Raw genomic sequence first — 109,573 nt, 5'->3', positions numbered from 1 at the left:
TTCTGCTTTGTACTTTATTTCACATTGATGTACAATTGGTTGCCTTTACATTTTGCCCCAAGGTGTTTTGTCTGGGATTTATGCCGGATGAATTGCAGAAAGAAGTGGACAAAGGTGGGATCAGTTGTCATACATGCACAGCCAAGAGTGCGGTCATCCATTATTGAGAGTCGCTTTGTCCACTAATTGACTGGGCACAATCGTTCTGCCGAAATGTGACCCCAGGGAAGAGTCTCTTTCAAAGGCGGCTGGGTCTGCGGCGCTGCTCGGTAGTGTCCGGCTCTAACTGGTCGCTCTGACGTTAGTTGGGCTGGTAAATGAAGAGAAGAGAGCTGTCCCACTTAAACATGACCCATTTGACAAAGCCATTGCAAGTTTAGGTTTTGATTGGCATTTAAAGTGCACCACAATTTATAAACCGTTCCTGCTTTGGTTGTTTTTATTATTTTGTAACTTTCTATGCATCTTTAAAGCAGCATAAATTCCATATTGTTTTCTCTCTGCTCGTTGGTTCCTTATGAGCAAATGGTAACCGCAACCTAAAACTTAAGATGTGAATCAGAGCTATTAAGTATTGTTATTTTGTCAGAATGATAGTTAAAATTCTTAATCAATTTCATTTAATTTGTTGTGCTGAAATAATTATGCAGCTTTCTTCAACTTTATCAAGGGTGTTAATTTATGAGAGCAACGTACAAATTAATTGTGAATTATTAATTGATATAGATTTAATGACAATCCACAACCTGCAAACAAATACATAGTGCTCCCGTTGGCATAATGACTTTCATATGTTCTTGGCAACAAACAAACCCTAATTGTTTTCATCTATTGCAGTATAATCTTACAAGTTCACTAACTTATAAGACTATATGGCATTATGTCTGTTCTAATATAGCATGCATGTTATAGCAAAAGACAATGAAATTATTAGCCAAGTATGTCTGAAGGGAAGGCTGGAGATATTGGAAAGCTGAACATTTCCAAAAAGAATTAATTGGGCTTAGTGAGAAGAAAGTCCCTTCGAGGCAGAACTTGCTTTCAATGCTGTGTTCTGACAAAGGTCCTCTCTCTCCCTCTCTACCTCCTCTTAACCGATCCCTCCCCTTTACACCTCTTGATCCTTCCCTCCTTCTTTCTTTCTTCGCCCTCCATCTCTCTCTCATGTATCATCACCTATTGTCAATCTTTCCTCATACCTTCTCACCTTTCCAGCCCCTGTTCACCAGCTGCCAATATGAATGGCACCATAAGCCAACGGCTCATCGAGCACAGCTGAATAATTCATAGGCAGCCCTCAATGTGTGTGTACGTGTGTACGCGTATCGTATTGTGTTGGTATGTGTCTCCAGTTGTGCCTGCCTGCATGATTGTGTTTGTGACCTTAGCTCCCAGTGTTTTTCAGTAACACCCACTGCTCAGGCACAGGCAGAAACAGTGCACCCTCCCAGCACCTCTGCCATGAGGCCAGCTCACTGGAGAAGGCAGGTAAGCACTATTGTACTGAGACAAGCTTTTACCGTGTAGCTGTCTGAGTATGTGAGCATCATCTGGGCTAAGCTGTTTGTTAAACAGAACTGAAGCGTACGATTTGGTTTAGTCTTTCATGAAAATATAGGTGCGAGTCCAGGTGAAATTCAGTCTTGCTGGGCTTTTAAGTTTTAAAAGGAAAGGCACAAATGGAAACAGATGGTAATGTTTATGCATGCAGTAAATGTGATTTCATTTAGAAAATGTTAGAAACAAAACATGATTAGATGTGATTTAGCAAACATTGCAAATAAATTTAAGTCAGGCTGCATCTGGCTGAAGCGATGCAGGTGTGAAGTAGGCCTCCTATGATGGTTACGTCAGTGGCCCTGCAGGGTGTCTGACCTGAGCATGGTCAGGTACTGGAGTTAAATGAAACTGAAACTCAGTCTTTTTGATGACTGAGTGTTAGCCCTAAAGGCTTCTTTCAGTTGCATGTTACATGACCTGTATGCCTGATGATTGTCTCTTTGAGTCTTTGGTTTCTCTGTAATTTTAAAGAGGTCTGGATATATACTGTAGGGGGCTAAGTAATGGAACACAAATTATGTTGTATTTTCTATGTAGGTTATGTCTATTAAAGCAGGACAGAGCTGTCTTTGTAGAGCAGGTGAATAGATGACAGAATGATCCCGAATGAACCAGACTTAAATTAAATTGTGTGACTGCTTATTGAACAGCATAACATTCAATACTCATTATCTTTCACTGATGTCAAAAAAGTTTTCCTTTCTGCAGATAACCATAGGATTATTATCACCCTGATATTTTAAAAAGAGGAATAAAAACTGACAGTGTCCATGGCTCCAGCTAAATCAGCCCACAGTAACAGGCAAAAGACAAAGGCACAGCAGCAGAAATCGGTGGACAAGAGCCGTTCTGCAAAGATTTCCCGGGAGGACGCGAGTGTTGACTGTGGGAAAAAGAAAGGGAAAAAGGAACCTGCCAAACCAGCGAATGCCGCATCAGGCAAGCCCAAGCTTGCCATGACAAATAAAGGCAGGAAAGATGAGTCAGAGACTACAGGAAAGAAGATAAAGGACAATGAGGCTGGAAAGGTAAAAAGTGACCAGAAATCAAAAGTAGCGGAAACTGAGACGGAGACACTTAAACAAACAGGGAAAGGGAGCGCTCTAAATGGTAAGACTCTGCCTGCAAAAGAAACTAAGAAAGATGCTGCAGGTAAGGCTGGCATCAAGAAAGCTGTCAAACTGCCTTCCAAACAGGTGAAGACAAAATTTGGGAAAAAAGAAGAAAGAAGGGTTGTAGAGTCATCAGAAGAGATATCAGAGAGTGAGGAGGAGACCTCAGAGCAAGAGCAGAGTACCGAGAGTCCGGAGGCTAGCGATGGCGCAGAGGAGACGGATGGCAATGAAGAGTCTGTTGGGATCAAAGCTGGTGAAGCCTGTCCTGTGGAGGAGCCGCTGGATACAGAGGATGATGAGGAGAATAGCGAAGCAGAGGAAGAGGATGTCGTTCAACCCGCAGCAAATTCCACACCCAGGGGTGAGCCTGTGGAAGAGCCCAGCAGCAGCAGCGGCAGTGGTGAAGAGGAGTCGGAGTCAGAAGAGGAGCACAGGCATGGCGATAATGCCGAGGAAAACAGTGCCCCCAGCAAGAGCACTGCCTCGCCGAAAAAGGCTGGACCTCTCAAGCTGACGACTCATTTCCTGGGCCAGGGAGGGAAGGTGAAACCTAAGATCCTGCTGAAAAAAGAGCCCATTCCAACAGAGAAACTGAAACCAGCACCCACAGCAGCCAAGGCCTTCCAAATGAAAGGATTAGTCCTGAATAAGAATGCCCCGGACAAAGGCAAGTCTCAGATCCTGCAGTTAGCAAAAGCAGCTAAGACAACTAAAGGTAAACCTCAAGACCAGGAGGAAGAGAAAATAGCCTCAACATCTAAATCAGCTCTGATTAGCCCATCCCAAATGATGCTCACGATGAAATTAAAGAAGAAAGAGGCCAGAGCCAATCAAGATTCCGTAGCAGAACCGGCTAACGAAGAGCAAAGCGGGGGGCCTAATAAACAGAAACAGAGCACTGGTCGCCCACAAAATATTGGGCTGGTCCTTGGAAAGGTCAAAATGGCTTCTCTAAGAAGCCAGGCCAGGAAAAAGCAAATGGAGTCAGAGGATACAGCAGAGGTAGAACTTGCAGAGGCAGTAACTTCTCGACAAACGGATAGCCTCATAGCTCGTCGGAAGGGAATGAACACTTTGCGACGCGTTTCCGGCTGGATACAGAAGAAGATCCCTAAGAGTATCAACCTTCGGGCAAAAATAACTGCTGTTTCTCGGGCCATCAGCATCTCCAAGTGGCTCACTGCTCAAGCTCTGAAACGGCAGAACAGCACCACAAGCTCCAAGAAAAGCCTCTTCCGTCGAAGGATGGCTATGCGTATTGCTAGTACCACTAGCCTGAAGAAAAAGGCAGAATTGCCGGAATCAGAAGCAAAGTTAGCCAAGGAGATGAAAGCTAATCCTCAGGAAGACCAGGAGTCTGAGGCACAGGAAGACTCATCTGATGATGACAGTTCATCAAAAAAGGTCTGCGACAGTCAGAGTGAAGCAGAGGAGAAGAATCCAGGAGATGCCAAATACGCCATTGTGTTTCCCAGAATGCACAGAATCGGCAAGGCCAAAGGAGGTTCACCTGCTTCGACCATGAGCACCACCAGTGCCACCACAGAGCCAAAGCGCGTACCCCCAAAACCAGGTGCCCGTCTGGTCCTCCCCGTGAAGCCTGACTTGACAGTCCTGAAGTCCGTAAAAAAGAATATTACTCAGAAAGAACCTGTCAGGAATGTTGGCCCAACTGGGAATGCTGGGGAGAAAGAACCACAAAGGACTGTGGAGAGTAGACAGGCTGTAATAGATGAGAAAGAGGGGCTTAGTGTTTTGCAGGCAGCTAAGGGAAAACTAGGTCCCGCACAGTTAAAACTTACCAAACTAAATATGCCCAAACCTATGTCTGGAACTGGATTGACTTTGGTACAGGGCAACAATGAGAATGACAAAGAGAAGCCGGGTGGTATTGCTGTGGAGGCTGAGGTGAATGGGCAGATGCACGTGTCCTCCTTCTATGAAGAGGAGGCAGACCGGGAGGTGGCGCAGCTGATGGGAGAGGGTGTTTTGCCCTCATCGAGGGAGGTGCACTGGGCACAGGGCCGCCCACTGCGCAGTGACCCCAATGACTGGCTACGAGCAGAAACTCTTCTGCCCCACCAAACTGTGGAAAAGCTTAGCAAGTGGACCGCACCCCAGGAGACTGAACCGAACCCATACTACCATGGCAGGGGACCCTGGGAGGCAGAGGATGCTAGTCAGAACATGCTGGAGAGCCGGCTCAGCAAAACTCAGGTATTACAAAGGATGGCAATGATCTCTCCTACGCATTTAATTTAGTTTTCAGAATGCTATATTTTAATATGACCACTTTCAAGAGCATTAACCTAATTTGGGCTTAATTATTCAATAAATACTGTTTGACCTCACAGAGTGAAATGAATTTAATTACATTAAAATTTCTGTAGCTTTGTGAAAACTATGTGAAAACAGCAAATAATATTTGCCCTTATTCATTATCACATGGAACCATTTTCTTTAACTGCACTTGCAGTATGTTTCAAATAATTTCAACCTTTTTTGCTCTGATTCTTCAGTGTAATATAATTCTGTATTGAGGTGTTTATATTCTACAAAGCTTTAGGTCCCTTTTTGTATGTAAGTCTTTCAAGGCTTACACTTGCTTATGAGGACATCTGGGCAAAACAAACTAAAAAAATGAAAAGAAACAGTTTGGTAGCATTTGATAGGCCATGAACCATGCCAGTTTCATTCACATGGCTGCTCAGTAAATTGATCCACTTCTGTTCTCCACGCTCCTGTTCTCTCCCACACATGCATTATCCTCAGCTTAATGCACCCATTGTCAAGTTATTATTTAGCCATATCAGTGGTGCTATCAGTTTCATTTTGTGGGAGGGGCTGTGATGTGAGCACTGGGTTTGTACCACCCTGAGCCTCTCTCTGACTGCTGCCCACGTACTGCTCCCGGCCCCAGGTGCAGATGCCAGGGAGCACCCAGGCCATGGAAGTGGACGAGGTGGAGGACCTGTCACAGCTGGAGTGAGTTACACTGTGACAGGGCCAGCTTGCCCTCTGGAACCATTCCCCATGGGCTGAAATCAACACACCACAGAAATGACACATTACTCTTTATCAGTGGACATGTGTGCGATGGCAAATACAAATACAAGCCAGTCAGTTAAAATAAAAACAGAAACATTTATCTCACATCTGTAACAGATATGCACAGGTAGTTATGATAAATTCTGCTTTTGGGGTCGTTCTTGTAAAAAAAGGGGAAAAAGCTTGATGTGCAACACTAAAGTTGTGAATATTGACATTGAAACCTCCAGTGAGGATTAATTAAAAGTAATCACGTGGAATATATTGGTGCTGTGATGTATTTTACCATCAACTGACTGAAAACTGACATCAACTGACTAATTATATAAAGATTAGAAAAGGAAACAATAATTGGTGGGCTATCTGTGTTTATAGAGAGGTTTGTGAGAGCTCTGTGCTGCTGAACCTAAAGAAGCGATTCCATCGAGACTTCATTTACGTATGTACTACCCATCTTCACTAAATTTGGCCTTTCTCTTCTCTTTTTGCTTCTGTTATTTTGAAATGCATTTACTATTATTTATGCAATGATTCAGTCTGTGCTTATGATTTCTTTCATCGTATCGCTAATTGTATTATTGATCGTATGATAGCTCCTCTTAAATCTTTTAGACCTACATTGGGAACATGCTACTGTCAGTCAATCCCTTCAAGCCCCTCAGTATCTACACAGAGGAGCTGAGCCTTCAATACCAGGGGAAGGAGCATCGGCGGAACCCACCGTGAGTGGTGCACTGTGGGTAACACGGCGTGAGTGACCCACCATGGGCAACCCCAGGAACCCTTCTGATACTAGTTTCTGTGAGGGGCAGGGTTTAAATGCGACATCGCTTCTCTATTCTAGCTCATCATTAGCAACCCGAAAGCGCATAAAGTTAACCCATCCACAGATCTGAAGGGTAGCCCTTTATGTTCAGACAGGCGATCCCTGCAAGTGAGTGACCCCAATACTAACTTTGTTTAACTGTTTATGGTTAATGTGAGGCAGTTTGTGTGACAGCAAAGCTGACACTTCTCATTAGTTCCCAGGACTTCATTAGGCATATTATTTTCTTATACTGTAAATGACCCAAACACAGTGAGTTAGATGTTGTCCATAGCCCATAATTAGGTCTATATAATTGCTTTGTAATTGCACTGTGGGGTTCATGGTTCTTAGTCCGTTTCTGGGTGTCTGTGTGTTCCCTGTACAGTCATGTTTATGCCATTGCGGACTCTGCCTTCAGCCTGTCACAGAACTCCACCCAGGAGCAGTGCATTGTCGTTAGGTAGGGCCATCAATCTCCCTCTTAATCTGTTGTTGAATCTCTGTCTGTCTGTCTGTGTGTCTGTGAGTCTGTTGCTCTCTCTCTTTCGCTCTCTCTCTCACTCTCACTCTCTGCATCATATTCAATAAGTGTGATGGAATTTGCACTGAGCCTTCTCTTTCACCCATAGTGGACAGAGTGGTTCTGGAAAGACAGAGGCCACCAAACTGATTGTACAGTACCTGAGCATCATGTACCAGGGCAAAGCTGAGAGCCTTCGTCAGGTCTGCCACCACTACACACGCTGCACCAGCTTCCTACACACACACACATACACACACACACACTTACAGCACATATACAAATACTAACAGCTACAGGCGAACCCTGAACTGAAACCTACAAACATACACAGACACAATCAAACATGGCACCAGTACAAATTATTCTGTCATACTTCCTCTCTGTCCCTCCCTCTCTCCATCCCTCAGCCCATGGAAGTCTTACCCATTCTGGAGAGCTTTGGCAATGCCAAGACCATCCTCAACAACAACTCCAGTCGGTTTGGCAAATACCTGCACATCCACATTCGTCAGTGAGTCTGAATTTTTAATTATTCTGGTGACTATTATAGCTGTACAGCTATTATTATGATCATTGTCATTAGTCATATACAGTCAGCAGACACATAAACTGTTCCCGAGGACAGGAGAGACAAACAAAGAGAAAGAGATTTCGGGGGGTAAACACAAAAAAACAACCCTGAAGGATGTGTGAGCTAGAACACTGGACCTGCTGTTGTCTTTTATTTGGTCTGCAGTGGTGTTGTTGTGGGGACCTCGCTGTCACAGTACCTCCTTGAGAAATCGAGAATTGTCTTTCAGGTGAGCCTATTTGTTTATTCACTTACATTACTGTTACAAAAATTAGTTATGTGAAGCCATTATCTCCTTTAGGCCAACGGAGAGAGAAACTACCATGTCTTCTATGAGTTGTTGGCTGGGATGAATCAATGGGACAAGCAGGATCTTTATCTGCAAGGAGCAGAAACCTACTATTACCTCAATCAGGTGGGGTCTCACTTTCTATAGTAAAATATCTTTCAATTAGTAATTTACAATTTTACCAGCAAACCGTTTCAGCCAAGGCAAAGATATCATTCAGCTTTGCACTCTTCACTCCTTCTGCATCCTGTGTGTGTCTGGACAGGGCGGAGCTTGTGAGCTGGAGGGGAAGTGGGACAAGCAGGATTTCCTGCTGCTGGTCCAATGCATGGAGACAATTGGTTTGCACCCAGATCAGCTCTCCACTATATGGGCTATGCTGTCCTCTATCCTGCAGCTTGGGAATATCTGTTTCAGTTCCTATGAGGTGTGTATGCTGTGCTTACCACTCCTTACTCCCCTGTAAACAATGAGTTAATGAATACCCAAAATCTTGGCCTGCCAGTTGTGAAAATCTCCTATGTTTGCTGTGTATACTCCAGGACAGAATATACCTGTGTTGACATGTGCTGCATAAAAAAACTATGCATATTATGTGTCAATATGCCATGCGTGTCTATGTGTGTTTGTGTTTGTGTGTGTGTGTGCGTGTCCATTTGTGTGTGTGTGTGTGTGTGTGTGTGTGTGCGTGCACGTGTGTGTGTCCATTTGTATATGTGTGTGTGTGTGTGTGTGTGTGTGTTTGCTCACGTGTGTGTATGTGGGAATGCAGAGCGAGTCTTTTGAGGTGGCGAGGATCTTCAGCGAGGCTGAGGCACGGCGTGTGGGCAGTCTGCTGCAGGTGTCTGCGGAGGCTCTACAGACCGTCATCACACACCGTGTCACGGTGAGAGCTTCAGGTGGCACTTCCTGTCCTGTGGGCTCATCACTGTCCTCAGTTATTAGTGACTGGCAAATGACAGACATTTCTGGTAGTGCATTAGTAATGTGGTGATCTGCTCTGCTGCAGGAGACAACCTATGATAGAATCTACAGCCCCCTGTCTGTGGAAAGTGCCATAGAAGCAAGGTACCACAGCTGACTGTACCCTGGAGAGTTCTTTATTTCTCATGTTTGCACTTTCCCTTAGGATAACTTAACCTTTTTATTTATCTTTCATTTTGACAGGAAGTTACATGTTACCTGCATGCTAAAATTGCATATGTTGTATAATGATGCAAATGAATCAGGTATTTGCCTGTTTTCCTACTGGAAACACTGTACTTTACATGTTACATGTTATGGTGATTTGAGTAGACTTGAGTAGATTCAAGGTTGTGAAGTCTAGCTAAGTGTGCAGTAGATTCAAGGATGTTAAGTCTAGCTATGCATGTGGTAGATTCAAGGTTGTGAAGTCTAGCTATGTATGCAGTAGATTCAAGGATGTGAAGTTCAGCTATGTGTGCAGTCCTGATGAACACTTTACCCCTATTCCACAACCCTCAGGGATGCCATTGCCAAGGCCCTATACACTGTGCTGTTTGATTGGGTGCTCGACCGCATTAATGAGTGGCTGATCCCCACTGAGATGGACAGCACTGTGGGCATTGTGGACATATACGGGTTTGAGGTGCCTTTTGTATTTTTACTTCTCAAACTAGCTCTGTTGATTTTTGATCTGTGGAATATCATAGTTTTGAAGAAGCTACGATGTGTACTTCATAAAAGGATCATGGGAGATTTTTTTTTTTTTTACTACAGTTCAAGCTACAGTTTACTACTTTTGCTTTCATTGTGTAACCCCTTGTTGGCCCTTTCAAACCAACTCACTCTGTTGTCATGGCAATGCAAACTGGAGATACAGCTTTGAACAATTTCCCAAATGTCAATGGATGAGTTTGTTTTTTCCTTGGTGCAGACAGTTAAATACTCAGTGGGGCTCTGATCCCATTTGAGCCATGCAGACTGTGTTCAGCAAGCAAACCTACACGGGTGGATAATACAGGTTCAGAAAGTAAAAGTCCTCACAAGTATTTTCACCTGGATTTGCTAATTTGTTAAATGATTCTTCAGTCAGGGGGTAGAACTAATTAGTGAAATCAGTTGACTGAGTTCATGGGTGGAAGAAGCACATGGCAGGACTTCTATTTTCTGATCCCTGGATTTTCCACCTCTGCACACCTCAACCCTGAAGATACCATCCATCAATTTGTCTCTATAGGAACTTTAGCATTTTATAAATTACAATAGGGAGATCCAATAATGTGGCCATAATATAAAAAATAAACAGAAAAAAACAAAGTGGTTATTTATTTGAGTTTTTCTTTCAGTAGCTCTGATAACTTATTGAATTGGGCTGTGTCAAAGACCTGTGTAGTTATCTAGGCTCACATGAGATCTCTATCTTCCTGTGCTCCTTGTTACTGGTGACAGTTAACTGTTGTATTGCAGGACCTGGGGGTAAACAGTTTTGAGCAGCTCTGCATTAATTTTGCAAATGAACAGCTTCAGCAGTTTGTGAACAAGGCAGTTTTGACCCAGGAGCAGGTCAGTGCCCCATGGGATGTGGGTGGGCGTCATAGTCAGGCTCAAATGTCAATGTGCCATTGTGTCCTAGCTGAGAATTTTAGTTTTTTCTACACAACTTGGTCAAGTGCTATATAATACTATAATCTACCATAATACAATGAAAATGCAGAAAATAGAAGTTGCAATGCCTAAACATATTCAGATAATTAAATTACAAATCAGCAATGCAGTGTGAGTAGTGGTGCGAAGGCAGAGATAATAGCACATGAGCCAGCTTCTTAATAAGAGTGGCATAGCCCACTGTCCCCGAATGTGGTTTTTTGTGAGGCGCCTTTTCCTGTTCTTTCGGTGCATCCCCTGTTCCTCCCTTCCCTGTCCCACAGGAGGAGTACAGAGCAGAGCAGATCCAGTGGTACCCCATGCCTCTCCAGGACTTCAATTCCTGCGTGGACCTCATCTCTGCCCGGCCACACGGCATCCTCCGCATCCTGGACGACCAGACGTGCCTCCCCCAGGTGCCCGAATGCATCACACTTCTGTCCCTGATTCTTCATTTGCCCGTGCCCTTCTGTGCACTGTTGTAATCAACTCACACGCCTTGCAGTTTATGCATCCAAACTTCAGGTTTGCCTCTTTATTCTGCTTCCCTCTCTTGCTCCCCTCTTCATCTAGGCCACAGACCACACCTTCCTACAGAAGTGCCACTATCACCATGGAAACAGCCCCTACTACTCCAAGCCCAAAATCCCCTTGCCTGTTTTCACAGTGTACCACTATGCTGGAGCTGTCACATACCAGGCAGGTAGCCCTCAAACAGGGTACTAGTGTATAGAACATCTACTGGATTCATCTACTGCAGAGCTCAGCACACTTTCAAAGAACATTTAATAAGCACAGAATAATTATTAAGCCCTGATCCATATGCAATTTTACATTGCACAAATGGGTTTTTATTGCATTAATTGTCATACCTCAATCTATAGTTACATCTCTATTAATTTATACATTTTTGTCATACAAAGCAAATACATTTTAAACATGATCAAATATTCTTATCTCATATGTCATGGTGTTGTAATAGACTTACCAATTACCCCAGAAAACTTTGTTGTAGCATATATCATGGCATGCCAGCATGACCATGTAAGGAGGTATCCATTGTATTATGTAGTGTGTGTGCGCAATAGGGTACTGTGTTACAGTCACTGTGAAATTGCCTGTTTTGCATAACTAGCCTTGCTAATTGGGTATGAACCTCATGAATATTGTGACCACACTCCGAGATAGAAAGCATGTGTATTTCAATTGCCTCGACATAAAACATATATTATTTGATATTACTACTTTTACTTGTCTGTTGTAGGAGCACTATTATCAATTTTTTTATTGAAGTGCCTGCATGAATATTATATAAATACTGAGTCAAACATAAATACAGTCTAAATGTAGCTCCTTTCTAGGTGCACAATTTCCTCAACAAGAACCACGATCAGTTCCGCCCAGAGGTACTGGAGCTCTTTGCTCGAAGTAGACTGAAGGTAAAGTATTATGTAAATTCAAATTATACAAGCTCAGGAACCACATAATTAAAACAATGACTGAAACTACCAGAACTGCATGTTACTTTTTTCCGAGCAGATGGTGTCCAGCATGTTCCTCAAAGTGCAGGAGCGGTACCATCAGCAGAAGGAGCTGGGCTTCAGGAGCAGAGGCCCCCGCCCGCAGGCCGCCACCGTCGCCGCCCACTTCCAGCAGTCACTCACTGAGCTGATCACACGACTGGAGAGGTCAGACACGCTGTCAATCAAGATTTTACTTTAAACTGTGTCTTAAACAGCACACAGTACAGTACATTAACTATTGAATCTTTCATATTTAAATGCTGCATGCGTCTTGTTTTTATTTTAAGGATTGACAGTAAATGCTTAATCAGTAATCGGTGCTACTCCACTGGGTACCTTCCCTTTAGTTATTGTGCCATTTTCTATGTAAGTAAGCATAGCAAGGACATTATCCTTCTCTCATCTATAGTAAAACCATGTGCAAGGAGTAGACTATCTGAATTCTCTCTTTCCACCTCCAGGTGTAAAACTACCTTTGTCCGCTGCTTTAAGCCCAACTATATGAAGGTAGGAAGTCAAGTGTGTTGACAGACCTGGGTGTGGACTTTAAAGAATGTGTAGGCAACGCCAATAGATACACAGGGTATGTAGTAGATCACCTCATCAATGGCTATATTTTTATATCAGGTTTGCAAACAGGCACATACATAAACATAAGATTAGATCCTATCTAAATCTCCTGTGAATGCATATCCAATAATACACATTGAATAACAATTGCTTTGGAGATGTCTCCTATATATTAAATTTCAACAAATTTAAGACCTCTCTATATATAAACTGATCCACAGGGCTCTCCTGTTCATTATTCTGTGTCTGTATTACTATGGATATTTGATCCATGTAAATATCCTTTTACAATAAATGTTCATGTCTGTAATAGGAAGATAATGATAACAGGCTTGGGTCAAATGCATATCATTTAAACTACTGTTTATAGAGGTTGTTAAAATACAACTTTCAAATGCAGAGTATTTAAATTAAGGAATGCATTTGAAGATGCATTTAGTTGTTATATATGGAATAACAATAACTACGTTTGATATTTATTTTATGTATCTATTAAATGTGTCTATTTAAACATTAAACAAAAAGCCCATATTTGCAGCATTATATGAGTCATTGTAAAGCCATGACAGAACATAAGGGTTTCAGAAACAGACCTGGCAGTGATTCTTTTTAGTACTGTATGGATACTACATATCACTTGCTTACTTTGAACCCATGAAGGATTTATGCCTCCAAAATGTAGTTGATATCAATGTGAAAAGTACTTACCACACTTTGTGGCAAATTTGGATTTGGATTTCAATATTTCAATAATTAAAACTTAAAACATGTTTTCAGAATTGTAATTTAAGTTTGAAATGATTTGTCTTTAAAAAAAGATATGTTATTTGACCCAGGCCTGGTTGAAAAGTGAGGACTCACATGTACAGATTGATGGATATTCAAGAGAAGGTGCATAACCCCCATGTTGTCTTGCTTTTATCTGTCTTTCTCAGCTGCCGGGTATATTTGATTTGGACTATATGATGTTGCAGCTGAGGCATGCTGGGATATTGGAGACTATTCACATCCGGAAGGAAGGATTCCCTATTCGCATTCCTTTCAGCTTATTTATGGAGAGGTACCTCCCTCTCGTCTAATGATTTGCATCTTATAACTGAAAAACACAATAGCTCTGCCCTGCAAGCTTTCTACGTGAAGGTCCTTTTTGTGACACACCTATAGCTGCTGAGCCCTTTCAGTGGAGAAAGTGGAGCAGTCTTCCCAACATGGCACCCCAATGAAAACTGATTTATTAACTATGGAGAGAAGCCACAGATTAGCTCTCTATGTGTTTTCTCTCATCTTCTCTCCTTTCTCCTCCCACTTCCCCCTTTAACTGAACCCAAAGGTATGGTGTTCTCCTGACTCAGCGCCCAGCTGACCAATCAGAGAAGGAACAGGTTGCCGCCCTGCTGAATACCATTCCAGGATCAGAGGATGGACAGTACCAGCTAGGGCTTACAAAGGTAGCATGGTCCCACTTGTCTTCTTTCTCACCTGCTTTCTCAGTCAAAATAAAGGCTGACACTGTGTCTGATGGCTGAATTATACATACATAATTCTCACACAGTTCTTATTTGAGCTAATAGATTAAATGATGAGAAATGAAGTACACACAAATAGAGACAGACATTAAGAGTTGGTACTTTAATCCTGGAACATTTCAGAAAGTTTCATAATACAATAGCTAGAGAAGACCTGTCAAGGAGTAAGACCATGCAGGAAGATCATGCACACTGCGGTTCTGTGCTGCCTTTCCTCAGGTGTTCCTGAAGGAGGCGCTGTTCCACCAGGTGGAGGACCGCTGGAGCAGCACCCAGACGTGGGCTGCCATCACCATCCAACGCAACATCCGTGGCTTCATCTGCCGCCGCAACTTCCGTTTCTTCAAGCAGAAGGCCATCGTTCTCCAGTCGCACATCCGGGGACACCAGGCACGGTGAGGGCCCATGGGGGAGGGAGAGGAGGAGGAGGAAGGGAGAACAGTGAACCAGCATGTGGAGAGAGGTGGACAGAAAGCCATGAGGAAGAAAAAAGGTCTGAAGGGATTATTAATTCCTCAGTTTATGATTGAAAGGATGCAAATTAATGGATGGGCTTTTCCCCTCTGTGAGGCAGGAAGTACTACAAGAGGTTGAAGCAGTCCTTCACTCAGTTCTGGGCAACCATGATGATCACCAGAAACACCATCAAGAGGCAACGTTGGAGGGTGAGGAGAGCAAATCCCCTTTTGCATATGTATATACACGGGCAGAACACACGCATGCACACACACACACATGTGAAACAATTATTTTTCTGACCTGAGCTATTTCTACAGGTTTCATAGGACCCACTCAGAGTTTGCTCCTCTCACAACAGCTCTCTGAATGATCCCTTATCTGCCAGTTTACTGCTTTTACAGAAACAGGGTTGTAAATTCCTGCCGCGCGTCATCAGACTAGAAACAGACCAGTCCCAGATTTATACTAAATGAGCCTCACCTTCCCATTTCTTGTTCCGTCTTGATTTACAGATGGGCCTGTCTATAGGCAAAGGACTCCATTAAGCTTCACCCCTTTTCTTTATTTGATCAGACTAAGTGTCCTTAATAGGTAGATAATTGTAATCACCCTTTATTTGATTATGCATTAGATGTAATGGAATATTGGTGATGTGGTGGGGAGCTCTGTTTCTGAATCGCCAGTGTCAAGTGTGAAGGGTCAGTGAGGCTGTTTTGCAGCTGATTATGGAATTCTTTTCATTCTTTGATTCTTTATTTTCTATTCACTCTTGTGTACCACTGCTCCCATGTCTTTGTTCACTATTACCATGTGACTTATTTCATGGGCACACCCAGTGAGGAACACTATCCTGAGCAAACCATGCGAGGAAACGTTTTGCCACAGCAACACATCAGTCTGTACAAGTATGATAATTACAATTTCAGCATAATCAATCAGTTTCTACTGCTGTCTTGTATCGCCTCCACCATCATGCTGATGTCATTAATTATCTTGCGCTTGTCTCTCTCACACTGTCCTGCTCAAACTGATTTACTACTGTTAATGGTTCAAGGGATGAATGTGCGTATTTTAAAATCTGATTGAACTAGTGAGAAATGCCTGTCAGTCATTGCTCAGGAAGGGTAACCGTTAGCATTGATTATGATAAAGGCATTACATCTTTCCTCTTTTCACCTGCCCCATTCATGTTATACTATTCTAGTTGTGTATTGCACATGTATAGAATGTCTCTGTAGATATTTTTATCTGACAGGAGTTCCTTCTTGCCAAACTACTAGCCCCCACCACACACGCACTTGTACACACTCTCCTCCCGTCTTGGACTTCAACCTTCCTGCCTGAAACTATACGCAGTGTGATTCTTCTCCCGCCCTGCCCGGAATCATTGCCTTGGGCGCTAACTTTCTCGCTTTCTGAATGCGCAGTAACAGGTAGGTCCTTTCTGTGTTTCTCAACACTGGATTTAGTTTTTTTTGTAAATGAGCGAAATAGAGAATTGTAGATGGAAACGAAGGGTCAGTGAATCGAAAGAGAAACAAATGTTTGAGGCTGTCAGCTGCTTGATGAACTCACATAACCATATGTGTCAGATGGATTTAAAAGTCAAGAGGTGTGTTATGTTGTAAAATATACCTTTGTTTTAGAAATTGTAGTTAAGTTTTAGTGTGTTTTAAGAGCAAAAAGAGCTCTAAGATTTTTCTTTTCTTTTCTTTTCTTTTTTACTGCTAGGCTGTTTTTTAATTTCTTGTACGGTTTTATGAGGTTTGGACTATGATCATTTGGATGGCCTGATGCCCAGCTGGCTGGTTACTGAGTGTGATGGATCGGCATGCATCTGCACCCTGATTACCAATATATATATATATATATATATATATATATTAAAACAGTCTTGGATACATTTGTTCATTTGGCCTGACATCTTCAGTATGAGGTTATGAATACATAATGTTCTTGGTCTGGTCGACTTTATCTTTTGTGAGGCAAGCGAATAGCATTGTACTGAAAAGTTTTGTGCAGAACAATGCCTGCGTTGAAAAATTATTTTTTTTACTGTCACAGTACTTCAGGATGGATGTGCAGTATGCATCAAAATCACGCAGAAGAGTAATGACAGCATATTGGGCGTTTGTATTTGCTTTGTGTGAATTTGATTCACAAGATGGTGTGGTGGGAGGAGAATAGTGTCACACACTAACTGTGGGTGGGAAGGCACAGGCACTTGCTTCTCTGGTTCATGGCACAAGCTGAGCAGCCGTTCTGGCTGAGGCGCTGTGCTCTCTCACAGGAATAGTCTCTGTCCCCTGCTGCCTGGCTTACAGTACCCGCGTGTTCCCTCCAGTTCTGAGTGACACTGCCCCGCACACACCTTTGGACACACACCTTAGCCGTCAGCCCTTAGCACACCCACTGAAATTCAGCCCAGGGAGAGCTCAGAATGGCAGGAAATCCCTCAGTGTGTCGCATAAAGGCAGGCGTGTGGAGCGCCCTGTAGCTTCGTCAGTCTTGAATAAACAAGAAGGTAATGGCAGTAAATGGTCAGATAAGAGCTTGGTTTCTGGACTCTGATTAGCTTGTTGTTGGGTGGGGTGGAGCTAAGGTGAAATGAGTGTCCCAGCGATATAAAACCTGTGCTGCTAATAATAGGACCGTAAGAAAGCTCAGCTGGGCTTGCTGGTTATTTGGTATTCCTGGGACGAGTTATTGAACTGCCAGGGCAGGGAGACCATGGAAGCCAACCTGAAGAAAAGCAACAGTGACAAGAATAGACTGATGGGCTAGAAAACAAGAGCTCAGCGATACCTGTGGGTAGGAAGCATAAAGCGGTGAGGATAAATTATGAGGCTATTTCTGTTTTCCTGCTGCCTTTCTTCTGTTGGACATTTGTATCAAGTGTTGTTGACGTTCTGTAGTCAGTGTGTGACAAGCTAACATTCATTATTTTATTCCTCTTATTTAATTCACCTTTCATTCTGCTTCCGATGCACTTAAGTTCTAAATAGAGTTAAATATATGCTCTACGCGTGAGTGTGTATGGGTGTGTGTGTGTGTGTGTGTGTGTGTGTGTGTGTGCGTGTGTGTATGTGTATTAAAGACAGAGAAAAAGAACTCTGGTAGCTATCGGTGCAGATTGTGAAGTCACACACACTAAAGACCACACTTTGTGGCTGCCCTTTCACTTTCAGAACTCTTTAATCTTTTGATTGGCATGCTTTCAGGAACACAAAGCAAGGAACAGAGTGACTGAGAGCCAGCCCCAGTCCACAGCCCCGTCTCGCACCGCAGGCATGGTGAGCGAGCCCGGCTGATTTCATTGGGTGTGTCCCAATGCTGATGTCATACCAGGTGCTCTGCTGTTCCTGTGTGTTACAGTCCCCGAGCCTCTCTCCCTCATACTCCACACTCACCTGTATCCACACCCTTTCCCTCTGTGCTCCTTCTCTCCCCGACCGCCTGCCTCTCTTGTGTTTAAGGATGTGGGAATGTTGGAGATTCCGGCCGAGCTGTCTGTCAGACTGCGGAATGTGGCAGGTGAGCACGAGAATGCAGGGCTGGGCTGCATACTTTTTTTAGTTTATAAATTGAGGTAAAATTTTAGAAAATGTGTTGCCATTTCTTTTGATATACATGTCCACACCACTGACTGCAGCTGTCTGTGTGTTCTGCAGGGCGGCAGCAAGGCTCAGGTGTCACAGAGGTGGCTCCCCCGCAGGTCAAAGCAGAGCACGACCTCTCCCTGTCCCCTGATATCAACCAGTTCCCCTTCTCACAATATGCCAAGACAACCTTGAAGGTAGAATATGCTTACAAATGTGGTCATAAACAAACACACACACACACACACACAAACCCACACACACCCACACACCCGCACATACACACATGTGCACACACACACACATCCTATGCAAAAAAATGACAGTCATGAAATCACCAACTCACCACTTCTACCCCCCGATCTGCCAGGATGGATGGTGCCAAGCCCAAGGCTATCCTCTGAAGAGGCCCCTCACCTCCCTTGACCACGAGGATGCCCGTATAGCCTTGGAGATATACAAGCTGGTGAGTGTGACCACATGGACCGTGTTAACAGTTGGACTTACATTGCATTACAATCACTTAGCAGATGCTCTTATCCAGAGTCACTTACAGAAGTGGAGAACATCAGTTTTAGTCATTTTTAGTTTAGTTCGAGACTATTAAAGCGTTATGTCTCCATTAATGCATAGAAGCCCATTTACGATCTATAAGTGTATAGTTAACCAAACAAACCGATAATTAAAACTGCTAATGAAAGTACCACCGCTATTCAGCTAACCTAGCTTTACACAGCTATGCCTATGATTTTATCCCACAAGGAAATCCCAAAAGTAAAACAGAAGAAGAGTCCTTTGCCTGATGAGTGTTACTTTTCTATTTTTAAATGTTGGACTGTTTTCCTCCAGATCCTGCGCTTCTCTGGGGACTCTGAGCTTACAGGGTGGCAGGAGCAGGTGCTGGGGAACTACATTATGGAAAAGGGGCAGGAGCGGCCCTCCCTCAGGGACGAGATCCTGGCCCAGCTGGCCTACCACACGTGGGGGCGGGAGAGCGAGGAGGTGGCCTTGAGGGGCTGGATGCTGATGGCCAGTTGCCTGAGTGCCTTCACTCCCTCCCCAGGCCTGGACAAGCCGCTGCTCAAGTAGGCCTCGCTACTCCTGCTCAGATCGTACTAAGTGTGACATCCTTTGGAAGTGTCATGTGCTGCATACGTGCTTCCGCGTTGCTAACTTCAGTCCTTCTTGTTGTCTGGCGAAGGTACGTTTCCGACCAGGGCCCTGGAGAATACCGATCCCTCTGTCAACACAAGCTGCTCACTGCCCTGCAGCTCCCTGCCCCTGCCTGCAGGCTCCACCCACCCTCCCAGCTGGAGTGGACAGCCAATCAGAGAAAGGGGAAGATGGTACTGGAAGTCAATACCTTCAACGGTAAGGAAACTTGGCCTTGGCTCCCACTGGTGAGGGGCAGGCTGGACAGTCACTTATTTTGTCATTTCATCCTGTAACTTTCCCAGAAAAAACCTTATTCTTCCCCAGCATTTCATGAAGTTTCATCCCTCTCCCTCTCTCCTCTTTCTCCTGCTCCCAGATGAGAAGCTAACTGCGGAGGTGGAGTCCTGGACCACTGGGGAACAGCTTGCTTCTTGGCTCCTCAGGTTCAGGTAAATAAGGAGTACAGGCTGTCACATTGCACAGATGATGGAGGGGCCTTTGCTATGATGTATTGCCACATTAAAGACAAGCAGCACAGGCCACAGTACAGTGCCCAGGTAATGATACTGGAGGCAATGCTGATGCAGCTAATTTGTGGAGTTTAGTTTGTAGCCTTTTAGATCTCACTAAATGTATCCAGCCCCAGGTTTAAAGTGCAGTGTGGTGTTCTGCTAAAGGTCTAAACCCCATTTTGTTGATCTGCGCTGTGCTACAGAGGTCTGCAGGAGGCTCCTCGCGGCTGGTCAGTGTCTCTTCTGGCTGGAGAGGGCTGGAGTGACCTCACTGGCTGTGACTTCGTCATGGACCTGCTTGCCGGAGTGGAGGCGGATGTCCCTTACGCACAGTCCCCTGCACCTTCTGGGTACCTCTTTAGCAGCAATGGGGAAATGTAGGTACCGGCAAAAGTGCCACAGTTTATTTACAACAGAATAGATAGCAGGAAGAAGTGAAAAGATAGCAAGAAGAAACACAAAAAGTTCAATGGATTTACCATCTTTTTTCATCACATTTTAACTTCTATTTGTGTATTCCTGTATCTTTTCATGGTCTACCACATTCTGTGGACTATTTACTTTTTTTTTTAACTTGGTAAAAGTATTTAGAATCTATTAAAAATATATTCATCAAGATAAAAACTATTCTATTTTTGTAAATCAAATAAATACTTAAGTAAATAATAGTGAATTCAAATACAATCTGGTACGCCTGTGGGGGATGAAACAGTATGTTAAATACTGAAACTTAAAACAGTTATTTTGAAGCTCCTCCATAAATTGAATTTTTTTATCTCTCTTGGATTTGGGCAGATGAAATTATATAAGTTGATTATGACAGAGGTAAGCTTTATTAGTAACTGTTGGGGATTGTTCTACCTCAGGATGATGAACGCAGATCTGGATGACTTCATCCCCCCTGCCCCCTCCATGCAGGCCCCAGGCCTCCCCCCCTCTGCTGGAGCTGCCTGGGACAGCACATACCCCCCCATGATGGGAGGTGAGAACATAAATTATCCATGATCACATATAGAAGTCATAACTGAGGCACAAAATGGTAGAATTGATGTATCCTTGTGTCTGCCATGCTGACATCTTTAAAAAGCCTCCTCGTTGGGTAGTTGGGGGGGGGGGTTCCACACTCATGGCCCCTGCTGTCTTCCTTCAGGCTCCAGGGGTGGACAGATTGACGCCTATGTGGATGACCTTTTCGACCCTGTGCTGGACCAGGGTCCTCCGGTCAGTTACTGTAGTGTAATGGATCACTTACAGAGCTAATTACATCATTACATCTACTAGTCACCAAAAATCGGATTAACAGTTATTGTATTAGAGTGCACATAGCCGATGTCATTTCTACTTTCGTCAACCTGACATTTTCTCTTTTTGCCTTGCTGTTTGTTTCATGTGGCTTGGACTATTTGAATTTGAGTGATTTCTGTCTTCGTAGGATATGGATCGGATGGCCATGCTGAACAGGCGAATGAGAGGAGGTGGTGGTATAGGCCCCATGCAGCCTGGAGTGTACCCAGGAGCAGGTACTCAGGACCAGGCACTGATTCCCTGTTTGAATTATGGGCTCAGGTGTTTGTTTTATGCTAACAATTATGAAATTACAGTTTTTATAATGCTGTAATTTGCAGGAATTCCAATGACAATGACTATGCCAAGCTATTCTATTGGTGAGTAAGAAATTGTTTGCAGGTAGTTAGGTGATATATACGATTTGTACCAACACTTGGTGTAAGAACACTTGCAAACAATTTACAAGCAGGCTTGTGGTGCTGACGGTGGTGTGTAAACTGAAATAAAAATGCAACATAAAAAGGGTGTCACAGACATGGAGAAAATGCTCTGTGGCATTGCAGAGAGGTTGCTACTTGGTGCTGTGGTTCTCCTTGGGTGCTTGTGCATGTACTTTCACTGAGTTACTCTCATACAGGATAAATCCAATTTCAACTTGGATTTTAAAATGTCATGAGCTATGATTGAGCTCATGCATATGCAAGAAGCACCTTCCGTGACTCTTTATACTGTGGTGGGATGGAATGACTGGGACAGTGACACACTGTGTTAATGTCTTCCTCTGATGCTGTTCGTCCTGTGTTACATACAGTGTGTGCCTTTTGCAGGAATGCCAGTTGCCCCTATGATGCCCGGTTATCCTGCCATGTCCATGATGCCAGCAGCAGGCGCTATGCCTATGATGCAGGCCATGCCACGTGAGTGTGCATTGTCCTAAGCTTTCATTATTTTGTTTATTTTCATTATTCAGTCTTTTCCTCGTAATGAGCACTTATTAGTGGTGGACCTTATCTCATGTCTAATTGCCTTGTTTTGGTTGTCTCAATGTATGCCCATTGATTCTTCCCATCTAATTATTCTGTAATTATGGCCTTGGCTTCTGTCCCTCTCGCTCCACCCCAAACCTCACCCCCCTTTTCCTCTGGCTCTGCAGAGATGATGATGCCAGCTGCCATGCCCCCACCTGCACCAGTCGTGGATCCCCAGCAGGTGGCAGCACAGCAGCAGGCCTTTATCAACCAGCAGGCCATGCTCATGGTCAGTCCTGCGCACGTGGGAAAGCAGAAATACTAAAGAAACCAATTAACTCCAAAATTGAATTTAAAGTAGACTTCATCAGCCAATGGACTTAATCCTGCTGAATGGGGTAAATGCAGTGCTGAGGTTACTCTTCTCTCCCTGTAGGCCCAGCAGATGACCCTCCAGGCCATGACGCTGTCTCAGCAGCAGCAGCAGGAGCAGATTCAGAGACAGCAGCAGGAGCAGATTCGGAGACAGCAGCAGCAGAGTTTCCAACCACTGCAGCAGCAGCCGCCCCCCCCGACACCAGCGCCCCAACCGCCTTCCCCCAGACTGGCCACACCACCTGCTGCCACCAATCCGCCACCTGCCCCCAAAAGGATCCCGCCCCCCCCTTCTACCACCAGCCAAGAGGTATGACACTAAAGCCCTTCACTGTAAATGAAGAGGAGGTATCCTATGCTTAGGTTTGTTCCAAAGAATTGTGCATTTTTGTATATTTCTGTGACTTTTATTTAAGCATTGTGCAGAGTGGGAAAGGCAGCTGTAGGACTTAGTGGTTGAAGATTTGGGTTTCTTACTGGATAGATTTGATAACCCGTTGGGGGCACTGTAATTATACAGTACACTTGTGCAAAATACTTGATCTGAAAGGCTGTATCCAATTGTATAAATGGATGTTAAGTAAAACAGGAGCTTTGCAAGTCATGCTGCTTAGGGTCATCTGACAAGCTGTTGAATAAAAACAATAACACAATTTGCATGCATATTTTATTTTTCCTGTTTTATAATCATGATATCTGAATAAGGAAATGGACCCAGATGAGCTGGAATCATTCAGGGAGAAGAGGGAGTTTTTCCAGAGAATTGGTGAGTTGGCTTGAGGCAAGACTCTGTCTAGTTTTTCTGAATAGTCATTTAACAATTACCAAAAAATGAACGATAACTGAAATCTTCGAATGCTTTTTTTTCTCTTCCTGACTGTTTTCTCTCTCTCTCTCTCTCTCTCTTTATCTCTCTATCTCTCTATCTGGTCTCTCTCTATTTCTCTCTCTCTCTCTCTCTCTCTCTTTCTCTCTCTCTCTCTCTCTCTCATTCTCTGCTGTCCAGGATCACAGGATCCCAGTGTGAGGAGACAGGTCAGCCCCAAAGCTCAGAAGCCACAGCCAGCGCCCATCAACCAGCCTGAGAGGAGCCCCCCAGCAGAGCCACCGAGACCTCCCTCACCAGAGAAGGAAAAAGGTCAGAGCCTTCTCCATCTTTCTTCAGCTTACATGGCTTAGTTCTAACTTTTAGGATAACAGATATGGGAGATGCTTTCATCCTTTTGAATCGGCTGCATTTTGTCTCTCAGTGAATCCCTCACCCCCAGTGAAAGAAAACAGAAACTCTGAACAAAAAGTACCACGCCCAGTTCCTGCTCCTAAACCCGAACCCAGCAGAAATATCCGGGAAATCATTAAGCAGTACCAGAACCGCCCCGCTGCGGAACCCAAAGCTTTCGAGCCTGTCAGGTCGGTCAGAACTCAAGTGCTAAAAATATGCAGAGCAACACAACAATGATGGTGATTGAGTTTAAGCAATTGTGTGATGCTTGTGTGTTCCTTTTTTTCCTTAGAGTTCCTGTCAAATCCTTTGTGAAAAAGAATGACCCTAAAGAGGAGGCCCTGGCCATTCTGAGGGCAAAGGGCCCAGTTGCACCCATGCCGGTAAGGGCTGTGTTCCCCTCAAGAACAAAGTAAACAAAACAAATTGTCTGTTATAATGACCTGCTCATCATGTGACTGCATGTTCACTACTCTCTTAGCACGTGTTTTTCTCGTTTTGTAGAAGCGACAGTACGACCCTCCAGTTCCGCCAAAAAAACAGGCCACCCCACCCGGCAACTCTCGGGGGCCGCGCTCCATCTCCAACAGCATGAAGCAGAAGCAGCGGTCGCTGGCTGACCTCTTTGGTTCCATCCACTCAAAAACCCCGCCCCCTGCTCCTGACTCGATCCCACCACCCCCACCCAGCATCCCTGACCAACCACCTGCTTCTGCCCCAGGTACTGCTGAGCGCACTCGCCATATTATTATCCAACCAACCACCCATTTCCTTGAACTGCTTATTCCTGATCAAAGTTATGGGGGGAATGGAGCCTATCCCAGCCTGCAGTGGGCGAGAGGCAGGAATATACCTTGGACAGGTCGCCAAACCATCACAGGGCCCACACACCATTCACTCACACATTCATACCTACAGATAATTTAGAGTCGCCAGTTAACCTACTGTTGGAGGAAACCGGAGTACCTGGCGGAAACCCCCGCAGACTCAGGAAGAACTCCACTGCACCACCATGCCACCCTCATCCATATTTTCACGCTGCTTGATAACTAATGGAAACAAATGAAACCGTTGCATGTTCGGCCAGTGGGAAATTTGTGTCTTCTCCCGCAGACAATCTCAGCAGGCTGGCCGATGATGAGAGCGTCCGCTCACAGCTTCATAGGTTCTCAGCCAGTGTGTACTTCTCCTACGCCAGCATGCCCGGCAAGCTGTTCCTACGCAAAGAGGTGAGGGAGGGCAACGGCCCTTAAAATGGAGAAAGAATGTATTTTTCAACAATCTGCTAATTCTGCTGAATAGAAATAAGTGAATCACAAATTTACCCAAATACAATAGTCAATACAATAACACTATTATTGAATGTGATGTTTGTGTGCCCTTTGCATTTCCGCCTACCATAATCATTTCCTGCGTGTTCAGGTCTTCTACCCCAGAGAGAAGTTTAACTACCCGTACATTCTCAATTTACTGTGTGAACAGGTCAGTATTACTTTTTTGAATGGTGCTGTCATCTGAGTTTTTCCAGTGTGTTTTGCTATTCATGGTCCTTGGATCAGATGACTGAATTTGATAATTCATGTGGCAACAACTTTCAGTCACCGCACTCATGCTTGTGATTTTATTGCATATTGAAGTGGATGATTTGTTCCCACTTTAACTCTGTTCTCTGGCTTAGATTATGCGGGATACCTATTCTGATACATGTGTGCGAATCTCTCGTGAGGAAAGACGCAAAATGAAGGACCTGTTGGGTAAGACATGATCAGAGTGCAAAGGGAAAGTGTACAGTAATATGACTCATATGATAACCTTTGAACTGCAGTGCCATGTGTCTTAAATGCTGTCATTGTGTGTAATGTCAGACTATAACTAATTTCTATATTAATAATACAAACATATATAACAATATAACTTTATTCCATTTATATTATTAACATGGGCTATGCACCTAAACAGGATGTCAGCAGCATGTACAGTACACAGTAAGGGGGATGCCAGTCTGCTCCTGCTCTTTTTCAGCTGGCTTCCACGTGGGCACCAGTATCAGCTCAGTGCAGGATGACTCAATGAAGAAGAGGATTGTGATGGCGGCCCGTGACAACTGGGAAAACTACTTCTCCCGTCTCTTTCCTGTGGTGGTGAGATGGCCAGGCCAAGCCCTATACACACACATAGGAACTAGCACACACACATGCACACACACACGCACACACATGCACACACACATGCACATGCACACACACACACGCACACACACACACACACACACACACACACACATGCACATGCACACGCACACACACATGCACACAAACACACACACACACACACGCATACACACACTGATCTACACAGTCATGAATTTCTTCTCTCTCTCCATCACTCTTTCTTCTGTGTCAGGGTGGGAGTGGAGAGGATACTCAGCTACTGGGGGTGTCTCACCGGGGGATTCGACTTCTGCGAATAGTCAAGGCATCGGGCATCAACCCAAAACACCTCAAGGTGCTACGCAGTTACAGGTAAGTCCTATCTGTGTAACCCGATCCCCTATTCCCCCAACCCCATCACCATTTTAACCTAGCTTGTTCCCTACATATCTCTACCTTCTCTGCTATTCATGTCTTCTACTAATCAGGTCATTAGTCCTTAAAACCTTTGAGTACTTTTTTCCCACTCAATGTTATTATTATAACTCTGAATGGAAGCAACCGAAAAATATTTCTGTGGCTTATATTCAGTAAACTGAATCTGGTGAATGTGAGTGTGTCTGTCTGACCGGTGTGTGAGCAGCTATGCAGAGCTGCTGTCTGTGGAGGAGAGAGGGACAGACATGGTGGAGTTCTCTCTGAGGAACGATCAGCTGCAGCTGCAGTCCCCCCGAGCCCCGCAGATCATCGCCATGGTGCGCCTCTTCCTCAGCGAGCTCCTCAAGGTACTGCAGCTACCTGCTCACCCCCGTGTGCCACTGTCAAAAGGCACATGAAACCTCTGGTCACCACTCACTCACATGCAATGGCTACCCACTGTCCACAGTACAGACACCATCAGATCACTGCCCACTGCACACACAATGTATAATCACTGACTACAACACACTCTGAATGTCGACAACTTTACATGGAATATATAATCACTGCCAACATATGTGCACACACACACACACACACACACTGTCTACTGACTGCCTGCTTTGAACCCCTTTTTAATCATCCTTCTGTCCACCATTCTGGCTAAGAGAGAATAACTGTATGACAACTACATTGAAACGACACTGATTCTCATCTCAGGATTCTGATCACGTGGTAGCGCTGAAAAGCTATGTGACGGACGACAAGAGCCTTCTGAGCTTCCAGAAGGGTGACATCATCAAGCTGCTGCCCATGGAAGGGTTACAAGCAGGTGAACCACGTAGCTGAACGCATCACTGAGCAGCCACTCTGCAAAACCACCTCAGTCATGTCATTATTACCCCTACCTGCTCATCGCCACTCTTCATCAGAATTACACTCTTTATCTCTCTCTCACGGCAGGGTGGAAGTTTGGCTCCATCGGGGGACGCTCAGGCCTGTTCCCCTCAGAGTTCACGCAGCCGGCTGCACCCCCGGACTACCACGGCGCCCACATGGACCGCCGAGATGAGCGCAGGAAGAGCAGGAGGACGGAGGCTGCCCCGTCCGGGTCCCAGCTTTCTGCCAACGCTGCCCGACCGGAGCACAGCCCCGAGGGGTCAGCGCTGGGGTCCGACAGCGACGGCCAGCTCTACACCATGACTGAGTTTGCCATGAAGTACTTCAGAGAGGCTGTTACCAAGTGAGAATCTGATACACAGATACTGTAGTACTGTATGTAGTGTGAAGCTTAATAGACATGTCTCATAACAATCTATACTTCTCTTTCATGAGCATGAATCTAGCATCGCTCCCTTGTCTTTTCTCTCGCTCTCTCTCTCACACACATACACGCAGACGCGCCCGCACACACACACACACACACACACACACACACACACACACACACACACCAATATTTTCTGTTTGAAGAAGACATGGTGTGTGAAAGGGGCTTTTGTGTACATGCCAAGACAATGTGTCCTCTTTTCACTTTTATTTCTTTAAAAACCTGAATATATGATAGCAAATGGCACTATGATGTAATTCCCTCCCCTCCACATTGTTGTGGTGAGATATTTCTTTTTTTCTCTCATTCCCTCTGCAGACTGGGCTGGAAAGGTTTAAGTGCTGAGGGAAGGAGCAGCTCAGAGATGGTCCAGTACATTAAGGTAGGCGACTAGCTCCGGTAGAAATGAATGCCAATGGGCTAGTAAATGTGACATACTGTAGTGATAATGATGTTTCTTTTTCAGGTTCCCATCCAGGAGTCCCTCATCTATTACACTGACAATGAGCTGAATGAACTGGCTGCACAGTGCTTCACGAGTGAGTACTGTCTTCACAGAGACAGGCATAAGTACACACACATGCATAGGCCAAGCAATTCATACAGAAAAGCCTGTTACATTCATTGCGTGATGTAATTATTTTTGATTAATTTACTGCTCATTCATGATTGCTCACTAGGCAACAAGAACTCTAGACTCATAGCATAGCATTTTGATATTGTTTGGAGCATGGAAACAGTTTGTACTCATCATCCATTGTTAAGTTCAGATCTGTAAACTAAAAGGGAAATGCTCCCTCTTTATCTCTCTCTCTCAGATATGATGCGGTTCATGGGAGACCAGCCCTTGCTCAAGCACCAGTCAGAGGGAGACTGCGTTAACAGTATCCTACATGTCAGTATCCTTCAGGCAGCACTACGCTCTGCACTGTGATCTCACACGCTCACAGATCCTGCTGACTGACTGTACACTCACACAACAGCGCAGTGTACTGTCACCACTAGCACCCTCTCTCACAGCCTCCTATACCTAACTACACATGTTTTTAAGAGGTTTTCTTTATGGTAACTAGTATTTGCTGGATTTTGAGGTGTGTAAGGTTTGCATTACTGTTTAAATGTTTTTATTATACATTCGATTTATCACAATTCTGATCAGTTTGAAAGCACTTTTTTCTGTGAAAATGTAAAGATTTCTATCAGTTTTCTTTCTCTGTCTCTATGTAGCTGGGGAAGGAGAAGGAGATGCTGAGGGACGAGATCTACTGCCAGGTCATCAAGCAGACGACCCTCAACCCGCAGAAGTGAGTTACAGCAAAAAATGGTGTTATTAACTAAACACTGCGTGCTTGTCTACATATACTCTGCGCGTGCATGTTAGTTTCAGTGTACCAGTGTAAATATCAGGGTATGTGTTCCTCTGTGACGGTCCTCACATTTTCTTTGTCTGTGTGCGCGTGTGCAGAGAAAGTTGCACTCGTGGCTGGCGCTTGCTGAGCTTGGTGACGGGTTTTTTCCCCTGCTCGAGTACCCTAAAGCCGTACGTCTCCCACCACCTTCAGGACATCAGCAGAGATCGGGACCACCCCTACCAAGGTAAAAAAAAAAAGCCTTAGTGTTCTGTTGTTCTGTGTGGCTGCAGCGTGAAAATCATCACCAGCTTGGCTAATGTGGCCTCGTCTGTATGTGCACTCCAGAGCTCTCGCGCTCCTGTGAGGAAAATCTCAAGCGTTCTCTCATCCACGGCGGCCGGAGGCACGTCCTCTCCCAAGCAGAGATGGAAGCCATTTTGGTGAGTCTACACAGACCCAATGACCTCTCCAGACATGAAATGATGGAAATTCCCCCATTTTGGAAAAGTATCATGGAGCTATTGACACGGTTGGGTTCAACAGAATGCAGCATCCTGTGTGATATTGGAAGGGTGAATGGTTTGTTTTCATGAAGAGATGATTGACAGCTGAATTGTGTATGGGATGTCTGCAGGCTGGCAGAAACTCGAGGCGCCTGCCCATCATACTACCTGGGGGAGTGGAGTTTCCCTGCAAGGTCCGCAGCTTCAGTGTGAGTGGAGACTCTTGCCTTTTCTCCTACTTCATACCAGCCACCTGCCCATCGTGACAAAGTGCTGTTAGGACATCATGAACATTGAGTGATCCTCTTCAGAGATGAGTCAACTTCTGGCTTGGCACTCTGTGAGCTGGTGTCACTGTGTTAGTGTGTAACAAATTTCCTGTGTGTGTATGTGTGTCTGCGGGGGGTCCAGGTGGCACTAGAGGTGGTGATGGAGCTATGCACAGAGATGGGTATAAAGAAAATTTCAGAGGTGAAAGAATTCTCTGTCCATGCCAACCGGGGTAAAGGTAAGTAGCCATCAACTCCTGGTACATAACATATTTACACCAACACTCACCACACTACTAATACCCATCTGCAGGGCACTACACATTGATGATACACCAACACTCCCATTGTGAAATAATTCAATTGAGTCATTTTGATACTTATCATACTTGTATGCTGTACTTGGCGCAATAACATCAATTGCAAACAAAAACACTTTATTATCCATTACTTTCACTCATATTCAAATGCTTTCGTGTCTTATTGACAACATTGACGATTGATTTTCTCTTTTTACTGTCTTTTTTACTCTTTCATGTGTGTTTTCCCCCATCTCTCAGGTGAGTTGTTGCGCCTAATCCATCCAGATGAGTACCTGTTTGACTTCCTGCTAGACGACAACTCCATCAACCTCTCCTTCCGACGGGTGATCTGGAATCAGCCCCTGCACTTTGACAACGACCTCTACATTGAGTTCCACTACCAGCAGGTACCAAATTGTTCACGTTATCATACACACTTATGTATTAATGTACATATGGGCTAGGGAGCGCAAGATGCTGGATAAAAATGCCTGCCGCTTTTTCAGGTACTGGCTGATTACCTGGATGGAAAGATTTTGCTAACAGAAAATAGTTCAACTATTCACCATCAGATGGCAAACTTTGCTGCTCTCCAGCACCTGGCCTTGGGACTAAACAATGCTCCCTCACAGTGAGTAACTCATACCAGTCCTCACCAAGGATACATTCAATGGACCAACATTTTTCTGTCACATTATAAAATGGAAAAGCAGCTCTCTTGAGCTGCCAACATGCTAACTTTGTGAAGTGATGAATCTTTAGATGGATGTGAGCAAAATACATATAGCTAATCATCCAATGGGTAAATTAAATTGATGGATTTATAACACACTGATATTCATGAGCCCTGTCAATGGATCAGTCAAAATGTGATGCCCATAATTACTGACAACACTATCCAATTGTATTTCTTCAAGAAATGTCCCAGGGAGCATTTTTGTGGTGAAATGTTGGTGAAATGCTGTCGAAGCATTCAAGTGAAAACCCAGCTACATTTGACTGAAACGTAAATCTGGGTCCATTTCAAACTAGATTTCCCCCCCTCTAGATGTCTAGATTTTGGCTTTCGCTCACTGGGGTATGTGTGAAAATTTGTGATCCTGCCATGTGTGTGAATGGCCTGTTCAATGTGGGTAAATTTACATATTTATTGAAATATTGAAACACTGAAATTTAACTGGTGTGGGATCAATGCTCTTTTCATGTATTTTCAGAAGTGCATTGAAGGAGTACCTCCCTCAACCAGACAAGGGCAATATAAACCTTCATCAAATTCATTCTGCAACACTTAACCAACTGGCCGCCATAGGCAACTTCAGCCCTCGTGACGCCAAAACACGGTTTCTTGGTGAGTTCATGCAAAATTGAGTTCTTGTTCATTTTAGCTTAATAACATTAAGCTAAAATGAACTGTGTTTCCATTTTAAACTGTAATTGAATTTAATTTAATTCTATCCTATCTTTTATATTCAGCTTCAGGTGAATTTTCTCTTTCTCAAAAAGTGAGATGTTTTATTGAGTGTATCACATAATTAGCCTTCCCCAGAACTTGGGAAACCCTCAAGCTCAGGACGTGCCCGATTGATTCCTTTTGTGTGGAAGGAGTCAGATTTATTGATTAATGTACTCTATAGAGCCGTGTTGGAGAAATTCACATTATCATAAGCAGAACATATACATACATGATTCAGACAGAGACTTAAAAACAAGGGGAACCCAACAAAATGAAGTCAGACATGTGCTTTCCCGTTTACAGAAACGGTCAGCTCTCTGCGTTTCTTTGGCTTCAACATCTTCCAGGCCCAGAAGGTCAGTCATTATGACTGCCCTTCACCGTGCATCATAGCCGTCAACCACGAGGGCATCTTCTTCTCGAACCCTAAAACTCAGGTACCGGGTCACCTGTCACTCTCAGCAGTGCTCTGCATAACTCATTGGATACTGATGTGACAGTGTGGTCATGCTTCTGTATCAAACAGCGTTGCTCTAAGCGGTTGACATTCAGTAAATGGAATGTTTCACGCTACTTCTTTCAGGAGTTTGTTTTGAAAATATCCCTGATTGACGTGCAGTCTCTTCGCACAATGAGTCCCAAAAAAGAAAAAGTGCCGGCGGTGGAGATCAGTCATGGCCACCCATCCAACCCAAAAACCATCACCATCTATCTCAAACAGGTACACTGTCGGCAACTGGGTTACATAGAACGCTTAGTCTTAGTCTGTAATACAACACAGTCCTCGCCTGTTGTGTGGGGTATAAACGATGGTCTCTAACACACTGTGCATGCACTGTTCCCTGCAGGCCAAGGCACTCTGCCACACCATTGCAATGATCATGGATGAGCTGGTGCGGCCCCCAGTCAGCAGCTCCATATCCAGTGCCCGTTCACTGACACTCCGCTAAGCGCTGTCCTGTAGCTCTGTTCCTCCAACACCTGCTGCATGGACTCTCAGCCCAACCCTGCCGGTACTGACCACCCTGTTCACCAAAAAACCTGGCAGGCAAAAGGGAGCTGCATTGCTAACGAGTGTTGCTAGATACTGCAGATGACACACACTACTGTTAATAAATACTTATGTTTCCTATATGCTGCTACTGCTAATGACCTGCTATCATTGCTACCTTTGTAAATTCACACTGCAACAAATGACATTTTTTGTTGTTGATTATTTAACAAAGAAGTCTTATGTCGTAGCTCCAAGGCTATCTTTGACATCAGTATATAACTTTAAATTGTGAATGATCTAAAACAAATCTATGATGCTTGAAAAAAATGTACACATTTATGAGAGGTCATTAGTACATTAAACATGTCCAGCAATCAAGAAGTTAATCATACAGTCTTCAAATTCAATTTTATCTTGTCAAACGATGGTTTGTGGCACCACAATTTTGCTAAATTCATACCCAATAAAGTTTGATGATAAATAATTTTGATGCAGTTTGAAGCACCAGTTTGGAGCTCCTATCCTTTTCTCAGGTTTTGTCACACTTTCACCAATTGTATTATGCTTTGAAAAAAGTTAAAGAAACCCTCTGTTGGAGAAATGGAGTGTAATTAAATTGTAAGAGTGAAGCAAAAGAAGCATGTTTAACATTTTTTACACTTAACACTGTCTATAATGTTTGCCTAAAACACTATTATTCATGGCTTACCACAGAAATTAACATGCAATCTTGATGTGCATTACTGAATAACAGCACATCTTTCTGGCTGAAATAGGTATGATTAGAAAAAAAGTATTCTTGGGCTGCATAAAAATCTAAAACAAATGATACAGGTTACACCATATAACCAATAGCATGTAACATAGATATGCCAATTATTAGTCATATGTGATCAGGTTTTGCAAGACAAAATGTTAATTTCATGAAAGCCATTGGAGCACTGATTATAAAATGGAAAATTACTTCTAATGGAAGCTAGCCATGCATCAGGACAGGTATTTGTACAGTACAGTTCCCTCCAAAAGTATGGGAATGGTAAAATTGAAATTTGTTGAGTGAAATGTCTCGTTTTTGTTATATGCTTAAGGCATTTAGATTTGAGATCAAAAGATGAATATGAGACAAAAGTACAGACACTTTTATTTCATGGTATTTGCATGTGTGTGTGTTTTACCAATTTACAGAAACTGTTGTTTTTGTGTTGTTTTCCCATTTTCAGTTGTGCGAAAGTAAGTTAATGGATGAACTTAAAGCTCTTAATTGCAATAACTGCATCCAGTCTACAACCCACTGACATCACCTATCATTTTGTGTCTTCTTGGAAATACCTTTCCAGGCCTTCCCAGCAGCCAATTTCAGTTGATCTTTGTTTTGGGGGTTTCTGTCTTCAGTTTCCTCTTCAGCAAGTAAAATACATGCTCGATTGGATTTAAATCAGGTGCCCAACTTGTCCAGTCCAAATTTTTCCACTTCCCATCGATGAATGCTTTGGTTGCGTTAGCAGTGTGTTTGGGGGTCATTGTCTTGCAGCAGGATGAAACGGCAGGTAATCCGGTTGGAGGAATTTCTTTGTGCATAGCCAGACAAAATTTTTCTGCACTTCCAAATTCACCCTACTGCTGCCATCCTCTGTTACATCATCAATAAAGACGAGTGAGCCTGTTCCAGAAGCAGCCATAGATGCCAAAGCCATGACATTACCTCCTCCATATTTCACAGATGATGGGGATGCCTTTGGATCATGGGCTGTTCTTTCCTTTCTCCACACTTTTGGCTTTGTCTATTGTTGTGATAAAAGTTTATCGTGGCCTCATCTGCCCATAAAACTTTTGTTCAGGAACTTGTTTTTTTTTTTTTTTGAGAATTCTGAACTAGATTTTCCATTCATTCTGCAGATCTGCTCTTGAAGTCTTCTGCATACATTGGTTTGTGATATTTTCACCCCTGCCCTCTGGAGACGGTGGGTGATGTCACTGGCTGTTTTAGAATTTTTCTTCCCTGCTCTTAGGATTCATCTGTCAACTGCAGTTCCTTAGCCAACCTTTTTGGGTTTATTCCTGAGGCCACCAGTGGTTTTCAAGACTTACCAAACATCTGTACTTGATACACCCAGTTTCTGTGCTATCTTTTTTAATGAAATCTTCTGACCTCTCAGCTTACTAACAAGTTTTTTTTCAGCCAGTTAGCTCTCTGGTCTTCATGATGGTGCATGCCACTGACTCCAAATGCAACCTATTCTCCACAGATGAAAACAGCCTAAAAGAATAGACACTCAATGTTATTTTATGTGAGAACAATCCATGCTAAAGGAAACACCTGAGCAACAGCTAACACCTGTGAGTCAGCAAGCTACTGTACCTTACTTTTGCACAGCTGAAAATGGGATGACTCAAAACAAAACAGTTGTTTCTGTAAAATGGTGAAACATGTGTAAATACCATGAATTAAATGGTGACCGTCTATATATTTGTCTCATCTTTTCATCAAGATCATCTTGTAGTCATCTTTCGATCTCAAATAGCTACAAATGTCTTAAGTGTAGGCTAGGCTATAGAAAAAATAACAAATTTTCACTACCATTAGCATACTTTTTGAGGGCACTGTATGTAATCTCGTCGAACAGGGGCACTGAGCTCTCTCAGCGCAAATCGTCGGGTCATCACAGTAAGACGCCTTTACCCCCCTTCTTCAGGCCAGGAGTATCATACGAATAATGGCACCTTATGGCCAGAACACAAAAATCTATCCTTTGCCACCCCCACACATTCAATATAAAATGCAACAAGGTAGCTAGCCACGTTGCATCACAACCAAAAAATCCCACTTGACAAATCCAGGCTTCGAATATGCATTACGTCGCTAGCCCGGATACTGGATCAGCACTAACACAATATAAAGCAGATTGTTTAGGATTAAACTGGGGATTAATCGGGCCTGGCGATGATCCAGCATCTTGTGGATTCGGAGGATACAAACAGTCCATAGTTAGTCAGCTAACATTCCTCCTCACAACGAAAACTAAAAGTAGTGTATAGACTCCACCTCAGCCGTTCAATTCTGAGAATTCAGACCTATCCGTGTCCTGCTATACCGCGCCCTAGTAGCGACGATTTGTACGCGTTTGTACGCCACTCCCTCGTGTACCAGCAGGGTCTAATATGGCGGTTATATTGCTGTTATATCTGAATCCTTAGGATACATTATTTGTGCCCCATAACAATTCAACATAAATTAGACGTTGACGCCACTCTAACGTAAGTAAAACGGATTAACGCACTTATATATCATTTTGTCACGCTGTTGACTGTTTAAACCTAGCCCATTATATGTCGTTAGCCCTAGCTAAGTAACTTAGCAATTTTTTTAGCTAACTGGCTAACTATGTATACAGCTGGCTAAGTCCACTGAGCCAGTAACACTGAATGATGTAGCTCACCTGCCAGATAATGCTAGATACTGTATGTGGGCTAACTGGGCTATACACCAAGTACCGTGGTTCAATTCGTTTCGTTGTTGCAAAGCCCGTGACTGAGAATTTGTGCACCATGACATGTTTGCACTGTGTAACGTCAGCTAGCAACTGGCACTGCGGTCGGTTGCAATTGACATGACATCGCGAGCTAGCTACGTTAACCTGAACAATTTTCGTGCTTGACTTGGCGATGGGTTAACCATTACTTCGAGTTATTGCAAGCTATGTAACCAACCAGCATCTTCGTCATGGTAGGCTATATCACCAGCTAGCAAATGTTAAGTAACTTGGTTACTTAGACAGTAGTTAGCTGAGACAGTGTCATGTCATGATCACACTATTTCCCTTCCTGGAACGTATCGATACGTGCAAGTTACTGCTGGCTATTTTTGTATCTATACTGCCAGTAGGTTTGGTAATTTAATGTTAAATTATACTTGGCTATCTTTCCTAAACAGTAGCGGAAACAAACGTTCATCGTATGCGCTTGTCTGGTGGTATGGGCACACACACTCATACACCTGTTTTATAGGGGAAAAGTGTTTCTCCTTGATACAGAAGATTCCTTTCGAAATAAGGCTTTTTGCTACTGGCAGACGCAGTACATTAGACTATCTAGCTAAACAGGATTCCATGTCTAATGTAAATGTATACTGCAGTAGGCTACTTTGTCTGGTGAGTGGATATTGTTGCTCAAACTGGTTGGTCAGATATTTCAAAGTTTATTTTGCTATTGATTTACAACCTGCGTGACCGACACATGTCTTTGGTATATTAGCCATGATTTACAACATATACAAATTATACTAATAATAAGGTTATGAAAAAAAAATGTTATAAAGAAATATTAATTGTACATATTTACATTTTATAATAAGGTAAAAAAGCACAATCAAGGGTAAAACTGTAGTGTGTGCAAAAAATCCGGAGTGAAAGGGAAGTGTGCTGTTAGAACTCTTCCCCAAAAGAAGGGGTTTGCTATTTGGAAAACTATGCAGTAGCACTGAAATGGAGGTGGCATAAATCCAAGGATCAGTAGTCTCAGAGCATGCCTTGGATATCATTCAAGCTCTAAACATAGGGACAGGTGGATAGGACTGACCTCTCTTCACCTCTTCATGCTTTTACCGCTTCTGTTTTGTCCGTGCGATTCAGACCTAGTGCTCTCATTCTTGCGATATGAGCTGCAAGTGCTGGTGAGAGAAGTCAACAAATGCTGACGGAGATTCGTTGGCATCAGCATTTGTTAATGCGCATTTTAAACACTATTTGTCTGAACATGTATTGCTGTGCATTTGGAGGGGTTAATAGATTCAGGAATGTGACTACAAATAACCATGTTTTAGTCTTCTGGTGAGTGGCAATGCTGGAAAAGAGAGAGTCAGAGACATAACACTAAAAGTTATGAAGCTGACTTTAAGAAAGAGGTGGTGTGTTTTCACTAATCAAGAGGGAGAATCAGTCCCTTGCTGGAAACATATTTCCAGCTGGTGCTCAGAAGGGGTTCTATTGGCTCCTATTTACTTGCGAGTCTTATTTGTATGAGCAAGGTAGAGACGTGCAGCACTGTCAGCTGTCAACACATTCTTGTGTAGGCGTAAGAATGCTGCGCTGTACACCATCTGATTCATCTTGCGAATTGTCCTCAGTTGAGCTGTACAGAGATGGGACTACAGCGGACTGGAATGGGAATGACGCGTTTGCTTCTAACAAAGCTGCCTGTGAATTAAAGAGTCTGTGTATGAACGTTCCTTCCCTTCTGCACCGTTCAGCATTGCCTTTTAAGATGTCAGCATCTGAATTCAGTGTTTGTTGTTTGCTCCTTTGACAGCAGCCTGCAGTCCTACCCGGTGTGTGATGAAGACGGTGGCGGTGCGTTTTCAGCGTTGACGCTCGCTCCCTCTGCACCTCCACGCGCCTGAGTGCCTGGGTCTGAAGGGAGCACCTCAGCCCCCTTAGTCCCCAGACTGGCACACCACACTGGGAGAGAGGCCGGGGGCTGGGGGACCTCCTCTGCCGGGGGTGGGACTGGTTAGCCACCCCAGCTGACAGCAGCAAGTTTGCGCCGCACGGAGCATGCTGAGTGCCTGTGGTTGCCATGGAGCTACAGGATAAGAAACAGGTGAGCTGCTCAGAGCTGGATGCTTTGTGTGATTCAATGTAACGTTTTCTAATATTTTTTAAATGAGAAAACCCTGGCAAAATTTACACCTCACCCAGGACGTAGTGTGTTTTATGAAGGTAGAAATAACTTTTAAGAGCTTAAAAGATTAATTAAATACTCTAGTACTCTCCTGGCGAAAGTCCGAATGAACTATTTTTCCACTGTTTCTTTTGAATCCACCAAAAGCAATGTTTTATACAGTTATATCAGTTGTGCAAATAGTGAAAATTCTGTCTGATAGTGAAATGCTTTCCAGATGATCTTACATTGAGAGCAGCACTTACAGTACGTAGTCACATATCGCATATTTACATTGTAATGGGCCTGTATGCCTGGGTTTTGCTCAGGTACTATATAGCTGTTAGCAGGTGCTGAGTAAAATCTGCTTGTTTTGAAATCATTATTGCTTCATGTTCCATAAACCACTCTGCTGGAATTTTCTGTGCTCCTTTCTTCAGATCATGAAAGCAGGCAAGTTTTTTTTTTAGCACTATCTTAATGGAATGCAGCCTATTGCATAAACCACTCAAGGTCAAGGACCGTACAGGTGGAAAGTGAAGGCGGTGTTACTGAACAGCCCACTGAAGAGATCCGCTCGGCGCTTTCTGTATACTGTCCTTTATGCTTGGGTCGTGTCTCATACTAATTAACACCCAAGCTAAGAATACACCAAGTCCCCTCAGGCAAAAGGAATGTGTAGCCTAAATCTTAAAGGTGGAATAATTCCACTGTTGTTTTCTAAAATTTTCTGTTAGAAACCCCTTTTTTTTTAAAAAACGGAAAAACCTAAAAAGGATGACAAATTGTAGTTTTGTTGCAGAGGTCAATATTTTACAGTGACACGAAGAATATTCTGTGACTTGTTTCCCTTCTCATGAGTGTTTGTAAATTGTTAAACATTTGGAATCTGAAATAAACTGCACGTAACACTGCATCAATCTTATTTACCAGTTGTTCCTGTAGAAATGTTTTACTAAGGAAATTGTCATGTCACAAATTAAAATGTGAGATATTATGCAGTGAGAACAGAGGCTTGGCTGCTGCCTAGAGTGATGGTGTTAAAAACAATGTGTGAAGGAGGTTGATTTGTTGAATCAAGAAATGTTCTGCAGGCTTTCTGTGGATTACCTATACAGGATTTACTCTTAAGGATGAAAAGCCGTGATACGCCAACCTGTTACATTGACTGGCAAAAATGTTGTCAAAAGGCAAGAGTAGGAGCAGGTCATGCACTGTGTCGCATATGCACTCAGAGGCTGTATGTGTTGACATTGTATTAATGAACACGGTAGTAGCTCACTGAAACGGGAAATGGCTTGGTTCCAATTTATGGTAGCTCAAATACAGAGCCGGGAGTTGCTAAATGGTAATTTGTTACTGGCTTACAATCATACAGACAGTTTGTTGTGGTGTTAAAGTCATGAATCATTTGCTGCTAAAAATGGAACGAAGTTGTCAGGTAGCAGGAGGTTGTGAAAATGGGGCTCCCCCTGCCTGTATGCTGTACAGAGAAGCCCTTTTGGAAATGGCTGAATGTTGTAGGCTACAGGATTTGGTGACTTTCAGTGTATTAACCAATATTTTGAGTAAATTCTGCAGTGTCTTGAAGGGTCAGTTGTGTGCCTTGGATAGTCAGGTCGTCTTTTGATACTGTAAATCTCTGCTCGAGTTCTTCAGGCCTTTTTGTGTGTATTGGTTGATGTCTATATTCTTGTATGTCTGTATATATTATATTTTATACCCATTGTACTATTTATCCAAATATTTTCTACCTGGATGATAAATTTGAAATCATAGGAACGTATAGTATCTTGTGTGTCAGCGGGTCATCTCTTGGGCTGGTGACATGCCCGGCCCATGGGGGGTGAGGGGAGGGGCTGCCTGGGGCAATGAAATCCAGCCAGGATGCTGTGTGTCCCTTTCTCCTTTGCGCCCACCACTCCAGGATAGAAAGTGCTGTGCTGGCAAGAATTGATTAATGCCTGACGGTGTGCTGGAGATACTGGCATCGCTACTCCGTTCTCTCCCTCCCTCCCTCCCTCTCTCTGCTAGCGCTAGCGCTTGTCTAAAGGCAGGGACATGACTGCACTCTTGCATCAGCAGTAGGAAAGTCATCCGCAGGAGCAGATTCCGTCAGACTCTTCTGTCTGTCAGGCTCTCTGGCTTTTTTCTCCCCCCTTTACATTTGGCTTCTGTTCTCTTACTTCACGCTTTTCACTTTCTCCCACACACCACACCCCCGCCCAGTGCACAGCCGAGCACCACTGCTGGGCTGCTCTGCTCTTCAGAGGGCTGCAGGTGATGCGATGAGCGGCATGGAGGCAGAATAACTGCTGGGCGGTGTGGAGTGGGAGAGCGGTGGGAGGCTGAATAACCGCTGGGCGGTGTGGAGTGGGAGGCTGAATAACCGCTGGGCGGTGTGGAGTGGGAGAATGGCGGGAGGCTGAATAACCGCTGGGCGGTGTGGAGTGGGAGGCTGAATAACCGCTGGGCGGTGTGGAGTGGGAGGCTGAATAACCGCTGGGCGGTGTGGAGTGGGAGGCTGAATAACCGCTGGGCGGTGTGGAGTGGGAGGCTGAATAACCGCTGGTCGGTGTGGAGTGGGAGGCTGAATAACTGCTGGGCGGTGTGGAGTGGGGGGCTGAATAACTGCTGGTCGGTGTGGAGTGGGGGGCTGAATAACTGCTGGTCGGTGTGGAGTGGGGGGCTGAATAACCGCTGGGCGGTGTGGAGTGGGAGAGCGGCGGGAGGCTCAGTAACCGCTGGGCGGTGTGGAGTGGGAGGCTGAATAACTGCTGGTCGGTGTGGAGTGGGGGGCTGAATAACCGCTGGGCGGTGTGGAGTGGGAGAGCGGCGGGAGGCTCAGTAACCGCTGGGCGGTGTGGAGTGGGAGGCTCAGTAACTGCTGGGCGGTGTGGAGTGGGAGGCTCAGTAACTGCTGGGCGGTGTGGAGTGGGAGGCTGAATAACTGCTGGGCGGTGTGGAGTGGGAGGCTGAATAACCGCTGGGCGGTGTGGAGTGGGAGGCTGAATAACTGCTGGGCGGTGTGGAGTGGGAGAGCGGCGGGAGGCTCAGTAACCGCTGGGCGGTGTGGAGTGGGAGGCTCAGTAACTGCTGGGCGGTGTGGAGTGGGGGGGCTGAATAACTGCTGGGCGGTGTAGAGTGGGAGAGCGGCGGGAGGCTCAGTAACCGCTGGGCGGTGTGGAGTGGGAGGCTCAGTAACTGCTGGGCGGTGTGGAGTGGGGGGGCTGAATAACTGCTGGGCGGTGTGGAGTGGGAGAGCGGCGGGAGGCTCAGTAACCGCTGGGCGGTGTGGAGTGGGGGGGCTGAATAACTGCTGGGCGGTGTGGAGTGGGAGAGCGGCGGGAGGCTCAGTAACTGCTGGGCGGTGTGGGTGCAGAGAGGGAGGGAGAGCTGTTGGAGGCTGAGGTAGCTGCACTCCCAGTCTTCTCCTCCTGCCTCACTGCAGAGAAAAGCCTTCTCAGCTCAGACACTAACAGTGAAGGCAGAGCAGGACAGAGCCATGATCTTGCAGACGGAGAGTTGGCTCAAGAAGAAGGATGTAAGTGGGTCTTCCTTTTCTTCTGGTTAGTTTTTATGAACCCCTTGAGAAGATGGTAGCGACTTTGCCCTTGGCTGGAATTGTACTGTGTGTACCGTGAGAGAAAGTGTGAACGGAGCTCTCCGCAGCTGCCCTCTGCCGAGGTTGAGCGCTGCTCGATACTCCTTTTCGCGCGTTTGCGTCCGTGACCGCACACGGTCGGGGGTAACGTGCGTTGTTGCCGCCCAACCGGCGGCCGCGTCCGCTAACGGCATCCGCTAACCCGTGTTGCTTGGCTTGCGGATGAGCAGGGGCGCTCTCCGCCTCGCTGTTTGCCTGAAGGTTTATCCTGGCTTGCGACCCTATGGGAAAATGGGTGGTTATTTTTAGCGGCGGCTGCTCTGCAGTGGAGTGGAGCGGTAGCAGCGCGCTGTAGCGCTGGATCTGAGTGGGAGTTTCAGCCTCACAGACGCACATACGGCCACAGAGGCAGGAGGAAGGGCACAGAGTGTGGGAAAAGAGAGCTTTCCCACCAACATCCCAGGCTGCTGCTGGCTCTGCTGGCTCTGCTGTTTGCTTTGAATTCCCTGTGTCTGGCTGTTTCTGCGTGTTCATTTATGCGCATTTCCTCCGATATGGCAGATACGGAGATCGGGTGAAATCTTTATCCAGGGCAGCTTGTACTGCTGTGCACTTCATAGAATGCAGTGCATTGAATATCAAATCAATTCCAGATTAAAGCAATAATCTGCAGAATATAAAGTTCATTAAGAAATTAAAAAGCCGAGTTGAAGTCACACTGAACGCATTGTATAAAAAGAAAAAGTTGGGCGACAGGAGATATAGCCTATTGCTCATGTTTTAAGAGCTGTGTCCTCGAGCTACTTCAAAAAGCTAATAAAACATTGGGTGGTTGTTATATTGGCAGGTGGTCCAGTTCACCATTGGGGAGTTAAAGAAGAAAGATCCAGATTAAAGCCTGGATTTGGCTAAGGAATAGTCCTTTCTTTTCACTGCTTCGATGAATGGCCATTATTTTGTCCCAGCATTTTTGGCAACCAAATCTTCCCTTTTATTCAGTTGAAATCACAGCCGCTCTTGTGAGCACATAGTATTGGGTAATGTGCGGCAGCGTAGCATAGTTTTCAGGGGACTGGGATTGTGTACCCCGCGTTCTCACAGCGCGCAATTCAGTTGATGGGTCGCTCAAGTTTACTAGGCTGAGGGAGGGGCAAGAGCTTCCCGCTGTGCCCTCTTAGTGGTGTACACATTTTTAAAGATAAATAACGGCATTACACAGTGTATTGGAGAATTTGCCATATAGCCTATCCTTTAGTTTCTGTAGTCATGTCATAACACTGGTGATTATTATTTGTTACTGCTTTCTTGCTAGATATCTAGCGATATCTCACTCTCTCTCTCTCCCGGTAGCTTCCTAGCGTTCTGTCTGTCTATCGCTAGCTAGCTAGCGATCTCTCTGTCTCTCACTGGCTAGCTAGCTAGCTAGCAATCTAGCTAGCAAGGCGCAACTATTAATCACGAAATGGTATCATACCGGTTGGAGAAATAGGAAGCTTGAAACTCTGTTTGGCTGTTGATGGGCGATGCCTGTGAAAAGATAAAAAAAATTTGGGCAACTTATGTCGCTTGTTGCCCAGTTGCTGGGGTTGCTGGCCGTCGCTCAGCTTTGTAGAAAATGAACGGAAACTGGTCGACTGAATCGCTCACTGTGTGAACGCGAGGTTAGAGTCTGCAGGTTCGATTCCCAGGGTCCCTTGAGCAACATACTGAACCTGAATTGCTTTATTAAATATTCTGTTGTATTAATGGATTGTGTGTGGGAAACCAAAAATTATAAGCTGTTTAAGTTTTCTTAATGCCTAAATATAATGTTATAATGTACAATGTATAACGTAAATGTATCACAGTAAGGTATACCCAAATATAACATACTTAACAGGTTTATGTGTTTTGGTCTTTTTGGAAAGGACCCAACACAATGACGATGTTTTTAAAGATCACCGTCTTATGTGGGACTTGCGGTCAATTTGAATATACTTTGGATATACTTTGAATGTGCTTTGTAGTTCTGTTTTCTTTGGGCGCGTTTATGCGCTGTTTAAAGAATACATGGCTTGATAAGAAAGCAATAACGTCATATTTAGCTTACTGTTACCATGACTGTTACAGCATAAAATGTTTAAAAGTAACACAACTGAAATAGTCACATTTGTACATTAGCTCGATGAAACTGGTGAAGTAAGGAGACTTGGGATAATATTGTACGGATGGCATAACAGGTATTTACATGGACGTAACTTCAGTGCAGTACAATTCAAATGAACTGATTTGGAAGTCCTCCACAGCCCACGGTGGACTGTGGATGTCTACAGATTGCTGGGGTGTAGTGAAGTTTTGCATGTTAGGCACAATTCAGGTCTTTGATCTCTAGGAGCCCTCCACAGCAACATTTTATCCTTATCAACAACTTTTTTCTCTCTCTAGGTTGCATACGTCTCTTTATCACACGGCTCACTTTGAGATGAATTTGCTGCTTTTCTAAAATTGTCTTTTTTTTTTTTTTTTTACATTTCTTATATTGTGCCAGTGTATGTTTTTCATTCACTGTTTCATTTCTTTAAGTAAATAAGTAAAAAGCCAAAAATCACTAGCTGACAAAACATAGTCTGTTACTGTTACAAATCAGTGGACACTGTAACACTGATACTGCTGAATAAAGCGTAACATTTATGCCATTAGTGCCGCTCAGTGAATCTACATGCAGCTGAGCGTAGCTAGCGGTAATGAAGCCTGCGGTTCAGAAGGAAGTGTGATGAGTTTTAAACGATGCTGAGTGCTCAACAAGTGGCCTGGTGAGGAGGCTTTATCGCCGCTGCGCTCCGCTTGGAGGACTGAATTACAGGCCGTTAAACCCAGTCACCACAAACATTGCTCTCATTTAGCGTGGCTGAACCCTTCAGTCAGTCTGCAGCAGTGTAAACATCCCTGTTCCACAATCACTAGCCTGTAAGCGTGTGGTGTAATGGTGTGTCGAGCCCAGGCCTTTTACCTGAACGTGCGTAATAAAAACCGTCCTTTGATGAGAGCGCTGATTGATGGCTCTTTCAGGAGGAGGAGCCCGTCCCTCTGGGACTGTCCAGCGGCCAGGCCCTGGGGACCCTGAGGGACCAGCTGTGCTCCTTACTGGAGCAGCACCAGAAGCAGGGTCGACGCCGGCCGGCTCTACAGGTGCGTCTGAATGTCCTTCTCTCTGCCTCACGTCTCATATGCTAAAACGCTCATCTTTTCCATCTTCCACACATCTGTCTGCAATTTACTATTTGTTACACCAAAATCGGTTTGATAACATACCTAATGGCATTTGATGAAGTGAATAAAATCGTATTCACTCAGGTAATGTAGCTTTCGGTAGAGAGAATTCAGCACTGGGCTCAATTTTCATTTTCTGTATTTTTAGCAGTTAATTTTAACATTTGGAATTGATGGTTATTAAATCCCTAGCTGACATATTTGCATCTGCATTAAAATACGGTGTTTTTTTACTTTGCTGCTGTACTGCAGGAGCTGTGGGCTAAAAGCTTTCTTCACCATAACAACCGGCACTCCTGTTTTCATTGGCCCGGAGCCGCTCTCACTCTGCTGGTTGTGCTGGGCCTGCTGTGCTGCCATGGCAGCCAGCCGCACGGCAGGTGAGTTGCAGATGCGAACCAGGTGCAGTGCTGTTAAAACGTGTACGCAGTAACCCTGGTTAAGGACAGCTTCTTCTGTTGCACAGCAATGGGATTGAGCTGGTGAACGCTGGAGCCCTCTTCCTCCTCCTGCTGCTCAACCTCTTCCTCATCGGGCGGCAGGAACGTCTGATGAAGAGCGAGATGGTGCGGCGACTCAAGTCCATCATCTCCCAGCTCAACGGTGAGTGGAAGAGAGCAAGAGGGAGAAATGAGGAGAAAGGAGAGAATTGGAAGTGGGAAGGTGTGAAACGGGGAGTGGGATATCCTCCACATGTAGAGCATTAGCATTGGTTCCTCCCGGCTCTCTGATTGGCCAGGCCCGTTGCTCTCTCTCTGCTCTCCTTGCAGGCGCTCTGGAAGGCTGCGCTGGGGAGCCCCTGAGGTGGTCCTCCTCGCTGTACCCGGACCTGTACACGCCCTCCTCCCCGTCCTGGTCCCTGCACTGGACCTACCGGGACCAGCAGCTGGTCAACCTGCCCGTCAGCCTGCTGGTGGAGGGGGACATCATTGCGCTGAGGCCGGGACAGGAGTCCTTCGTCTCCCTGCGCGGCATCAAGGTCATTGGCAGCAGCGCGCGTGTGCTGCCGTTTGCTGCAGTGCACTTTTACGAGTCTTAAGACCTGGTTTCATAGACGTCTCCACTTATCCGCACTGCTGACTTAACACCTGCTGCTGACTCCAGGAGTGCCTTCTCTGTGGGTTTTCATGCTGGCTCTGTTGCCTCTCTCTGTTTGTCTGTTAGGATGATGAGCACATAGTCCTGGAGCCTGGGGATCTTTTTCCTCCCTTCTCCCCGCCCCCCTCCCCCCGAGGGAACGAGAAGCGGTCGCCCCAGACCCCTCAGCAGTTCCGCCTCTTCAGGGTGGTTCGAACCCCAGTGCTCGACTCCATCAGGTACGCAGCCTCCCGCAGGGGGCCGGGGCCACTCTGGAAATGGTCTGTGCAGATCGCTGGGAACAGTCTGCTTCTGCCGCTGTTGAGCAAACACTGTTTAATGAATACCGAAAGGGCTGTCATATAATGTCACATCAAAGGCCTCGGTCTCTACATCAGATATTGAAAAAACCGGGAATTTTTCCCCCCCGAATATTACAATGATAGAATTGTAAGAAATGTGTCATTTTCTTCAGTGCGCAGTCTCTAATTAGCCTGAATTTCCTCACTACTGTTCTGACACCCGCTGCTTACCTCTGTTACAGGTCTGCAGTAAGAGGGAAATGGATGATATTTGCACGTCTAAAGTGCGTTTCAGGACGGTTGGATATTTTTAGATCCACAGCTCCTGTCTTTAAAGTTGATTTTACATGCTGAAAAGTGACGTTTCTGGAGAACTAGAAATCTTCTCAGAAACACATTTACAACTAAAAATATAAATGCATTGTGATTGCTGTTTTAGCACTGTAAGTAATTATCTGTTGTGCCTTGTTTATTGATCTGGGCAGAGAACCGGAGCTGATGCAGCTATCTGTGGTCTGGATATTTATATTGGGCCAGGAATAGTTTTCAGGAACATTTGTTACAAAGATTTTATAGCTCTGTGTGGAACGGGTTTGGAAAGTGGCAAAAATACCATAATTAAATATTAATACGTAAATAATTTCAGTCATAATGCTATTAATTAATATGCCGATTTTCCTTATTTATTGGGATTACTGTATCCCAATATATTTTGGGATGAAAAAAGACTGATGTCGCTTTTGGTGTTGATACAGCATAACAATATAAAGGGTAACTTCACTGTAAATTTTAAGCTGTTAGCTATTAAAATTACCCATATTGAGAAACTTTTTTTACTTACCAAGAACACTAGCTGATTTGCAAAATAGTTTCTGAACCTGTGTATAGTACTGCAGGATTGCATATGCCTCAATAGAGATTTTCCATCACCGGAGTTTAGTCTGAAAATTCACTTTTCAGATTTATCTGAACGGTTTAGACTGGTCACTAACAAACTGGCTGGACAAGTTTTCAACACACTTGTTCCTGGTTTGGGTTATACACTTTGTTGTACGTCGCTCTGGATAAGAGCGTCTGCCAAATGCCTGTAATGTAATGTAATGTATATATAGTTTCAGTGAGGTCAAAGGTTTGGTGATGAGAATCAAGGCCTTGAACTTTACTTGGGTCACTTGTTGATATACAGTAACATCACAGGTAAAAGATTAAATAGGAAGAACCGTCTTTGGAAGAAGAGCCTTCTAGATGAGGTCCTGTACTATAGTGGGCCTCTGTTCTGTTAATAGTTATCAGTGGTGGCCTCCACATGTTTCACAAGGTTATTTAAGTTGACTTTCTGCATTGCACAAGCGTGTTATCCTCTGGGATGGTGACCCCACCCCCCCCCCCCTTTGTGCCCCTCTCTCTGGGCTGTTAATGTTATAGCTGGGAACCAACTCCCTCTCATGCATTGGAGTTCCCTGGATTTCATCAGGGACTCTGTCTCCAGTGTGAACCGGATATCGCCCTGAAAAAAAGCCCAGAGTGCATTGCGCCACCTCCCTCTGTAAATTGTTGCATGTTGCAATTGTTACTTGTGTTGTTCCTCATTTATAAAAAGTATTCTTGATTTACTTAAAGTTAAACTGTGATCAATGCACCCCAGATCCTTAGTTAAGCAGTAGTATATGTACCGTTTGTGTGAAATTTTACCTGTGTGTTAGCCTCCTGTCGACAAGTAGAATTGGCAGTTTCAGAATGTTTTCTGACAAGGGCGTTAGTGTTGCAATCGATATTGCAATACATGTTTAAAGTAGTAGCCTATATCCAAAATGGTTCAGGACAGTGTATTGATGTTAAAGGTACGTGTGGCAAGAGGAAAGATGGTGTTGTTGCTGGGAGTTATAAGCCAGGTCCCACATCTGCTCAGTTTCTTATGCATTAGGAAAGGAGAAATATCAGTGGATGACATCTGAGCAGTTTAGGGCCTACTAAATGGGAGATTCCCTGAGAAGTTATCCTTTTTTGGCCTGTTATGAAGCAAGTTCATGTTTTGAGTGCCCCCATGTGGCCACTGCTTTCTCCTGTGCAGGAACAGCCTGGATCTGGCACTGTCCCGTCCCATCACTGCCCTGGACAACGAGAGGTTCACAGTGCAGTCCGTCATGGCCAAATTCGCCTGCCCTGTTGTGCTGGTACAGAAACTCCTCTCTTTATCGTGCTTGCTTAGCGCCGCTTCCTGTTTGGTCTTTGCTTCGCGGTGGTCAGCTGTTCTGTCTCAGAAAGCTCGCTGCCTATCTCCAGACCAACACTTGATATTTTCAGCCGCAGCAAAATCAAAAGAAAATGTTCATGAGGCACCTCATAGTGCACGCTGACTAAACTGTCGATCCATCCAGGAGAAACTATCTGCTCTCACTTAAGACTGGCCTTCTGACTGGCCTGTCTGACAGTTTGTATGAAAGCCTGGCGTGACACCACTTTTTCTTGATTATTTAAACCTTTATTTCGACTTCTGCTGCCCATTTCTTTCTGTTTAGAATGTTCTCTCATGGCCATATTAGGTGATAGACGCAACATGTTTCCTAGGATACCTTAACTGAACTTATGAACAAGAGCAGTGGATTCTGTTTTTAACTCTAGCCTTCCATTACATGTATATGCATTGTATTAAAATTCTGTAGAAAGCAGACTGCCATTGTACTTTTCCCCATAGACATGCTGTACCCTTCAGCATCACAAGCTTGCAGCAGTTTGAGATTGCTGGGATTCTGATTGACTGATAATTAAGGGAAAATCTATAATGTGTTGTTTTATGCAGTGTGTCAGTTCTTGTGCAGTCGTAGCTGAAAGGTTCCTTTCCCTCTCTGTTCGTAGGTGGCGTTCTTCACTACCAATGCCCTGCGTTTCTTCTTTAATGCCCCTAGCCTCACACCCAGCTGCTTCAACTTCATTCAGCTCCAGGTATGAAACACAGGCACTGATACATCAGCTGCTGCCAGCTCAAATCCTTTCACTGATTTTAAAATATGATTGGGTTGTATCCTGTTATTACCTCTCATATCTCATTGTTCCCCCCTCATGCCCAGTTGTTACCCTGTCACGTCCTCTGACCCCTCTTTCCTGGTTCCTCCCCCCCTCGGGCCCTATTCGTACACCTGTTGCCGTGGTAACATGCCCTGATGCCTGGCTGTGTTGCAGATGATGGGAGTTATCCCCATCCTGCCTCTGCTCTTCCCCGTGATGTGGGTGCTGGTGAACGCCTACGGAGAGGCGCGAGTACTGGCCGAATCCAGCCGGTCGTCCCCCACGGGCCTGGTGAGACCGCAGCCGCCCTCCCGCACTACCTCACACCGCGCCCTGGCCGCCATAGCGAGCGCGTAGTAGCCATGCGGGTCGCGCTGGCTGTTAAACTGCTCTTATGCCCAGGTACCATGTACCAGGGTGAGGAAGTGGCATAGTGGCGCATACACATGGAATATGGATGCTGAGAGATGGAAAGAGGGCCTGTTCGCCCGGCCCTTCGTACTTAACGAGCCTCTCCTCTCGCCCCAGCTTGCTAAGTTCTCTGAGGATACTCTGAGCAGCTACACGGAAGTGGTGTCTTCTCAGGTATATCCCATGAATACCTTCCCCCGTTCTCTCACTGCCCCGCTTGCTGTTCCTAACACTCCCCCCCCCCCCCCCCCGCCCCTTAAAGACTGCTTCTCGTGTCTCCATGCGCGCTTCAGCGGTCCATGCCCAGATCTCTTCTCGTTCATTTCATCTCCCTCTCCCCCTTCAGACTTTTTTCTTTCATCTGCCACGCTTCAGTTGCTTTCTGCTTTTTGTCTGTTGTCGGCCTTCGTTCGTCTCCGCCACTTCATGTCCGCCTTCCCCCATTGGCGGGTGCTCGCCTCCTTCTTGAGGCAAACGTGCTCCATGCTGTTTTATTTGGTTTCCATCTCTCCCGTTCCCTCGCACTGTCCTCCCGCTCCGGCCCGCGGCCCGCTGCCTGCCTGAAGTATGCCTGGCTCTCCCTTTCTGAGTGCTGAGAGGGCGGGTACACGCCTGCCTGGGCTTGCCTGGCCAATGGGCCCCCTGGGTGTTCAGCCAGTGGCTTGCATCACGGGGGATGAATGAATATGCGTTTTCATCATGAAGGGACATGGAGATGCATTTTGAATGCCTGTGCTAGTGCTGCCCATTCACGTCGAGACTGATTTGCGCTGTGACCTCCGCTGTCTTGTTCGGACCTGCTCTGCATGCTTTATGCTGATGCCCAAATTTGAATGTTTCTGCTTTAGGTTGCGTGAGCAGCCCTTTTAAAGGACATTTGGATATGCAGAGAGCACAGTAGGACTTCATTTGAGTTTGTATCTGAACAGAAATACCTGAGAGCATGCATGTTAGTATCATATGCAGTCTCTGTATTGGGGGAGTGGTTTGTGAATATGCAGTTGAGTTTGTATTGGGGGGAGTGGTTTGTGAATATGCAGTTGAGTTTGTATTGGGGGGAGTGGTTTGTGAATATGCAGTTGAGTTTGTATTGGGGGCGTGGTTTGTGAATATGCAGTTGAGTTTGTATTTGGGGGAGTGATTTGTGAACATGCAGTTGAGTTTGTATTGGGGGGAGTGGTTTGTGAATATGCAGTTGAGTTTGTATTGGGGGTGTGGTTTGTGAATATGCTGGTTGAGTTTGTATTGGGGGCGTGGTTTTGTGAATATGCAGTTGAGTTTGTATTGGGGGCGTGGTTTGTGAATATGCAGTTGAGTTTGTATTAGGGGTGTGGTTTGTGAATATGCAGTTGAGTTTGTATTGGGGGCATGGTTTGTGAATATGCAGGTGAGTTTGTATTGGAGGAGTGGTTTGTGAATATGCAGTTGGGTTTGTATTGGGGGCGTGGTTTGTGAATATGCAGTTGAGTTTGTTTTGGGGGTGTGGTTTGTGAATATGCAGTCGAGTTTGTATTGGGGGTCTGGTTTGTGAATATGCAGTTGTGTTTGTATTGGAGGAGTGGTTTGTGAATATGTAGTTCAGTCTGTATTGGGGGAGTGGTTTGTGAATATGCAGTTCAGTCTGTATTGGGGGAATGGTTTGTGAATATGCAGTTCACTTTGTATTGGGCGGAGCGTTTTGTGAATATGCAGTTGAGTTTGTATTGGGGGGAGTGGTTTGTGAATATGCAGTTGAGTTTGTATTGGGGGAGTGGTTTGTGAATGTGCAGTTGAGTTTGTATTGGGGGCGTGGTTTGTGAATATGCAGTTGAGTTTGTATTGGGTGAGTGGTTTGTGAATATGCAGTTGAGTTTGTATTGGATGAATGGTTTGTGAATATGCAGTTGAGTTTGTATTGGGGGAAGTAGTTTGTGAATATGCAGGTCAGTTTTTATTGGGGGAGTGGTTTGTGAATATGCAGTTCAGTCTGTATTGCACTGCTGTGTTTCCTTCCTGCATGTCATTTACTATTTGGTTACAGGGTGACCTGCTCTCAGGCAATATTTGACCTTTTCTCTGACCCTTGCTTGCTTATCTTCATTTTGCATGTGTCCAGTAATTGCACATTACACGTACACATACATACCCACACACACACATACACACACTCATTTTATCCATCATCGTCTCCTCATTCCTCGAGGAGGTCGAACTGGATCCACCTCTCCCCATTTGTAAGTGATGTGGCTTCAAACTGACGCTTGATTGAGCAACGTGGACATTCCATTTGCCAAATACGTTGCCTTGATTCCTCCGTCCTCGTATTTTTCCTTGCATCTTTTCCTTGCATCCTCCATTGGGTGGAGTTAAAGAGGGAGGAAAGAGATGTAAGAAATAAAAATAAGTTTATTGGAATGAGCCCACTCTCTCACACGCACACACACATACACTCGCATTACAAACACAGACACACACACACACACATGCGCGTTACACACACACAGACGCACACACACACACACACATTTCACCGCCTCTGGCTCACTGAGTCAGTCTGAAGGGATGAGGTGAGTACAGCTACTCCGGGAAGTTCCTCTTCCAGCACCTTCCTGGCTTAATCTCAGTGCTCTGCATTTTAGAAGCTTCCACATTTTCCACTGTCTCTATCGCAGCCAAGCCACATGCAGGAACTGAGCCCACTGTCAGATGACTGTGCGACTGTGCAGAGGCAACTGTGCCTAATCTTCGGTGCTGATGCTCTGCTCCTGTTCCAGATCGCTGGTGCTGATGCTGTGTGTTGCTATGCCAGATCTTTGGTGCTGATGCTGTGCTTTACTGTGCCAGATCTCTGGTGCTGATGCTCTATGTTGCTGTGCCAGATCTCTGGTGCTGATGCTCTATGCTGCTGTGCCAGATCTCTGGTGCTGATGCTCTATGCTGCTGTGCCAGATCTCTGGTGCTGATGCTGTTGCTGTGCCAGATTTCTGGTGCTGATGCTGTTGCTGTGCCAGATTTCTGGTGCTGATGCTGTGTGTTGCCATGCCTGATTTTTGGTGCTGATGCGTTACTGTGCAGGATCTGGGTTGCTGATGCTGTGTGTCTGTGCAGGAGATCCTGCGCTGCGTGTGGAGACACTTTGTCAGCATGCTGCGAGGAGAGTCCCAGACGCTGTGCTACACCTCCAGCCTGCTCCACAGCCTCGGCTCTGTCACCGTGAGTGTCCCCTCCCTGCTGTCTCTCTGTGTTGAGTTTTACTTGTGCCGTTGTATTCTTGTACTGCTGTATGCTTTTGTAAGTTACTGTGGGTTGTTTTAGGTTGCGCTCCTGATTGATTGTAGTGTAATGTAATGATGGGCTCTGTGACAGTGCTTTTATTTGCACTCTTCCCCAGGTACTGTGCTGCGTGGACAAGCAGGGTGTGCTGTCATGGCCGAACCCCAGTCCCGAAACCGTGCTCTTCTTCAGCGGGCGCGTGGAGATGCACGACAGCCAGGACGACCTACGGGACGACCTCTCCGTGGGCTCCTTCAGCCGCATGGAGGGGGACGAGGACAGGGACGAGGTGGGCGGGCAGCGGGACTTCAGCGCGGGATTGAACAGCACGAGTGCATTTATAGCTCTGACTAAACTATGAAATGGGCCCAGATTTATGAGGCGTGGCAGCTAATATTTATCCAGCTAAAAATGCGGTTTTCACATGATGTTCCACTTTTGGCGTTGAAACATTTTGCAGCAGAAGACCACAGCATACAGCATCTCACTTTATACGAGTAAGGATCTGAGCCACTGAGTGCAAAAGATGTCTTAAAATGCTAAGCTAGCGCTACTGAATGACAATATGCCACCATCCATTGTATCTGCTCCTGTTGACGTATCTCTTATCGGAGCATCTCTGCGCTCTCCCAGGTGCAGGAAGGGGAAGCTCTGCTGTCCATGACTGCGATGGAGCCCTCCGTCCACACCGGGCATGAGCAGGAGCCCAGCGAGACCTCCCACGACACGGCCCGCTCGTCCGAAGCCCTGCGCTCCCGCCGGCCTCCCCAGGCCCCCCGCACCAAGCACCCCTCGGGCTCCAACGTCAGCTTCAGCCACGACACCGAGGGGGGGGACAACGACCCCTCACAGGTAACCCCCTTCCCCTGGTCTAGTGAACTCTCGTACAAGCTGATAGGCTTCTGCTATTGGAGGAGGCCTCACTCTAAGCTGATAGGCTTCTGCTATTGGAGGAGGCCTCACTCTAAGCTGATAGGCTTCTGCTATTGGAGGAGGCCTCACTCTAAGCTGATAGGCTTCTGCTGTTGGAGGAAGCCTCACCCTAAGCTGATAGGCTTCTGCTATTGGAGGAGGTCTCACCCTAAGCTGATATGTTTCTGCTATTGGTGGAGGCCTCACCCTAGGCTGATAGGCTTCTGCTATTGGAGGAAGCCTCACCTTACAGTTACACTGTCACCTTACATCTCCTTCTGAGTTATCATAGATGTACATTAGGCAGTGCTCTCTCTTTGTGGGTTTCAAACCTGCAGCCGCCCTTATTCCTGTCTTTCTGCCCGGCCCCAGCCTTGCGGGATGGAGATGGGCTGCTGTGAGGCGGAGGACTTTGTGTGCGACTACCACCTGGAGATGCTGAGCCTGTCCCAGGACCAGCAGAACCCGGTCAGCATCCAGTTCGACGACTCGGGCTGGCAGGGCCACCTGCCCTCCCTCAAGCCCCTGGGCCTCAACATCCTGCTGAACCTGTGCAACTCGGGCGTGACCCAGCAGCTGTGCCGCTTCTCTGACCACCTGTCCAACCTGGCGCTGCAGGAGAGCCACGGGGCCGTGCTGCCCGTCCACGTGCCCTGGGGGCTGTGCGAGCTCTCCCGGCTCATCGGTGGGCACGCGCCCTCACCCGCACGCATGGCACACGCTGCACAGGACAAACCACAACACAAAACAAACCTTGCCAAGCCTCTGGAGAAGGGCTCAGCGGGCACAGACACATGCAGCTCATAGCGTACATACCACAGGCACTCCCCAGCACATAATGTATTAAGCATAAACAGTGCATGACGTAAGGAATTGTAACCAGTATGCAAAGACTGTCTTCTCCAAACACAGCTAAGACACACAAACCAAAACATCTGGGACATGTTTGTATTAGTACATCTTGAAAGATGTGCAGTTTTCAGCAGGCTGACTCTCTGTGCTGCCGTCTTACTGTAGCTCCCTCGGTTTTTCCTGTTAGACGCTGAGTCCCTCCGTGCGTCTGTCTGTCTGTCCGTCTGTGTGCTGCAGGGTTCACTCCTGGGGCGAGAGAGCTCTTCAAGCAGGAGAACCACCTGACGCTGTACCAGCTGCCCTCGGGCGAGAAGGCCAAGGAGTCGGCCCCACGCCGCACGCCCAACTTCACCAAGCGCCAGCCTCCCATCAGCCACCTCATCAGCCTGCTCGTGCGCGACAGCACCACCAGTGAGCGCCATCTCAATATTGCACTCTCTTTCTATTTTTGACTTTCATTAAAGTGTGGACTTGCAGAATGATTCTTCTTCCATCCCCCTCGCTTACCAGACAATGTACAGATGCTCTCCCACGGCTCCGCTGACCTCATACTGGAAGCCTGCACTGACTTCTGGGACGGTGCCGATATCTACCCCCTCTCTGGCTCCGACAGGTGAAAGACTGTTTGCTTGTCTTTTAAATGTGAGCTTTGGATGGTTGAGATATCTGTACAGGGTGTCCTGGTAGTGCATATGTTAAACAGTTTAGCCCTGTGTTTGCTGATTTTGCCATTGGCGGACTGTGGCCGTTCGTAGGATTGAAGAGCGTCTGATGATGAATATGTGATTTACAGAAATATTTTTGAAGTGTGTCATAAAATCCAAATGGTTTAATTTGGTTGGTGTCTACAGGAAGAAGGTTCTGGACTTCTACCAGCGAGCCTGTTTGTCAGGGTACTGCTCCGCCTTCGCCTACAAGCCAATGCAAGTGACGCTGTCACCGCAGCTGAACGGGAAGTGTGTGGAGTTGGCCCCCGGCCCCACCCTCTTTTCCGGGGTGGAGCTGCCCAGCACCACGCCCATCAAGCACGGCAGCAGGAGGAACAGCTGGAGCTCAGACGGTGAGATGGAGGAAGTGGGCGGAGCGCAGAGAGGTGCGGGGGCGGTGGGGTTTGTGTGGTGGGAGTAGCAGATGTGGGGGGCGGTGGGCTTTGTGTGGTGGGTGTAGCAGATGTGGGGGCGGCGGGCTTTGTGTGGTGGGCGTAGCAGATGTGGGGGAGGTGGGCTTTGTGTGGTGGGCGTAGCTGATGTGGGGGCGGTGGGCTATGTGTGGTGGGCGTAGCAGATGTGGGGGCGGTGGGCTTTGTGTGGTGGGCGTAGCAGATGTGGGGGCGGTGGGCTTTGTGTGGTGGGCGTAGCAGATGTGGGGGCGGTGGGCTATGTGTGGTGGGCGTAGCAGATGTGGGGGCGGTGGGCTTTGTGTGGTGGGCGTAGCAGATGTGGGGGCGGTGGGCTTTGTGTGGTGGGCGTAGCAGATGTGGGGGCGGTGGGCTTTGTGTGGTGGGCGTAGCAGATGTGGGGGGCGGTGGGCTTTGTGTGGTGGGCGTAGCTGGAGCTCTGCCTCTCACTTCCCGGTCTTCCCTGGCCCCTCGTTCTGTGTGTGTGTCCAGAGGGCATCGGGGAGGTGGTGGAGAAGGAGGACTGCGTGCAGGCCTTGAGTGGCCAGATCTTCATGGGCATGGTGTCCTCGCAGTTCCAGGCCCGCCTGGACACGGTGCGGCTGATCGACGCCCTGGTCAACGCCTGCATCCGCTTCGTCTACTTCTCCATGGAGGACGAGCTTCGCAGCAAGGTACAAAGGAGGGAGGGTGGAGGACGGTGTAGGGAGGGTGGAGTGAAGGTGGAGGGAGGCTGGAGGACGGTGGAGGGAGGCTGGAGAGAGGGTGGAGGGAGGAAGAGAGGGTGGAGGACAGTGTAGGGAGGGTGGAGGGAGGAAGAGAGGGTGGAGGACAGTGTAGGGAGGGTGGAGGGAGGAAGAGAGGGTGGAGGACAGTGTAGGGATGGTGGAGTGAAGGTGGAGGGAGGGTGGAGGACGGTGGAGGGAGGCTGGAGAGAGGGTGGAGGGAGGAAGAGAGGGTGGAGGACAGTGGAGGGAAGGTGGAGGGAGGAAGTGTGTAGGCTCAGGCCGGGTGTTGTGTAATGCGAGGCGCTCTCTAGGTGTTTGCAGAGAAGATGGGCCTGGAGACAGGGTGGAACTGCCACATCTCCCTGACGCCCAACGGCGACGGTCACTTCGACGGCGCCCCCTCCAGCCCCAGTCACGCCGGCTCCCTGCATGACGACCTACACCAGGGTACCACGTCGCTTCGACCCCTCCCTGTGTCTGTCTGTTTGTCTGGCCAGGATTTCACGGCAAAATAAACAGAATGTTAAAATGTGTTCAGTTCAATAAGGCCTCTGTCCTGGACTGGTAAAATAACTGTCATGACGCCAGCATATGATGTAAATTTTCTTTTGGCTGTCATTAAAAATTGTGCATGAATTTGTGAAATAGAATTGAGGGCCTGGACAGGTTGTACATTGACTCACATGAGAACAAAAGCATGTAAAATTCCAAATGCGTGTGTAACTGAGCATGTGCGTGTGCGTGTTGGGGCCTGGGCGAGTGTAACTGAGCATGTGCGTGTTGGAGCCTGGGCGAGTGTGACTGAGCATGTGCGCGGGTGGAGCCTGGGCGAGTGTGACTGAGCATGTGCGCGGGTTGGAGCCTGGGCGAGTGTGACTGAGCATGTGCGGGGTGGAGCCTGGGCGAGTGTGACTGAGCATGTGCGCGGATTGGAGCCTGGGCGAGTGTGACTGAGCATGTGTGCGGGTTGGAGCCTGGGCGAGTGTAACTGAGCATGTGCGGGTTGGAGCCTGGGCGCATGTGACTGAGCATGTGTGGGGTGGAGCCTGGGTGAATGACTGCGCTGTGTTCTCCAGACTCTCGGGATGAGGCAGAGGGGCCCCTGCTGCTGGAGGAGGAGGGCCACTCGGACCTCACCAGCTTCCAGCCCACGGACAGCGACGTGCCCAGCTTCCTGGAGGACTGCAACCGGGTACGCCCCTCCGCCAGAACACCGCAAACCAACCGGCTGTCTGTCTGCTCCCCTCCAACCTCCTCCTCTCTCTCCCTCTCAGGCCAAACTGCCTCGCGGGATCCACCAGGTGCGCCCCCACCTGAAGAACATTGACAACGTGCCTCTGCTGGTGCCTCTCTTCACTGACTGCACCCCCGAGAGTAAGAACCACCGCTCTGTCCCCCCACAGCCTTCAGTCTGCATGAGAACAGTCTCCTCTGATCTGTGCTCATTTATGACTTACTGCTTTTTACCTAGCAGAACGATTCTGTGTTCTGTAATGTATTCAACGTGTGAAGCTATTTATTTGTGACTGTCTGTGTGTGTGTGTGTGTGTGTGTGTTTGCATCTGTGCATGTGCGCATGTGTGTGTTTGCGTGTTTTTGCGTCTGTGCATGTGTGCACATGTGTGTGTGTGTGTGTGTGTGTGTGTGTTTGCACGCACGTTTGTGTGTATGCACCCGTGTGTGTTTGCGTTGCAGCCATGTGTGAGATGATGAAAATCATGCAGGAGAACAGGGAGGTGACCTGCTGCCTGGGGAGCTCGGCCAACTTCCGCAACAGCTGCCTCTTCCTGCAGAGCGATCTGAGGTCAGTCTGAACAGTGAGTGAGTCAGAGTTAACAGTGCCTTTCAATGCCACGTTTTACCTTCACTGTGGACATGTACAAGGTAGGGGTTTAGGGTGGGAGATTCATTACCAAAGTGCTCTTTGGTGAATCCTGTTGCTTTTTGGACAGCATCGCGCTGGACCCTCTTTACCCCTCGCGCTGCTCTTGGGAGACATTTGGCTACGTGACAAACTGCGGGATGAACGGCGATGAAGAGGGGCTGTCTCCACTGGGACTCTCTGGCCAGCTCAACAGCCTTGCCTGTTCTGTCACTTTCCACCAGGGGGAGAGTGTGAGCATGGTCAAGCTCATCGAGCAGGTAAAGTGTCATGCAGGCACACACAGTTACAGTCAAATATAGTGTACAAATAAATTACTAAAATGCAGTGAAGTGGTTTTGTCCCCATTATTGTTAAATACTATGCCACCACATACAGTTCTTTCCTGTGACATCATGCAATCAGTAATTCAGAGTGAGCAGCTAGGCTACGCTTGCGCCATACAGTGCATTTACCTTCGCTCCTTTCCCACAGGCGCGGCATACCACTTACGGCATCCGAAAGTGCTTCCTCTTCCTGCTGCAGTGTCAGCTTACCCTCGTCGTCATTCAGGTGAGCCCGACTGAAGATCATGCCCTTGAAATGTTTGCAGTGGTGTATAGTGGCCTCAAGTATAGTTTGCTGTCAAACCTCATCAGTATCTTGTATCGGAATGCATTCAGGCAGTAATACCCTGCGGGAAAGTCTGTACCGTGTTCGTAATGGCCGTCTGCCCCATGTGCTGGAGAGAGTGTTTAAATTTAAAGATGGCGGTCTTCGCTGTTGTTTTGTGCTGCAGTTTGTGGCGTGTCTGGTTCAGCTTCCTCCTCCTGTGAACATCACCGATATCCTGTGGCTGTCCTGCTTCTGCTACCCGCTGCTCAGGTGAGAGCTGGAGGAACTCCCTACTCCCTCATCCCATATGCCCTCTCCTTCCTCTCATACGCCGTCTGTGTGTGTAGGAACGGTGGTAGCATCTGTTAACGATAGGAGTGTTAGCAGTAGTGATGTCTGGCACTAGTTAGTGGGATTATTTTTCCCTTTATTCCGGGCTATGTGTATTTCTGAATGGGCTAGCGTCTGTGCTAACCAGGTTCTGTTTGTGTGTGTGCGGGACAGTGTGTCCCTCCTGGGGAAGCCGCCGGACAGCTCCGTGATGTCAGTCGCCACGGGCAAGAACCTGGATGCCATTCCTAGGAAGGTGAGCCCTGGCTCTGCTCTGATGATTTCTGTGGAAGAGCTGCCTCATTTTTTATTTACGCGACAGAACTGTGTATCGCGTTCGACAACACGCTCACCGGTGCATATATGTATCTGGCTGTGTGGTAGACCCAGCAGTACTTCCTGGGGTGTTTCCTGCTGAAGTTCAGTCTGACGGTGTGTGCGTACCTGCTGGGGTTCGGCTTCACGCTGCATAACGTGTGCTCCCTGGCTGCCAACAGCACCATCCCCAGGCCTGACAACAGCAGCTGCGTCCACATCCTCACTGTCAGGTGAGACCCCCCCCCCCCCCCCCCCCCCCCCCCGGCCACCCCCATGTCAGCTGAGTCCTCCTCATAAAGGTTTATATTGATAGCACTTTCAGTTTGAGCAGTTCTCCTGGTTTGGCTTGGGCCTATGCTGCCCCATGCTGACTGTGTGTTCTGTGTGCTCGTACTGTTTGATCGAAAGCAGCTCGGATCCCCGCGCTCCACACTGGTTTAGTGATCTCTCAAACGGCCTGCTGCTCTGTCAGAAGGTGATGGCTGGATTCCTGGCACTCCACACAGGTATAAATGTCTCAAAATCTGCCTTTGAAAGCCTGTCTGTTCAAGTTCATTGAGATTTTTTGAGCCCTTTAGGATACTCATTAGTTCAGTGTTTAAAGTATTGACATAAAGATGATTTATGTCTACTACTATAGTATTCAAAAGTTGGACAGTTTTGAAAACGCGCTTGCGTTTCCAGTTGCCTCCAAAGCCTGTTTTCAGTACTACTCATTCCTCTCTCCAATTGTTTGTGTTCTGTATTGCTGCCATTTAGAATTCAACGCTATATTTAATTATGTGATCAATAAAATCCCTGTAATGATGGGTTGACTGAGGATTGCCTCAAAGTAATGGTTTGCAAAGAGGTGTGACATCTGTGAATATACTGTTACGCACGCTTCGCGGTTCGTATGCTATGCATTGTTCACATTTCCCATCAGAGTGGTGTTAGCATTGAAAGGGAAATGTTATTAGGCATAAAGCGTACCATGTTTTTCCCCCCAGGCACAGATCTATCTTTATTTAGCTGTAATTGTCTTTCCTGTTTTGAGTGACTCCTGTCCCCTGACCTGTCTCCGCCCCTCTCTTCCCTCACCCCCCTCTCTTTTCCTGCTCTCTCCGTCAGTGGTAATCTCTCTGAGCTATGTGCATCGCTCCCAGCCGGTATGGAGAAAGAGCCCCTTCAGTAACACCTGGTGGTGCCTGACTGTGCCTGTGGTGTAAGTGTCTGCTTGTGTGTCAGCTCTTCTTGCCTGCTCACCTGTTCCCGTTTGCCTGCCTACACAACCTGCTCTCTTCAGAACAAGGGATTGTGATTTTTAGGTTATCTGACACTACTACTCCTGCTGCTGTGTTACCACTGCTAACACTTTCCCTGCTACTGAAAACAGTAACTGTGCAAGAACTCTGAATGCATGAAAGTGATATTTCACACTCCAGTCATTGACGGATCATTCAAAAGCTGCTATTCAAGCAGTGTAATGCTCGGCATTTTTATGGCCTGTCACATTTGCACTATAAGCATATTGTTACCAACTCAATTAGCAGGAAGTTGCGTGTAGTTCTGAAAAATAATTAAATGTTGTAAATTTGCCATGTATTATATAATTACAATTTCTAAGTGATATTGAAGCAGGATGTGCCATGGTATATCATTTTAAGTTTGTCACTGCTCTGCTGTGGTACTGCTTTGGTTTATATGAGTAGTGACCTAACCCCCTACTTGGAAGGAAGGCAGCTTTCCCTGGTTATGGTCTGTCTCAGTCAAATTCTATCTTTGTCACAGCATTTGCTTTTTTCCATTTCCAAATAAAACCTTACAAATAAATTCTCACAACTTAGTTTATGCTGCCCCTTCATTTAGAAACTTATTACAAAGTCATTGTCATGCTTTTGGTCTGAATCTTGTGAGCATGTACCCAAAGGAACAATGGTAACCATGGGAATAGAAAAAGTAAAAATAGGCGCAAACATGAAAGACTGGCCCAGTACACCAGGCCAGTGCGCTATGGTGATATATTTTAAGGCAGTGTATTAAAAACACACAATATACAAATGCAGCAATAATGTGTATATTTGTGAAGTGGTGCAGAATCTTGATATGGGAGAACCGAGAACCATGTGATTATCGCATAGTTTCAAGGGATCATGTTCCAGTGTCTTTCTGTGTTGACTCTTGTTTTACATGTTGTCCTAACCCATCCTTTTCTGACGTATAGGTTTTCCAGAATTATGTTTTTTGTTACATTTGTTTTATTACTGGAATTCTTTTCTCACTGTAGCCTGTTGGGAATTTAGTGTAATTGACATTTATGAAAACTTTTTGAAATGAAGAAAAGGTTTTTGCTCACTTGCATATAATCTATATCAGGGTTGCCCAACCCTGTTCATGGAGATTTCCAGTCTTGTAGGTTTTTTTTTTCAAACATAATTTGGCACACCTGATTCTAATAATTAGCAGCTCAACTACATCTCTAGATGTTGAATGAGGTGTGCTTTGTTAAAGTAAAAACCTGTATGACAGTGGATCTCCAGGGAGAGGGTTGGGCAGCCCTGATCTATAGTGATGAGGGTGTTGTTGAAGGATACGTCAGAGGGGTGTTTTCTACAGTGTACGATATTATCATTTTGTTTTTCCTCCTTTCTGGGTCCAGGTTGCTGGGACAGGTGGTACAGGCAACTGTAGACTTTCAACTGTGGCAAGACAGAAGTGGTAACAATGTGCAATTTGGCCTGAGCGACATCCCTATGCTGGTGTGGCTGCTGGTGTCACTTTCACCATTACTGGTGGTACTGATCAACGAGGCAGTTAAACTACATGAAATCAGGTAGGACATGAGGAAAGGGGAGGGGCATACACACCTGTGTGTGTGTGTGTGTGTGTGTGTGTGTGTGTGAGAGAGAGAGAGAGAGAGAGAGATTGACTGTGTGTGTATGTGCGTGTGTGCATGTGTGTGAAAAAAGAGAGAATGTTGTATAAAAAGCTCCCACTAATAGGCAGAATTCTTCTCAGATGAATAATTAAGCAGCTCAGTTGTGACCAAATGCTGGCCTGAATACTAAAAATCCCTCTAAACCTAAAAAAATGCAGGATTTGCTTCATCCGAGCTCAGATTTTGGTGATTTAATTTGTCAACACTGCGTTCAATTTCCCCCCAATTTCAGGGTGCGAGTGCGTTACCAGAAGAGGCAGAAGTTGCAGTTTGAGACCAAACTGGGCATGAACTCTCCATTTTGAGGAAACCTTAGGTGGGGCTGGGGGATCACCATGTGACTCAGACTCAGTCTACTCGACCTTGGGAGACGGGCAGCACCTCCTCTCAACACGGCCCCCCCACTTCTTGGTGACACTGCCAGCAGACATACTGAAGAAGGTGGAGTAACAGTTCTTGGCAACAGCATTGATGGTTTTACCTGTGGTAGTGATACCCCTGTTGTTTTTAAATGATCACATTATCTGCTGTCTTTCATTTTGAAAAACACAAACCATTCTTAGGTTCATGATTCAACCAAATGTGAAAGCTCTTCATTTCAAGATGTTTTATTTTTAAGGCACGGAGAATGTTCGCCTACATACTGCCTGAATCTGATGCCTGGAGCTTCTGCTTCAAGCACTCTGAGTGCTCTCCCGCTTACCCTGTCTTATTCAGGCAGAGTGAGACAGACCCACACTTGTATTCATACCTTCACTTCTCAAGGGCGACTGATCTGTCCACATGGTCCCTCGTGCCCACACCCTTAGACTGTTCACAAACCAAAGCTCAGCCAATTTGACACCCATGTTTTTTGCTGTGTGCAATATTACTGTTCCTGAATCACTGAAGCAATTCATCTTGGGGGTGGCTTGTTGGTTGTTCAATAGGCACTGGTGGGACTCCTCTCATAACCGTAGGTAGAAATAACAAACATGCTCTCCATGTGGCCGCTGAGACTTGTATCTGGCAGACAGGAACAGGAATTATATGCCTCTGTATTGACTGACACCCTTCCTTACGCGCTGCCAAAGAGAGAGAGAGGTGCCACAGGGACGGTTTATGGATGTTCTTGTCTTGACTTGGTGTGCTTTGGCATGTTACGCCTTTTCTTGTTTTATTTAAAAACACTTCAGTGCCCCGTCGGTTGATTTCTTTAAAAAAAAAAATAATAATAAAATAACAAAACAACCCAGGGAGATTTTTTATTTGGTTATGCCAATAATTTATCAGACAGCCCTTTTAGGGCAGTCTTCTACTTGATGTGTGCTATACTTAACAGGGCTTTTCAATGTAAGATAATGCCTTTACAAAAGAAGTCCCAGACCAAGTTAGGTCAATGTTAATTATTATAGCCGTGTGAGCTATGGGTGGTTTCTCAAAAGAACAACTAAATGTGACCTTTAAAAAATGTTGGTCAAATTGTATAAATGACCAGAGGAAGGCAACAATTTTAAGGCATGGATGGGGTACCCTGCACACCTGCAAAATGAAATAACAGAATAACGAATAGAACAGGGAAAATATACTATGAAAAATATAGATATTTTAATTTATTTAAAGACAGAAATATCTGAAGAATGTTCTTCTTTGCTTTCAACCATGTACATACAGTAGAAATGACCATTTTATTTCTGGTTCTGTTTGTGTGGTTCCACTTGAGTTAGGCTCATTTGTGTACTGTAGTGAATCAGTTTGCTGCTGCATGCCTATTTTCAGAAGTACTGTACAGCCAGGGCCTGATAAAAATTACTCAAGACCTCAGAGGTCTTCAGTTGTGCAGATGGACTGAATGCGTTTCATTTGCCTGTTTCTTTCCATGTTGAGAATTTCCATTAAAAAGCTCATGGAAACCATTGCAATCAGACTACACTGGAAGGGCCAGGGTTTTTTTCCACTCTGAACTAAGCAACTGCTAAGTTTTCACTTGATGTCATTTAGAAGTTTTCTTCAGGCGACTATTAAAGTTTACACCTCTGGAATGCTGTCCTTTGTGGGCATTGATGGGGACAATGCATGGCATTTTGTATGTCGATCATTTCCAACTGTCTGAATGCTGTCCTTCCAGAACATGTGAGTCTCTTGCCATCAAGTACTGCTTGCAGTTGTACTTCAGAGTTCAAGCCCATATGGAAATGAAGCGCTAGATTCAAAAAATTAACAGCATGATCTGCCTGTTCATATAAGCACTGAAGGGTATGTTTGATCATTTTATCCTACACCTGGGTTTATCTGCATACAAAAATAACAAATCTTAGAAATTCAGTGCCTTGGCATGGCTGTGTTATTACAGTATGTCCCTTAAGAAATTCTTATGTTCTGAATGGTACTGACAACTACGATTCCAAGTGAGCCAGTGTTTCCGTCAATGGTCAGGTAATCAGCCGCTGGTTTCTCCTGTTTCTATGCTGAGCGGTGCCAGCTTTTCCTTTAAGCTGGCCTCCTTTTCCCTGACCCAGCCACAGCAGCGTGGTCTGCCTCCATTCTTCCTTGTATGTGCAATAATCTCCTGGTCCCAGCTGAACATTCCTTTTACCCTCATAGTAACTGTAGAGCTGGCCTTTTTCATCGGGTGAAGGAGCTGTGCATATTGTATCGTGTTAAATTTAGCCATTGAAAATAATTTAACAAGGCTCTATTTCTGCACTATGAATGGGGCATGAAAATGATGCGTTTTAGAATTTTGAGCTCAGTGCTTGGCTCCTGATTGGCTCTCACATTATGGTCCCCTTCAACCACATCTTTGGTCACACTACTAATACAGCCCTATCTATATATAATCCATGCAGAGACCAGTAAATAACTCATTGCTATACTTCTGCAGGTTACCATATATATGCAGTAGTAAAATATGGAAACCTTCTGCATTCTCCTACTGACTAAGCATTTCACATCCTTTTATGCACCATGTTTGTTCTGTAGCTGGTTTGTGGTTTCTGGGTGATGAATGTTAACAGCCAAAAAAACAGCCTTCATGGTTTTCTATGCCTTTGCAAGTCCCATGTAAGCTATTTGTCTTTGTGCATTTGTATTTTTTAAGTGGATTTCTCTTAAATTTCACTACTACATGCTAAGGTAGCTACATAAAAAAGAATCTGCTGTTATTGTACAGTCCACTGGAGTGCATGACTGTGACATTGATCTTCTAAAGCTTTGCCTGGCAGATTTAAAAGGGGTGGGGAAATGGTTGTAATGGAAGCCATTCAGTGGGCTGAAGAGCTCCAGTAGTTTGAGGAAACATTGGAAACCTGGCCTTAATTATTTGTGTGTACAGCACCAGCAAAGACCACTCCTCAATTTGCACTAGACAGTGTAAGCTGGGTTGCTCACTTAGTCAGTTGGACATCTGTAGTGTGACAACTGTCACTCAGTGGGATTGGCAATAAAAGCTGTTGGTTTACAATTTAGATGTGTGTATGGAAGCCAGGTGGAGCTGTCTGTGGAAATCTGACGTTGCCCAGGTTGATATGGATCGCACTGTTTGAACTGAGTCAGAATGCGAAAATGAAAAGCAAGTACTACCCATAATGTACTGTAAACAGCAACAAAGGCACATTGAGCAACTCATTTATTTTCTGCGATGCATTGTGAAATCCATTTTTATCATTTTTTATCAACTGCATGCGAAAATATGACACACAAAATAAGATGCGCTGTCTTCACCTAATTATTTCATAGTCTGTTCATTTCTGTCCTTTTGTTTTTGAGCATGCATTGCTAGCTCAATCAAGCAGCGAGTGTTCTTGATATTTTTTACATCGCTGACGGACACCTTTCCGCCACATTCCCTACACCTTGCAGATCCGCTAGTGCGAGGCTGTATATTTCTGTGCATTTACCAACGGGCACTGGAAAAGAACCTGCATTGATTGACTGGATTAGAGATTGACTAGTTTTGTGGTTGTTATCGACAGATTTATAAAAGGTGTATATTTTGTATTTTTTCAAACAATTCTATGTAAAATTATTTCTGATTTTTAAAATGATTTGTCAAGCAATTATGTCATGTTAATAAATATTGTCTTTTTAAAAATACAGATTGTCTTGGCATGCTTATTTTGCTTATTGTATCTATTAGCATATTTAACAGTATCCCATATAAGCAATAAAGTGTGACTCATACAGTTAAAAAGTGATTGATCTTATGTGCTGAAATAATTTATATTCCAGTACAGACCGCCGAATATGAGTAGAACAGTACATTGTGTTACTATAAAGCACGTCAACGATTTGGCTGTATCATGAAATGATTGTGGGGACCAAGGGGGTGGAGTCGGGGTGGATTGTGTTTCTTGCAGTTTGTTTTACACTTTAGTAATATAAAAAGGTCATACATTATATCTGTGCTGGTGGCTAGCATGGGGGAGCTTTAAGCATGCTACGCAAGCGTGTTATGCATTTTCTCAAGATTTGTGATTCATTTTACGAAACTTCATAGCACGAAAGCACTGCAGCCTGCGGCACTGCCTAGGGATAAAGGTGTTTGCTCATTGGATATCTACTGGGGGTCAGCTTCACCTTGTTGGTTGTCGTGATATCTGATTGGATCTAAAGATGAGCTGCAAGCATCGGCTGCAAGCTGTAAGCAGCAACGACAGAGGCTGTTCTTCCCCACCCATCGAACACAACTTGAAATCCGATTTGCCAAAATTCAGAGAATTGAGCAGCTGGGCCAATCATAGTCAAACCAGGGGTCTCTTCATTTAATAAAGTAAATCCATTCCGCGCACTGTAGCGGTATAGCGGACTACCAAATCGGAAAAGGTCTCGTGAGGGTGCCGCAGTATTTGAGTGAAGTGCAAGAAGGTAATATGCACGCGTATCTCAGTTCTTTAGTTAATATTACATTTTGAATTCTACGCATTACGTTCCGATGCCGCTGTCACATTTTATGTGTAGCTAGGTATATGCGGTGTTAGTAGTAACGTTTGTTGGTATTTCATCTCACGCGAAAGGTCTTCTTACACAGACAGTACTGTGGCATCGCATCGGCGTCGTGTACACAAGTGTAGCATACTATTAGCAACGTTAACGACATATCGGGAGCTAATGAACAATCTAACAAGAAAGCTAGTTTACCTTGCCAGATGGGCTTGTCGCTGGAAATATGCTGTTTGTTAGCTGGCTGTAGTGAGCTCAATTTGAATGACTTCCACGCAAGCTAGCTAGTTGGCTAATGGTTCCGTTTCGAACTTTAGATAATCGACTTTGTTGTGCTCGTTTACGGTGTATTATCAGCAGACTAACGTACGTTACTATTTGTGCAAGCAAGCCAACGCAATCTGACCTAGCCAGGGCAACCACACTGCAGAAGCAAACTTTCATTTGCTAGCCAAGTTCAATAGCTAACGTTCGTTAATTGGTTCTAGCTAATACCTGATTCTGTGACTAATCAGTCTAGCGTTTGCTTAATGAAGTGCCAGACTAACGTTGGCTTAAAAAAAACGCTGTTTCGATTTCCTGTCGATTTCTCTCCATCTATTCGACGAACTCATCAACTCACAGCCTAGCTAGTATGAACTCCTATGCATTTCTCTCCCGAATCTTTCCAGTTTTTCAAATTTACCAGCTGCTCCCCTGGTCCCTGACACCTGTTGTCAAGCTAGCTAGCCATTGATTAGTAGAGCATGTAACCGTTAGCTAGCTAGCGCAGGTGTGCAACGTGACCGTTGGGTGTTAAGGTTGATTCACGTGGCATCAGTTTGAAATGGGGAGTAGCATTCACTATGTAGTTAGCAAGCTAAACCTTTTATGGCAAAAATTATCTTAAAAGCGTTTAAGATAATTTTCTGACGTGTGCACTATAGAGCAAGCAGCCTAATTGCTCTAGCTATATTCATTTTTTCTCTCTCTGTATTTTCTGTTGACAATTTGTGTTTGACTCATCTATCACCTTTGATAGGACTCCCCTCTTAGGAGTCCAAAGGAAATTCTTTGGTGCTAGGTTGGATGTGCGTGTCTCCAGATGCCTAGTTTTTCTGAACTACAGTCCAAGAACCCCCTTCTCACAAGAAGCAACTTTGTCAGTGTGAAGTGGTGGGGTGATTTTGCTCCTGATTGAGTGGAAAAACGAAGACTCTTTTTAAAAGAATCATCATCATGAACAATTGCTTTTCTTACTCTGAATGATCTTCAGCACCTCAGACTTGAGAACTGGATGAAGCACAAAGTCTTGGGCATATTGTAGACTGTTGGTGCCTGACTGTATGGTGCAGTTTATAGCACAGATGTGATTATCAGCTGACTATAGCATGACCTAATGGCATGGCTTGCATTGATTTGCTGTGTGCACTTGAAGGTTTAATAGACATGGAATCTTATTAACACAACTGTTGCCTGAATCCAGGCCAGAATTCTGCTCAAAAAGTGTGTTGGCAGGTCCAGAGTCACCTTTGAGAAAACGTGTACAACAGTAGTGCAAACCAGGCTTATTTATCTTCATTTTGACTTCCAACTTACCAGCTATTTTAATACCTCAGACTGTAGCCCATTCAGCCCATTTGATCATTTGCTCTAATAGATGCCTCAATACATTTCAGTTACCATCCATTCTACGTTTACTTTAGACCGGGCCAGCCAACAGAGGATGGGCTCCCCCTCTGTGGCCAGGTTCCTCCCTCATATCCTTCCATTTGGGAAATTTTTTTCTCGCCGTGATGAGTGTTTTTCTTACCAGTGGGGATTTTTACTTCACTTGCTTTCTTTTTGGGGGTTCAAGGCCTGGTTTCTGTCCAATTTTCCATCTGTTTTTGTAAAGTGTTTTTGGGAGTGTTCTCTGTAAAAAATAAAATAAAAATAAAATAAAATAAAAAATTCAAAAAAACGCTGTACAAAACAAATTTGACCTGGGGGAAGAAAATGAATTGAATTAAAATAGCTGCTTTATGCAGTGCATGCTGACTTGACATCCATTCCCTAGAGGTGAAAAGCTGCCTTGTTTTCTGTTTTTTTAATTAATTTTTTTGCAGTTGTGAAATAACTAGCTTAATCCCATGCTTCGAGACTTGACTCAGTATCTGGTGTTTGGTTAGAAGGAGGCAAAACGAACTTTTGGAAAGAGCCCCAAGTACCTTTTGCCATGGACTTGAACATGCCTTTGTCTGCATTTGACTTATGCCATGTCCCAGCAGGTGGCGCCTCCCCCTCAGCATAATGCAAGCTATGGAGAGCATGAGGGAGGGGCATGGGAACAGCCTGAGCTCATGGAAGAAGGTCGCCCTTGCTGTAGGGCTCCCAGTCGGGGTCACAGTCGGCTACATCCTCTACCAGTATTTCAGAAATAGCCGTGGTGAGTGACTTGGCTGACTTGCTTAGGGAGAGGTAACATGAGCCCTCTATGTTTTCATCAAACCCGTGAGAAACTCATTTAGAGTTTGAGAACAGGAAATTCTGAATGAAATTATCATGAATACACCATTGGGCTGGGGATGTGATTGAGAAATGGGATTTTATGGGATTATTTGTTTACTTTAAATCCATGTAAGTATTGTGGTATTTCCTACTGTGCTGGAAAATCTCATTTTATAATGAGATATCCTTACCCAGGTGTTAAGTGAACTGTTTGTTATATTTTAAAAAAGATAAAACTGTACCTTTCCTTGCTCTGTTTGTCTACTGTTTTTTTACTTGGGTGTTTAGCCATGAAGGAGAGAACAGAAGAGTTAAGGATGAGTGTTCCTCTGGAAGTGTATCGATCTATCGCCAGATACCAGGCCACCTTTCTGGACTTGGTAAGTTTCCCATGCTGTCATAAGAGTTGGTATCATGAGAGCGTATGGTGGAGACTGAAATCACTGTGTCATTGTATAGAGGACTGAAGCTCTTTTACGCATGACCAAGTTTAATGTACTGTTTAGCTTTTTGCTATATTTTTTAACTTTCATTTCATTGGTGTCCTCAAAGTATGTTTTCAGGTTTGAGTATACTGCATCAAGACTTTAAATGTGTGCATATAAATTGCATGTTTGATTACGTTGAAACAGTAAATTCTGTCCTGAAATAGGCTTTAGAAGTGAATAGTTAATTGGTTATTTCTGTGTTTACCTGCACAGGTGGGTCAGCAGACTGGTGCACAGGTGAAGGTGGTGGCAGAAGCTGAGGATCCGAGCGCAGTGTGTTTCCAGCTACACGGCTCTGCCGAGCAGGTGTTCTTGGCCAAGTGTGCCCTGGACAAACTGGCCTCTGACAGCGAGGTCATCGCAGATGTCATGGAAGTGCCCCAGACTGCCTTTGGGCGAATCATAGGTAATACAAGCCATGTGATGATGTCGAGAAATGACATTCAAACCCAGTGCGCCTCTAAAATTGTGCATATATCTGTTCGACCCATTTTTTCTTGGAGTTTAAATAGTTCTCCAAATTCATTGTTTGGTTTAAACCCTGATTTTTATGGGAAGAGGGGTAAGGGGGGAGCATGGGCACAGCCACACTTTATGAATTCTTTGTTTCTTCATGAATGTGTACAAATTATGGCCATCATTTCATTTCAGATAAAAATATAATATTTGTGCCCATAGTTCTGGATATGTATCAATCTAGCTTGAAATTCTCTTTCAGAAAATAGAGAATGTCCACATTCTCAGCTGAGAGGGTTGCACTCTGTACTGTAACAATGCTGTCCCCTTGCTGTTGACATTTTTTAGCCATTTTAGAGAAATTAAGTCAGTGTTGCCCACTCTTTCTTGGAGAAAGTCAATGCTTATCTTAATTATTTGCTACAATCATTTACATGTTTTACGAAAGGCGTGTGTAGTCACTGCTCATGATATTCCCAAGATTTAGACAAACGTTTTAGAGTCTCGCTCTTGGCATTTTATGGATGGATTTTTTGTATAACCTGCAAATAGTTTCTAAATGAATTGTTACTTAAGTTCATTCGTAGTGCTCAGCTACTGTAGCAGCAACGTATTGTGTCATCAGTGTTTAATCTGGGTAATTAAGATGGAACAAGCAATGGGTAGATGCCTGAAAAATCATATTTCGGTCTCAGCATTCATTCTTCTGTTACATCGTTTTTTCTGTCTCTCACTCTCTCACACACACTTACACAAACAAGAGCACACACAGTTGAAAAATGTCTAATAATGGTGTATATAAGATATTGGTGCTAGTTGTCCACTAGATGTTTTCATTCTGACAAATGAATTGCACAACAAGGACTGTGGTCAATGGCTAGCTGGCTAGCTTACTAGCTATTGTAATGGACAACTATCAGGTCAGTTAAAGGACATATAGAGCAGGAAGTTCTAAGGCTGTAATATTTTCTAAAATGAATAAAAATGAGGTCTACTAGTAACAGTATTCTGCAGGAGGGGAAAGAGCTCATTTCTAACGCATTAAGTGTGCGTTTGTTGTGGAGGACGTGGAGGAGAGTCCCTGAAGCTGATTTGCCGGACATCAGGAGCCAGAGTGACCTGCCCCAGGGATAGAGGCCGCAACCTCGGGGAGAAAGGCAAGATCTCCATCATGGGCACGCGCCGTGAGGTGCAGAATGCGAGGGTGAGACGGCTCTTAGTTCTCCTGCTGTTAATTAGTACACATCAGTTGATTCCATATTTTGTATAGAAACATGCCAATAGGAAGATTTCTAAGGTGTACTCAAACGCACACAATGAAATCTGGTAGGAAAGTTATCATTGGTAAGCCAAAGTAAATAGATTGTGCATTCAGACGCTTTAAAAAAAGTTTGCATGGACTGAGCTGTTCTTAATCGCATGGTGTATTGTACATGGGACAAAGGGGGTGAAAAGGGTTGCGTGTCTTTCAGGAGCTGATCATGGAGAAGGTGTTTGAGAATGAGGAGGTGCGGAGAAGAATCTCCCAGGCCTCGGCTCTCCGTCAGAGGAGGAGGCCCCCGGAGCTGGAGGCTCATGGAGGGCAGCAGTCTGAGGCCGAACCCAAAGAGGAGCCATTTGTTGAGGAGGTGAAGTCCTCTGAGAGTGGGACAAAGGCCACAGGATTAGTCCAGGTTAACGGGACACTTGGGGCTCCTGCTGGTGATCAGTTACCCCCAAAGGAGTCGTCCAAACCTGAGTGTGAAGATGGAGAGGACCACTCCCCAGTGTCCCCTCTTGGAGTTTCTAAGTTTGAAAGTAAGTGTCTGGGTATCAAGTATCAATGTTAAGCTAGGTCCACAAGTTTTTCCAGTGGGTTAGGGGATTAGGGGACCGATCAGGCCGTTGTTAGGAAAGTTCCTTTCTCCCTGTCAGTCCCCAGTCCAGACCTGAGCTTTCAGCCAGACGAGCACCTGGAGGTGTATGTGTCTGCAGTCGAGAACCCGCAGCACTTCTGGATCCAGATCCTTGGCGTTCGATCGCTGCAGCTGGACAAGCTGACAGTTGAGATGAATCGCTTCTACAGCAACAGTGCAAATGTGAGTCAGTTTACGGAGGATGGGGAGGGGCATGCTGGGTCATACTGACATGAGACGTTTGTACTCTAAGCAATGTTGTGTGTGAAATGCAGAGCATTTTTCCTGAGAGTGAATTACATGTCACCCACTGCAGCTTCGCTATTGGCTGCCTGGTTGACGTATTACTGCTTTTATGTTACAAGCCATGGTATCTGTCTTCAGGAACAAAAGGTACCAGCGGTGGTTGTCGGGGACATTGTGGCTGCTCCCTACCGGGACCATGGCACCTGGAACCGGGCCAGGGTGCTTGGACTTCTCGAGAGTGGTTTGGTTGACCTGTACTATGTGGACTTCGGAGACAATGGTGAACTGCTCCCTGAGAACCTGCGGCCAATGAGGTGAGAGAGGGAGGGCCATCGTACTGTCTTCTGGAAAGCTTTAATGAAATTAATTATTTCATATACGAATCATTAGTTTTGTAATACAAAATGGTTTTGGTCTTATTTGGTAGATGTGGAACAGATGGGAATGCAAAAATATTTTGTTACAGTTTTTTAAAAGATATTATTTCAGTTTTGTTCTGTGTTTTTGGTTGGCTAGGACTGTTTTTGTGAAAGAGATTTGGACGACCTGCTGTTTTTGCAGTGGCTGGTATTGGACCATTGGAGGGTTCATGGTCTAAAGCAATGCACTTAAAATAACTCCAGGGTACTTTCCGGAGGCTGTGCAGATCAACATAATCATTTTCTAGTGTTTTTTCAGTTATACCTGTACATGTCTTTTTTTTGCATTATTCCGGTACATCTCAAGCTGCGTGCGCTGTGGGAAGTGGTTCCAACGAACCTGAAGCGTAATCTGATAATATACACACGTACAACTTCTGGAGACAAAAGGTTTCTGTACAAACTGATTTTGAGATACTTGAAGTGTATTTCTTGCTTTAGACCACAAGCCCTCTAATGCCCCTACACCTGCCATTGCAGAGAAATCGGGTCATCAGTAACGTCCATAAATATCTAAAATATCCTTCATCACACACAAAAACTGTTGTCAAAACATGTACTTGAATGCAAGTGAAAACTGAATTGATATTTTTTTTTTTTAATAAACCCATAATGTGGACTATTCCGTTTCATATTTTTTAAGGATTCTTCTTATTTGCCTTATTCCCCTTTCAGAAGTGACTTCTTGAGCCTTCCCTTCCAAGCAATTGAATGCAGTCTGGCAGGTGTATGTCCTGCAGGTAAATGCTTTGTAGAATGTATTATAATGACTGTATAATACAAACCTTAGACATGTGACTGTAGGATACAAATGTGGTCTGTTCTGTAGATTGGAATAGATTCACGCCGGTGCAGTTAAAAAAACTTAATTGAAATGCCACAAGACATTTTAATGTAGCCTTTCATCCAGATATATTTAAATTTGCATTTTTGTCAGATTTTAATTTGTATTATTAATAAAGATGGGCTGTTCTTGAGGTTTGGAGGGGAAATGTGGGCAATGTAAACTATTAACCTAAAAGAAATTAGTAGGCAGGTAATTGGGAATCTCACAAAAGTAACGCATCAAATGGGTCTTTTTGTATTCATATCACATTAAGGTTAGATGACTTGCTGTCAAATGCATATTGCTTGATTGTGGGCTAATGGACCAGTTCACTGGGTGTAGAGGCAAAGCATTTTCGTATGTTTCACAGAACTGCTGAGGTCAGGTTTAGTTACAGCTGGAACTTGCTCAAGAGGTTTTGCATATCTGGACGCAAGGCCACTCTGTGCATGTGCATTCTCTATCATGTTGCAGGAGAAGCATGGACAGAAGCTGCCCTGAATGACTTTGACCAGCTGACCTACTGTGCTCAGTGGAAACCGCTGCTTGCAAAGCTGTGCAGTTACTCTCATTCTGAGATTTCCTCCTGGCCCAGTGTCCAGCTGTATGACAATGGGCATGGCAAGGTCAGAGCTTTCCCCGTTCTCAAGCTGCCGTGCCTTTGTCTTGTGTTCCTCTGGTTCCTCATGTACTCAGTCTTGCCTGTCTTCTCCGTTAACTGAATTCAACAGTTTTACTTGTGAACACTCTACCTCTCATGTTTCAATCGTATCATCTTAAGAGTAAATGCTTTTGTATTGTCAGTTGGATAGAAAGGCATGCGATTACTTAACATGTACAACATGGAAATATACCATTTAAAATTACTGTTTAATTCCCTTGCATTTATATAGTGCTTTTTCTCACACTCAGAGCACTTAACAGTGAGGAGGGGGAAACTTCTTAACTACCACCAATCTGTAGCACCCACCTGAGTGATGCGTGGCAGCCCTTTTGCACCAGAACACAGTGACGGTGCGAGAACGATTTTTAGCAAATTGAACTGGAGGGTGATTAGGCAGCAAGGTAGAACCAGGACACCAGGGAACCTTCTGCTCTCGGTATTAAGTATCGTGGGGTCTAGTGACCCCACAATACTTAAAGACTGCACCTTCTACAGTGCAGTGTCCCCATCGCTGCACTGGGGCATTGGGGTTTATGTGAACAGATGGGAGATCACCTCCTACTGGCCCACCAACACCTCTTACCAACTTAGTTTTTCCAGGAAGCCTCCCATCCAAGTACTAACCAAGCCCATACCAGTTTGGCTTCAGCCATTCAGCAGGATACATGGTGCTATGGCTGCTGACATATTGGTACTTGTGTGACACTGTGCATTGCCAAGTAGTTATCTAATGTCCTGTTGCTCTGACTTCCTCTGGCTCACTAAGCATTTTACATGCTACTGATGTGGTATATTATTTAGCTTCATTTAAAAATACCAGTAACTAACTTACAGGCTGTCAGATTGCTGTCCTAATTTGCCAGTAATGTCAGATGTATTTTGATTCTTCATTTGAGTGTTCATGCAATTTGCATCCATTTCCACAAGTGTGGAAACTCGCATATTGCACTTTTAAGGGTACAGCATTTGGAACTGAGGCAGCCATAGCATTTTTGTATGTTGAGCTCTAAATTGAGTCTTCGCTAAAGCTACATCCTGGTCTCTCTTTTACCCACCTGTTTCACCTGTTCCCGCCTGCCTCTTCTCCTCCTCATCAGTCTCCCTTCCTGTGATGTGTCTCAGGCACTGGATCTGGGTGAGGAGCTAATCCGACGAGGCCACGCAGTACGCTGCCAGGACGTGGGTGACGGAGGGCTCCGGGGGGATCGGGATGACCCTGGCTCTCTGCAGAAGATGCTGGTGAGAACGAAGTGCCCAGTGCTGATGTGTTTTCTGTACAGATTATTATTACTACTACTATTATTTTTTTAAAGGGATCATTAGTAATGGTCCCTCTGTTCTCAGGATGATGTGACTGGAGCCACCTCAGAGCTGAGTCTGTCCTGCATCAGTCTGTCAGGTATGTTCCCAGGGAGCAGACCCAACCGTGTGGTCCACTACACTGTGGGCCCGTCTCTTCCTGCAAACTAGGGTGTAGAAAGGCACTTTGTAGGCAGTGCACATGCTACGTTTACATTTTCAGGGTTATGTGAATGTTTGAAATAAACTCCCTTTTGGGCCTGTGTTAAGGTTCTGTGGATCTATGTGGGGAGTGGGTGAGGCAGCAGGCAGCTGCCTGTCTTGGCTTGGACTCAGTAAGTCCTTTGGAGACCCTGAGAGCGGACGTGGACCACACCCCACCTAGTGTGTTTGTACACTCCTGCTTGCGCCATTTTGACTCCACACTGTCATACTTGGATGCAAGTGAACTGCCAAGCCACACCCTTCTGTCTCCCAGCCCAGTCCAATTTCTGGAGTCTCCGGTCCAGCCAGCCAGAGAGAATCGTGTCTGCCTGAAAAGCAAGACCTACTGTGTCTCAATGCCACAGTTACGGACCACCAATAGCCTTTTCAAGTCGTCTGACTCTTCCTCTATTGAGGTCATGACCTCTGCACTGACTTCCATGGCACTGTGTGATGAGGTCTTTCTGTCTGGGACCAGCAGCAGTACTGGGGGGGATGAGGTCATATCCATTTCGTCAGACTCCGAAGAACTTGGTACCAGCACCAGCCACAGCGGCAGTGGCGGAATTCGCAGTGTCTGGTACTATCTGTCCTCAGAGGACTCCTCTACGTCCTCAGCCAGCACCACCTTGCCCACATCCTCCCCGTCTTCCTACACGAGTGAGTTTGAGAGTTGGACCCCCATCTCCTCCCACGGTACTTCCAGCCTGGACCTCTCTGGGAGCGTGGAGGACAGAGAAGTGGCGAGGCCCAACGGGTTCAGGTCAACAGCAGGCCTGGTTGAGGAGCAGGGTGAGGAAGGTGGCTTAGTGATTAACTTGAGTGCTTCATCGGTGGACGAGACGGGAGACCGCAGCACCAGTGAGAGTCAGTGTGCGGGTCACAGCTGTGCAGAGTGCAATGTCTGTCTGATCTGTGAGGAGGAAGCAGGCCATGAACCAAGCTGGCAGGTGAGGAATGGGAATGGGAGGAGGAAGGCAAATGAAAGACTAGAGCTGACTGAAGGAGGCTGCTGTGCTGAACAATGTGTGCTGCAGTATGGGGAAGCCAGGGCCTTGAAGGACAGAGAGGGTGAAGCAGGATCACATGGTCATACCCAACAAAGGGGCACGGACACCACATCAGAACCATGTCCCACTGCCCCTGCATCTGCCAACCAGACCAATGAAGGAAGAGAACATCTCCAGCACAACAAGAGACTCAGCCCAGGCCATATGAACCATTTTGTCCTGAGTGAGTCCAGGCTGAGAACAGGTAAAAAAAATAAAATGAAAACCACACGGATATTATCTTGGGGGTCGATGCACCACAGTGGAGTTACAGTGATTCACTTTGCCATGGATCTGTCTTTTCTGGTATAAGGGAAACTGGATGTGTGCTAATGGTTGTGGGTAAAATCTGATTGTTACTTTTGGAATTAAGTTTTTTTTTTTTTTTTTTTCCCCCCCTCTTGAGTGTTGTATATATGGTGAAATTCCAAAATCTTAGTCTTTGATCTGACTGAAATTTGTTTGTCTGTTCATAATGTAGAAGTTGCCTCAATCTCAGGAAGTGTAGATGACGTCATTGAAGATGAATCCATCTGAAACCAAAGACAAATGGGTAAGTTCAGTTCTGAACATTTATATGTGCAAGATTAAGGATGGTTTGTCCACTGAATAGTTTTTTTTCTGCAATATTTAAGTAGCCATGTATGTAATGCTTTCAGGATCATGTTATTCAGCCACAGAGTTAAGATCTACATGAATAGTGTGCCTTTGGGATAAGAATTCGATGCACTGTAGTTGAGCTATTGAATCCAACAGAATCACAGAAGGTTACCTTGAATGTGGACTTGTATCTCTGTACATGTGAAGTGAATGTTTATTTAATTCTAACAGCTTTTTTTGTGAACGCTTCTCCCTTTGGCAGTGTATCCTGCTTTGCACAGCTGCCTTCAGGACAGTGCTGCAGCCTTGCATTGTGACCGCTGACCTGTGACACACTGATTGCCCCTAACAGCCTATGCCTCAGTATATTGCAGAGAGGGGATGCATTTCAATGTGCTCCTTGTTCCCGACTCCTTCACTCCCAACTGATCTATGAGCACAACGCACAGAGTGCTCTCTCAGTCATCATGGCCTAAGATCAAAAGGGGACGTGTGGATCGGGAGCAGTGTAGCTACATGGAGTGCAACCTGGATGTCCTCTCGTGGCGCACCCGAGCAAGCATGAGCGTAGACCTCAGCTCTTTGTCCATATTTTTGAAGTGTTCTCATGTTTATTTGTGGGAGGAGGGGGGAATGCACTTGGGAAAAACAACCACAGAATATAATTGTATATGTCTATATGTACTGAGCGCTTGTTAATTTGGTTGATGCAGTAAGTATAGATTAGTCCAAGAAATATATTTTATGCTTAAATATGTTTCACGATCGCTATCATGTTCAGCCTTCGAAACTGATACTTGCTCAGGTAAGGTTTTTCATTTTCCTGTAGCAGGTTGTTGTCAGGACATTTGTGTATTCTACTTTGGAATTGTAAACTGTTTGGATTTGTTTAAAGATGTGTGTTCGTTTATTATGCTCAGATTTTATTGATTTAAAATGTATAATAAAACATCAGAGTGTTCATTTATAGATCAATTTATGATGAATTTTGGTGTTTTCTTTGGGGAGGGGAGCAGATCTAGTGATGAAATGGAACTGATGAATTATTTGTTCAAACCATTTTTTTTTTTTTGCTATAAGTATTTAACCTTGAACAGTTTTCACATTTTTTTGTCTCTGAGCTTCAAATGAGAACAGCTTTGAATGGGAATTCATGTTTCTGGTCTACACACCTTCTCCACAATGTCAAATTAACAAAAAGGGAAAGAAAAAAAACTTTGCCAAGGCAAACCTGAATGGATTCAGGTGCAGAACATAATGGGTCACGTAATGTGTTAATCCATGATCCATGGCATTAATAATGCAGTTAATTCCATCAATTATCCTGTAACATTTAGCGTCCAATAAAGTAATTGTTGGATCTTTAACGGTATGAACATGGAAAAAGTTATCAAACACCCATATCACCCATGTGAAAAAGTAATTGCCAGCTTGGTTACTGTAGTTTCTAACATTCAGACTTGTACCCAGATTTTATAAATGTTGCATAACATAGCTGTCTAATGATAACGTGGCAAGTATATGCATAGTATATAGAATCATCTTTGAATGTCAAAAAATTATCAAGTTATTTTCTACAGGGAATCAAGGGCAAACATGATTTGTTTAGTCTATCCACTGTTACCTTTTGAAATTGTGACTTTTTAAAAAAATATTGTGAGGCCTTGGCCAGAATGCTGGTATGTTTTAGTACCTATAATTGCTGCTTGCAGATAGTGTTCATTTTTATTTGACTAGTATTTTTTGCATGCAAAAAAGATTACATATTGGACAGCAGTTCATAGTGCCATATAAAATTGAATTTATCCTAGTATTTTTTTTCCCTCAAATTCTGAGTGTTATAGAACTCCATTGCCTTCATTTACCAGTAGTGATTGTTACATCAGCATTAAATATTCAGTTAAGAACATTCTTTGTTGTGATCTTTTAAATGGTTAATTGACAACCCTTCGATAATCGGGGGGGGGGGGGGGGGGGGGGGACACTAGACACTAGATAGTATGTTAATTATATAAAAGATGTACCCCGAATCTTGGACATACATTAGTATTAATCTGCAGACATTATCACAAGGTTTAATGGCATAATTCAATCCAAGTTGCGGAATTTAAAGAATTAGTGTTGCATTTAAATTCAAACGCATTAAATAGTTTCAGGAAATGTATGGATATCCGCATATGAGTCATGCAACCTGTTGTCGCTACACGATTCCCCACTTATTAAACGTAAAGTAGCGAAACGCAGAACATTGCAATGGGATACATGTCTTTGTGCGGTTATTTCCGGTTAAGTTCAATATGTATGCACTTTGCAGAATCTGACAAATGTCACATGCAAGTCATTTTATTAAGCTTGCAGAGTTGCGAGCATTACCTCGTCTAGTACCGTTCCTTTACAAATATACAGACAGTAAGCCTCAGGGACCAATAGCTGATCGGAAGATAATGTAAAGATGAGGGGGACCAATGTTTAGCGTTTGTATTAGTCGATGACCATTTCCTGCACCCAACCAATGGTAAAGCAGTAGGTGTATCGTGCGCACGCGCATTTTTAATATGTTAATTTTGTTGATATTCGGCTGGAGTTCATTTTTGGCTTTTAGTTTGAATTTTATTCAATATCCCCACTTTGGGGTTTTCGCAGTTGCACACAGAAAAAATAGGAAACACTTTGCATGAAGGGCTAATGGAAGACACAAGGGATTTGGTGAGTTTGTTGAGTAGGAGTTGTGTAAAACCTTGATAGCTAGGTGCAGCTATCTTGCAGGCTAGCTGCGCTTGTAGTACAATCCTGTTTTCCCTCTTTGTTGTGATTGTGAGCTTGCAGCAGAAATAGCGACTAGAAGGCCATAGCCTCACACGGGGAGCATTCTTAAGAATTAAAAAGGTCAGTGGTTCGTTTTGTCCGGAGCCGTTGCTGAGTGAGTAGTTAATATTACCCCGCTACTATTACCAATATCGCAGTATTTCACAGTTATGCTTGCAGGGCAAATGGAAGCGCACGAAGGCCCGTCATGGGACTGCTCAGTGCCAGTGGAGGATGGCTGGTAGCTTGCGATAAACCCACACGGCTAATGCTGCAGTATTGGAAATGTGTATCAGCGCTAGATTTACGTACAAAAGATCGCGGATCTTCCCTGTTAGTACTCCAGTTAGAAAACGTAATCCCGGTAATGTTAGCTGCCACGCGTAGCAATGTGTAAAGCTCAAGCAGACTGAGGAAATGAAAGAAAGGAACCATGCACTGCTGTATTGTGCTGGTTTCGCGACATGGGTTCTAAATAGCTAGCGAACTGTAGCTAGCTTGCCGATTAGCTTGATCACTTCTAAGAAATAATGCATTCTATCTCTACGTTCCTAGCAAGCTGTTAGCCAATACTAGTTGCCGCTTTAAATGTACCTTGCTAACGTTTGGTAATGTTGCCTCGCTAACAGCGACACTACTACTGGTGGTTGTTGACATACCTTCATTGCTTGACTGAAGTTCTGTTCGGCGCCAGGTTTTGCATGCTTATGTTACTGTGTTTTTGGTTTAACGATATTGGCTATAATCTTGTTATTTTGGTGAATAACTTTCCAAATTAACTATTGATTGCATTTGTGAAATACAATACACTTGCTAATCTGTGTGCCCTGCTAAAGAAATCACTATAGCAAATGTTACCTTGCAGGCTGGCCATGTATGTATGGGTAGTTTGTTGTTTAATTTTGGTCGCTGAGTGTTTTTTTTATTTGTTTTTATTATTATTATTTTTGTCATTACGTTTCGATCGAGATATTTACAATAAGAATAATAATGATATTATTATTATTATTATTATTATTATCCGCAGTAGTAGTAGTGTACTAACAGTAGTTTATATTTTGTATTACTTCAGTAATTACATAGGCCTAGTTGTTATGAACAATGTTTCATGAACGCTCGTCATCACTGTTATATCACTATGATGTATTTGGGCAGAAATTAACTTGCCAGTTGTGTTTGTGGTCCTTGAACTATTGGCAATTATATGTAGGCCTGTCTGAACAACTGGAGAAAAGTAGCTTGAACTGAGATTTTGCAAAAATGGCATTTCAGTGTTTGGCAACAGGAAGTTTGCAGTTTGAGTGTTTGCATGTAGTCAGTGCTTGCTAAGCAACCAACAAACATGCTTATGAATGTACACGTTGATAGTTTGAGAGGGTTCTGTTCCTTCAGGCTGAACACACTCCACGTTCAGAACGGAAGAGGCGGGACTCCTTCGGGATGTTTGATGGGTATGACAGCTGCAGTGAGGACTCCAGCAGCAGCTCCAGCTCGGAGGATAGTGAGGAAGAGGTGCCTTCCATCCCCGCCAGCCTCCCCATCATCAAGAACAATGGCCAGGTGTACACCTACCCTGATGGGAAGGCGGGAATGGGTCAGTGCTTCTCTCTCGTCTTGTCTGCTCAGGCATCGCCATTGCTCCTTTAAGTTGCGTAAGGTGATTGTGGTTTGAGATGTCATGGCTTTGGAGCAAGAACTTGGTCTCTGTTTGCATAGTCTCATGTAAGGGGCTTTACCATAAGTGTTCCAGCTAATATATGGCTGTGAGCAGAGTTAGGTTGTGTGGAACAGTCCTGCGGTTCTACAGCCTCGTCTGTCATGTAAGTTTCAGTGTTTTGTTTGTCCATTCCAGCCACGTGTGAGATGTGTGGGATGGTGGGAGTAAGAGATGCTTTCTACTCCAAAACCAAGAGGTTCTGCAGTGTGTCCTGCTCCAGAAGCTACTCCTCGAATTCTAAAAAAGCCAGCATCCTGGCTCGACTCCAGGTAATAAGCTTCTTGTTTGCTTATTTGTTTTGTGTTGTTGAACCAATGTATTCACTTAAAATAGCTCTATATAAAAATATATGGTGATTTAAAAAAAAAAAAAAAAAATGAAATGCTATTTAAAAACTAAGTATTTCCATCTCTTGTTGTTGCCAAAATAGAACTTCATTGTTTAGATATAATTGCAAATCAGTTGACTGTCTGTGACAGCCAATGGAAATTTTGTTTGTGTAAAAAAATGATGTGATATTACTCAAGAAGATTCTGAATAGTGGACATCTTTTTTCTTTTGTTTGCTTTTTATCAAAGGGTAAGCCACCAACAAAAAAAGCAAAAGTCTTACAGAAACAACCTCTAATGGCAAAGTTGGCTGCCTATGCCCAGTACCAAGCAAGTCAACAGAACCAAGCTAAATCAAAAACAGGTATGTCCTGAAGACTTTGATATCCTCCTTTGGTCAGCAAGCTGGGACAAAAATTTGTTGACAAGATAAATAAATTATATTTATAACTGATGTGACATTTACTGGAATGAAAAGTATAACCATGACATTTGTTTGTTTGTTTTTTGTGGTTTCCTACTTGTAGTGGTCCCTGTGGAGGGCTTTGACTGGGGTCGTTACATCTGCAGCAGTAACTTGGTTGGCGCTCCAGTTAGCTGCTTCAAGCATGTAAGCACCATTTTAAGCCCACTTTTATTACTGCATTATTTAACTTAACACAGGGAAAACCTGCATGGTTGGCTACAAGACTGTGTACTTCTGTTTTCTTTTAATGAGTGCCGTCAGAGTTGACTTTTTCCTTTGTATGTTATTTCTGATTCCAACTTAATAAGAGCTATAGAAAATAAAGGTGGGCAGTGCAGTATGTCTGTGTTTTATTTCAAGTGACAATAAAAGTTAAGCATACTTAAAAAAAAAAAAAAAGCATTAATAAAAATTTTCATAGATATTGTCATCAGGTATTTAAATAATTCAAAAGTATTTCATTGAAAATTTAAACAGATATTGCAATTTTTTTCTTCATGCAATTGCTGTCAGAATGTCGCAATTGCTGCTCCACATTTCCATTGTAATTAAGCAGAATGGGCTGTCTTTGATGTTTCAGGTCCCTATGGGAACAAACTGGGGTGACATCGCAGAAGGAGTGAGGGTGGAAGTCCCCAACTCTGACTGCACTCTGCAAACTAAAGTCTACTGGATAGCGGGTATCATCAAACTGGCAGGTAATGATAAGGAAGCTGTTACCCTGACTATTTACTGTTCAGTGCAGGTATATCATTGGTACACAATGTAATTAACTCTGGATGCTCTCATACCTGTATTGTTTTGGTCAAGGTAAATGTTCCATAATAGTCTTGGATTTGATTGCAAACATTACTAGCACCGAGAGGAAGTCAGTGAGATAACTGGGTATAATTTATTTTGGTCAACAATCAAAGTGCAAATTCTCTTGATTTTTCGGTAACTGATAGACAGAATATACAGCAGGTTTGAGGGTCGTCTTGTCCTCATCTGTGATCCGGTGATTCCCCCAGGATTTAAGGCGCTCCTTCGGTACGAAGGTTTTGACAACGACGCCAGCCGGGACTTCTGGTGCAACCTCTGCATCCCTGAAATTCACCCAGTGGGCTGGTGTGCATCCAGTGGGAAGCCTCTCGTACCCCCCAAATGTAAGGGAAGCTCAGGCCCTGGGTTTATATGCTCAAGACCCTAGGGGTGGTAGTGGCAATTTCACCTGAGAATTTTTCTCCATCTGGTTCTCTCCATGTTTTTCTCTTTGTGGGTTGCAGTAATTTACATGTGTTGGCTTAAACAAAACTCATTCTCTCATTTTTATGTAGCCATTCAGCATAAATACACAAACTGGAAAGCGTTCCTTGTGAAGCGCCTTACAGGAGCCAAAACGCTTCCTCCGGACTTCACCGCCAAGGTGAGGCTTCATCGTCACTTGTCCGGGAGCCATTGCTGGAACGCTCCTAATCAGAACTCAAGTTTTTCACCCAATTATTGTTTTTGTCTTTTGAAGTGTGCTGAATGTCTTACATTGAGCTTGAAATGACCTGGCCCTCAGGTGCAGGAAAGCATGCAGTACCCTTTCAAAAAACTGATGCGTGTGGAGGTGGTGGACAAGACGCACCTGTGCCGGACACGCGTGGCCCTGGTGGAGCAGGTGATTGGAGGCCGGCTGCGTCTGGTTTACGAGGAGAGTGAAGACGGCACCGACGACTTCTGGTGCCACATGTACAGCCCGCTCATCCATGGCATCGGCTGGTCTCGAAGCATCGGACATCGCTTCAAAAGATCCGGTAAATGAGGGGGTGACAGCAGAACACTGGGAGTCTGTGGGGCTGATTCCTTTTAGTAAAGGATTGTGATGCACGTTTTATGAACTGCTCTTAATGCATTCAAGTTTGGGGAGAATATTCAATGGTAAAATGAAGCCATTTTGTCTTTCTTAGATGTGTCCAAGAAGCTTGAGGGTCAGGCAGATGCTCCTGCTCAACTGTTCTTGAAGGTTGGAACATTATTTTTTATCTTCAGTTTTGTATATTTTTTAAACTTGTGGTGAAATTCTCACATGTTTCCAGTGACTAGTGACTAATAGCATCTTCTCTGCTGCTCCCTCTGATTTCTCTTCAGGTGAAGGATGTTGACCAAAGTGGGGATTGGTTTAAAGATGGAATGAAGCTAGAGGCGATTGACCCTCTAAATCTCTCAGCCATATGTGTAGCTACTGTAAGAAAGGTAAGGCACAGATTACATTTGTGTGGTATACTTGGTCTTGTGAAAGATGTGATGTCTTCCTGATATGCTGTTTTTAAGTCGTTGGACCAGCCAATCGTACTCCTGGAAAGAGCGAGGGATGGGTAGGGTGAAGGGCTGTGGAGATTCTGTCAGGTGAACCACTGACCTCATACTGTAATCAAAGCTGCATGGTGGTTTTTCCAATTGGGCCTTGTCCTCTCTGTGTCAGGTCTTGGCAGATGGGTACCTCATGATTGGGATTGACGGTTCTGAGGCGGCAGATGGTTCTGATTGGTTCTGCTACCATGCCACCTCCCCTTCCATCTTTCCTGCCGGCTTCTGTGAAATAAACAACATTGAACTCACGCCACCTCGAGGTACAGCATTTTTTCTCTTTTTCACCAATCATTTACTTACGGTGAGGCGAGAAACTGAATTACCATCAAGGCAGTAAACCTTCTTGGCCTTTGGACCCATCTGGCTCACTTGAATGCTCTGGGTTTAAAATTAATGGTGTTTGTAAATCCAAATCTATTTCACAGGGTACACAAAACTCCCATTCAAATGGTTTGACTACCTCAGGGATACGGGTTCAATTGCAGCTCCTGTGAGGCTCTTCAACAAAGTAAGTCTGTCTCTAGCACCTTTTATTATGCAGTGGACTTGCCTTATACTGTGAATAGCCTGAAATGTGTGCCCTAGTGTGTCTCTGCAGAATCTAGATCATACTTTTAAAATAATTAATCTCGTTTTACTGCATGTTTTTGCATATTCATAATTGTAGTTAATCAGGATTATTTTTGTTGGTGGTACAAATGAAAGATGACATGAGGACAGAGGAAGTTGTAGTAATGAGGAAGAAAACAAGGATGTAGATGTTTATTAAATAATATACAATTCCAAGGCTGCACTTTTGATGTTGGTAATACCAGTGTTAAGGAGAGGGTCTGAAAAGTTAGATGTTAGTGGACATCTGTAGTGGCAAGACAAAGTGAGTAGGCCTCAGTGGAGCTATTCTCTACCATAGCCTACTGCAGAAAAAACATTCTCCTGTTGCCCCCCTGTAACAATCTACAGGAGGTTCCAAACCATGGTTTCCGTCCGGGCATGAAGCTGGAAGCTGTGGACCTGATGGAGCCACGGCTTGTGTGCGTCGCCACGGTGACGCGCATCGTTCACAGGCTTTTGCGCATCCATTTTGATGGCTGGGAGGACGAGTATGACCAGTGGGTGGACTGTGAGTCACCTGACCTCTACCCTGTGGGCTGGTGTCAGCTGACAGGATATCAGCTTCAGCCACCTGCTGCACAGAGTAAGTATGCCTGGGGAAAAAAATTAACAGTACATAATTAAAAGGCAAACTAATCTGAAGTGAATTATTAAAAGTAATGTAGCAAAGATTAGGGATTAGGGAACTGCCATTGTCCCCCTTGAGCAAGGCTCTGAATCTGCATTATTTCAGTAAATATCTTCTTGTGTAATTTCTTGCTGCAGGTCTGGGATCTTTTTGAGACAATTTTTCTCCCAGCAGTCTATTGAAATAAAGACCCACAGAAAATTTCTTTGGATTTCCCTTTGGAAATTGTTATAGTCATAGCCTTGTAAAGATACAGTATCTGTCTAGTGATATTTTCTGTAGCTACAATACAAACGCTTCTTCTTTGAAGGTTTTTTTTTGGCCAGGCTTACATGACAACCTGTCACTGACTATCACATCAACATGCAGTGTTCAGAAATTGGTCTTCAATTGCTCCTCTTATTATTAAAGCCATTAAAGGATTGTTTCAGAAATCAACACAATAGCTGCAGAAAGCTAATAAATATATTGTATTTGCTAAGTCCGACTTTGACTCAAAAGTGTCATGGAACTGAGGATTGAGTAAGATATGTTTAATTTTCAGAATCCAGCAATTTTAACCCCTGCTTCTAAAAAAAAATGTAGGTTCCCACTATCAGGCCTGAACAACCATTATGTATGTAAACTTTAGGTTTTCAATCAATGATTTCAATGAGATGTCACAGATTGCATTCAAAATTAAAATCAAAAGGAGCTTGATTGTTGTGTATTCTGTAGCCATGCTGGGCCTCTATCTTCATAAATAGCATTGTCTTCTGGTTTGTCTCTTCTCTACAGGAGGTGGGACCCATAGTTTGCCTGCCTAGATTAGGGTATCAGCGTGACTCTTGATTGCCCCAGGGACATTTCCTTTGATGTTTGTTGTGGGGAGGGCAGCCAGCATTCTTATAAACAATATAATATTGTATTCAATTCACTATTTCTAAGGCCATAATCTAAACACTAGATACACTATATGGCCAAAATTATGTAGACACCCGACATTTCAAAATTATGGGAATTAATATGGAGGGTGTCCACCCTTTGCTGCTTTAACAACCTCCACTCTTCTGGGAAGGCTTTATACTAGATGTTGGAGCATTGCTGCAGGGATTTGCTTCCATTGAGCCGGAAGAGCATTAGTTAAGTCAGGCACTGATTGGGGGATTAGGCCTGGCTTGCAGTTGGCCTTCCATTTGATCCCATAGATGTTGGGTGGGGTTGAGGTCAGGGCTCTGTGCAGGTCAGTTAAGTTCTTCCACACCGTTCTCAAAAAAACCATTTCTATATGGACCTTGCTGTGTGCCTGAGGGCATTGCCATGCTGAAACAGGAAAGGGCCTTCCCCAAACTGCACAGAATTTTCTAGAATTGGATTGTGTGCTATAGCATTAAGATTTGCCTTCACTGGAACTAATGGCCTAGCCCAAAACATGAAAAACAGCCCTAGACCAAGTCCAGATACTTTTAGTCATAATAGTGTGTCATTCATATCAGAATGGGTATCTAGTATTACGTCTAAAATGTAATCGAGTTGGGAAATATGGCTATTAGCCATTGAATTTCAAACATGCTTGTACATTTCCATGTGAAAACACATAGCTGCAATTAATCAGAAAGTGGCAGATTATATCTGTGTTTTTAAAATAATTATTTGTATAGGATGTTGAAACTTGAATGTGTTCTCCTTTTTAGGCCCCAGAGAAATCCCCACACCAGTGACGAAGCAGAAGAAAAAGTCCCAGCAGTACAAAGGGCAAAAGAAAAGTGGGTCTAGTAAACAGTTTTTTACTTCTTTTTTCAGCAAATCGTTTATTTAAAAAAAAACAAAAACAAACAAAAAAAACTACATAAAAACAAAATCTGCAACAAGAAATTCAAACTTTGTTCCTGGTTGGTTTGGAAGTCCTCTGGCCTGGGTGTGGAATTGAAGTTGGTGAGATTCGGGTGTTGATGCGTCAAGTTGACATGACACGGTCTCCAGGTGTTGTATGAAAGTATGCAGTGAAAAATGGGCATGGGACACTGGCTGTGGACTGCTTGCTGTTTCCCCAGTGTAGATTAGAGTAGCATGGAGTTGGACAGTGACATGACTACAGGTCGTAAATTGACTAACCTCTGCATTACACCGAGGCCCGAGAAGCCTGACTTGTTGAGTCCTTGAGCTGAATTCTAACAACAGGAAATGAGATTTCTAAAGGCTAATAAGATGGATCTTATTCCACCAGCATATTGAAAATCATTGTGACCGTTTCTTGCTGAATGTCATTCTTTAAAAAAAACAAAAAAAAAACAACTTAATTAATTGATGACAGTCTCCATCTTAGAGAAATTGTTGGTGTAGGGACACTGGGGAAAAAGAAGAGGTAGATGTGGGTGAAGAGGTAAGACAACGGAGGCTTGGTAGCTTACTCCAGTCTGGCTTGGTGTTTAGAGAGGAAGATTCCTGTTGGGAAGAGGCCGGTCAGTTTGTCGAGTGTGCCTCTGACAGGCACGGTGCGGAGGAGCTTCTCGGGTGACGAAGAGCTGACTCCGCCCCTTTACCCGTCCCATCCCGCACACGCGGCGGCCACGGGGCCCACTCAACCTCCCACCACTAGTGGGGAGCTCAATCCCAGCCTCAAATCAGGTAATCCACCAACCCACTCTTTGCTCCCAGTCTCTCTCACACAGGGGGGTGCTGTGGACGCCGAGGTGCACAACTCAGTGGTCTCATTGGACGGCCTTCAGCCAAGATCGGGGTGAACCGTTTAGTCTTCACTCATTTATCAGCTAAAATCCAAATGAGCATTTATTCCTTAAGAGAATACCGCTTAATGTTTTGATTTCATCTCTAAAAAGGAAAGCATGAATTTAATTAATTACAAAGAATTTATAATTTTTAGTTATATAAGTATTTTTTCAGTGATTTACACTTGTCTAGTAATAATTATGGAGTAATAATTTTCATATACTTGGAATATTTTTGCATTTTTTTAAACGCAACAGGAAAAACCCTCATGCCTCCCACATTTGAATAGTCGTTAATTAATTTTCTACTTATACCTGTGACATCTTATAAAATAGAAAATGCTTGAACTAGATTACTTCAGAGCTGTTAATATTGTAGTATTAGCGTATTAGCATAGTGTGTGCTTTTGTAAGTAGAGTAACATTGAGCATGGCTATTTTTGCAAGCAGTTTGCTATTGTGACAACAGGAGGGATAGTGTTGAGTATCTTGATGGAATCACATATCTTGGCATAGCTAGGTGTGCTTATTTCTCTATTGTCCTCATCTTTATCCTTTAGGAGTAAAATGTGTAGCTTTGTTCAGATTTTTGTAAACTGCATGACTTGCTGACTTTGGATATGTTTTATGTATATTTCTTTGTTTTAATGACAAATGTATAAACAGTACTTAATAGTAACCACAATACAGCACAATACAGCCCAAAAAGGGTTTTGCACATCTGAGAATGTCCAGTCTTGGGTAAATGGTGTAAAGTTTTTATCCAGCTGCTTCATTCAGCTGAATAATTATAGTAAACATGTGCTTAATTGTTGGCAGTAACCAGGGAATAACTCAGCTGTTCCTCAACACTTTCTGTTCATTACTGAGAAAAAAGCAGGAGTTTCATTTAATCAATACAATTTCTACTGATTATCTGACACTATAAATGGTCAATATCGATGTTCTACCAACTTAACACTAAGTAGCCTGTTAATGGTAATGGGCTAATGTAAGTATGGGGATTTGTTTTTTCCCGTTGAACCTCTCACTTGTGGATGTTGTCTTTTTCTTGGTGATTCTGCAAGGTTATGTGAATACTGTTCTGAAGTCTCATTTGTGAGGTGTGTGCCACCACAATGGCAAGCAGAAATGGCACACCAACTTGTGTGCCTAAGTGTTACTACAAAGCTGTGCTTTCATTTTGTCATGTGATCCGAATACTTGCCTTTAGTGATTTTTGTATTTTTTTGTAATAAGCGTATGTGTGCTGCTAAGTATTGGGATGACTTGCGCATTTCAACATGATTAAAGTTATTTATTTATTTAACGAATAAATAACAGTAGTAATTGGTTGTAATTCTGGCTTAAGTTGTAATAATCACAAATATTTGTTTATGGTTTTACTAACTGTAGCCAGTATGTATATATTATGCATTGTATTATTATATATAATAATAATAATGACAATGATAATAAATATTATAATTGTTGTTACTATTATAATAATAATAATAATAATTATTATTATTATTATTATTATTTCTCTGTTTTGCTTGTCTCAGTGCTAGTGGTTTCTTGATTCTCATACGTGCTTCTTTTCTTTTTTAAGTGGCATCACTGCAGCTGAAAGAGGAGGCACAAGAGGTGGATGAGTTCAGCTTCTCCCAAGGTGTCTCGGACCAGGAGAGCAACGGCTCTGGCAGCTACTACATCAAACAGGAGCCGTGACACAACCGACAGGAACTCTTAATTAAGGCAGGAGCTTCTGCCCTGTCTGACCTGGCCAGCACTTGGATAGCAGCTTCTGGTGGTGTGGAGCGCGGTGGAGGGACTGCAGGAGAGGCTTAAATCCAGATCTTAAGCAATGGTTTATCGGGTAAGAAAGACAAAAGAATTTAGCAGAAGTAGGTGAAAGAGGTGTTTTGCAGGATTCCTTTTTTTGTTTTGTTTTCATAAATTTGCCAGATGGACTTTAAATGTTCATTGTACTTGAAGTTTTCAAAGATGTTTTTGTAAGATTTTTCAAAGTTGAGAACTGTTGTGTGTCTTATGTTTCGGTAACTTTGGGGATATTTTGTGAGAAAATTTAAGTTTAATGGGGAAAACTATGAATATATATAAATATATATATTAATTTGTGATGAAGAGTGGGTTTTGAATATATTATATAAATCATAAACCTTACTGGTATGAACAGACATTCAGAATAAATGGAAAACACTGTCATAGATTGCACTACAGGAATGTACATTTCAATCAGCCTGTAGCAGTCACCATTGCCACAAAGCAGCTTTATTGTGTGAGTAACAAAACACGTTGACCGTCAAGCAAATTTGTAAAATTTTAAAAGTTCTGTGCGAATTGTAAAGAAATATGCTACATGTCACAGTTGACATTAAGATATGCAAGCTTCTGAGTTGCGTTTTTTTAGAGAGAGATCTGTAATATATCACCATCTGTCTGAAAAGTTCCATATTTCAGAGCCATATTGTTGCAGATAGGTGAAGTATTCAACTGAGCCTCTGAATAAAGTATTATTTGCATTATTACCATTATTACTATTATTATTGTCACCATTAAAGTGTACTTCAGGTTGTTTCTAAAAGAAGCGCTACCTTACCATCATATTTTAATATATGTCATTATATCCAAAATGAGCTGTTAGGCCAGAATCTGTTTGGAAACTTAAATCCAGCATTAATTTATGGTTTAGTTTAGAAGTCTACAGAAAGCACTGAAAATAGAAATATGTTAAAAGCTCATGGTACAGACACATTTCAATATACAGATATAAGCCAAGTTCAACTTAGTTTTCTCAGGTTGATCTTTGGTTGATTAAACATTTTATTTCCGCATGTCCATCGTACCAACGTATCCATTATTATTTTTTCTTTCATGGCATGAGAAAATACTGTCTTGTCCTACCGTAAAAAAAGAAAGAAAATCATTCCACCTCAGAAATCTTTGTACTACCTCTTTAAGAACCTGGCAGCGAAACACTCGAGCAGTTTCCAAACCATGAGGTAGTGGGACCCAGGAAGACCAGCTGTCTTGACCATTGGTTGATTATATTTGATTCATATGTAGAATGGCAGTGAGGAAACTGTGTGCAGAGTACCTTATGCAAAGGAAAGTGTAAAATCTGTAATTCACCAAGCAGTAAATGTATATTCTACCTTCATCATAAAGCTTAAAATGGCACACACCAAACAGATTTTTTATAACATAGCTTATTCACAAAGGAGTCATTTCAATGGAGACTCAATATGCAATAATAATTTTAATTGAATTATTGCTATAACAGGCTCTCATATATTTGAAGATTAAAATATAAAAAATATAATATATACATAAATCTAATTACTATTAAATTAGTTGCATAAAGGTGACAATTTCTGTATCATCTGTGATTTTTCCCATTTTCTGTGTGTGTGCATGTGTACGTGTGTGTGTAAGTGTGCGTGTATGTGTGCGTGTCTGAAGTGATATATATGCACACACACATCGTGTGATGTGTGCATGTATATATAACAAACTATACATACTATTTTGAAATTGACCATGTAGCTGTAGAACTGTTGAGTTCAATGATTGTCACAGTAGGTGTGAATAACTGTACTATAGTCTCACTTCATATACCAGTAAGGTTGACAATAAATTCTCAGGAAACCTTTGCATCTTGTTTAATAGGCTTGTTGTGGGTTTGTGGGGTGTGGCTAATGGCTTTCGAGGTGGTCAGTATTGAAGATATACCGGACATCTTAATTAAAGCAAAATACTTTTTATTAGTTGTTACTGTTGCATCAGGCTTGCCGCTTACGTGAATATTGCTGAGGTTTACATTAAGTGTAAACTCTTCAAGGGCACTTTGGGGTCATTCTTTGAAGGAGTACCCTTTTTACATTGCTATACTTTTAAAATGGAAACCCTGAGTTCAGTCAGTAGCCCTCCCAAAGCCAGGTGATCAATGCTTGGTTCTTCCAACCAAACATTTTCTACAATTTTTTTAAAATTTTTTCCCCGCCTCATTCTTTCTCTCTCTCTCTCTCAGAGAACAATCTCAGGTGCTCTTGAACAAGACGCAAATTAAAAACTTAATGGGACACCTCTTGCTCAGTTTTTGAATTCTTGAAAAGCACTATGCCACAAAGTTCTGTCATTCTGTAAGTTTTTTTATTTTATTATTTTTTTCTCCCTGTAGTCTGTGGATAGATGCTTTTGAATGATTCTTTTTAAACATCACAGTGAGAGATGTTTAAATTCTTGTGTGACCGCATTTACTTTGTTTTGTAGACGGATTGAGGGCCAGCTAGCTTTTGAGTTCTAATATTTCTTTTTCTTTAATTAGTTATGCTTTATTTATTCCTTGGAAGGGGATATATGGGCACAACCTCAATTATGCTGGCTGGAAAAAGTGAAAACTAACTGAGTTTACCCAAGGTCATAGTAGGGTCCAGCAGAGCAATAATATCTTATGGTGGTATTCTACAAAGTGTGTGTTTCATAGCTTACTTTTGTTGCTGTTGGGATGTTTGGAATGGCAGGTGAGTTCTTGGTGGAAGTGAGAGGTATGCTTTAGCTGGGTGTCTTTTATTGAAGAGCGTAAAGGCCATTATGTGACTCTCTTTGGTATCTTGTCTTCAGTCCATTGTGTCATCAGTTATTTCTGAGCGATCAAATGGTGCCAAGTGGATTGAACAAAAACATGTTTAGGAGAAAAAAAAAAAAAAGTAAAACACAAATGAGCTTTACAGGATTATGAACTGAGACAGTGTTAGTGACCAAATAGCGGAGTTATATTTTTAGGTTTATTATAAAAAGACGTGACTGTTTCAAGGCAAATTTAGCTGCTACCCTCTTCTGTGATGTAGTTTCCACCTTTAGTTAACATACATCCACATCAATAAATTAATTCTCTATTAATTGAAAAGCGCACAAGTCAACTTTAAGAGCAAACCTTTTCTGTTAATGAGATTGAGGCCTTATCTTTTTTGTTATGCTCATTGTTTTGTGAAAGCAAAAAGAAAAAAAGAAAAAAAAGATTTAAATAAATCTTAACATGTTTAGTAAACCAAACATCCATGCATGCGGCATTGTGAATTTCACGTAGAGGCCCATGATCCTGAACTGACCTCTTTTCTTTGTGCTATGATCTTTAGTTATGTGAAATTTCTGGTCCTTGGATACTAACACGGGTCTTTTTTTTTTTTAATGTGAATCCCCTCTATCCTCAGTCTGTATTATGGTGCTATATATTTGATAAACTGATAATCCTTTATTAATGGGGAATGATTTTTTCAAAACTGTAACTGAGGGGAAGTTAAGTTGTTTTCTGTTTTCTTGTATTTTGGATACAAATAAAAAAAATAATACAAAAAAATTTGTAGAAAATTTAAAAAAATATTAAAACAATCCTTTTACCCTCATGGTACATCTGGGCCTACAGTAAAGTATGGGGTTTGTACATATGTTCCTGTTTTTGATTGTGTCTGTACATGTTCTTTACTTTCGTTGTCATGGTAATTTGTGCCGTGAGCAAGAGGTTTAATAGCCTTTCCCTTGAATTTGTACATAATTAAAATAGCGTGAAAAAGACAATGTTGTTTTTTTGTTTGTTTTTTACAAACCTTGCAAACGTCAGCATGGATGTCGAAAAGCATTAATTGGAGATACTTCACTAAATACTTTTTAACACTGAATAAAAGTATACAAAAAGTGTTCTAATCCGTGCTTCTCATGATCTTCTTTACTGTAATGTCCTGTTGAATCTTTGTTTAAAGCCACATTGCTTTTAGGTCAGTTTTCCTTTTATTACCACGTTTAATTTGAGACATAATCTTCCCTGAATAAAAGACCATGTCATCACTGAATCATTACAAACTACAGGTTACAGTGGTCAAACTAAACCTACTTTAAGCAATCCATTATTCTCTCTATGTGAGATTAAAAATTACTACCCACATTGCATTGCAGTTTTTTACATTTGCAGTACTGCACACGTTAATCGCGCTCCCCACTCATTTCACTGTATATGTATTTTCAAGTCCTTTCAAAATGATCGATTCACTCCTGTTTGACAGCTTCACTTCCGCATGTGTAAAATTAACCTCCTTGAAATGGCAACATGGTTAACTCTAATCTTGAGGTTGGAGATTATGTGGAGTAATCTGCTTAACATCCCAGTCAGTGGTCTATTGCAGCACTGCTAATAACCTAGAGAGAAGCAAAAGCTCTGCTGTTAAGCCACATCTAAAAAAGGTTACACGTCTCTTAAAAGACTGGTATGTGGGGTAGAGCGCTAGGGTTCAGGCTCTTGCTGTTGAAATCTTGTGAAAAATCACGTGCCCCCAAGCATTTAGTTATGTGACTGATTACATTTCTTACATCACACCTTCCTGGATTAAAGTCTACAAAATAAATTGGTCACTTCCGAATGTGTAGTCAAGATCATACACACCAAAACTGGGTTCACCATTTTATTGGACAGTGTTCACAAAACGGTAAAAAGACAATGTCGGCATACATAATTAGGATTTACGGTGATTGGGTAGAAATGATAGAACCAAAGCAGGTCTGAGACCCGATGAAGGCCCATGGTGGTCAAAATATCTGTTTATACATCTTAAACATTGTCTACTAAAGAGGTATAGCTGTAGCAGGTCCTTCTAGTGTTGCAGGTCCCACTTTCTCTAGAGAAATGCTAGGACAACATGGGTACACACTTAGTTATATAGCCAACTGTCTGCGCAGGTCTGATATGACACAAGCTCTTCAGGCTGGAACCACCGGTCAATTTCACTATTTGCACTGTCTAAAGAATCACTCCCATGGATGATGTTCCTGAAAAAGCAGGAGGGACAGTGAGGCCTCTTGTATGTTCATCCAAGTTAAAAAGACAACTGCATTTGGATCATGATCAAGTACATGAGACTAAGGGTTCTACACAATTTCATATTGCATAATCATTGTGTACTTTTTTTTGACCAAACTGATCTTGGTACCGCATGAACAATGTAACTCACCTGCTAACTTGGATACAGAAGTCACCGCGGATGGTGCCAGGTTTAGAGTCTGCCGGGTTTGTCTCGCCCAGCATAACTCTACCAGTCTTAACAACATTAAGGCCTTCCCAAACCTAGGCAAAATATTCAACGTTTTTTAAAAAACACATTCTAATATCATACAGAGTAGTGAAACAACTATGTTGGAGACAATTCAGGCTGCAACTAGATACAGAAATCCAAACACTGCTCACAATGGGCCTCATTCATAAAACGTGCTTACGATCATATTTGAAACATTTTGGCATTTCTGATTCTGAATTTGTTCTTTAATATGATCAAAACATGCATAAAGGCATACACATAAGATGTTTTCGTTGTTAATGACATTAAAAGATCCATCCATTATCTATACCCGCTTATCCTGGATAGGGTCGTGGGGGCTGCTGGAGCCTATCCCAGCGTGCATTGGGCGAGAGGCAGGAATACATCCTGGAAAGGCCTCCAGTGTATTACAGGGCACACATGCCATTTACTCACACAGTCATACCTATGGGCAATTTAGAGTATCCAATTAGCCTACTGGCATGTCTTTGGACTGTGGGAGGAACCTGGAGTACCTGGAGGAAACCCATGTGGACACGGGAAGAGCATGCAAACTCCACACAGAAAGGCGGCAGACTAAATTAACTAACCTATCTGATTAACCTCTAATTTTTCACTAATTTTTATCAGCGGGCCAAGCAGTGAAGCTGCTGGAACCCTATCTGACAGAGTTATTATATCTTCTGATATTTCGCTAATTTAAAAACTTTGCACAGTGGTTGAAGGTTGCGTGCATTACAGGAGGAGTGATTTTTTGCAAACATGCTACCCAGACTAATCACCTCAGTCCAAATATTCCTATGTATGTTTTGGTCAATGCCATCTTGAATTGGGGGCCATTTTGTATTTTGTTTGTTCATATGTCACTTACCAAGAGGCTAATAAATTCCAGGGAATTTGATACAAAGAGGCTATTGCTCTGTCAGTTAGAATTGACTAGCTTAGCTATGGTTTAGAATGGGTTCAGCTAAACCGGTGCTTTCAGGGGTTTAGCATGCAACCTATTTCAGAAAGCCAACTTTAAATACACATTATTGTGTCCTCAAAGAACAATAAACAGGCTAATAAAATGTAAAGGATAAGCCTGTTTTTTTTCTTATGGTCAACTTATTCTATGAAACAAAGATGAAAGATGTGTTTTGAAATATGAAAATGATCGGAGCAGTATTTCCCTTTAAAGCTCAGTTAAACCATGAGTGCAGGTTAACTTAAACCTCAGTTAACTGCCAGTAGAGGTCACTCTAATTAATTTCAGTAAGACAAAACAACAGGGTTTAGGCTAAACCGCAGTTGCGCATTAAACCGGAGGTTCTGAGGACACAAAACCATGTGACCTTTTGCGGACAATGCCGGTTTAAACTTGTTCTAAACTCTATGCCGCAGCTAAGCTAATGCCAGAGCAACAGCTACAAAGTGATGAAACTTGCTTAGCCTACTTACAACACCTACCAATTTATTGCTGTATTTCTATTTGTATTTGTTGCTTTGGATTACTTGGTTAATCGTGCCATGGGGAGAGACCGCATCTTTTGGGACCGTGCAAATACGTTTGAAAGAGCGCTGCATTGCTGATGTCTGCACACAACTCTGAAGGTAGCATGCCTTTTATTAGGCTACTAGGGTGGTCCTTATGCAAATCAACATGAACAGGCACACGCATCCAATTTGCGAACAACTGGCATTCACCTCTGATGCATTTTGGGATATGCACCCGGTCTGAACATGTTTCAAGAATCTCATGCTAATTTTCATTGAGAACAATGTCAAACGAATTTAAGAAACGTTTTGTGAACGCGGCCCAATAACTAAATTCATATGTGCCACTGTCATCACAAGATCAATACTTTACCATAGCAACAACAGGACCAGAGTGCATGTAATCGACCAGGCCAGCATAGAACGGTCTGTCCTTATGTTCACTGTAGTGCTCCTGCAATAATTCTTCAGATGCCTGCAATAATGAAATATGGCAACTGCAGTCAAACTTCATAATTGGTATTACATTTAATATATTAATATAATGAAATAATTTATAATATTATATTAATATAATTAATTCAGAAATGTCACTTTTGACTTAAATCAGACTACATACATATAAAAAGTAGGTAATAGAAAGTGTGACAAATCCATAAGAATATTGTTAGTCCCAAATGTAACTGGTCGGGATTAATATAAAAATATCTTAAACAATATCTGTGATTCATCTGTATTCCCAAAGCCAAGTTCCAACAAGAACAAGAACATGACGATTGCGCCATCAACAACTGCAATTTTTGCCATGCTTAATGCAAGCTTATCAGACAATGAAACAAAACACCACACTGTAAATATTTATTGACTTTTGATATTTACTTTACAGTGGCCATGTAGGCTACTGTGGCATAATATATTCTGTGCATAATTAATATGCATCTTACTGCAAAAAACAAACAAACAAAAAAACTTAATATCGCTCGTCATTCTCATCTGACACTGCAAAACAACAGTTTATGTTTTTAAACTTTTATAAACATTCATCCTTTTATCCATTTTAAACATTTATCCTCAGCAACAAAAGAAAATAACTGTCAATCAACTGTCTACCTAACGGCAACAAAGAGAACAGTTAAGTAAGTAAAACCTACGTGGAGTAGTTTCATTCCAACGAGTTTGAATCCTTTCTGCTCGAAACGTTTGATGATCTCTCCAACAAGCCTTCGCTGTACGCCGTCGGGCTTGATGGCAATGAAGGTGCGTTCGTCAATTCCAGCCATGTACTGTAACAAAAATGTTTCGTGGATTTAGCCGCGCATTAACTGTGCAACGTCGCATTTATCACAGCACTAGGCTTTGTTGCCTTTGACAGACAGACAGACAGACTTGAGGGGTGCTGGGGCCTGGGGGCACGACGACTCAACGCAGTAAAACTGCTAAACCATCACCAGTTGACAGAAATAACAGAACGTCGAACCGACGGGGATTTTAAGGTTAAGCAATTTACATAATCACTTCGAAAGACAGCTCCACCTGCCTCAGAAAATACTTATGCAAATGTACTACTAGCAACAGTGCATCCCATTTTGCAGACGAATATTGTCACCGGAGATCGCAAGAATACCAGAAAATAAAATTATGACAAACAAGCAGGTCTATTTTCTGTGGGCATGTGGCATCACAAAAAGTATAAAATTGGAGTTATTCGCTATAAATGGGAAAACTTTCGCCCATCTAAAATGAAACAAGAAATGAATAGGCTAGCCGAAGCAACCCGCACTAATCACCGATTAAGCACGAGCAGATAAACCACTTCACATACTAAAGTGCATCATTTAGCTAATGACTTCGCTTAAAATAGTCAATACCAAAATCGATCCAAAAAAAAAAAAAAAAACACATGATGAAATGCGCAAAAAACAACTAATCCTAACGTGATTAATATCCGATAACCAAGTTAAAGTGAAGAAATAGCCAAGCAGCAAGTTAATTCGCAAGAAAAGAGACTGAAATCCATCAAGCGACTGAACTACCTAGATATCTAGTTAGCAGTCTGATTAGGACTGTGAGAACCATTAATTTACCAAGCAAAAGCGGAAATTTAAATGTTTTACCTTGAAGATATACTCGCTCTAGAACTGTACTTTAGAATGAGAATGCTCTCCACTGCTGGTAGTTGTAATCCAGTGAACCAGGTTCTGAAACACAGACTAGGCTATAATCCGAAAGTAGGCGGGGATTACACTGGGTGGTTCAAATGACATATCTGTGCAGCAAAGCACTGGTGGTGTAAATTCTTCGAGGTCTAGTTCGGGGTATTAATTGCGCGGGAGCTGACCATTCACACATTCTTTTGTTTGAATTTGGTAAAATTCCAAAATTAGTTTCACAACTGGGACGCATAGTAATTGAAGACCGCCATGTAAAATAGAACTAGGAACAGTTTGGAAGGTATTGCAGGAAGTTAAGCTTTTATTTCAATCGCACAGTTTATATATATATTCAGGATTTCGTTCAAACAGTTCAGGAAACAGACATGAAACAAGGATAGTTATGTGGTTTTGCCAATGATAGTTAATCTGTAGTAAATCTATAGTGCATTATCTGTTAGGAGTCCAACATAAACAGTTTATCCTATGGCCTTAATCTGACATCGGATCCATTTGGATACCATCTGATTATTTTATACACACATTTTATTGCATAACATGGAACATTTGTGGTGAATTACAGCACTTGATCTCACTAATTTAATGCTCAAAAAGCATGAAACACTAAAAGGCAGTATTGAACAGTATCTTTGGATGTATGGAGCCCTGTGTGAGATAGCTAATTGAAACCATATATTGAACATGAAATACAGAATTATACAAATTCATTGATACCCAGAGGCCATTTAGTATATTGTGCAGTTAGTAAATATAGTAAAAACATACTGTAGTTCTGTTTTTACCCACATGCACATGTAGGGTACCACTGAATACTCCCGCATCTGTTTTTGTCAAATCCATTTTGTTATATATTTGTCTCTTTGTAGTTTTGTTGACAGAGTAATGTAATTATAAGTAGCACAATGGGAAAATATATATTTTATTAAATGGTGTCACTCATATTTTCTTGTCCTTCATTGAAGAGCATCTTGCATCCTAACTATTGTTAGCTCCAGGGAGTAAGCTAACCAAACAGAAATCACACCCTACTCAGGCTCCAGGACCTGACATCAGTTTGTGCAATTTGTGTTTTGCAGTTGAGAGTACTGGTGCAGTGTTGCATGATATTGCATATATCCCATTGCTACCTGTGGCTGCCTCATATACTAAGCAATTTCAAGATAATTTGTTATTTGATTTGATCAGTGGTACCTTTAGAGATTGTTTTTTTTACTTTGATGAAAAGGTGAGGAACATTATGCTCTATGCCTTTCTTGAATTTTTAAATGGTATAACCTCACATGAATATTGACAATTTACTGCCAAATCAACTTACAAAAGTACATTTCACATGGTAGTTAAAAACCATCAGAGCAAGTGATAGGCTAAGTCACAGTCATACAAATGTCACTGTCAAGGTGCATCCATCAGTACCCATGAGATAAAGAATGGTAATGATTAATTTATTATAATTAGATAGAAACATTTAAGTTTAGTCTGAAAATGTGGCCTTTTAGACATTTGCAGAAAGCAGCCAGTCGATCTGGATTCCTGGCTGCTTGGGGATGGCCAGCATAAGCGGTATCGAGGGATGAGTGCAGAGAAGGATCAGGGCCTAATGAAGCAGCTGCTGGATGCACTGAAACAGTCAACTGGCAAAAAAGATGCTGGTCAGAGGGGTCTGGTTGGAGTGTATGATGTAAGCATAGTATTTTTTTTATGTGTGAGATTTGTAGTCAAACTTGTCACTGTCTTTCATGCCTGTTCTTTCTCTGCCTCATGCAGAACTCTCACTCGTATATTGTGTTGTGTTGCCAGAATGGGTGAAAGGAGAAGAAGCAAAAATGGCTGCTTCTCCTTTTTGGCTGCTGCTGTCCACAGCCGGGAAGGCCTACAGGACCTTGGACAGCAGCAGCCTCAGATACGGGCCATGTTCACCTGAGGCTTATAAGCACAGGAGTTGCCCATTACCTTTGTTAGGCCTGTTATAAAGGCACAGCCTACTTGGAATAATACATTTTACAGAAAAAATATGATTTGAAGACACCCCCAAATTAAAAAGTATTCATGAGAATGTGCCTGCTTCAGTGGAACAGGGAGTGTATGATCCACTTTCTGCAGTAATAATAAATCAAAAGATGATTTCAAAACATTCTGTCTGCTGCATCCCCAACATCTCTCACCCTCTATCCCCTCCTCCATAGTTACCCTCTCCCTCCCTCCCTCCCTCCCGAATCATTCTCTCAACTGTCACTGCAACAGTTTGCTTTCTTCTTGTGTTCATCCCTTGACTCCCTCAGCCCTGCTGTTCTCAGACCTACATTAACTACACAGAAGATTTGAACAGTGATTTATTTTTTACTTTGATTATTATAACTACAATTGTACCTAATTATTAAAATAAATATCTCTACCTTAGATCATTCAGTCTCCACTTGGCTTGAAACCTGGTTCTGGCCTGTAATCTGTATATTTTTTGTTCTAAGTTACCCTTAATTAAGATGCATTATTGTAAATACCATTTATTAATTATATGGGTGATAGATATATATTTGTTGATGAACTGGTTAATTGTGAAGTTGCTAACTTTCCTACACTATGTATTATAATAAGTAAAGGTAAAAAAGGGTCAAATTTCATGTCCTACATTGACAGATTTAATTTTTATGGCAGAGCCAGGCAAAAGAGGGCAAGCTGTCAGGTATTTTTCTTGTTGGAATTTGATTTTATTGGTCTTGAATTTTGGCAAATTACTTGATGCATAATGGTGCATTGACAGTGTCAGTCTAGGTTGTTGGCATGAAGAAAGATAAACTGAGAGATCTCAGTGGGAAATGGCAACAAGTCTGCCAAATAGGATGATTTTTGTTTCAAGCCAATTCACTGACCTTAGTAGTCCGTTTTTTTCCAATTGTAGTATTTTGTACAATTTCTTTGGATATTCTGGGAACCACATACAAATAATAACAAACAATTTAAATTACTTTTTTTCTCTTGCTTTTCATGATGGTGTTATTTTCATCAGGTGAAAACAAACATTATTTCAATAATATTAAATCTGAAGTCTGATGAAGATGCAGCCAAAATCATGTCCAGAAATTAATATTGTCATATTTGGGTGAATACTTTTTGGAATCTTCACAATGGATATCTTCAGTCTCTTTAGATTTATCCTGCATGTCACTCAGTAAATATAAGGATGTCAACTCACATTTAATGTAGCTGCCCATATATGGTATTTATCATTTTGGTATTTGGTTTCCTGTGTTTAAGAGTGATCGTGAGGAAGACTTAGATTTAAGTGCTCATAGTTGGTTATCCAACTACTGAGATTGATAGGTTATGTAGGAGCCAAAAGCAGCATGCTCTCTTATATGGATGGTTTGTGTTATACCCCAGCACAAATATCCACAAAATGACAGATTTGTGGTTTTTCAACTTCTCTGTACTACTGAGAACTTGAGCTCCACCAACCACTCCCTCTGTAACTGCTTTTCCTGTCTTTCCTAGTCTATAATAACACCTCAGACAAACTGAGAAATGGAGTGTCAGAGCACTGGAATCCAAATGCTGCAAGCCTGCAGAGAGAGACAAATGGTTGAATAATCCTTTCCTAATCTCCTTACTATCCATTAGATGCACAGTGTTGTGAGCAGTATTTTTACCAGGGTTTACAGCTAAAATTAAGCATGTTGTCTGTGAAGTGGTGGCTATGGATAGTTCTTTATGAATGTCTGCTGGGTGCCTTTTGGTATGCTGTGTAATTCTCCTGACTCTTGAGTGCCCCAACAGAGAATGACACCCACTTGCTTAAACTGTCCTAAATGAACCAACCTTGGGTTCAGCAAAAGCAGAACTTGATTCTAAAGCCTGACACCCATCGCACGCGTAGCGGCCGCGAGCGCACGACGCGCGTACTAAGCGCGTAAGTGAAGCGTAGTTGAAGTACTGTTATTACAACGGCAGCAGGCGACGTCCTCTCCACCAGCTGCGAACGCGGCGCGAACCGGGTGCGAGACTTGTGCGACACAAGCGAACCGAAGCGTAGTTTTTCGCTTCTGTTCTATTTTTCTGCTTGTCGCGCGTCATGATGACCTGTTTATACACAGAAATATGCTCTAAAATGCTAGGTATACATGCTCTGATTTATATTTCATCCTTATATTAGGCTACTGGGAGTGTGTCCCTAGTTCCCTCCCAGATATTTTATAAGCGGCAAAAAAAAAAAACACAAGCCTTTTCGATTTCGTATTGTCCTTGCAGAAAAACAAACAAACAATCAAACAAAAAAAAACTGGAACCTGGGGAAAAGGCAAACTTAGTTTCGCTATCTTATTTTGCGGAGGGGGTGGGGTAAATTTGAAAATACACCACAGAAAGACGTAGCCTATTGAATGATGTAGAAGTGAATGCACCGAGCAGCGGGTTGTTAGCTCGAGTGGAAGGGTGTTTCTAACCAACCATTGCTCAGCCTATTTGACTTCTCCGATGTCTTCGTTCGCCGTGCTTTCAAAAAGGGCTTGTTAATAAAAATCAGATAATCCACAGAGCTTTAAAAAACAGATTATTTAGTGGTCTTGCCCATGAAAATACACCTATTTTATAAATGAAGTTGTAAGCAAGCCTTTATTGCACTTGTACTTCAAAGCTTCCGGTGTTCATGGCGTTGTGGTGTTCATATCCCTTCAAGATGAAACTGTTACGCTATCTTTTTGATGATTAGCTGATTTTACTAAATCTGATCCTATAAATGTTTTGACGTGAATGACAAGACAACAGGGGAATTCCCAATGGTTGATTACGGATTATTTATTATTATTATTATTATTATTATTATTATTATGATCATTACATATTCTTCATGAAATTGGCACGCTTGTTAACCAAGCAAATACATTAATACAGTTTGAGACTGATTATTATGCAGGCTACGTTGCGATTTAAGATTATGGTAATTCTTGAAAGCGTTTACTTTCTCACGTATTTACATGAGTTAACGAAATATTACCAAATTAACAAACTGAAAAAGGTCTCTCACCAAGTATTCACTTAACCCATAATCAACAGTCGTGAACAAACGTGAAATACACGATGTAATCCCACTGCAGACTGCGAGAGCTACTAGGAATATAGAGCTTTAAGCAAGCCTTTGCGCGACACAAACGGAACCAGTGTAGACACGCTACGCGCCGCGCCGTGCTGCTTCGCCGTGCTGCTTACGCTACGCGTGCGGTGGGTGCCCGGCGTAAGACTTGGGTGCTTAGAACTATCTGAGCTAATACCCTGTTAACAACCCAGAAACCAGCTTTAGGATCTGTTAGTTTAAATGATTATTTTATACCGTTTTAATAAAACAAACTTACACGAGTGTTACCCGAGGCTTCCTGAAAGTCTCAGTGCCAAATCCACCTGCAATATGTAAAGCAACCCTAAGACAAAGAGTGATGGTGGGGATAATGGTGGATGATTTTATATTTGCCTGTGGCACTTTTTAAAAATTTCTAAATGTTTAATGTTTTAAGAGATATAAGATAATGTGTTCACCAGTGTTATTACTAGTCAGTTAGGTAGCTTGGTACTGTAACATAGGATATCAAGCATGTAATTTACAAACTGCCACAACTTTTGATAAACCAGTATGGTCTGGTGGGCAGTTAATAATGGCCAAGAGGGAACAGCAAGTACAGATATGTTTGTTTACAAGCAGTGTAATGAGTGGTTTCTCATTTCTATGTTTCAAAGAACAGCACTCCAAAGTAAAATTACGTACAGAAAACTAAGAGTCAGTTCCTAGTGCACCTCAAAGAGAGCCACACTCAGAGCAGTTAATAAAAATGTCACATGTGAATAGATGAATAGTACCCAATAAGTTAAGTAATAAATAATGAGGACAAGTGTAAACACAGACATATGACAGACAGACTACAGAAAGAATTACAATATTAAGACCAGTATAAGCAATTGCATTCACACAAAACACCTAGTTTTTGGAGGAGAGAAAGAACTTGCCTTAGATTGGAACTAAACTTAGCTCACAACAGCTGCATCAAATCAGCCAAAGAACAATGCTCCGAGCTACAGTTCTGTCACCTCTATATAGGCTGTTATACAGGCTGTTTGCAATTCCTTTAACTGATATTCTCATTGGCTGCCTATGCCACTGACAACCCAGTGCAGTTGTTACACTACAATGACTGCTTGATTGTCTTGGTAAATGGCTAGCTAACTATTACAACTAGCCAGCTATGCATCTAATCACCAAATGATTGATACCCATCAGTTTAATTTTTTTATTTGATTGATATCAACTCAAATAATAAATAAAAAGAGAATTGTAGTCATGATTTAGTAGCCAGTTAAATTGCATGGCATCCTCAAAGCTATGAAAACATTTATAGCAATTATATGTTTAACATGAATCAGCTCAAACCTATTAGTGCTTGCTTATAGCTTTGAGGACTATATCCTCTAGTTTTCTGAGAGGCTATACTTGAGCTTGTTCTCTTGTCAATAAAAAGACAAAAGTCAGACTTTTAAGGCTGCTATTTTTTTAATATGCACAGCTCTCACAATTGTTTGTGCTTAGCAATTAAGTCTAATCATTATGAAAAAATATTTTTGAAACATATTATAAAATAGTGATAAAAACCTGACATACATATATCAAGTGTTTTCATGTCCAAATCACAATTCAGTTAAAAGTATCTGGAGTGAAAAATAGCTTACTCAGTGAGTTCTCTGGACCAAGAAATGAGGATTATAAGGATTTTATGGTTTGTAAGATTTTACTATACAGACGTATGTCCTTTCAGAAGCCTGAAGTTCAGGTCCCTGACAGATTAAAGCTGGAAATAACAGAATGCTGAAATTTTTTTAAATCCTGATTTCTGGCAAATCCCTAGAGAGCACACAGGAACCTGTTTTCCAAGATGAATTATGAAAAGCTCAGATATGAGACGCAGGAAGCAATAGCTCCAGCATTAGCAATAATAGCACGACTCAGTCCTGCACCATTTCTCTGTGCTCTGAAGTTCATTGTCCCTGTCGTGGTTTCCAATCGACAAAGTTCTTCTTCTTTTTGATCTAGATTTAGCAGATTTCTTATGTCTTTTCAATAAAGAGGATGAGGCAGAATCTTCAGAATATCAGACTTTATTCTCAAGTAAATAGAGTACAAAGCCGTGGTGTCCGCGGAACAGCCCAACGAACCCCACAGATACATCAGCTTTTATTTCATTTCTTATCTTTTCTTATCAGTTCTCCTCCCCCTGGAGGCGTTTCTTTTGGCCGCGCCACAGTCGTTTACTGGATCTTTATTTCGCTATAATCATCAAAATTAGTCGATGTTGATTGACAGCATGAAACCATTGTGGTTACAACCCTTCCGTTTTCCCTCCCCCTTTCTCCAAATGCTGATTTATTAAACAATAGTGGTTCCGCTATTCCAGGATATCAAAATAAAAATGTGTTTATTCAGCCCTCATGGGTCTTGACATGAGTAAAAGAGTACAGCTGTTACATGGATCCAGATATATGAGTATCAAGGTTATTCAGTTTATTTAGAAGATAATGTGTGAGTGTCCACTAAAATGCGTGAGTGTACCATGTTCTTTTTACTTATGCTGGTCATGCTGACCGTGTACTGGTCATGCTGACCGTGTACTTCCACTTATAATTACGCTGACACTTATGTGTGATTATGTGCTAATACAATGTGATGAATATCAGAATAATACAGGATAATATGTAATGGAAATTTCCAGCATCCCTCACATTAAGAATCAATAAAACAACATAACAGGCAAAGCTCCTTCAAATACCCTGTGTTTTATGAACCTATAATTTCACAAGATGCTAAACAACTTTAATTGGCAAAAGCTTTTTCCTGTAATCATACACATTCCTTAAGCTGCATTTATCAACTTTTCAACAACTACAACATATTAGCATAAAGTTTATAGTTCTGGTAATCCATCCATCCATCCATTATCTATAACCACTTATCCTGGGCAGGGTTGTGGGGGGTGCTGGAGCCTATCCCAGCGTGCATTGGGCGAGAGGCAGGGATGCACCGTGGACAGGCTGCCAATCTATCACAGGGAACACACACAGTTTTCTCACCATTCACTCACACACTCATATCTATGGGCAATTTAGAGTCTTCAATAAGCCTACCTACATGTCTTTGGAATGTGGGAGGAAACCCACGCAGACATGGGGACAGAAAGGCCCAGGCTGAAATTTGAACCCAGGACCTTCTTGCTGTGAGGTGACAGTGCTAGCCACTGCACCACTTTTATTTATTTATTTTTATTTTGAGGTTCTCTATTTACTCTCGACAAGAGATCTCAAACTCAGTTTCTGGCGGGCTACAGTATTTAATTTATGCCAGTGATTGGCAAGAGCTCACATACTGTTTCCAAGGGCTAAATTTGCATTTGCTGCTGATTGAAAGGCAAGCACAATTTTTTGCAGACAGTGAAGCTCTCAAGGACTGAGACCTGATTTAGACCAAGTTCCTTTTCATAGCTGTCATTATCTTTAAGTTTATAAATCATTCACGGTATGGTAATCACTAATACTGTACAAACCCTCCTGCAGGAGGACATCAGTCAAGGTGGGAATCAATCAAGTGTTATTTAAAGCTTATATCATATGCTGTAGTTTAAAGCTTAAAGAGTTATTTATTTATTTATTTATTTTTTTATAGAACTCCAAAGCTCTAAAACGTTGGTTGCAAAAGGGTGACTGTGCTCAATTCTCCAACCTTAATACCAAATGCAATATTTAGGGCATGTATTCAGATACATAATTAGATAACATTTGCTATACTCAAATACACTGCAAATAATATATAAACCTATTGCAAAGAATAAATTACATGGTGCCTGCATAGTTGTTGTAATGTGGCCTAATGCAAGGCGACAGTACACCACAGGATGGCAGTGTAGTAGTAGACTTCCAGATATACCAGAACAAGCTGTATAAAACAGTTGGAATTATTTCAGAAATACATATTTTTCGTC

The 109,573-nt window shown here is 43.4% G+C and overlaps 5 protein-coding genes across 21 annotated transcripts; 4 read left to right on the top strand and 1 right to left on the bottom strand.

Annotated features, from left to right (window-relative positions):
- Positions 1-3,530: 3,530 nt before the first annotated feature.
- Positions 3,531-32,975, top strand: myo15b (myosin XVB). The gene is made up of 65 exons (XM_035404239.1): positions 3,531-4,892; positions 5,596-5,660; positions 6,099-6,162; positions 6,336-6,445; positions 6,917-6,991; positions 7,161-7,254; positions 7,462-7,565; positions 7,791-7,854; positions 7,927-8,040; positions 8,180-8,341; positions 8,687-8,800; positions 8,924-8,982; positions 9,400-9,523; positions 10,345-10,440; positions 10,806-10,937; positions 11,095-11,220; positions 11,883-11,960; positions 12,061-12,209; positions 12,506-12,551; positions 13,550-13,674; positions 13,945-14,062; positions 14,360-14,535; positions 14,715-14,792; positions 17,415-17,427; positions 17,821-17,892; positions 18,076-18,133; positions 18,271-18,395; positions 18,569-18,664; positions 19,048-19,283; positions 19,400-19,569; positions 19,730-19,802; positions 20,069-20,242; positions 20,732-20,847; positions 21,016-21,086; positions 21,298-21,385; positions 21,980-22,069; positions 22,306-22,409; positions 22,557-22,805; positions 23,201-23,261; positions 23,502-23,633; positions 23,746-23,905; positions 24,010-24,100; positions 24,222-24,438; positions 24,831-24,946; positions 25,140-25,199; positions 25,396-25,471; positions 25,740-25,858; positions 26,121-26,239; positions 26,511-26,652; positions 27,008-27,119; positions 27,251-27,530; positions 27,936-27,999; positions 28,084-28,156; positions 28,436-28,512; positions 28,845-28,921; positions 29,083-29,213; positions 29,315-29,409; positions 29,604-29,681; positions 29,884-29,980; positions 30,302-30,450; positions 30,550-30,674; positions 31,258-31,391; positions 31,800-31,933; positions 32,080-32,217; positions 32,345-32,975. Exons 1-65 carry the CDS (start codon positions 3,618-3,620, stop codon positions 32,444-32,446), a joined length of 8,442 nt encoding a protein of 2,813 aa, XP_035260130.1. The 5' UTR covers positions 3,531-3,617; the 3' UTR covers positions 32,447-32,975.
- Positions 32,976-35,598: 2,623 nt separating this feature from the next.
- tmem94 (transmembrane protein 94) lies at positions 35,599-66,770 on the top strand. 8 transcript variants are annotated; one of them, XM_035404628.1, is made up of 32 exons: positions 35,599-35,745; positions 37,795-38,085; positions 44,798-44,917; positions 45,251-45,378; positions 45,465-45,601; positions 45,769-45,977; positions 46,163-46,314; positions 48,449-48,551; positions 49,234-49,320; positions 49,558-49,674; positions 49,912-49,968; positions 52,882-52,986; positions 53,165-53,335; positions 53,680-53,898; positions 54,331-54,643; positions 55,048-55,221; positions 55,321-55,423; positions 55,662-55,870; positions 56,420-56,601; positions 56,967-57,102; positions 57,732-57,847; positions 57,930-58,029; positions 58,351-58,459; positions 58,608-58,797; positions 59,012-59,089; positions 59,316-59,401; positions 59,636-59,717; positions 59,846-60,009; positions 60,191-60,285; positions 60,890-60,983; positions 62,418-62,591; positions 62,929-66,770. In XM_035404628.1, exons 2-32 carry the CDS (start codon positions 38,062-38,064, stop codon positions 62,999-63,001), a joined length of 4,107 nt encoding a protein of 1,368 aa, XP_035260519.1. In that variant the 5' UTR covers positions 35,599-35,745; positions 37,795-38,061; the 3' UTR covers positions 63,002-66,770. The 8 variants fall into 8 exon arrangements, with proteins under 8 accessions (XP_035260519.1, XP_035260516.1, XP_035260517.1 ...); XM_035404625.1 differs by having other exon boundaries at positions 60,188-60,285; XM_035404626.1 differs by having other exon boundaries at positions 35,605-35,745; positions 37,798-38,085; positions 60,188-60,285.
- A 579-nt stretch (positions 66,771-67,349) lies between these two features.
- Positions 67,350-79,210, top strand: tdrkh (tudor and KH domain containing). Of its 6 annotated transcripts, none has more exons than XM_035407371.1 (15): positions 67,350-67,541; positions 69,866-70,023; positions 70,353-70,465; positions 70,787-70,979; positions 72,094-72,233; positions 72,502-72,826; positions 72,944-73,107; positions 73,309-73,484; positions 74,265-74,329; positions 74,890-75,041; positions 76,202-76,318; positions 76,424-76,478; positions 76,649-77,836; positions 78,113-78,184; positions 78,494-79,210. In XM_035407371.1, the coding sequence occupies exons 2-14, from the start codon at positions 69,888-69,890 to the stop codon at positions 78,166-78,168; spliced, it is 2,880 nt and encodes a 959-aa protein (XP_035263262.1). In that variant the 5' UTR covers positions 67,350-67,541; positions 69,866-69,887; the 3' UTR covers positions 78,169-78,184; positions 78,494-79,210. The 6 variants fall into 6 exon arrangements, with proteins under 6 accessions (XP_035263262.1, XP_035263261.1, XP_035263263.1 ...); XM_035407370.1 differs by having other exon boundaries at positions 69,863-70,023; XM_035407372.1 differs by having other exon boundaries at positions 67,353-67,541; positions 69,863-70,023; positions 70,374-70,465.
- Positions 79,211-80,775: 1,565 nt separating this feature from the next.
- mbtd1 (mbt domain containing 1) lies at positions 80,776-95,539 on the top strand. Of its 4 annotated transcripts, none has more exons than XM_035405073.1 (17): positions 80,776-80,937; positions 82,429-82,630; positions 82,889-83,022; positions 83,332-83,446; positions 83,610-83,692; positions 84,129-84,246; positions 84,559-84,693; positions 84,865-84,953; positions 85,095-85,329; positions 85,483-85,538; positions 85,664-85,768; positions 85,998-86,145; positions 86,311-86,393; positions 86,846-87,080; positions 88,799-88,870; positions 89,595-89,732; positions 91,425-95,539. In XM_035405073.1, exons 1-17 carry the CDS (start codon positions 80,917-80,919, stop codon positions 91,541-91,543), a joined length of 2,088 nt encoding a protein of 695 aa, XP_035260964.1. In that variant the 5' UTR covers positions 80,776-80,916; the 3' UTR covers positions 91,544-95,539. The 4 variants fall into 4 exon arrangements, with proteins under 4 accessions (XP_035260964.1, XP_035260966.1, XP_035260963.1 ...); XM_035405072.1 differs by having other exon boundaries at positions 80,777-80,937; positions 89,538-89,732; XM_035405074.1 differs by lacking the exon at positions 80,776-80,937 and adding an exon at positions 80,965-81,117 and having other exon boundaries at positions 89,538-89,732.
- A 738-nt stretch (positions 95,540-96,277) lies between these two features.
- On the bottom strand, positions 96,278-106,632 carry nme2a (NME/NM23 nucleoside diphosphate kinase 2a). 2 transcript variants are annotated; one of them, XM_035405077.1, is made up of 5 exons: positions 106,557-106,632; positions 99,549-99,680; positions 98,771-98,872; positions 96,838-96,950; positions 96,278-96,655 (listed from the first exon to the last, which is right to left on the bottom strand). In XM_035405077.1, exons 2-5 carry the CDS (start codon positions 99,675-99,677, stop codon positions 96,538-96,540), a joined length of 462 nt encoding a protein of 153 aa, XP_035260968.1. In that variant the 5' UTR covers positions 99,678-99,680; positions 106,557-106,632; the 3' UTR covers positions 96,278-96,537. The 2 variants fall into 2 exon arrangements, with proteins under 2 accessions (XP_035260968.1, XP_035260967.1); XM_035405076.1 differs by lacking the exon at positions 106,557-106,632 and adding an exon at positions 100,512-100,634.
- Positions 106,633-109,573: the final 2,941 nt, after the last annotated feature.

Source organism: Anguilla anguilla, chromosome 2, assembly GCF_013347855.1.
Source record: "Anguilla anguilla isolate fAngAng1 chromosome 2, fAngAng1.pri, whole genome shotgun sequence".
In the NCBI taxonomy this organism is placed as follows: Eukaryota; Metazoa; Chordata; class Actinopteri; order Anguilliformes; family Anguillidae; genus Anguilla; species Anguilla anguilla.
The sequence above is the reverse complement of the archived record's forward strand: the minus strand, read 5'-3'. Positions and strand labels throughout refer to the sequence as shown.

Bases quoted from the DNA above. Each gene is read 5' to 3' on its own strand.
- tmem94 (XM_035404623.1), top strand. From the start codon at position 41,651: ATGATCTTGCAGACGGAGAGTTGGCTCAAGAAGAAGGAT. The intron at 49,969-52,881 runs GTATATCCCATG...GTGTCTGTGCAG, and splicing joins CGGAAGTGGTGTCTTCTCAG to GAGATCCTGCGCTGCGTGTG. The intron at 59,090-59,315 runs GTGAGCCCGACT...TTTGTGCTGCAG, and splicing joins TTACCCTCGTCGTCATTCAG to TTTGTGGCGTGTCTGGTTCA.
- mbtd1 (XM_035405072.1), top strand. From the start codon at position 80,917: ATGGAAGACACAAGGGATTTG. The intron at 83,447-83,609 runs GTATGTCCTGAA...TCCTACTTGTAG, and splicing joins CCAAGCTAAATCAAAAACAG to TGGTCCCTGTGGAGGGCTTT. The intron at 86,394-86,845 runs GTAAGTCTGTCT...AACAATCTACAG, and splicing joins CTGTGAGGCTCTTCAACAAA to GAGGTTCCAAACCATGGTTT.
- myo15b (XM_035404239.1), top strand. From the start codon at position 3,618: ATGGCTTCTCTAAGAAGCCAGGCCAGGAAAAAGCAAATGGAGTCAGAG. The intron at 19,570-19,729 runs GTAAGGAAACTT...TCCTGCTCCCAG, and splicing joins GGAAGTCAATACCTTCAACG to ATGAGAAGCTAACTGCGGAG. The intron at 27,531-27,935 runs GTGAGAATCTGA...TTCCCTCTGCAG, and splicing joins TTCAGAGAGGCTGTTACCAA to ACTGGGCTGGAAAGGTTTAA.
- nme2a (XM_035405077.1), bottom strand. From the start codon at position 99,677: ATGGCTGGAATTGACGAACGCACCTTCATTGCCATCAAGCCCGACGGC. The intron at 96,951-98,770 runs GTAAAGTATTGA...TATTTTGCCTAG, and splicing joins CTGGTCCTGTTGTTGCTATG to GTTTGGGAAGGCCTTAATGT. The intron at 96,656-96,837 runs GTGAGTTACATT...CTGCTTTTTCAG, and splicing joins TTCTGTATCCAAGTTAGCAG to GAACATCATCCATGGGAGTG.
- tdrkh (XM_035407371.1), top strand. From the start codon at position 69,888: ATGCAAGCTATGGAGAGCATGAGGGAGGGGCATGGGAACAGCCTGAGC. The intron at 72,234-72,501 runs GTGAGACGGCTC...CGTGTCTTTCAG, and splicing joins GTGAGGTGCAGAATGCGAGG to GAGCTGATCATGGAGAAGGT. The intron at 77,837-78,112 runs GTAAAAAAAATA...TTCATAATGTAG, and splicing joins TGAGTCCAGGCTGAGAACAG to AAGTTGCCTCAATCTCAGGA.